The 134,647-nt window shown below is 42.2% G+C and overlaps 1 protein-coding gene across 6 annotated transcripts; it reads right to left on the bottom strand.

Annotated features, from left to right (window-relative positions):
- Positions 1-28,985: 28,985 nt before the first annotated feature.
- On the bottom strand, positions 28,986-131,237 carry LOC108940239 (membrane-associated guanylate kinase, WW and PDZ domain-containing protein 1-like). Of its 6 annotated transcripts, none has more exons than XM_029248323.1 (23): positions 130,693-131,237; positions 95,373-95,489; positions 61,763-61,882; positions 60,578-60,775; positions 58,222-58,438; positions 57,001-57,083; positions 56,092-56,127; positions 54,746-54,803; positions 53,777-53,889; positions 53,096-53,215; positions 50,770-50,955; positions 50,023-50,646; positions 44,507-44,538; positions 42,629-42,887; positions 40,120-40,211; positions 39,375-39,567; positions 37,995-38,303; positions 36,098-36,301; positions 34,251-34,344; positions 33,535-33,601; positions 33,009-33,152; positions 32,728-32,866; positions 28,986-30,521 (listed from the first exon to the last, which is right to left on the bottom strand). In XM_029248323.1, exons 1-23 carry the CDS (start codon positions 130,982-130,984, stop codon positions 29,521-29,523), a joined length of 4,698 nt encoding a protein of 1,565 aa, XP_029104156.1. In that variant the 5' UTR covers positions 130,985-131,237; the 3' UTR covers positions 28,986-29,520. The 6 variants fall into 6 exon arrangements, with proteins under 6 accessions (XP_029104156.1, XP_029104163.1, XP_029104164.1 ...); XM_029248330.1 differs by having other exon boundaries at positions 36,098-36,265; XM_029248331.1 differs by having other exon boundaries at positions 37,995-38,267.
- Between the last annotated feature and the right edge of the window lie 3,410 nt (positions 131,238-134,647).

Raw genomic sequence — 134,647 nt, 5'->3', positions numbered from 1 at the left:
CCCACACACCTGTTCCTAATCTCATAGTCAACAACCAACAGCTATAAAAGTACCAAAGAACATAGCAGAGGTACGTTGTGGATTCTTGATCAGTGCTTTATGTTCTCTCTTGCGATAGCCTAGTGATCCTTGTTTATTCATTATTTCCCCCAACTCTTGGTCTGTGGGTGTTTGTGTTCGAGGCCCAAGTTCGGTCATGTTTGAGCCAATCTGTACGTCCGTCCGATTCCCATGTTCCAGGCCTGTATTTCATGATGCCTCTATGTTCCAATCACATATTCCTGTTTTATTTATTAACTTGCACAAATATCATGTCTGTGTCTTTGCTCTAAGTTTATTAAATCACATCGGCACTGTACTTTCCAGTTCACACTGTGCACTTATAAATGCACGTGGGGACATTATACTTCATGTCTGTGTCCGTAAGCTAGAGAAACACGCGACAGTGTGTTCATTAGTATGCTTTTGCTTTTATATTTATTTGTCAAATTATACGTTGTGACGAATGAAAACCGTGTGAAATTTTGCGAGTTCGATTTCCCAGCAAAACCACGCATGAAATGCACAAAATCAGAATGAACGGGGAGGCAGAGTTTTGGGTGGCCCAGTGGCTTAATTGGTGATGATGGATGATCCTTAACACCACAGGACAGTGGAACTGGACTGGAGGCGGAAACCAAGACATGAATTGCGTTTGACTGACCCAGTTTTCAATCTGAGCAAAGTGACCCTTTCCCAAGGGTTCTCACACTGCTCCAGACACACACTCCCATGTGACAGGAAACCTCAACAAACAGGCCTACAGCACCATGTAGAGCTCCAGACGGCTCAGAAAGAGGAGATTCGGCTGATTTCCACTAACAACAAAGAGCTGGATATCGGAGACTGGCATTTCAATGCACTGTGTAATTGTCAAGGAATAAGAAAAATGACTGAAGGATTTGGTACATGTGTAAATTCTGAATTATGGTCTTACTTCTATAACTAATCCTAACATCATTTACTCAGCAATTTAGTGGGGAGGTCCGATCAAAATTCATCTCACACTCACGGAGCCAGAGACTAACCCAGCAACACAGGGCGAAAGGCTGGAGGAGACACATCTAGGACAGGACGCCAGTCCGTCACAAGGCACCCCAAGCGGGACTTGAACCCCAGACCCACCAGAGAGTAGGCCCCGGTCCAACCCACTGCACCACTGCACCCCTGTCCCTCCTCAAAACTGCCTTTCCAAAAAAATATCTTTGGGAGAAGGCGGGGCAGCAACTGTGCCTTGAAAGGAAAATATCCAGTGGAAACTGTTGACCCTTGTGTGGCAGGAGTTCAAACATTTGCACAGACTGCCCATGTATTAATCCTTTGTGTTTGCATAATCTCCTCTGACAGAACAAACCTTAAACTCTTGACTTGTTCCTGCAATCTGAGGAAATTCCTTTTGGGTTATTGAGTTACATTTTAAGATGGCATACTGTGCATCACTTATATTGATCTACAAAGCTAATTTTATAAGGTGCCATGGAAAATAGTGGAAACAAAATAAAGATTTGTACAAATAAACAATGCATATTTGATAGGACTAGTTACATGGTGGTGCAGGGGGTAATGCTTTGGGGCATCAAAATTAATAGAAACCATAGGCTTCAGTGCAAGTTGTATAGTTTATTACAGCCAGGTAAATGGTGTCAGCTGTTTAAATGTTATCCTGTTCCTCATCGCATGGGGGGAGGGGCGTGATGACGCACTGGATTGGACCGGGTCCTGCTCTCTGGTGGGTCTGGGGTTTAAGTCCCCGCTGGGGTGCCTTGTGATGGACTGGCGTCCCGTCCTGGGTGTGTCCCCTCCCCCTCCAGCCTGATGCCCTGAGTTGACAGGTTAGACTCTGGCTCCCCGTGACCCTGTATGGGACAAGCGGTTCAGACAATGTGTGTTCTTCATGGCTATATGTCAGGAGATCAACAACATGACTCAGAAAGCATGTTCACATATTGCAGTTTTAAATGTTTATGCACAGGGGGATACAGTGGTGCAGTGGGTTTGGCCAGTACCAGCTGTGTGGTGAATCTGGGGCTCAAGTCCTGCTTGGGGTGCCTTGTGTTGGACTGGTGTCCCATCCAGGGTGAGTCCCCTTGTGTCCTGTCTTGCCAGGTTGGGCTCTGGTTTGCTGTGACCCTGCTTGGAAAAAGTGGTTTTAGACATTGTGTGTTTATGCGGAGAATGTGTTCTCCTCATTGGTCATGCCCTGCATGGTCCTTCATACATATGTGAAGAATTTGGGTGCCTTGCTAAATGTTTAACTCTAATCTCAATCAATTCTCAAAGACATCTATGGCATCACTGAAGTCCTCTTTGGAGTGAACTGTTCCCTGCTACTAAAGATTATGCCTTTTATTCTAACCCTCACAAATCTTATTCTAAATTAGAGCATTTCTTAAATCTTGATAACTTCTTTCATATAGTCAGATGTTATCGGATTGGTCAGATTGGTTGAAGTGAAGTGGTGCAAGGTGTGATGAGACACAGAGAAATCTTAGTGCCACTTGTTCATTAAGAGATCACCTCCCCAGCATTGTGGGAACTCATTGTAGAGCCTGATGGCAGCCGCTAGAAACAACCCCAGGTAGCACTTCTTGGAACACTGCAAGTGGAACAGTCAGAAGCTGAAAGTGTTCCTTTATTTTACTACAGCAACCAGAGGGTGTGAGCCATTGTCTATAATGGACCTGACATTATTCGGAGTACACCTTTGAGTGACCTCCAGCAGGGAGCCCAGAGTTACAGTTAGGTTTCACTCCCAGTATGGATCCAGCCTTCCCAATTAACTTATTGAGTCTACACTGAAAAAAATGGAAAGTAGCTCTACTGAAAATACTAAAACAATACATTTACAATCAACTTAATACATGCATGTTTGAGATGAGAACATAATAATTATATTGCATAAAGTCCAAGTGAAATTCAACAGTCATCAAAAAGTGATATGATCACGCTGCAATAAAATTTATTTTATTTTTTTATTTTTATTTTTATAGAGCACTCTTCTCACGCAGTGACACAGAGCACTTTAACACAGACATAAAGCATGAAAAACAGATACAAAATGTTCCGATTTATTTAGACTTCTAACAGACGGTGTTCACTCAACATCACTTTTACTGCTTGTTCAATTTACTTAATTAAAATTAGTTAATGCAACACAATTCTTTTGCATTTTGTCTCAACTTAATTTCACTGTGTACAATCCAGCTACGTTTACTTAATCCAGTTGTGTTGGGACTATGTGAATAATATAATATTTGTTGGGTCAGTGTATTGCTGAAACTGAACTGAAAAAGGGAGGCTCTATTTAAAAATATATATCTATTCATATGATATAGTATATTGTATTGTATATAGTTATAATTGATTAGTTTAACATTCTATCACTTTATTAAATATATATGAATGACACTTAATTAATAATAAATATTGTAACGGCGCTGAGGGGGTTGTACCGGCACCCTGTAAATAGTTGATGTTAGTGTTCATGTGCGTACATAGCTCTGTGTGTATTGTGCTGATTGGTTGTCGTTCCATTTATGTTCAGTGTTGGAGAGGGGAATTCTGGGGAGTCCCGGGAATAGCCCCTTAACTGTGGGGCGTAGCTAGGGGGCTGTCATACTGCTGGTCAAAGACATGTATGTGTTTAATGAGGAGCATATTCGTTTTACCCTGATTTCTGAGCCTGGTTTTAGTATCCCCGTGAGGAGATGCTACAATATAATAAATAATGTTATGGAAATGACAAAGGGATACATGTTTTTTCTCTGTCTTGTTTTCTGAAAAAAGGAGAAAACCTCAAGTTTTTTTTCGAGATGATAAAAATAAGACGGAAAAAATGTTGGTGTCAGTTACTGTATGTTCTGAGTCTGAACTGTTTGCAAATGCGTGTTTCCACCAAGGTTTATCACAGCTTCATTTCTATGGAAAAAAAAACATTAGATGGACTTCTGTTGAAACGCTGTCCATGTATTTAGCTTGTATTCAGGAAATATCATGTTTATTCCTCACATATTTTGTCTCTGCCTTCTGCGAGTTTTTTTTTTTCGTTTGCGCCGGAGGCTGCAACTTCAAATCGCAATAGTGATCGCGATAGTCAGTCGCGTAGTCGCGACAGTTGATCCTGTGCAGTAGTCCCTACAGTGACCGTGATAGTCGCGACAGTGGTTGCGATCGTGATAGTCGCGACAGTCACAGTGGTCATGATAATCGCGGGAGTGGCCTCTCGCTGTGTGCCGGTGTTCCAATGACTGTTTGTAGGAATCTCCTGTGGTAATACTGTTGCCCTAGCATTCCACTACAGAAAAACCTGCACAGTCCAACAGAACTGCAGAACTGGTAGAATATCAGCAACAATGGCTGACTTTGTCCTTTCTTGTACAGAGCTTCCGTGTTGCATGTCCATTGCAGCCTATTGTCCATTTTCACTCCAAAATACTTATATGTCCCCACTACTGCCGCTTCCACTCTGTCAGTCCTCACAGGGCACACTGCACCCTTGGGCATCCTGAAGTCCACCACTGTCTCCTTGGTCTTTCCAATGTTGAGTTGCAGCAAGTTCAGTTTGCACAATTGAGCAAAGTCCTTCACCAGGTTCCTGTATTCATCCTCCTGCCTGTCCTTGATACATCCAACAATCACTGTGTCATCTAAGAATCTCTGCAGATGACACAACTCAGTGTTGTTCTTAAAGTCAGAGGTATACAGGGTAAACAGGAAGGGACCAAGAACTGTTCCTTGAGGTGTCTCAGAGCTGCGCACTATTATATCATACAGCTTGATGAACTGCAGTCTGTCAGTCAGGTTGTTCAGAATCCAGGGCACCATGGTTGTGTCCACATGCATGGACCGAAGCGTTTCTCGCATCAGCCCCTGCTGCATAGTGTTGAATGCGGCTGCAGAAATCAGAGAAGATGATGGTCACAGTGCTGCCTGCCTGGTATTCTCTGTTCAGCAGGTATACAGTGGCATTCTTCATTCCATTATGGTCCTGGTATGCAAACTGGAGTGGGTCTAATTAGTGTGAGAAGAAAAAGCAAGAATGTAAATTTTTACCACCCCAGGAAAACTGGAACCAGGGAACAAGTATTAAGGCAAAGCTTAATTCCAGTTATGCAACTCATGTTATGAAGTTACTATTCTCTGCAAACCAAAGTTACTGCAAACTCAACAACAAGCCTAGCACTCTTTTGGTCTAACAGCTGAACTCACAACATTATAGGAGGTCTATTAAGTCTGTAGGGACACTTTAGGTCTAGTTACATATAACCCCTGCCAATTAATGACACATTCAGAGTTCTGTAGGTCACTTTATATCCCTCAGGGGCAAGGCTCAGATGACAAAACAAAATCATCTTTGGAAACGGTGGCACAGCCACTACTGTTGCTGTCTCACAGCACCTGGGTGGTGTGAGAGGACATGGGTTTGATTCTCACTCAGTTTGTGTGGAGTTTGCATGTTCTCCCCGTGTCTGCATGGGTTTCCTCCCACAGTCCAAAGACGTGCTGTTCAGGTTCCCCATAGTGTGTGAGTGACGGAGAGACTGTGTTCCACTGATGTACGGACAAGTGACCCACTGTAAGTAATGTATCTAGCAGTGTAAGTCACCTTAGTGAATAAGGTGTGTGGACTGATAACACTACATAGAGTTCATTGGAAGTTGCTTTGGAGAAAAGTGTCTGCTAAATAAATACATGTAAATGGAAAGTTTATTACTGCACAGTACCTTGTAGGAGGACTTCACTTCATTAAATGTCACAATTACTGCTGATGAAATCTGGTAAACTATTCAGTCAATGCCTTTGGACGAAGCTCCAGGGTTCAAATGCTTTTCTGCAGAAATCTAAAAGAATTTTGGATCCTACACTAATGCTGTCATTTAACAGCATACTTAAAGGCAGACATATCCCTGATTTTTGGAACACAGTTGCAATTACTCTAATTTTAAGGAAAAAAATGTGAGAATACATTACGTATGTTACTTCAAATGTTCCTCCTTTTGACCTATTAGTTTGTTGAATGTTTATTTTAAAAAGTAACCAAATCTCTGGCACATAAACTAAAGAATCTTTGATGAAACATCAAACTGGCTTGTGTTTGGTTCTGATAACATACATCAGGCTTCAAATTTCATAAACTTCATTGCTGAGAAGCAGGGGCCTACTTTGGTTATTTCTCCAGATGTAGAAAAGAGATCTGGCAGGGTTTATTCACTCTTTTGAAAAGGTTTAGGACAAGCACTACCTTTTTAGCCTAGTTAAGGTTTTATGTTCTAACCCTTTGGCACAAGTTAATACAAATGGCTTACTCTCTGACATGCCATATAGGGAAGATGCTGCTGGCAAGTAGGTCCCCATTCTCTGTTGTTCTTTACACGTATGACTGAACCTTTGACAGAAGCTATTAGGACTAATAAGACAAGAAGTGGAAAGTCATTTCTAATTGTATATGAATGGAGTATAATAGAGAAAAAATAATACCAGTATGGTTTTTGTCATTTACTCTGTTTGGAAAATAATGCACTTTGCATAAAGAGGGGTGATGCCTATTTCCTTTTCAACTGCAGATCAAATAGTGGTAATTTTAAACCACGTAAGAAAGAAGCTTAGTCTATGTCATACAGATTTCTATACTTAAATGCTGTACTTGCAATTACAGCATTTTATTGTAGCCCTAGCATAAGAGAATAAACTTTGATGAGAGTCAACTAAAAAAGGAAAAAAATGCTGATCTCACCGAGTAGTTGCAGGGGTATGATATATGAATTACATACTGATTTAACAATCAATGGTATACATTCTTATGACACAGTAAGGGAGACATAGAAGCTTGGCCTAGACTCTTTTAGTGACTTTGCTATAGCCTATGTTCAGTCACGGCTATGGACGAGCGCCCTGAGGAACTTGGATATCATCGCATCAGCTGGGGCATTTATGTTTTTGCCTTTATCTTCACCACGTTACTCACAAGGCAGTGAGAGACTCACTGGGAGCAGGAACATCTAAAACCTGTACAGGTAGACTTGCCCACTGCCCTCTAGTGACTTTGAATGTTTTTCTATATGTGCTAAGGTATTCACTGTCTACACCTACCTAACCAGCCAGGAACAAAACTACAAGTTCATTCACAGAATATACCTTACTCCAATATGTGTTTATTACATATTTCCAACAATGTCCCAGGGTTGGGAATATAAGGCTGCCTCTGGCACTCTGATACATCTGTTCTGGGAATGTAGTATAGGATACAAACTTATTGGAGCAGTGTTCATTCAACGATTCAAAAAACATGATTTTTTCCTCCCTTTATGTATGTTCTTGTTAAACCACAACACAATTTTTTTTTTAGCATAGGCAGCAACACTGGGTCACAGCAAGACAAAAAATACAAACAGCAGCATAAAGAGGATGACTACAATGACAAATATAAGCAAGGACAAAAATTGCAACATTTCAAAAATGTGATGAAGTATACCATTAAGTCCACTATCAAAACAGGTGTCCAAAGGTCCTATTGAGTTGTTACATAGATCAAATGTTAATTTTTACTACTGAAAGAAAATTCATCCCTTGGGAAATCATTTACTATTTCTACAGGGCAGATTTCAGGTATAGACCACAATGTTATACTACTACTGAATTACTGAGACTGAATGAAGTAGAACTAACAAAGGTACTTGTAAGTTTTCAAAACATTTTTCAGCACAGTGATTCAGATTAAAAATATTTAAATACATTTAAATCCATATACCATTAAGTATATTGAAATCCCAGGTAATAAATTTAAATAGGATCACTAGTAAATTTATAATGAAACAATAATGTAACATCATTAATGCATTCTATCTGAACCAGCGAAGTAGAAAGTAGAGAGAGAAAAGGGCACAAAGATATACAGAGAAAGCCTAAGGAGCTCTCCTCCTCAGAAAACCTGTCGACCACTACTTTGTTTACAGGTGTGCATCAAAGGTTTCAAACGTAACCAAAGACCCCTTGCTGCGCCTTCCGTCCAGACACCGCCACACATAAAATAAAAAGAATGAACTCCGGTTGAAAACAGAAGCCTGAAAAGAAGCAGAACAGGCAGAAATTCAGCTGTTCCCAATATGTGTATGAATCAATGTCAGCTCTTCAAAGAGACCAGAAAAACAGCGGCAGAAAAACAAGCAGATCTTCCCCTCGCATAATCTCAGTTGGACGGGTACTCGTTAATTTAGTTGTTTTCCTTTTCTGAGAGTGTGTTGAGAGGGAAAAAAAAAATCTGATAATTCTCGTTGGCTTTGGAACAGCACGTTGAATTCTGTCACTTGTCCTCATTATGGCAATTAAAATTTTCAGTAGGCCTACAGGAGGTGAAAGTTCCACATCTCCAGAGTGGAACACAAATTTAAGCAGCTGTCTGAGAAAACAGCCTCCACCAACTTTTCTTGTAAGTTATTAACCATAGGCTGATTACTTTTGTATCCTTACACTTGACATAATGTTATATTTGTCAAGAAAGAAATGTTGCACTCTTACAGCCTACACCACAAGGTCCCTCTACAAACACGTGATTGACCCAAGTTCTTAACTTTCCTCCACTAGAAAAATAAGCATTTGATCTAAGTAATAACTGAAATGAATTCTGGATTGTGTAAATTCTGTTTTTAATACAATAAAATATGAACTAGAGATGAAAAAAAAAAAGTTAAAAATCTAAATTAACCCGAAGAGGAAGACAAATACGGTAAAGAAAAGCAGATTTTTTTCTTTACAAATGTATTCCAGTAAAAGTTAAAAAGTACTGAAGTCAAAACCTACGTTTTTTATTAAATTTTCTTGACGCGCAAGAACTAAACACGCCTCCGCGTGAGTGACGAAAAGCGTAACTTGTTCAGAAAGTGTCGCTCGACTGCGAACTTCCGGCTTTTACGCTACTCTCGCGACAGATTGAATATGTGGCTCATTTGGGCAATGTTGACATCTTCTGGACACAGTCTATATCGCACATTTGAAATAAAAAATTTGGAAATGTCACAATATACACCGGGTTCTCAACTTACACGAATAACCAGGACCGGAAGGCTGTAAATTACACGATTTGTTTATAAATCTAGCCGCTACATTACCATCGGTAGATGCTTAATTTATTCACAGGCTAGGTTCTGTTACAAAAGAACATCACATAAAGCTATAATTAATTTAAAATGTGCAATAAGGCTTTATTTCTTCTATGATGATATATCCCATTAAAAACCTGCCACTATTTAAAATAACAGTAGAGCAAAGGCTAGTGGTATTCTTATATCAGCTCTGTTTGAACCATTGTGTAAATGAAACGATCAGTAAACATGCGGTTGGCACAGGCTTCCCTCATTTTTATTGAGGAAAAGAAGAGGAGGATTGTGGGTGATGTAGTTTATAACAGACTAATAAAACAGAGACTGCCTCTTCTGCTTGTATGGGCCTATGTAGCAGGACTAATTTACAATTAAAATTATCCCCGGATATACACCGATTTGAGTTACCAGAACTCGACTTTACGATGACTTTCATTTATTAAGCCTTCTTCATTTTACCAGACATTTCTTAGAGTTTATGAGAGCCTGATTTTAATTTTGCGCACGTGCAGACAACTCAGTGAGGGAGACATGATTTACCGTTATATACATTTAAATTTTTTAATTTAGCTTTTCTCCAAAACGACTTCCGATTAACAGACTTATTATGTAGTGGTATTAGCCCACACCTTATTCTGTCAAGGTGACTTACAATGCTAAATATTGCGCTTACTTAGTAACTCGAAATTGTTGTTCGTAAATCCGCCCACTTGGTCAACAATCAGTAAATGCTCAATAATACAGCTTCATCCTTCTTTTCTGTTTTAATCCTTCTTCAGGTTACATTCTGTCAAAAAAATAAAGCGAAAATAAGCGGTGACACATTTATACACCCATTTTGAGCTCACAGTGCGGGTCAGTGGGGCTTGACACTTTACATCGTACATGTGGGCTGGGCGCCAGTTTGATGTCTTTAACTAAACACATATCACCAGTAACGTTAAGTCTACATTAAAATGACTGAAAGTAAAAGCTTGCAGTTTCATTGTGCTGTATATGTATCAGAGTCATTCTAAATCTAAAAATAACCATGGCAGATATGGAGCCATCACAGCATTACCATGGTGAGCAGCTTCAAGCAAACGAGAGCTGAACAAAGTTATTTCCAACAACATCAAAAGTAACACATGTGTTGTATTTTTCTTTTTTTAGGACCTTAAGCCTTCCAGAACCTGCAAGGCAACTTTTGAGAAATATGAGAATTGAGAAGTGTGTTCAAGCTTTTGAAGTGCTTTAAGAGCAAAGCTGGATAAATTTCATATAAATATTAGCGCATATGATGAGTACGGAATCCACACAAATAAAAACATGGCTTTCTTTGAGAAAGTAGCCAAACATCAATGATAGAGTCCAGATAGAGATACTATAGCAGCAGGTCGCCACCACCACTGACAAAGTGGAAACAAAACTTTTATCTGCTGATAAATGGAGTTTTCATAAATAAAGGGTTGACATAAACTGAGCGGTGTTATAAAAATAGGCCTGTCTGAGCCTTTGAAAAACTGCCATGACAGACAAGGATCTCAGGGACCAATACAGACATGTACAGAAAGTAGATCTATTTTGGAAATCACTGCACTCTATGGTAGAAATGGAGAGATGGCAGCTTTAAGAGTCTCAAATACAAACAGCTACATTATGACAAAAAAACAACTTGTGCCTAAAAATATTTTGTGAGCAATATTTAAATGCCTGGTGTTAACATTACAGAGTTGCTGAGGCCCAAGCAGTTTGTTTCTCCTATCTGAAATTGAAGAGCCAGGTCTAGTTTTCAATGTGCTCAGTGAAGTATTGGGTTGCTTACTTAACTGTAGCATAAGTGAAAAAGCCATATTACTGGATGAGAATGCAAATAAGACCTTTCTGGTCTTATTTTTAACCCACTTTTATTCACTGGGACCTGCTGAAGTCAGACAGCTTGTGGAAAAAGTTGTGAAATATACAGTAAAGAGGCTCCTTTTCTGGCACTTCATGTTAATATCGTTGAACGATGAAAAGCTCAACAGACAATGATGTGCTGTGTTATCAGAGCATTCTTATCTGCTGTTAACCTTAAATAAAGCTTGGTAAGGTGCTCAGGGAACCAAAAAAATAATTAAATAAAAAGCAGCACAAGAAAAAACAAAAATAGTATTTGCTTGTTTATTGCGCAAATGGATGTGGCAAACATGTTTTACAGCATGTACCGTGATCTCATTTTGGTGAGAGAATTTAATCACCAGACATTTGATTTTTCCTTATAAATATATTAACTACTGGAATCTCCCAAAAGTAGGAAGAAATTCATTGAAAGGGACATTCATTTCCATGTTTCTGCATAAAAAGTGAAAAAAACATTAAAATTTTTGCCCTGCATTATACCATTGATAACCAATAGAGGACGCTCATTGACTTCTTAAGATTTATTTTTTCATATTATTTAAGTCCCTTAACTGAAATTAAAATGTGTATGTAAATATCTGTAAAATGCATATATTTATTTATTTTAGTATATATTTATAGAAATTTCAGTTTAGCATTGTTTGTAGTCATCATTTATTGTACATTTTAGTACATTTTAGTTTAAGACATACCAGATATGTGTCTTAATAATACAAGTACAACAGTCAAAATATCAGCAGTACAAGTAAGAGTTATGGGTAACACTTTTTATGAATATATAACAACATACAGTATAACTGTGATATGCTGTATTACAGTGTTAATTATACCTCAGTTTGTGAAGAAGCAGCAATGAAAACTTGTCCTTGTTTGTGTTGTCTGGATTATGATATGCATTTTACAAAGTAATAATAGACAAATTTTGGGGGAAAAAGCAATTTTTCCACTGTATTGAATGAACTCTGATTGCCCTGCATTGCTTCCTGGAAAGGAGGAATTGAAGTATGTTACGACCAGGATGGGAAGGATCTGTAATGACTTTGCTTACAAGCTTCCTAATCCTCAAAGTATAGAGGTACATGTCTGGTTAGTTAAAAACATTCAGCATGTGTTGGAAAAATTGTTAGTTGCATTGCTGGTTGATGTCTTCTACACAAATACTGTGCCCTGATAGCTGGTTGATTCTGGCCAATACCAAAAACCAGCAGAGGGGTTTGAGACTATTGTTTCAATACTGTATGATTATTGATAAATTGTGCTGTTACACTGAGGCTGGACAGTTTTCAACAGAGTGAACTGATTTAAATGTATGAATCACAAAAAGAAAAGCGAAACTCTCACAAGTTAAGATGCATTTTTTTAATCAATTGAATCACCTGTATTTTTTTCCGTATTATATACACTTTCGGGCAAAATAGCTTCACCGCAAGCTGAAGATCTGCATTTTTTTGAAAATGTTAAATATTTTCCAGCTCAGTTATTATTTGTGTGCTCATTTCTCATTCATTAAATAGGCCACTGTGTTTTTATTTTAGTAGTGGCCACAATCTCACATACATGTGTTACTGTTTTTCAGCACCATAACTTTCATTTTGCATTAGACGGAGAAAGGCCAGTCAGGGTTGCTGTGTTCAACCTTGAGGGCTTCAGATGATAGTACAGGGAATATTGTGTATAGGGAAACAAACATGAACTCAGCAGGTTGTACACTGAGGCCTCCAGAGAGTCAGTGCCACTTTGGTCCGGTTCTCGGTTATAAGGGGTTATTACTCTTATATACATACTGTATAAACATTATTGTAATTATATGTACATAATGACTTTGACAATGTCTGTTAAATGTTAAATGTAGCTGAAAGAACAGATACCGTGTCAATTCCGTATATGTGGACCTACTTGGCCAGTAATTTGTGGTCTACTGATCTAATAAATAGACTAAGGTTGAGTAGTTTATTGGAGGGGATGCTCCTCAGCAGAACCCTTCTTTCAGAGCTCTATATTTTCAGGAATTCTTCAGAAACCAAAAAAATGGTTCATTGTGTTTTGCTAGAATGACAGTATCAGGGACTCACTTTCGCCACAAGATTAGACTGAGTGATGAGGGTAAACATGTCAATGACCTAGTAGTACTTCCTTAATCTTCATATAGCTTTAAAAATGTTCCCAGTGAAAGGTGATAGTCCTTCTCGTGATAGTGAAGGTGGTCCTCTGATTTCTGTTTTATTGAATTCAAGTGTCTTTTTCTTTTCCTGTGTAAAACTCCAACATCTATTAAGATGTAATCAAATGTATAATAGTGACCTTTTGCACTCTATTTTACTTCTATTGTACATTAAATGGTTTTTATGATAGAGAAAAAGACTGAAGTGATTTTAAGAAAATGACACATTGGACCACAGGAATTGCAGAACAAAGTGGTAAATTAACTGAACGGCATGCTAAATTAGCTTGACATTTTTAACTCCCTTTCATAAGAAATCTTTGATTTTTTTTGATAAGACATTTTCAGAAAATCTTGGTCTTCTCTTGCAGCAGCCATTGCAGTGTTATACAAGCAATGATTAGAAGTGATACCTTTTGTAATCTCTAATCCAAAACAAACACAAAATGTTCAGATTGTTTCCATCAAAATCTGAAACTGGTTCAGGTGGATCATTGCATCTGGACAAATAAAAAAAAAACCATACATATAGCAACATACATGCAGCCTTATTTTGTGATAAAATTGATTATTTGGTCTAAGCTGCACACTCAGGTGTCCAAACACTGAGGGTCAGGAAAAGTCATTGCAGAGGTGTTTAAAATTCAAAAAGATTTACTGAGTCAAGATTTAAGGCTCCTTTTTTTAATTCTTGTGAGAAAGCGTTTTGAAACAAAAACTGGTACTAGCAGTACTTTAAAGTCAACCGTAATTTGAAACAGACAAAACTGAGCTAGGATTTATTTTGCAAGGAGGTAAGTTTTAGACACAATAGGGAAATTTACAAAATGGTTAGGGTTTGTACAAAACATATATGAATGTACAACACGCACCAATAGTGCTGATTTAGCTCACAGGAGCTTCGTGATTCTACCTGCTATCTCAATAGCTTGATAAGTGAAAAGTTATGTTTGAAGTCATGGCTGGATTACTGTTTATATATGGCCTAAAACGTATAGTGTTGAGAGATGGGAAATGCTAATCCAAGGTGTGTCTCTAAAACCTAAAAGACTGGCCATTTGCATAAAGCGTCCACACCATCACTCTCTTGCACATGTAGGAGAAAGTGCAGATGAGCTGTCCGGAGCTGCAGAACCTCATGGTTGATTGACGCAGAGTGACCCAACTTCCATATCCCTACATCAAAAGTCACTGGTGCAGTGAGGAGTCCCTTCCAGTTCTCAGAGTATTACCTTCCTAAGCCATGGAAGTTCTCTATCTTGGCTGTGTACATGTTCTTCTTCATGTTGACTGGCCTGTGCCATTAAAGGATTGTTACAACCCCCCACCCTGGGTCATGGCACGCACAAGTGCCATTCCTCCACTGCGTGGCTGATACTGGTAAATCCCAGAGGGCATGCAGCACAATCCCCAGACCTCAACCCAACACACCATCTTTTGGATAAAACACTATTGGCCTGAATTTACTAAGGTCCAGTCTGCAAAATGAATAAAGCAGATGCCCCTGGAGACTCCATGATGTTCCCCATAACAGTTTTGCTCCAGATGAAATCCCGCCTACCACTTGTTTTGTGTCCCTCTCCCATAGGCATTCATGAGTAACATCAAGGCAGTACAGATCCAGGAGTCTGGATAGAGCAATTGGCCATCAAAAGGGAATATGTACCAAAGGCAGTGTGGCCTCAGTTGCTTACCTGGGTCCATAGTTCACTAAGTTCTTGCTATCCAGGGGTGAGTAAAAGACTTCAGCTCCCAACAGGAGAGTTCTGGCTTTCAAAAAATGAGACAGACTGTGAGAGAGTTTGTGCTGGCCTATACCACCTGGGCTCAGTCCAAGGCTTCCAGACAGCTACCAGCCAGAATGCTGGAGACCCCTTTCTGTTCTCATTTAACTCTGTATACCACTCAATTTTGCAGTTGACTTGCTAAGATCAGAGGGAAGCACCACTTTCCTAGTGGTGATTGACAGATTTTCAATGGCTGTCAATTGATTCCACTTAAAGATATACCCGCTGCCATAGAGACTGCAGAAACCTTTTTTCAAGAGGATTTTAGGTTTTACGGAATACCTGAAGATATTTTATCAGATTGAGACCAGCAGTTCACAGCAAGAGTTGGGAAGTCTTTTTGAATCCCATTTATGTGTGCAGAAGCCTGAGTTTAGGATATATCCCTCAACTGAATGGACAGACACAATGACTTAAGAAATCTGATCGTTTCTGTGCAGCTAGCACAAGCAGAATCAGATCGATTGACATAAGTTCCTTCTTTTGACAAAGTACGTACAGAAGTTTCTTAGACATTTTTCCACGAAAGTAACATTTCTAGTGCCTGCTAGGTTATTCACCTGCCCTGTTTTCATAGATACCCTCATCTAGTGACATTGCTGCAGGTGATGATTGGTTCAAGAGAAAGCAAGAGGTTTGGCAATAAGCTCATCTATTTTTCCAGAAATCAGTCAGGGCACACCATGGTAGAGGGTAAGTTGTCACATGTCACATCATCTGAACCACTTGTCCCATACAGGGTCGCGGGGAGCTGGAGCCTAACCCAGCAACACAAGGCATAAGGCTGGAGGGGGAGGGGACACACCCAGGACGGGACACCAGTCCATCCCAAGGCACTCCAAGCGGGACTTGAACCCCAGACCCACTGGAGAGCAGGACCCAGTCCAACCCACTGGGCCACCACACCCCCATAGAGTAAATTGTATGGCTTGAAATTAGTCTCCATTTAAGAAACTGAGTCCCCAGATGTAAGGTCTATTATTGATAGAATAAATCCAGTTGCATATTGTCTGCAGCTACCTCTTCACTATCCCACGTGTCCCACTTGTCATGGCTCTCTGTTGAAGCTGCCAGTTTACTGGTTCCATCCTGTGTTGGAGTCCAAACACTACGGGGGTGCTCTTGTTTAATTTGTTCACTGGGAGACCTATACCCTGGGGAACAATCCTAGGTCCTTAGGTTCCATCTTGCATCTCTCCCTCACCTAAATATTTCACAGGAACCATTTGGACTACCTGATGCTAAACCCTAGAGGACATCCACTAGCTCATAAGTACAGGGAGGCTCTCACAGTGGAGGAAAAGTCGTGATCTCTGGGTACAATACCTTGCATGACTGCAAGAGGCCCCGTTCTCCAGAATTGTGGTAACTTTCCAGCACATGGGCTCTGCATCTGCAAATGAAAACTGTCTTCAAAAGGGAACAGTGGAGAGAGTATCTGTGGAGTTTTGATTGTGTCACTGTGGATGACAAAACCGGTTTGCTGTGTCCTTGTGTCTCTCACCAGTCCTGATCCCACTCCTCAGTATCTTTCTATTTGTCTGAAGATTTTCACTTATTTCATTGTAAAAAAAAAAAGAAACTCTGGGCCTGGATATATAGTGTCCCATTTGTCTGTGCTGTTATAATAGTGGCTTCTGGCAGGTGGCTGCCTGCTATAGTGGCTCCATGTTTTCCACATTTGTTGTGGTTTATTTTTTAATTTTGTTTGATTATTTTTTGTTTTTGTCATTGTAACAAAAGGAGGCCGAGACGGTCACGCGCGGTGCTCGTGAGGAGGGGTTTATTACGGGCAGGTGTGTCAGTGGACGGAGGGACAGGATGGGGAGAAGGGGGCACAGGAAACTGGTGTCGAGGGGTGGTGCTCCAGGTGCGGGATGGGGGTCGGTGAGGTGCTCGGGCTCGTGCTTCCTGGTGCTCCGGCTTCGTTTCCGGCATCCAGGCTTCACGCTCTCTCTCACTGGTCTGCCCGAGGGAAGAAATAAAAGACCTGTTGAGATTCCGGTGTCGTTGCTCCGCCCTTAGGCCGACCCGGTGTGCTACAGTCATACTATACATGATTGTACCAGTGGTATTTATTTTTGTATTCACAATGAACACAGAGCAGCTGTGGAGTATGTTTACTGTTCTATTGTCTTCTCTTTGGATACTTTATTAAATCACAGTACAGACTACAGTGACTGCAACTCTTTGGAATTATCCATGGAAATCTCTTTTGATCAGACCTATTGTGCTTTAACACCGTTATTGATTCTGATTTGTGGGGGGATGGCGGAGCAGCGGACTCGGCTGGGTCCTGCTGTCTGGCAGGTCCAGGGTTCGAGTGCTGCTTGTTCGAGTGCTGCTTGGGGTGCCCTATGACGGACTGGCATCCCATCCTGGGTGCGTCCCCTCCCCCTCCAGCCTTGCGCCCTGTGTTGCCGGGTTAGGCTCCGGCTTGCTGCAACCCCGCTTGGGAGCAGCAGCTTCAGCCAGTATGTGTTATTCTGATTCTGATTCTATTGCACTTCTGTTTGAAGAGCAGCTACCCAAAATTGTGCATTTTTCATGTGGACAATGTAAAATAAAGACAAGGCAGTGCATAATGTGTGTGTGTTTTTTTCTTCCCTTCACCATTATGGCAAATTTAAGATTGCTAGCAAATAAGATGAAAGAGCTGGCAGTACTAATGAAGATGTAGAGGGAGTACCATGAATTTAGTTTTTTGTGCTTCATGGAGACGTGGCTACAGGAGCAAGTCAAATCCACCGTGAATGTGAAAGGATTTCCAGCTTTACGAGCAGACAGATGCCACCAGTAGTGCAGTAAGAGGAAAGATGGCGTTCCTGCTGTGCTTGTGAGGAATAAATGGTGGAATTCTGAACATGTCACAGGTAAGGAGAAGATCTACAACCCAAACACTGAGGTGACTGCCATCACTATGTGGCCATATATTATGCCCCGAGAGTTTACATTCTGCCCTCTGATAACATGGAACCGAAGTAAGAAATCATCCACGTGAGAATTACAAGATTCCACACAGCACCCCTGTGCAAGAGTAGTTAGTCCGTAAATCAGAAAGGAGGTTCCAAAACTCATGATGAATTTCAATATTGTCTGTGAATAAATGTAGTAATGACAGCAGTAATGAACTCAAGAAAAGCCAAAGTAATTCAAAAGAATAAAAGTAACAACCCTCTTTGTTTTTCAGTGTGCTCTCCTTGAAAATAAAAGCAACGTCCCCACCACGGCCCACACCCTTAAGACTGTAAAAAGTTTAAGCCATCGGGAGGGCTTTGACTTAGGGTAAAGTCATCAGGAGAATCAAGAGTGAGAATATCTAATTTGGAGTGGAGAATAAAATCACTTTACCAGAACAGCTTTACTACATACAAAGCAGATGTGGAGTAATGAACATTTAAGTCACAGACTAAAATTTCTTCTCTACAGCTTTAATATTAATTATGTTAGATGCATGGGGACCCCTGCAGTAAGATCTGCATTTAGTTCAGGGTTATGGGCTGTCTGGAGGTGGTGATTTAAATTTAGAGGTTCAATGCATGTGACCAAGGTGACGTTGTGACATCTTCTTGTAGCTTTTATAAGTAGTGGAAACCTGCTGTGGACACAGACACACACCATCTGAAACCACTTGTCCCATATAGGGTTGCAGAGAACCAGAGCCTAACCCAGCAACACAGGTCTTAAGGCTGGAGGGGGGAAGGGATACATGCAGGATGGGACACCAGTCTGCTGTAAGGCACCTCAAGCAGGACTTGAACCCTACACCCACTGGAGAGCAGGCCCTGGCTAAACCCACTGTACCACCACACCCCCCTACAGACAATACCTACTCTAGACATTATTGGAGACCTGAGATAACCAGCTTCCTATTCGCATTTTTGCTCACATGGACACAAATCTATTGTTTAGTTCTTCTAATTAACAAATATCTAATACTGTTAGTGCCAGCATGGACAATACAGTTCAAGAGATCATTGTTGGTAATCAGTATTTTTTTAAGTTAACAACAGAACAGAATAGAACTAGGTCACAGCAATATAAAGACAGGAACAACACAGAGAAAAATTTCAAATGCGTGATGTTAGGGACCATCAAGTGCGTGTCAATTCTTGGCAACCGCATTAGTAGAGAGCCTTCAGAAACTTCTGTCCTCCACTTGTTTTCATTGCAACTGTGGTAGAATCTATTCATCTGGTTGATCTTCATTCTATTCTTTCTCCTTCAGCGTTCCTAAGCATTACTGTCTTACATTTACATTTCTGAGAGAGTCAAATCCTCTTATGATGTTTCCAAAGTACAATAACCTCAGTCTCATGATTTGTGCTTCTAATGATAGTTCTGTCCTGGTTTGATCAAATATCCATCTGTTTGTTTTCTTGGCTGTCCATGGAATCCTTAAATATCTCCTCCAGCACCACAGTTCAAAAGAGTCTGGATTTTTCCTGTCCTGTTTTTTGTCAAGTCCGACTTTCACATCTGTTTAGTGTTGCTGAAAACACCATTACTTGAACACCTGTAATATTCATTGCTGTTGATACATCAGCTCAGTTGAGGACCTTTTCCAGATCTTTCATTGCTCTACCAAGCACTAGTCTCTCAACTGAGAATACACCATCTTCTTCACCATCTGCATTAAAGTCTGCAGCAGTCCCACTTATCGTGTGATGTAAGATCACAGTGCTGACAATTTTAACTTTCTTCTATTTTAATCATAGCCCAGTGTTTTAGCTCACCACCTTGACTGTTCAGCAAGATCTTAAGATCTTCTTCTTCCTCTGCTATTAGTGTGGTGTCATCAGAGATTATCTTCCGTCCACCTATTGTTCTCTCTGATAATTTAAAGCCTGCTGGATCTCAGTCTTGACCCTGATGTGCTGGAATAAACTCCTGTAGTCCCTCAGAACCTCTGAATCTCTTCCAGCATTCAAAACTCATCAAAACTCTTTTGGGCCTATTTCCCTTCTGACCTCCTGAACCTTTTGTAAAATGGTGCTTCACCGACTGCTACTTTTTATCTACATGTTATTTTCCAATTTGTATGTTGCTTCTACCGGTAGCTATTGGAATATGTGTGATATGACAAAGGTGTTGTTGAACAAACCAGCTGTGCTTCGGTATCCATGTCTGTGTATGTTATCCCTCTGTCTGCTGTGGAATGTACCTTTGCTTACTATGAGGTGTATATTGTTTTAGAGAAAAGTGTGTTTCAAATCAATTAACATAAATGGAAATAATGTGATGGTCCTGTGTTTCTACCCTTGAACCAGGTGTGTCTTCATCATTCCTAATAGCTTCTAGTAAAGGTTCTAGCAGGAGTGTAAATAATTATACGATTTGCAGATGGTATAATCACAGATGGGAACCTTTAAAGGTGATCTTGCATTTCTTCATTGCTACTCTGGTGATGTGCTCCTTATCAGAGAAATGCAGAAATTGAGCCAGTTCACTTCTCAGGGGGATCATTTGAGTTAGGTATACAAGTTGAGTTTATTTACGTGAAACTGGAGGAGAATAGGCTGGCAAACCCACCTAAAATGGCAATTTGCTCTGCAGAAATAGTTTGAGAGGTTGATTGATTGCTCCAGTTCTTGTTTTTCAACTTGTCCACCTTCTCCCAACACAGCTTAACTTCTCACTTCAGAACAGCTTGCGATTCAGCTAAATCATTTGCAGCAGAAATCCTGCACTGGGTTTCATAAAAAACAAAAGAATCCATCCATCCATCCATCCATCCATCCATCCATCCATTATCAGTAACCTCTTGTATAATGTAGGGTTCCAGTTGTGTGGAGCCTTTCCCAGAAGCATGAGATTTGAGGTGAGGTATAGCCTGAATGGGATGCCAGCCCATCAGAGGGCAATCACACACAGTCTATCACTCACAGATACATACTATGAACAATAACACACATCTTTGGACTGAACTGAACAGCTGGAGGGACCCCACACACATATGAAGAACATGGCAACTTCACATGGACTGTGCTGAATTTGAACTTGCATTCAAACCCACGATACTGGCGTTGTGAGGTCACTCTGCACCATCATGACACCTAAAACAACAGAATAAAATGACACAATAAAAAGATAAAATAATGAAGTAAGTGATGAGGGGGTACGGTAAAAGGAGGCAGAAAAGGGACCATGTAAATGTATTATATAAAAGGGATTTTGAATATGTTGGTGTTAAATTTTTAAACTCGTCCACTGAGGATCTGATATTCTACACTTGGTTTTGAGTTGATTTTCTTTGCATTTAGAAGGTAACAGAGGGGTTTTGCATGTTTTATTAAACAAGTGATTGAACCTTTTGTGGATCACACACACTCACTCATTGAAGTTATGCATTTTATGAGAATTCACTTTAGTTGATCACTTTATCTGGGCACAACATGTGATAAGATATAGGTTTACTGCGCTAGGGTACATGCAATCAATCAAACAACCCTAAGCAAAAATATGAGCTGCCTCCATCTATTCTCTTGTTAATTCACAACCCAATTTCTTTCTTGATGATGTTATGGTGCATGAGCTAATTACTCCTACATTCTTGGCAAGGAAATGTATTTTAATGTTGAGGACTAAACCAGAAGTTCCCTCTGTAAATATGCAGATGACTGAAGTGTTGAAATTTCTCCAACTTGAAAAAACTGACATTTTATTAAGTTCCCAGTTCTAACAAATTCTGGAATGTCTGAATGCATTTCTGTTTTTTTTTAGAGTGTGGCATTATTATAGCTGTGACACACTGTGACCTTTTTTCCATGCCCTTGCTCTGTGTACGTAAACGTATTTACAGTTTCTGGGTGCACTGTTTCTACCTCTGTGTTGCTGTGACCCTGTGCTGTTCAAGAAACTAATTGGAAACATTACCTGGACAAATGTCACAAGTTACTTTTTTTAATTTGGTCATTTTAAAACTTAAATTTGATGTTTACCAAATAGTGCAGAGTGTTATAACTGTCAGATGACATTAAAGCACAAGATTCCCTAATGAATATGAATTGAGTTAATTAACTTTCTTGAGCTCTCTGGTAAGCAGTCTGTGCTGAGAGGTGACTTGCACTGAATTACACCTGTATGCGACCTGTCTTTAGCATTCTGCTGTGTTGTTGGATAACCTGGGCACAGGGTGGGCTACTGGGTCAACCACAATGGAAAGCTTAGGCAGCATGGTGTCACAACGAGTAGTGATGCTGTCTCACAGGGCCTGGGTGGTGTGAGAGAATGTGGGTTCAATCCCTGCTCAGTCAGTGTAGAGTTTGTGTGTTCTTCCTGTGTCTGTGTGGGTTTCCTCTGGGTGCTCTGGTTTCCTCCCACAGTCCAAAGACATGCTGTTCAGGTTCCTCCACAGTGTGTGAGTGACACAGAGAGTGTGTTTCACTGATGTATAGATGAGTGACCCATTGTAATTAGTGTATCTAGCAGTGTAAGTCACCTTGGTGAATAAGGTGTGTGGGCTGGTAACACTACATAAAGTTCATTGGAAGTTGCTTTGGAGAAAAGTGTCTGCTGAATAAATGCAAGATGTTGCAGCTGTATTCTCTCATGCTTTTTGCCGCCTGCTTATGTGGAGCCGGAGGGGATTTAGAGAGGGGTCACGAAGAGGCTTAGCAGGCTGCAACTGACTAACCCATCGCTGCTGAGGCTCTGAAAGGAGTAGCTCTGACAGCAGTCAACCAATAATTACTGCTCATCAGAGAGATGATTTTTACTTCCCTTTCTCTAAGTTTTCCTAACATCCTTTCCACTGGTCATGTTGGATCTTCTACCCTGTGATGGACTGGCTTCCCATCCAGGGGTACCCCCCTCAGCCTTGTTTTTGGGATAGGCTCCGGGTCACCGCGACCCTTCTCAGGATAAGCCGTTATTGAAATCGGAGGGCTGGATGTCGGATCTTTTCTTGGGCAGTTGTTTTGTTTGCTATCCGCTCTTCATACTGTTCTCTACACCTTATCCATGGTGACAGATGTCACTTTAACCACTTACTCTAAGCTGATAAGTCCATTTAATTAGGCTTAAGAAGCAGAATATGAAGGTATTACTCTAAGAGGTATTAAAGTGGAACAGAATGTGTATACAACTTAAGCTTTTAAATGTAACTTTTAAACAAGAGGTCAACAGGGACTTAGTTAATAATGTCCAGCTTGTTTCAGTACATTTATGTTACTGCTAATTTGAGTTCTCGGTGCATGTGTTATAAATAGTAATGGGTGTAGCTTTTTTTCTAATGGGGGCGCAGTGGCGCAAAGGGCTTGGACAGGTCCTGCTCTCTGGTGGGTCTGGGGTTCGAGTCCTGCTGGGGGTGCCTTGTGATGGACTGGCGTCCCATCCAGGGTATATCCCTTCTCCTGCTCTAGCCTCATGCCCCGTGCTGCTGGGTTAGGCTCTGGCTCACCGCAACCCTGCTTAGGACAAGCGGTTTCAGACAATGTAATATTTTTTCTAATGCGGGGAAAACTGAGTTTACCACATTTTTTCTCAGTTATTGAGAGTAGCTAATTGTGATTGCAAACAATGAAAGCATTCTGTGCAGGTAGAAGACAGGTCCAGTTAAGACATTTGGCGATTCGCTGAATCCGGCATAGTGAGCAGCTGGACTCCGTTTCGCTTCAGACACAAACCAAATGTCTGGAAGCATCAGATGAGAACCTCAAGATCTGCACAAAATAAAGTGTGGAAGAAATAGGACTGCATGGATTTGGGCTGAGCCGTTCACATCAGTGTTCCTTTGTTTTATGTTTTCTTCGGTTTTCCTACAACTGCCACATAACAATGAGCAAGTAATTTACAGACTTGGTAAATATTTTGCTTAACAGGTGCTTAAAGGGGAAAGATCTCATTAGTGAATATCTTTAAAAAAATGACCACATTTGTGTGCCACACCTGCTGCTATTGAATTCTGTACGAAGGAAACATTCGCAGGTTGTATTTCATGAAAAACATGTTTTGGAGTAACAAACTAACGCAGCATGGTAATTACATGCTGTTCTATGTAATTATATGTTAGCCTGGAGCCACTGCATAATTACCACAATGTTTAATAAAAGCCACTAGTTTTAACTGGCAGTTAAGAATCATACATTAGTTCTATATAAAAGAAATACTTACGCAGTCACATGATATACCTATGGATAACGCATGCAGTGTGGGTTTTTAATATTTAATAATATAAATAGTTACGAAAAATGGGCAAATCTTGTGATTTAGTATAGCCACCAACCTACTTTGTAATTTTTTTTGGTTCAACTTTTTGTTTATCTCTGACTGATTAATTATAGACATACATGTATAAACACTTTTAAAGCGGTCACACCTGGCTTCCTTCTACGCACCAGGTAGCTTGTATGGAAGGAGTTTAAAACATGTAATAGGTCTTTTGCACAATTATGCTGTTGACTTTGGTTTTACAACATAAAAAATACACTGAGTTGATTCTAGAGTTAACTTAGGTTATGGAAAAATATAAAAATCATGAAATACTTAGATATCTGTGGCAAGTTATCTAGCAGTGAATACAAATTCCCTCTGGAAGAGAATACATGGAATATACAGTCTTAGGGCATGTTTCTGGGTCTCTATCTTTCCCTGGAAAGGCTTTCCTGTGGAATGAGGACAAGGACTTCTCAGTAAGAAAGTAATTTGACACATTTCTCATAATTTAGACAAGGAACCTTACAACGGCTAGGAAGCAACCTTGTTTTACTCCATATAAATGTATGTAACAAAAGTGGTCCAGTCTAACAAAGGCTGTTTCCTTTGGTTTTCTTACCCTCCAGGCATTGGGCATCTGCAGGTTTGAGTGACCTCATAGGATAAAGAGGGTCACTATGCACTTGAGGCATGCATTTGAAGTACCCTGCATCTGCATCTTCAGCAAAGACTTTGTTAAAAAACATTGAAATGCTGCACAAGATGTAGAGGCAGTCAGGGGTGGAAGACATTCACCGCAAGCCGGTGCATGGATATCTGTCATGCATACTCTGGTTTACCTTTAGAACTCAGCTCTAATGACCTTTGGGGTAGCCATGGCAACCCTACTGCCATCAAAACTCTCACAGAATACAGATGCTCAATCACCTGTTCTTGTCCTCGAGAACAGTGATGCTTGGGAAAAGTAATCCTGTTCTGGCTCTATGCCAGATGGAATACTGTTTTGTACTGCGGAGTTACCAGGATCGATAATGCAAAGCATCGCCCAATGTTAGTACTTTAATTCAGATCGCATCCTGCCAGGCTGCTGACTTTCATTCACACATCAATTTATCAACAGCTTATATATATATAACGATGTATGAAGAGAATGTTCTTATGGAAAATGTTTGCTGATGCTGGCAATAAGCGCTTGTTGTCTTGGCTCATTACAATCCTTGCCTTTGCAGTCCTTCTTCCATAAAAGTGAATTGGCCAGAAAGAGCTGCTGTCATCTTGGCTTTTGCTACATCTGACTCAACACCAAGGAATTCATTTGTGTGTTTCCATGACAACCACCCGTAGGGTCAGTTGGCCCAATTAACCTATCAGCTGTGCTGCTTTTGATAATAAGATTACACTTGCGGCCAATGATTTTATTTATATTTCTGAAAAGGCATGGTTATCCTTTCGTCTACCTAAGACTTCCAGTGAAAGCAGTAAACCGCTGTGATTAATATTTAAAGGCCTGTTGGAGGGAAGGCAAAGAACTGTGTATCCATAATGTGTATCCATTGTGTTGAGGCACCTCTGTTGATGAATTGTGCAGTCATGCATCCTGGCAGAGCTGTGCTCAGTTCCACACTGCCATGCTACTGCTGTACAATGAGGGGACATGACGATTTTACTTTTACCGGCAGCCAGAGTGAAGCTGACAGTGTATGGAAACAGCTCTTGCTGAAAACAGGCACCTTTCAGTGAGATCCTCACTGGGTTGGGGTGGTCAGGGACATCAGAACAAAAGGGATCATTCATCTCTACCCAGCTCTCCACATACTCAGAAGATACAAAAGATTAATCACCCAACTATGAGCATCTTACTGATTCCCATACAAATGTGAGTTCGTCACACACACTACAGCGCCACAGTGTTAGCAGGAAATAGTATGTTGTGCCAATGGTAACAATGAGTAAGCATTTGGGAAAAACGAGAGCGAAGCCATGGGGAAAGCTCATTTGTGTTAGTATTTACTCTCGCAGTATTTCCTTTTATTTTCCAAAACCGTGTATGTTGTATAGAGTAGCAGTGGTCCAGTTCCTGCTGAGGGAAGCATAGTGCATGTAAGGCAGGGTAACCCCAATCTGCAGCAGGGCGATCACAAGAGCATTCATTCACTCACTCACTCACATAAAAACACGCTGTGGGCAATTTAGATTCACAAATTCGCATGAAAAACAGGTCTTCAGAGTTATATTTTTATTTTAGAGCACAGTTGACATTAAGAACATGGACTTAAAGTAACACCTTTTTACAGAAAGGCTCCAGCTGACAGGATTTAAAGGCTGTACAAGTGAGTTTATAGGTGTAGCACTCCAATAAATTTCTCCCATTACCCCCCCCTCCCCCCCCTTAGTGGCCCTTTCACCTGTTCTGTATGAGTGGATGTGTAATGTCTATTTAAAACCTCTGGACTGCTGGATCAGCCCTCATTCTAACTGCAGAACAGGGGATGTTTATTTTTACACAGTCGAAAGAAAAAGCCAGAGATGAGACCTTTGGTGGACATCACCCTATAAAGGGCCAGATGATATTGCTCAGTACAAAGCAAACCCAGGATCCCTCCACCTCCGTGCTCGCAGCGATACCTCCGGTTTGCTGGGCCACAGGTGGAATAAGGTGTGCAGTGCTCTCATCCGAGTGAGTTAAGCTGCCCCGTGAAACACGAAGCCAGCGGAGTGATCACACTGCGTACACACTGATGAAAGTGTGTCCTTGTGTTCACCCCTGCCCGGTCTGGTGAGTGGGTGTTGTACTTTGAGGGGGAGGCTCAAGAATCAAACATAAAAGCGTGGCAATTGGACATTGTTCTATCGCTGCTTTCAGCTTTATCGTTGTAGTTTGCAGTCTGGAAGCTGTAAAGTGGACTCGACTTTCCCTCTTTATTGTTAGATTTTGGTCCAAATCCTGACTCTTTCATTCTTGAGCGCCACTTTTAGTGAGTTTCAGGCAGCCGCACTGTGCTGAGAACTGCTGCATTTTATGTACTCATCTCAATGAACGTTTAAAATGACTAAATTACAGACTGATAAAAATTCTTTTAACAATTGCTTTAACAGTTTTTCTCTGAAGTGACAAGTGGAAGTTTGTTGAACTTTTTATTTAAGTTGCACATAGGCCTTATGCAACTTACTTTTCTGTTAGGGTCTTCAAAATTAAATGTAACGACTGATTCATTCATGTGGATACTCACTGCAACACAGACATTAATTTGTATGGAAAACTTTATTTAATAATAAAAATAGCATTCACAGACTTTTTGATAGCTACATATATATCGTGATCTGTCTTGAGGAAAGAAGCTTTACTCAGGTAAATCCACATCTACTTGTACTTAGACTAATGTTATGTATAACCTTATGGGTCAAATAAAGCTATGAACAATGTGGTATTTATATATGCATAGTGTTTTTTTTTTTGATAAAAAAGAAAGAAAAAAACAAAGAAATTGGCCCATATACATGTACTGCTTTTATATCAACACAGAAACAGCATTAAGTCCGGAGCACACTGCGAGAAATAATGCTTTAGGAACACAGACTGCATACAAGTGCTTATAATACAAAGGCAGGCTATAATCAAGAGAAATGTTCCAACCAACAAACAGCTTCCGATCGATTAATACAGTCCATTTGAAAATGTCTTTACAAACCTGATTCAGAGTACATTAATATATTTCCCATGAATCATCTGTTCCATTTCAGAAATATATACTCATTTCACATTCCTCAGAGCTGAGGTTCATCGTTAATTCTCTATTGTACAAGAAAAAGGCAACATTTTGTTCTTCAACCAGGCTCACTATGCAGTCCTGTACAGGTGACAGTCGGTCGCTGAACTTTGTTTACAGTAGCATGGCGACAACAGTGATAATTTTATTTCGTTTTCCGATTTTTTCCTTTTTCGTTTGTTTTGGGAAACATTTGACATACAGTATACACAATAGAACACACTGTACAGCAGCATTCACACTTCAGTGGTCTGACAGTAATGACTGACAGCATGGCTCAGCGTGGCAGATTGGTACTCAGATTTTTGATTCGTCAAAGCAGACCTTCACCACACACCAATGCTCTGTCGTCTTAAGACCCAGTAGTCTGGCAGGCAATAGGCAGTTTTTGACATACAGTAAGGGGAAACAAAACTTTGTTTGGGATAACCAGTGGCATCATTTTCCTCGTCACGATCCTCAAGAAAGACACCGACCCTCTTTTCTCCGCTACTTCGCATGATATAACAGGATGTGGATTTCCTGACTTGTTTACTTCTCATTTGAGAAAACGATTAAGGAAAAAAAAAAAAGAAAGAAAAAAAAAACCCTTTTCCACAGCATAACCTGTGCATCCAGAGTGAGAAACAGAACATGGTTCTTTTCTTCCTCATTCTCCTCATTACCAGGCGCCTTTGTGGTATTGAGAAACAGTCAGTCCACCGTCTTTATTAATGCCCCCACATCACCCAAAAGAGTGAAAATAATCTGGGCTCCAAAAAAATTCAGACGCCACATCTGGCACTTTCTCAAGCAGCAAACAGACTTCTCCCTCCCCTGTTTTCTCGCAGGGAAGTGGTAATAGCAAGGCCACAATCCTGCCTGCAGCAATAGACAGCAGTACATCGCATATGCAGCAAAAAAAAAAAAAAAAAAAACCAAAATCAAAAGAGAACTTTCCTTCCATCACTACACAGCATGTCCCCCCTTTTGAAACTGAACTTCTTTTGTACTTTATTTTTAAATTATATAAATATTTTTAGAAAACATTTTTAGAAAACAATTTCAAAGAATTTACGTATATTATATTAATTGGACACTACATTATAATCTTTTCCCCTTTTTTAAATGATATTGTCTTAATATTTAGATGACACACTGACACATCTTAACACTCTGTTCTAATGTATTAGTGGCACAGGAGAAAAACTCGAATTTAATACTGAACCTTTGAGACATGCACAGCATAAATAAAAGCACCATGTTTCAGAGGTCGGTGGGCTCTCTGGACTTTTTAATCCAAAAACAAATTTAAAACACAAAATGAAAAAAAAGAAAAAAAAAAAAAACAACATTGTTTTTCACTAAACAATTTACTGTGTCATCATAAATGGTATTTTTAAACATATAATAAATTTTTGGTCGTTTTCATCGTTTTGATTATGAGTCTTAAGGAAATTTGAGAGATTAAAATGTTCAAAATTAAAAAAAAAAAGAAAAAAAAAGATTGTACTTCTGCTGTTGTCGTCCAGTTTAAATCTGCGGAAGCCATAACACAAGAGGGTCAGACTAATATCTTCAAAATTCCTGGCACCACCTGTTCAACGGGCTGATCCCTGTATTGAGGAGAATGTATATGCTTGCAGCATGTGGGATCAGATGCTCAGGTCCATGTGGCTCTCTTTGAAAGGTCTTCTCCTGGACTCTGGGATCTGGGTGCCGATGCAAGCTGAGCCTGACTTGAGGATGTTGTAGTACTCCTTAAGCCTAGGTACCGCCTCTTCCTCTCTAAATCTCCCATCATGCAGCACTTCGCGCGGTGAGCTCTCTGCCACGTGCTGTCTGCTAGGTGATCGCTCAATGTTAAACCTCTCCTCTCTATCCCTTCTACTGGGAGACCTATCCCTAGGCTCACCACTGTTCTTAAAGGGCCGGTCGGCTGGCCACCCCCTGGGGAGCGGCAGTCTTTCCTTGTTGATGTGTTCAAAGGTCTCATCTTTCAGGAAGCTGTCCTCTCGCAAGTGCTGGGGGGCCGGCGCTTCCACGAGGGGACTCTCATCCTCAAAGGGCTGTGCAGGTTGTGGAGCCTCCCTCTGCAGTTGCCCTTCCCAGTAGGACCTCTCCCTCTGTGCTTTCTCAGTTCTCCTGTCCACAGACTTGGCTCTGCGTCTGCCAGGTGAAGACTCCCGCCCCCGGGCGGGTGAACGGTCCAAGGAGCCCCTGCGGCCTGCCCGCTCTTGCCTCCCGTCCAGGGTGCTGCCATGGCGGGAGTCAGAGTCCCACTCGGACACCGTCGCTGCCTTCTTCTTTCCAGGCTTCTCATCACTCCTCAGCGTTTTGAAAAGCTTGGAGATGCCATTTTCATCCGACTTGCGTGCATGCTGCCGATGTGTCATCTTGCTGTCGGGCGAGTGGTGTCTGGGGACAGATGGGCTGCTGTACTTGCCATGGTTATTCCAGGTGTGGTGATGGTGGCTGGTGTGGTCTGCCCCAGGCCTCCCCCTCCTTTGCCTTTCCTCATTTGGTGATGATTTGTGAAAATCAGGTGTATAACTGGACTCCGATGATGTGTGTAATCGGCGGTTTGGTGGCAAGGTTTTCACTTCCGGAATATTTTGTGTACTGGGGGCGGGGCTGTTCCTGTCACTGCTGGCGTCTGTGATATAGATAGAGCAAAACAATAATAAAAAATTAGATGCTTCTCCAATTTCAATTTCTACACTGTAATTAACAATATTAACCACAAACTCATTCAAAGATAATTGGGTGTTTGTTCTTGATTAGCTTCTGGGCTTAGTGTTGTCCAAGATTAAGACTTCACATGCTGATTTCACATGTATTTCAATGGCTTAAAGAAAACAAGTGAATGTTAATGAGGTGTAAACTAGAATGTATGAGAACCAGATCAACAGCAAAAGCTTTCAATGTAAAATAAAGGAGGAAAAAAAAAAAAAAAAAAACCTTTGATAGAGACTTCTGGTAAAGCGTGCTCAAACAATCCGAACTTCTGAGTTGGGGAATTACAATATTGTAAGAATCCTTAAAATATACAAAATGCAATATGTGCTTTGACATTACTTCATGCAGAGCCATGTAATTGCAAGTCTTTAAAAAAAAAAAAGAAAAAACAACCCAATTCCATAAAACTTAAAAATAAATATAGATGAAAAGGCTCCTTAGCACAGTACACACTGCAATACATTTAAAGGAGGCAGAGCACAGCATATGACAAACGAGGAGTGAGCTGGGAGTGAAAGAGGCGGTGCAGGTTAGAGCCTTAGACAGTGTTAATAAGGCCAGACTGAAAAATAATAACAGGCAAAACAAACCTTCAAAAAAAAAATTACAGGAAAATAAATGCCATATAACGTCAGTGAAGCTTTCCTGTTTCAACAGTGGGCAAACACGCTCAGAGGTCAAATGCAAGGAGCGTTTGCACAGTTCCATTCCCATGACAGCAGGGATGAGGGCAGGTGAAGGGAATTCTGGGTAAATGGGTTCGTAGTCACATGGAGCACCGTATGGGTGAGCGCAGACTAGTCAAACCACAGCACGAGGTCACCAGGAAGGGGTGGGGGGTGTGGGGCTGGGTGACAGAATGTCATCTACAAACCGTGGTTTGATTTTGGCCCGCTATGTAGAAATTGGGCTCCGCCCGCTTGTCATCTCGCAGACATGCAGCGAGATGAGGAGGTATCGTCGCTGGAGAGAGATGGAGGAGCCCAGCAAAAAAAAAAATGGAGGGAGAGGAAAGTGGAGAGAAACAAATCAAAAAGGAACATTGAGAGAGAAGAAGATTTAGATACTCAACATGGACAAGAGAATGAAGAACTATCCCTTCAGGCTTCTTTTGATGCATTTTTTCAATGAAGAGCAAGGGGAGAAAAAACAAGATCTCCTTAAAGCTGCATCATACATCTAGGAAGTGAAGAGCAGGAGAAAGAGAGAAAAGAAGACAGGAAAAGGGAAACAGCCCACCTCCCAAAAAACAATTAAAATCTAAAACAAAAGTAGGCATCTTTTAAAACGTTACCATCAACTTTTAACCAATATGCACAAATGGTGTCATTCTGCATTTATTCTACTGCTTTGAACGAAAAACAAAATGCTTTAGTATTCATTATATAAACCCTTACTATTCTATTAATAGTGTCATATAAATATTACACTAATTCAAATAATTTTTCAATTATTTCTTTATGTCATTATATGTTTTTTAAATTATTAAACAGGTAATATATCTGAGAACAAGTCATATTTATTTAAACAGATGAATTGCTAAGAACAAAGAGCAAAAGCAGTTCTTCATTTTGTTTTCATTTCGTTATTTCGGTGTTCCTCCAAGACTGCCCCTCCGGCTGAGCACGAGTCCAGGTTTCTGTGTTCTATCGAGTGACAGCAGGCCCCACATCAAGGACGACGGGGAGCCTGCACAGCGAAGCAGGACGACGACCCCCTAGATGAAGCCTGCCAAAATTGTTCCCCGGAGAGACGAGTGCGCAGGTGCTCATTTCAACACACTCCCCTGCCTTACCTGCTTCACTTATGCTGTAAACCTCTTACTCGTTGGAGATGAAAATGTTGCTAAATAAATACTAAATGTAAATTATTTATTAACTGTCTGCAACACTTGTTCACCTACCTGAATACAAGCAATTTTTAAATATCAAAATCAATGGCAATAATCACTTGAAAATGAATGTAAATATCTAAATTCTCTGCACTAAATGCTGACAGAAAGAGGCCATTCATATAAATGGCCTTCAAGCCTGTGGTGTGCGTGTGTGTGTGTGTGTGTGTGTGTGTGTGTGTGTGTGTGTGTGGTCCAAGGTTCTGTTTTGTATTTCAGTAGACTGACCCACCGTATTCTGGCACGGAGCCGTCCCCTCGTTTGAGGACCAGGTGAGCTCGGCGGCCACCGTTTTTGATCAGCTCAATGGCACGAGCGTGTTTCATATTCTTTGTGCTCTCCCCGTTGATCTCCAGGATCTCGTCACCAACCTGCCCACCGACGGGAGGAAAGGGAGCCCACTTATGGCACATTAAAACAGACAGAGGAAATGGGTTTTTAACCAAAGTATGGTTGGTTAGAAGATGCTCTTCATCAACACCACGGTTCTTCGGTGACGCGTGACTTACGCACCCTCATCTTGCCGTTACGGATGGCCGCCCCGTCCTCGGCCAGCCTCAGGACATATAAGTCCATGTTGTACTCACGGCCCCCGCGCAGACTGAACCCAAAACCCTTGCTATCTCGCTCAAGGTCAACAGAGTAGAATTCTGCATCCTGCCAATTGAGAAAATGACAACAAAGAAAAATAAGGTTAATTTTTAAAAAAGTAAAAGGAGGTCTGCAGGCTTAAGGAGGCAGAATAAATCACGCTACATTTAGACAATCTTATGAATAATCAATAGAGCGACCGTTCTCCAAGACGGATGAATAACTAAAAAAAGAGTAAAGCTATGCTGGGACTTGACTTGTGAATGGGCACCAGGAAGCTGCAAAGGGCAAGCGCCGAGTCTGCGACATACATGGGGTTACAGAAAACAACCAGAGGCAGGTAACAAAAATTCACTCACTTTGGATGTAATGAAAAGCAGCTGTGGATGTAAAAAAAAAAAAATGGCGTAGACTACAATGAGGATGAATCCATAGAAGACGGTGGTACCTGGGGAGCGGGAGCTTGTGTTGGCGCCGGAGGTGGCGGCACCTGAGGGGGTCCTTTTGTACTTGTCCTATAAAAGAACCATCCACGGTCATTCAGGCTGCACAGACAGGCTAACAGGCTGGGTGATTAACAGCAGTGTTAGGTGCTCGTTGAGACAGCAAGCTAGCGAGCCAGAGCTTTCAATTAAACACACTGTTATGCGCACAGCGGCCATTATCCTTTTTAACACCTGCGTGCTGTCCCTGTAAACGGCCAGCCACATTGCGCTGTCAGCTTTTTCTTTGTGCGAGCTGAGTAATGAGTATAAGGCAGGAGAGGTCCACGAACGAAGGAGACAGGCAGTTATGGCTAGACTACAGTTGTCCATGAGACAAAAAAAAAAAACAAACACAATTTATTCTGACAGCCATAATAAAATACACATACAAACAAATCCGCTGTACCCATTTTTTGCATTCTACACAACGTTGTCGGTGTGTTACAGCATCTTTGTACATGCAAATGTATGGTTTCCTTTACACGCACATAAATGTACATTTGAACAAGCAAAAGAAAGGATTTTATAAAACGTGCACCCTAGACAGGACCAGGACTGTGAAATGCAAATATTGCAATAATTTGCACAATGGAAAAATTACCAACCAATATGAGTAACCTAGGGATTGTAAAGATTTTTTTGTTACATGCCCTTGGGGATGACTGTCATGGTGACTGACCTTGTCTCTGGTGCTGACTGCTGCTGCGGTGTGTGGGTGGTGGTGATGGTAGCGATCTTTTCTGCATTGGTTAGGAGGGACGCGTTGGAGGACTCTGTCCAGGACAATGAGAAGGGATGTGAGACTGACTGCTCTTCAAGGACTCAAAATGCACCAAAAGATTGTCCTACTGCTTACACAAAAAAAAAAAAAAAAAAAACACACACGCTTCTCTGAATATCCACACTGTTCCCCCGAACACGGACACATCATGTTTCAAAATGCACACCGTTCTTCCGTACTCCCACTCACCATCTGCCTACACACCAAACACCCACATTATCTTTCCTGTCACCCACACTGCTGCTCCAAAAGCCCACACTGTGTCCCACCACGTTCACACTCCATCAGTCCAAACACCGAAATTCTATTGCTTTGAAAATACACATCATTGCTCCAAACACTTTCACTTCTGTTCACGAACTCCCAATCGCTCCCGACACTAACGCACTTCTCCAAAAGTGAACCCCCCAAAGTGAACGGCTCCGAATACAATGAGAGAAGATTTTCCTAGACAGAATACGCCATCCCTCACACACACCATCTTTCTAACCACCTACACAGTATTGCTTAAAACACCTACACAGCTCACCCCCCAAAAAATTACATCATGCACCCTTATATCATGCAAATATGAAACCTTTGAATCCCCGTTTGCTTTCTGCTGACAACAAACACCCACACAAGACCTTCAGACCTTAACCTCCAAAAACCTAGCTCCAACTCGCTCTTGTCAGACTGGTATTAACCATTCGGTAAAGAAGCCATTAATGAATAGTTCTTGCCTATTTAAAGCAATAGGCAAACAGAGCCCCAGCTGACCTACACAAATCACAATTCAAATTAAACTAGAGTTCTACACCAACAAGCTAAGTAATTTTGGCTGCACCACAAGTGTGAGCAAAAAGGCCAGATTCCACTCCACTTGTGGACGAGCTTGACTTTGTCTACAGTACGCTCTCTTTAATAGTTATATAGTAATAATTCCTCTTTCCTCGGCATTCTGACAAGTCTGCACTTCTCTGCCGGATGGCGCCTGGTGTTTTGGGGCCGGAGCTAATGCGGTTTCGCCAACGCAATACAAAATCACGCGTGCAAACATCATGGATCCCCAAAGAAGGAACACGGAGAGCTATTTCCATCAAAACAAACTGTCGCAGTTTATTAAACAGCTGGTTTAGCACGCAGCACCACCAGCTCCAACACTTTTATCTCCCCACCCTAATTAGGCCACATTTGTGAACGTCTCTGGAGGGCTTCTCGTAGCAGAGCCAAAGACTTTATCTAAACCAACGGAGCAAGCAGTAATCGTAACGTTCACGGGACTCCTCTCGTCTAGGGACTTGCACCCATTTCAGCTGAGCCACATAATAGCTCATTACTATTAAATACAGCACAACGCACCTACGGCAACCTCCAGACTGTGCAAGGGCGCGAGTAATGACCTGCGTCATCTTAAAGCTTGCGAGATACCACGCACAATATGCCTGCATCACACAGCCCCGGACAAAGACAGCTTGCAACAGTGATACTGGCATCACTAAAATAACAATGGTATGTGGGTGAGACGGAGGTTTCAGGAGGTGTTGCATGTGACATTTGCCATACTTTCTAGTGAGCATCCACATATCTACCCTAGCTACGTAGATTTTCACAAATTATCACATTCTGGACTGAATCTCATCTCCTCCGTGAACCACTCAGAATTTAAAGAGGCACCTAAAAAAGGAATCGACAGTGAATGACATGCGACTTGGGCACAGGCGAGGGCATATTGAGAAGTGGGCACAGCAGCAAGATGAACTCACCGTCACCAGGGATGATGCGCAGCGTGACAGTGTTCCCGGCCTCTTTGATTAAGTTGACAATATCCGAGTGGGACTTGTTGGTGATGGAGCAGCCATTGACGGCCAGGATGCGGTCTCCCACTTTCAGCTTCCCACAACGGTCAGCTGGGCTACCCTCGATAATGCGACCTATTTTGTGGGGCATGGCCACGCAGGCATTGGCAGCTTGTACACCAGCAGATTTTTTTTTTTGAAGGAGAACCGTGAAGGGAAATGATGGAAAAAGATGATAGAAGGGAGAAATTCAAGGTTAATTCCAGGAGACACCCAGATGAAAGATTTGCCAGCACTGTAAAGGACAGTCGGAATGGCATTATATACAGAGACGAATTAACAAGAAAACACTATACAAGAACACAACTATCCCAATGAAGAAACAAACTAATATTTTTCATTTCTTTTCAAGCTCTCTGTAGTATGTAACTCTACATATTAATACATCCTGCAACAAGTGTAAGCATATTTTAATGCTTGGCTTTTATTCTGCCACATTTTACAATATTCTCTTCTTTCCATGCTCAATATTGGCTGTTGCTACCTGTTGGGGTCATGTGGCAGTGGAGGAATGATCTGAATCTGCTTTAATCATGGCATTTCTCTGGAGACTGATCCACAAAGAGTGTGTCCTTTGTGGATCTCCAGCCTGTAGCCTCCTCGCTCTCTGTCACTGTCATGGTCTGATAGGCCTCACTCTCTAATAATTTAATTTTAGTCCCCGTCTCCTGGCGTCAAACTGTGAGTTGTTTTTCCATGGGAGGTGGGGACATCCAGGCTCCCGTCACATTGCCAACAGTGCAAATCTGCCAATACCACACAGGTTGAATTGCTACAGGGGCCCACAGAGGTGGCCACATTTCGGCTGGCTGCCTTTTTTTTCCCCCACCTCTTGTCTCGGCACAAGGCCTAAGAAGCGTCATCCTCGGTGCATCCATATGTACGCCAACACCTGTGGCCAGACCTTTTTCACTTTGACACGATTGAGAAACACACTCTACGGGAATTCAGAAGCATTCCATCACCGTTTTCTGTGACTCTATCTAAATAAGATCTAAGATGGGTGTTGCATGGCAAATGGGAAAATGCCTTCTGCAGTGCAGGTAGCTGACCTGGACCAGAGGAGGAGGGGAACTAATTGGATGTGAAGGGAATGGATGCCTGTGTCGCTCTGTGCCCCCCCAGAACACCACCCCCATTTCCCTTTCCAAACAAGAGCAAAGAACCTCAAAGCCTGTGTTCTTGCAAGTGTCTTCAATTGAACGCGCTGCTATCTTATCAGTTCTCTCTGTGCCAGCAGGGATTAGATTAGAGCAACATGCCTCAGTCAGTTCCAGCCGCAGAGCAGCTCCCAGAGACAAGAGGAGGCCAGAAGCAAACCAAGAAGTGCCCAAAAAAGTAGGACAGAACAGGAGGAAGAAGTACAGCAAGCAGGAGAAGCCATCTGTGTGATGGGGCCAGGATGCCAGGGAGCATGTCAGGAAATATTTTGCTCCAGAACGCATAAATACATAAATTGTGTCTGAATAAATAAATGCATTAACCACACAAATTAGACACAGTAAAGTGAATCCTACTCTTTCATGGGTGTCTACACTTTCTTCGTTTTTAATTGACCTCTTAGTGTCTCTTAATTACTGCGTGTATTTTAATTTATTTAAAATGCATAGAATTACAAACCTTAACAAGAACACTGATAATTTTGCTAATGCTGAACTAACTACACAATCTGTGCATTCTATGATAACAGGAAATTAGTTGTGGGTTGTGGGTTGTAAATCAGTTTTGGCTGAAACAAATGGGGAACCCTACTGAGCTCAAGGGTGGTGGTTTTTCCTGGGGCAAAACTAGAACGGCATCTTACCGAAAGTGGCCCCTGCGTCTGGCCTTGAGACAGACGAGACAATGACGAAGCCAAAGCCCTCATTCTCTCCGCGACGGATCTCCACATCGTAGGGCTGGACGGTAGCGGTGGCAGTCACCACGGCGCTTCCGCTGCCCCCTCCACCGCCACTCCCGATTCCACTGGTGCTGCCACTGCCAGAGCTCACTGTGTTGAGGGAGTTCTGGCTGCCCTGTGAAGTGCGCTTGTCTTCTGTCAGGGACGGAGCCTGGGTGCTGCTGTGATGGGACGAGGCTGGAGATGGCGGTACATCAACATCACCCTTGACCACTAGGACAAGTGGAAGAAGGAACCAAAAAAATATGTGGAAGTTTGGGAGCCCAAAAGGACACCTCTAAAAGTAACATTCAGTTGGCTTTTCACTGCATCATTTCACAAGCAACAACACGCAACAGTAAAGCTACGGAAAAGAAAGCTGGACAGCTGGTAGCGTCATGGTTAGAGAGGTTCAGCCTTTGGATTCAAAGGTCACAGGTTTAAATCTCACCTCTAGCGGTACCACCCTTGAGCAAGGTCCTTACCCTGAATTACTCCAGTAAAAATTACCCAGCTGTATAAATCGGTAAAAGTTGCAAGTACCTTAACATTGTAAGTCACCTTGGAGAAAAGTGTCATCAAAATGAATAAACATAAAATTCAATTACAGTGCACACACATTTTCAGAACCGCTTGTCCCATATGGGGTCGCGGGGAACCGGAGCCTACCCGGCAACACAGGGGGGAAGGGACACACCCAGGACGGGACGCCAGTCCGTTGCAAGGTACCCCAAGCGAGACTCAAACCCCAGACCCACCGGACAGCAGGACTGTGGTCCAACCCACTGTGCCACCGCACCCCCTTCCAATTACAGTGCAATTTCGAAAAATGCCTTTCTCTGTGTTTCAGCTGTATCCACCACTGCAACCTTTAATACATGGCTGGAAATTAATTATAATTTTCCAGTCTACAATTCAATACTTTTAAGCTATTATGTCTGCTGTTATTTCTACTGTTGCTCACTGTATTTATCCCACTTATACAAGTAGGTATTTTATGGAAACAATTCAGGATATGTACCTTGATCAGGGGTACTACCGCTGTGAATCACCAACCTTCAGGTCGCAGGTCTTTTTCCTTAAATAAACTAAATTTCTTCTTATAAATTAAATGAAATCCTCTGCAATAACTTACATGCTACTCAAAATCCAAAGTGTAAACCACTTAAAAAGAAAGCTGTTAAGTAAGGAAGACCCTGGTAAACTTAGAAGGGTGAACAGCCAGTGGGAGGCTAGTGAAGCCGAGGGACCCAAGAACCAACATTTTCCCAGAGGCATTGTGCAAACGGCACTAGTCATCCTCACCTCCGTATCCGATCTTGCGTCTCACAGTCAGGTTGACGTGGCCCTGCTTGGCTGCCTGCTGCATGAGCTGCACCACCAGCTGGTGAGACTTGCCCACCACTGCTGTTCCATCAACACAGATGAGTTCGTCCCCAGACCGCAGTCGCCCGTCCTCATCAGCCGCGCCGTACTTCACAATGTGCCCAATGTAGATCTGACACCGGGACAAAAGGGAGTGTGTTCATCAAACTTTAAAGGACAAGTAGATTCACCGAGTGCTATTATTTAAACCATTCAGTGCTGTGTGAGGGAAAAGGTTATGAGATAGGAAATTAATTTATTTTAGTAAATTTTATTTAACGTAAACATGGTCTTTGTTCCCTCAGTAAGTTTAATCACCTTATTGAGATTCCATGGACAACAGTAAAAGATAAACAGATATCTTCTATAAGAGTTCTTGAGAAAAGTTTAACACTATCATGGCTTTTTATTGTAGTGGGAAAAACAAAATTTATTATGGTTAAATTAACAGATCCAGAATATTCTCTTAGCACATAGTATTTTTCATTAATTGGGCCCGAGAAAAAAATTCTACACATTGCTACACATTTTGATGTTCTCATAAGGGAACCGCTAGCCTCAGAGCACAGTGCCCAAATTACCCCTTATCAGAAAGGCATATGACCAGGCATGCCACACAGTGACGTTTACACCAAAGTTCTGTGATGGTGCGTATGTAGGGTGTGTGTTGCTACAGGTTTCTCACCGGCTCTCCTGGCTCATTCCCGCCGAGAATCCTGAATCCAAACCCTGTATCCTTCCGCCACAGGAAAATATCCTGCTCTTGATAATCTGGTACTGGTAGATAGACACACTTTAATCAGCTTACATACTACGTCAGTCCTTGGTTATATATTCTGCTTTATACTTTTCAGTATATGACTGAAGGTACTGATGAATGAATAATGTCATAGGGTCATAATCTGAACAAATAATCATAATCACGGTTTCCGTCTCTTTCCCCTATAGCCCATGATGATCCACTTTTTTCGTTCATGCTACTGTGCTCATGGAAGCAGCTATTCTGTTTTCACTTTTGGCAATCCTTCCCCACAGCGTCTCTGCAGTCTCACCTAATTTTTCTTCCTCCTTTCTCTCCCGCCCCAATAAACAAGATGAAGGACCAGGCAGAGAGGGAAAAAGGTGGAATGAGAAGGGGGGGTGAGGGTTGCAGAGAAAGAGATCATGAGCAATGATATAGCCACATTTATTTATCCCAGTGTGGCAAATTCTTTAATTTTATTATTTCAGTGTAATAGTCCAATAAAGACTATGTAATTAGGTTAGAAAAGGGTGCTCCTGCTACCTGGTTTATTTGAAAGAGTCTGTCACCAAAATAACTCAGACAAGAAAACACTGAAATATTTCAGTGTACCATAAGAAGACAATCTGACCAATCACATGTGAGGACTGCTGGATGTGGGAGCAGTGAATGAATGCCAAAAATGTCCTCCATTTCATCATATAGAAATATTGTTGCAGTTAATCACAAAGAAATAGCTAATGCTTACAACACATTTTCAAGACAGTTTTTGAATAAACCTACATTTTTTGAATAAATAATGCTTCGTGCATTATTGTACAATATTCTTCCTTCCTTCCTGATAACAGGGCGGCATCCAGTAGTTGAACTGGCTATTATTGCTGGCTCTCTAGCCCAGGACTCTTTCACTCACTTCCAGACAACAGGATACACATGGAGAGTGTCAGCCAGCCTATTAGCTCTTTATAGATCAGCCCCTGGCACCCTGTGGGCTAGGTAGTTCTCGTACTACATGACCTGGCGATTCTAAGGGCAAACCCATCTTTCATGGATGCAAGAGCTTGTGGGCAAGTCTCGTCGAGTCACTGGAGCATGCAGCTTCCTTACAATGGACAAAATGGCCACTGTGATGGAGCTTAGCAAAGCCAATGGCTCATTTCATTGCCAGCCACGTTCTCAATCCTGACAACCTAGTCCTTTGCTTGCCAAGTGCTGTGTTTTGTACATCATGGCACCTCAATGTTGTCCCCTCCCCAAATATCCTCATTTCAACAACACTGCCTCATGCTTTACTCCTTCAGGGGTTATTACCCACAGAAATACCAATCAGAGCACAACGATTTTAAAAACAAGCCACCACATTCGCAGAGCAAAGTTTAATATTTAATCACTGGCAGACCTAGATTCTAAAAGCAATGTTAATTATCTTCCACTGCTGCTCTGTGCAGCTAAAAGCTAGAAACTAAGGAAAACACTTCAATTAAGGGTTAGGCACATACAGCAAATCTGCTCCCACCTGCTAAACAATCTACAACAGCGAGAGCACAGACCTTGTGGTATACTGCCTTTGATCATAAAGAAAGAAAAATCTCCTCTGCTGGGGAACTAATGTCGTCACTGTCTTCTTTCAGGTCACGTGTTCCATTTCAAAACTATTCCATTTTCAAATATGCCATACAAAATGGCTGAGGAAACTTCACCCTATTTCCTTTCCTAAACTTTTCCCTATCCTCAGTGATGCTTCTTCCAGCTATAATTCACAGCTTTCTTCTTTCCTTCTCTTATGTTCACGTAGCTTTGATGACGGAGCTGGTTGGAGGCTCCCCTCAAACACGACATAAATAATGGAGGAGAGACATGTGAATGTGAGTGAGCTAGTAGAATCACGAAAGCAGAGCTGAAGCCGAGTTCCTGGCCACCCCCCGAATGCCATCTGACAGATGAGGAATTCTCCTTCATTAGTAATCTCACCTTTTACTCTGAGAGTACACAGGCTTCAAAAGACCCTTATGGGAAACCAGCATTTGCTGCTAACATCCAAATGAATGCAGAGCACAGAGTGCTGTGGGGTCTTTTTTTTTTTTTTAAACAGAAAGATCATAAGTTCAAGACCTTGTTCTCTTCTTCCTCCATGGTATCAGAAGGAATAATATCTAAGAGCAGCAAATCAAAATCTTAAAATATACTGTCCAAAAGGTAATAAGCCTTAAATCAAAGCTGACCACTTCATACCACCATAAGAGTTCTAGAGACATCGCTCTGCAGCAAAGCTGCTTACTTCCCATCCTCCGAGGTCAATGTTATGGTGGGTTTGAAGGCATCTTACAAAAAGTGACTCATTTATAGCTGGAGAAGAATTTAAGGCCCCTGAAAATACTAACTGAGGAGAACAACTGGGAGGTAGACTGACTCCCTGAACAGCCTGTGAACTTCAAGGACCCTGGATACTCACGCCTGCTTTCATACATGCTTCTAGATTGGGCCCAAATCTTGAAAGGGTCTGGCTTTTTCTGGACAGTTCCGTCTCCAGGGTCCTGGGGAGGTAGGCCAGGCAGAGGCTGGGTTGGGGGTGGCGGCAGGGGTGGGGGAGCTCCGGTGGGCTCGCTGGGAAGGGCAGCGGCTGGGCGAGCGGGCGAGTCTGTGTGGGCGCTGCGGTTGCTGCATACACTGTGCTGGGAGCTACTCTGGCTGTCTTTCCTCTCCAGAGGTTGCTGTGTGGCCAAAAGAGAGAGAGAGGGGGCGGGAGAAAGACACGGACACAGAAATGAGGAGGGAAGGTAAACGATGAAATGATTGAAGACAGTAAGAGACAGGAAGATGGAGGCAACAGAAGCGAGGAGGCAAGAAAAGAAAGGAAGAAGAAATACAAGGTCAATAATGCAAACCGCTTTTGTTCACTGCAATACCTTGCTGCCACGCTTTTTGCTCACGCACTCGCACCAATGACTAACCTCACATCAACAACCCAATTAGAATGAGCCACGATACAAGAAGCCAGCCATAAAGGGCTTCATCTCCGTGAGTCTGCATTCGCACAAGGACACCCTTGGAAATTATCATCATGATAAGTACAACTGGAAGTAAAGGCAACTGAGCAGGAAGCACAGGAGAGAGTTTGAAGAAGTGTGACACATCTTTCTTAATGACGTGCCACAGGCTTCGATAACATCAAACTGGTCTTGTGGTTCACATGTTGCTATTCTCAACCAACCGTTCACTTGGGAGTCAAGAAAATATGTATGAAGTGTATCTTACGTCATTCTTTAATTTTCCTTTTACATTTACATTTATTCATTTAGCAGACACTTTTCTCCAAAGCAACTACTTATCAGAGAAAATACAATGAGTGCATTACATCAATCAAAACCATCATACTCAAAGGACAAAGAATTTTCTATATTCATTTAGAGGACATTGAAATTTGAGCATGAAAATGGATACATTATGCAGCGGTACACACAACAATAACATGAAATATTTCCAACAGAGAAAATGTTAACACTGCTGTATATATAATTATGCAAGACTTAAAAACATATACTGAAAAGCATAAAGGAAACCATTTTTTGACTAAGGCAGATTTACTCTTGGCTACTGACAAAGACTTACATCTGGGCTGACATTTCTGTGATAGAACAAAGAGCGAAACACAGATTTCCCCACCAAAAAACTGATAGGAAATGACAGGGTCACCACTCCCGGCTACCTCCCCCCGCCGCCGCCACCACCACCATCAGTGTCACCTGACTTCAAGCATTATCCACCTCCCCCTGTTGCCTCACAGCTGAGATCAGAGCCATCACACATGCAGCTCTTGTAAACTTCTCCTCCTGGCTCAGGAGAGGAAATTGGACCATGACTACTTCCCAGTCAGGAGGTCAACAGCTCTCGAACCATAAAGACACATGTGCGCACATACATATGTTCAGCGACCAAAGCAAACCGCTCTGAAGTTGCAGGTCTTCGTCATTTCCACTTCGATCTCAGTTAAGTGGTGGCAAAGCAGCAAGGTCTTTAAAGTTAAATGGGGTAAAGAAGTTTTTTCGCTGCCTTGGCTGCGGTGCGACTGCACAGCACCTTTGCCACTCTGTGGTAGGTCACCTACTCTGTCAAACACAAAGTAGTGACAAAAGGACAATTTTCCTGCCTCTGGCTCTCCATCTTTCCAGTCAGTTGGTCACCATTAAAACCAGTCAGTCAGGCTGTCAAAGCAGAGTGAAACGACCTATTTTACTTCTTTTTTCTAAAGTCCGCTGATTCAACAGAGGCATTGGGAGACGGCAACAAGGCATGCAGGGTAAGTAAAATTGGAATTGGTGACTTCACTCACCAGCTTGGGGCTCCTCTTGGCAGACACCGCTCCTGCAAAGCACCAGCAAACGGAGAGAAAGAGGGTTAGTCACCGGCGGCTGAGTTCCGGCTTTCACCACAGCAGACACGGCGATCGCCTGGCTGGCGCAGGATCACTGGGGTGCAATAGCAGGTGGAGAGCTGGAGGGGGGGAATGGGAGGCAGGACTGAGATAGATGGGGGAGGGGGGTCTGCCAGTGGCGCCGACCGCCGCTGCGGCAGCCCCCGGAGGGCCGGCCCCCCGAGAGAACCAACCCGGCCGAACCGCCCACCCACCAACTGACCATCCACCTGCCCGCCCCTGTTGTGGAGACCGGGCTCCGCTCAGTCAGAATCTCTGCTATTACCGGTGGAGAAAGAGTCCAGCAGACGGAACATTATGTTAACAGCGACGGTCAGCTCTCCCCTCACTGAGACCATCTTCTAAATGTCGGTACGCCTGGCAGCTCAGCAGTGGACGGCGGGCGCATTAAGAATCAGTGCTCATCTCTCTCTCTCCCTCCCTCCTTCCTTCCTTCTTTCCTCTCTCTCTCTCTCTCTCCCCCTCACTGTGGGCTGCAAGCACCCACTCCCCTACCAACGTCACACCAACACACAGACACACACACACACACACACACACACACCTACACAGAGATCCCTCAAGTCAGCCCAAAGCATGCACACGCACACACATACACACACAGGCAACATGAATAATACATGTACACATAGATGTTCAACATCAGTAGGACATGGATAAAATATTCAGATTAGTGCAGAATTCATGAAATATGGCGGAATAACTTTTATTCTTGGCTTATCTGCTGGAGCACTTTTCTTGTAGTTTGTACTGATGCTATATTTTATCAGTATGAAATAAGTATAAATGAACATTTTGGTAACATGCACAGAGACGTGAGCCTGCCCTTTGAAGGAAAAACAAAAAAAAAAAAAAAACCTTTCATTCTCAACTTCCATTCCAGCCCCACCTGAATGACCATGGTCACAATGAGTATCGATCCCTCTGGGGTCGCTTCCTGCAAGGTAGCCATTTATTATCCCTTATAGGATTCTCCCAAAAAAAAAAAAAAAACACACACACACACACACACACACACACACACAGAATAGGAAATTACTTGATATTGTTTTCCTGTTCAGCAGCTTTAAAGTAAGCTGTGTGGAACCTCTGCACCAACACAAGTGTACTCCACTTGAGAGACTCTCAGAAGATGTTCTGGTAAAAAGCCAAGTTATGGATTAGCTGTAACTCTGTTTGTGCCCTATAGTCTGCCAACCTTTCTGTGCCGCGACAGATGCTATTAAATGCTAAAACTTCCTGTAATAGCAATACTCCCACTCCTCCTTGAATGATCTGTAATGTAACTGGCTTCTTTATAATTAGGATGGACTTTCAGAACAAAACAGCGATCATTTTGTGTTTTTCCAACATTAGCTAATTGTTTTCATCTATCTTTATTTCCTTGAACAAATAACTGCACTTTAACATTAAAATACGTTGAGACAAAAAACACATTTCTTTAATGAAACAGTACAGGGGCATCATTACATGCTGTACGACGAATTGCTATTTTTAAAGACAATAGCTCCAACTGAAAATTGGTTAAGTAGATTGGACTCCAGATTCCAGTTTCAGGAGAAAAACTGCCGACCTTTCAGACAGAGCAGGTGTTTGACTTCATCTGCACAGGTTAATTCTCTACATTATAGGGTGTTTTCTATAATAAGAACTGAAATATGCACATTAAAACAGACAGTCTGTTTTTAAAATGTTGCAAAAAGCGCCCGAGACTGACTTACTGTTGCAAGCCATGTGAGAAACAAACCAGTGTCCCAGGGCTCTACGCTCACCGATCCCAGAAGACACCGGTCTCAGATTGGTTCATGTTCCAGTGGTGAAATATGCACAAAGTAACAACAATAACCACACTTTGTTCAACCTTGCAGAATGGTAAAATGAATCCATTTAAATTTGCTCCGCTGGAATGCTTCCGGGAGGGTACTCATGGGACGAAAGGCTTCCAGATTGGATGCCAAACCACGAACCACAAATGCTTGCCATATTTCTTTCAGGGCTGTTGTGATTTGAATTGAGAGAGGAAGGGGAGCGAAGTGGGGAGGAACGGAGCACCCCAGCACCACGGCGTCAGCTCAGGTTCGCTCGCACAATGGTGGCAGATTAGCGAGCAGACTGTTGTCTTGGCAAGGAGTTCCCTAGGACGGGATGAATTGTGTCAGACCCAGCAGTCTTTAAATGAGAGCTTTTAGAGGTCTGATTATTGTATACGGTGGGAGTGGTGCGGGGGGCACTCGGAAAGGGCTGCTTCCGACTGCCACAGCCATCTGTTACCGGGGACGTCACAGGTCGACAGAAGGCCTCTCCACAAACACATGGTCCTACCAGTGTGACTTAACATTCACACAACTGTAGACTGTCACCAACACTCACTCTGAACAGCACAACATTGTCATGTGTCATAAAATACATGTACAAAAAGGCGAAACTCACTTTACTGATGACATCCACATGGACTACTTTGCGAATACCATCCAAGCACCCTAACCATCACCCTAATCCATCTGAGCTATGCTAGTTGTAGTTAAAGCAGTCAAACTTGATCTATGGCTATGAGCACAACACTGGAGAGAAGAAAACACTTGCAAACCAGGGTACAATATGATCGAGATGACACTTCTGACCAGGGCTCTAGGCTGGGAAAGCTCTGATGTGACAGATGTGTGTGTGTTTGTGTGTGTGTCTGTGCATGCGGAGGATGTGCTGGGTCATGCAATGTTATGCAAGCGTTTCAGCCTGGTCAGGGATGTGGCCTGCTTCTGCCACACCACCCAAAGCTGTAGACACGTATTTTTCGCAATGCAGACAGTTCTAGCATCCCGTCATTCCCTTTAAATGCCGCTTATTTAATTATGCAACAGGTGAGCAGGATAATAAACTGCTTCAAAATACCATGAAACAATATAACATTTTCTTTCTGGTAAAAACTTCTTTGTTCTTTTCTTCTTTATCAGGAAAAATTGACTTAAAATCTATTTTACTGTATTTTCCTAATTGGAAAAAATGCATTCATTTCAATTTTAATGCAAAGTAAGCAAAATTCTTAATGTAATAAATTCACTTGTCATTTGTTCTTTGTGGCACTGCAATTTTTTGTTTGTTTTTCAGTTAAAAAAAACTGCTATACTTAATTGTACTGGGAGAAAAAAAAAACTACTGCAGGAGGTTAGGGTAATACTAAAATTCAGTTGTACATGCATTGTGTTATACATGTGTTATACAGAGTTATTATGCGTTATACATCGTGAGCTCCAGTTTAAAGAGCGGCTGTAACAATTCCTACAGAAAAGCTCTTATTAGGAATATTTTAGTCAACATCAAGCCTTAGTGACCTTCAGAATGTTCCGTCATCCATATGTAAGTAGAGTTTCTCCTTTGTCGTTATGACTGGGTCCATAGTTCTGGTTGAGCAAAGCACTTTTCCTAAACTGAACTGGTAAAAATGTCCAGTTCTACGACAGGATTAACTGTAAAAATGGAAGCCACATGTTGCCATATTTTTTTAGGGTAAAGCGTCTTCTAAATATCTGAAGCATTCAATAAATTTAGGAAATTTTTTATAGTGCGCACGTATAAAGAATTAGTGAGCCATAACAGCATTATTATCAAAATTTTCCATTAGTATAGGATGGAATAAAGGTTTGAGATAACGTGCACCAATAGTCTGTCTTGCTGCAAAAGAGTCACGCTTGCAATCTAAAAGGCACGTTTAACCGAGCGGAGAGACAAGAAGCAACAAGGTGGAGAAGATTACGTTGCAGTGGCTTCTGGGGATTTTCATTAAATGGCTCTTTGAATATTCTTGCCTACCCGTTGGATATGCTTCCTGCCAATGTTCAGTTTTTTGTCTCGCCCATCCATTATGCAGAGTTTCAGTGGATCTGGCTTCGGTCTGCCTTCATCGATCGATGGCAGAATACGGGGTACAGGACGTTAATCGCCCTCTGACATTGTTTCGGCTGTTCACTCAATTTTTAGAAGGTGAAGTTGGCTGTGGTCATGAGGCGTAGTCTGGAGTAATTGCCCAGGGAATTCTCACCCTCCGTTAATGACCCGCACACAATCGGGTGTGATTGGTCACCGTACTGGTTCCGGTGAAATACAGCTGCATGTGAACGTGGACTTGTGTGGTAGGGAGCAGCATGGGCCACCATGGTGCTGATCTCTCCACCCTGTGGTAGTTAATGAAGGCAAACCGTATGATTGAAACAAAGACACTGGAACTGCTGCAGCTCTGCTCTCAAAATTAACTTGGGTGAAGTCATTTTGTGACAAAAATGACCAACACAAGCATGACATACAGGGAACCCTACAAATATGGGCACATTTCCTGCATTGAGAAGGGATATAGAACCGGTCTGGCAACGTTTCATTATCAATCCATTAAGATTATAGTACATTCAGCAAAGTATTTTAGAGTCTTGTTAAAGTCCCAACCTCTGAAGGCACTGGTAATAAAATACTTATATCTACAATTTGCCTGGTTTCTGGTAGTAAATCATCGCTCCATCCCATGAACACAATTTACCATTAAGGATATATAGAATATTACTGCATCGTCAAACACTTTTTCTAGCCACCGGTCAGCATCACAGGACAAGTGAAATATCTCAGCCATGCATATCTGCAGCTTGCTGCTGCAAACCTCAGTGCTAAAGACCTTGAGATACTTTTGTTAGTCTGCTATTCAGAATGAACCATGCTCCTTGTATTCAGCACATGGAAGTCATTTTTTACTTTAAGAAATTTTTTGAAAAACCAACAGCCATTAACAATCCAATGCCTCTCCATTCAACTCAACTGCCCACACTCTCTCTTGACTCAAATGAGGAACTCAGACTATGGCACAACAAAAGCTAAAGCCATTATTCAGAAATACAAGATCGTAGCTTGGTCATTGAGGTTGACAATAGAACCCACATGTATACAGATGACACACAACACACATGCGTATTTGTCACATCAGCAGCACCATTCGCACCACTATTCACTGATCTAGCTCAGCATCTACCTCCTTGCAACAGCATGGTAACATTGTTGTCTCCCTGACCTATACACTTTTAAACTCCATCCATTTCAACTAGCTCACTGCCAGGTGACATCACCAAGTCACTGTCTTCCTCACTGGATACCTTATTCAACTCAGTACATACCACTACCTGTCTAATGCACTAACATCAGCCTCTCACTGCCTCCTTAACACACTCACCGAACTCATTCCTTACCTAACTTTCCGTATCATCTTGATGGCATAACCGTTTCAGTGTTTTTTTACTTGGGTTCAATAATCCATCCAGCATGAGGACTCACTCTCCACAGTATTTCTTTTTATGAAGTCATTCACAGACTTTCTCTCTGAATAGCATCATCGCTCTGTCTCCTCTCATCTTTAAAGGTTCACTCATCCTGAAGCTTACCTCTCTGAACCAGCATGGTGACCTCACTTCCTCTGGGACACTTGCTCAGCAGGTCTACCACTTGGTTGTGGGTCATGCTTTGGACATTCCTCTTGTTCACCTCCACCAAGATGTCACCCTCCTTCAGACCCCGACAGCGAGGGTAGTCAACAATTTGCTTGACCCTCTGGCCACCCCCTGAGGGGCTATCTGCGATGGTGAAGCCAAAGCCCTTGTCACCCTTCTCCATGTGTACAGTGATGAGTTCTGGCTGTGTGGCAATGGAAGAGGCCAGTGTGACCACATCGCTGGGGTAGGCAGCAGAGCCGTCAGAGGCAACCTCGGCTGATGGGCTGTATGGGCGTGGTTCCTTGACCCCTCCTGCTCCATTGGCCGTCTGGCTGCCATGACTGGAGGGAGAATCATAGCTTTCCTGCCCATTGACGATGATGGGCTCTTTGTCCAGGATGGCCACGGAAGTCACCAGGCTAGTGTTGGGATCATCAGGATCAAAAGGCAGAGGGTAGCCACGGCATAGTTCAAGGTCCACCATGGAGCTGATGGGAATGGACTGAAAAATCTTCACAACTTGGGCATGCGTGTACCCCAGGACGCATGTGTCATTGACACTCACTATCACATCACCTGCAAGAAAAGAAAAAAATTGTTCTGCTCTTCAGACAAAAGAGGAACTATTAAGACAGAGCTCCAGAAATAATTACAAAGATATGAGGTTTTTCTTCCTGCTTCAGGAATCCATGAGCGCACCTGTCTCCATCTTGCCATCTAGAGCTGCAGGGCCATCCAGAACCAAACTTTTAATTTGCAGAAACTCATCAGGCTCGTCTCCACCAACCACAGTGAAACCAAAACCCCGTCGGCTCTTCTTCAACTTGGTGTGGATGAAGGTTCCTTTGAGCTCCGAACGGTTTCTAGTGAAGAAAGGTTTCCCTCCTGCAACAAGATTAAAAAAAAAGACCATTTTATATACATCTTTAACAGAAATGGTACTACCTGAAAATTAGATTTGATCCAGGTTGTGTGGTAACAACAGCTTTCCTAATTTTAATTCCAGGAACAAGGGAACAATTCTTGGAAAAGGAGAAAAAAAAAAAAAATCACCATAAAGTTTATCAAGATTAAAAGTTCACCATGCTAGCTGATTATTTCATTTTGTTTTTAGTAACCTATTTATGCCAAGCTAGATATGCAAATGCTTAATTTAGTGGTCAAATTGATCTTTGATCTTGAGAAGAAGGGTATGTTAATTGAAATTTGTGAACGATAAAGAGTTCAAAACCACCTAATTAACACATTTATTGGACATTCATGTAAGCACATAAGGTTGAACACCAAACCATGGCTAGATATTACACGGCACAGGTTATGAAGTCAGTGGGTCCACAGGGCTTGGACTAGTCTGAGGACAGACATGCGAGACGTGTTCTTGCTCATGATGCTTACTGGTATCAAGAGAACAGGATTCATGAGGAAATCTGCTTTCATCCTCTTTTGCAGGAAAGTCACACATTTACATGTACACTTATTCATTTAGCAGATGCTTTTTTCCAAAGCGACATACATCTCATAGAAAATATAATTTGTGCATTACACTAGGAGAAAGAGACACATAGTTGCAGACGTGATTTTTAAGTAAAGTTAGTTTGTTTCTTCCCACTTTATGCACTGATGTGCATCGCACGAGTAGGTGCATAAAACTCAGGATAGGTGAATCCTAATCACCCTCCTAAATTTTTTTTATTTTTTTTTTTTTAAAAAGGTACACAAACATTTACATACAATACAGGAGTAGCAGCTGTGAAAGGCTTATCAGGGGATGATCATAAAGTTCCGGTGCATGAACATCTACACCTTACAAAGGTCAAAGTGAGTATCCGTATGCTCTTCTGCACGAACAGTTTTCCGCAAACACGAAAACAAATGTCTGATTTAAAACGAAGTGATCAATGGGGTAAAATAAAGAGATTTAATTTTCAACTTCTACCCTGTGCATGCTGATGTAAGCAGTCTCCGTCTTATTCTATGGTATAGTCTTTAAATAATCCACCTCGTTTCATTTCTACACCGTGCAAAGCATATTTGTGCTGCTACCGTGTGACAGGGAACAAATGAATACCTGTGCTGGGAAAAAAAAATGTTAAGTGAGGCTGCCAACCATTAACTAATTCATATCAGTCTGGAATGGATTACTATTACTAAACACATATGCTGTTTCTCATCATATATTTGAAAGTCACAATTTATAGGTATACAACAGAGGCTGGTGACCAGGTGTAGAAGGCATTACATTTTTGTGCAACCTGCAATAGCGCATAACCTGTTAAAGCACCTTGAACACTTGAAGCATAATTCTGTGCAGCTATTTATGATGCAGAAAACATTTTTGTTTCTTTTTCAGTTTAAAACAGAACCCCCATATATTGAGCAACGTGTACACATCACAGTTTTACACTTTATTCAGATATGGTCCTGGAACTCTTCAGGTCAAGTACTGTACATTGATTGGATATAAAAACAGTTCTGAGTTTGGGATTTGACCCTACAGTTTTTGGGATTAAATTCAGTTTCTTAACCACTAGGTGTAAGGAGGTACAGTATGGACACAAACAGTTTGAGTGCATGTATTTACACAACAGTACTGAAGAAAGAGATATTTTAAATCCCATTACAGATACCAGAGGGGTAACACCTGGGTTTCTTACAGGTTTTCCACTCTGCTTATTATCCCTGTGTTTCACTGCGTGTCTTGCAAGTGAGCATCTGCTAGAGTTCAAGCGTGTGAATGATATGTGCTGGGCTGAAATAGGACAAAGCAATAGTACTGTCATGTTTGCCTTCAGCCATTTCCCACAAGGAAGCAGTCTGACAAGCGCCTATACACTGTGGTGGGTAGTATTAATATTCTTCGTCTGTCTGATGAGACCCATGTACAGACTCTTAGATGGTAACAGACCCCTGAACGCAAGGCAACCCTTTGTGCCTCTGTTCACTTTACTTTTGACTCCTGCTGGTCACATGTTCCTGCTCTGTATGTGATATACTGTCTGCAACTTTCTGTGGGCAGAAAACTCACGTTTGGGCCCCTGTGATGGAGGAATTGGTGGGACTGTTTGAGGGTCCCGGTATGTCTCCAAGTGGTTGGTGGCATAGCTGGCCAGAGGCACACCAGCGGCCGAGTGCTCTTCTATCCATTCTACAGAACAAAAGTGACTGCATTCGGTCTCTTGTGCCAACGAATACGCACATACTGTTGCCAACATACATACACAGAAACACAGACACACATTCACATTCCTAATCATTTTGCTACATATTGGGTGGAGAAAAAGTCCAACTCTTTTCCATGCGCAACAACAAATCAGGTAGCATATGGCTGACTGCACATAAATGTGCACAGAAGAGGGGGCTGGAAATGATAGATTACAAAGCTCCACCTCTCTGAACTTTGATTTAGTTTAGTTTAAAGCAATTAAATTGTACCAATGGCCTTATATGGACTGCAAAAAATTACACATTTCAAAAAGTTATCCTTTAAGCCAATTTGCAATGAGGTGTTTTCACCTATAGCACACATGCTTCCAGTATATATTTGCACAGTGATAGCTTAAAGCTTTTCAAGCCATGGAGTTTAAAAAAACGAATGCTTCATGATATTGACTCCAGTAAATTATAAGGAAATCAGAAAACGACAGACAAGCACAATCACAAACATGAAAAAAGAAGAAATGATGCCATGCCTGGCTGGGAAACGAACCTCGAATGTACCGCTCACCTTCAGGAGGCTGCGGCTGCTGCTGTGGTTCAAGCTGCTTTTTGCGCTTGGCCTCCAAAACAGGGTTCTCATACTGAGTCTTCCTGTTTATGTGGCTGAAAGACAGAAGGAAAGGGGGAAAAAAAGAGCAGGACCAAGAAGAGGAGAAGGGGATCCATTAAAAACATTGCAAATCTCTGCATGCTGTCAGACAGCAGGACTAGTAAACAGGCAGTGCAAAGATCCCGTAATCCTTCTGGCAGTGCAAAATAAGACCTTTCAGCACAAGAAAATCATTACAATGTGATGTGTTTCTTTAGGTGATAGTGTATGTGGGGGGGTAATACAAAATACAGAATTTTATCCTTTTGATTTGTGAGTTGACACATCAATGGCAATCACTAAATCAAAGCCACAAAGGCATGTTTGCCAAAGTCTTAACTGTCCAACTTAAAAGCCTGGATAAAACAGGAATTACGCAAAGAATGGAAAGTAATATTCCTCCATCTATGGGACTGTAAAAGCTTCTGTTTACGCTATATTGCGTGTCTTGTGAACACAATCTGAGTGTTATCAATCAAAAGCATTTTTAGAAAAAAATAAATAAAAGCTTGTCATGGGTCATAAAACACTATTTGTCCGGACAAGCTTGGTAGGCTTGTCTAGACACATAGCTGTCACAGTGCATAGTGCTCATGGGGGACAAGTATTCAGAGGATTCTCCCGTTACCTGTCATTTACAATGTGTCTGCACATGGTCAATTCAGGGTCTTGCACAGTAGCGATTTAGTATAACTGCCCCAAACATAATACTGGGAAGATGCAGTAGTACACATGATGTGCTATAATAACAACTTTAGAAAAACCAAAATGAAAAAGCAACATTTCATATTCAACGTAAAAACAAATACATGTCACACAGGTCCTGATTACTTCATACGCAGTAGAGCATTCAAAAGGTGAGCAACTTACTCCACATAATATACCCCATAAACCGGATCATCGATTTTCTCCCATCCAGCAGGAAGTTCTGAAAAGGAAAGAGAGAGGTCAAACTAAGACATTAAATCCCCTGGACCATTCTGTTTAAATAGTACTGTGTAAACCCAACGCTATTGTTCAGTTTCACATTTCAGAATTTTGAGAAAATGGTTCAGCTTCACATTTGTTTGTTAGTACCTTCACAGGTATATTCACAAAAGGCAAACGGTGTTAAATTCATTTCAGCATTCATTGCCTTCAGGTACAAACATTTTTGTACATCGCACTGATACTGTATTTACCACACCACCACATATCTACCTCTTGTGCACATATGCATGTCATAGAAACACGTGGTTAGAAATAACTAAGTGCAAGTAAACGAATACCCTTTCGGATGAAAAAAAAAAAAATTATGCCTTTATCTAGAAATGTCAGTGGGTTATGGGAATAAATTGCATAGGTCCTGCAACACAAGGGATAAACTTGCAAATGTGTTAGATACAGAAATGGGCAAACATGCTTACTGTATGATTGTGTGGCAGCTGCAACACAATGCTGACTGTCTTACCAAGATAACTCACTATGTTTGTTGAAGACATGCGAGCAAAACTTCTATATAATCCCTAGGATGTAGAGCAGCATCTTATTATCTCCATCTTATCTGGTGATGCTGCCAGCACACGATCGCTGCAGACTTCAGGCTGCGAGCAGCGCTTATTGCGCTCCTTCCACTGCCAGATTTCAGACCTCTGGGCAGGTTATGAATCCTACTTCCAGCACAAAGCTAACAAGTGAAGCTGGCGAGATGGGCACGCGCAGCCATTAAGACCTCTGGCACTTTGTTTAGTTTTTCCCCTACCTATTTTAATTACTCCAGTTTTCTCAAACACTCATGTGACATAGTAACTGTATATTAACTGTGCTGAGTCCTGTTCACGATCAGCACTTTAGACCGATCGGTTTTATTCTGTTTCAGCAGTACGTGGAGAACACTTATGGCTTGTGAAAAGTCTGAGCAGTCGTTCTAAAGGGAACCATGAGCTGATCAGCATGTGTGAACTAGTAAGCCATATACAACCAAACTATTTGCTCTCTCTGGAGAGGGGGGAAATCACAATGGGTAAAGTAATGCAGAAAATAGCTCTTAAAAAGCAACGTGCAACGATATGGTAGGAAGTAGCTACACAGTAGCACCAGACTGACATACACAAGACAAATGAAATATACATAAGAAAATAAAGAGGCTAAATATCAAACAGCCAAAAGATAGCCCAAAGGAGCACATGTGTTCGTCCAGAACGTGAGGGTGCTGTCTACAGAGAGGTGAGTCCTACCAAGCTCACTGTCCGGTTCTTCAGTATGTACCCCTTCTTCTCCAAGGGGAAGAGAGCAAATGTGTAACAGAGATGAAGACGCAGAAAGAAGAGGAAGAGAGAAGGAGAGATATTTCAGTGAAATATCTGAGAGCTCTTTGGCCAACACAAAGCAACACAAGTTCACGGCAGACAAAGGATAAAGAGCAGCCCTGACTGAACATACTGGGATACTATCACGAGGGATACAGGGCAGAGCTCATCACTTATTGTCCAGCAGGGGTCTCCATTCATGGAATCTGTATTCAAGCCGTGGAAATGCGCGTATCGGCTGAGTCACGCGCTCTGAATGCACTTCGGTTGTGTCTAGTCTTTAATGCGCTATGTGAACTAATGTTAGTTTATGTAAAAGTATGTCTTTTTACTGCAAATGTCGCACTATCCATCGCATAGTAACAGCTTGTAGTGTACTAGATACACTTGTGGCCTGGCAGTCTGAAGGTCTCCTGTTGCAGTACTCTTGATCAGGGTAAGTACCCTGAACTCATTAAGTAGCCTGGTATTGAAATCCAGCATTGTAAATTGCTTTGGGTAAAGGCACCTGGCTTGAGAGGCCACCCTTCCAATTAATCACTTAAATAACATTGTAGTGTTTTCTTCCTGTCCTGTATTTTGCTTGGTTTATACAGAGACTTAAAATGTCTCGAGAAGGACAGCACTCTCCTCCGAGGGGGACTTGTATTTATGCGGGAGGACACAAATAATCGAGTGAGCCGTGGAGGCGGTCTGGTCAAGGGCACTGAGATGGGAACTGGAGCGCAGTGTGACTGCTGAAGTTCCAGTGCACCATCTACGGGCAGCCGGGGGCCTCTGCAGCATGGCAACGCATTTACAGTGGCTCCACATCAGAAAGAGAGCAAGACATCATACCATCGTCTTCACATTCTTCCAGGGGTTTCTGGAGCTTGTCCACACACCGCGGGTCAATCCAGGATGTTGTCTTGGTGTTGTGGCTATGAAATAAAAATAGTAGCACTACACTATTGTAAAATCCTAGAAAATCTGAAGCGTCCTTAAAGTTATGATAACTATTCAGACAGGATGGAAACACTTATATGGAAACATTCTTGTTCAGGCTCGACCCTGTCCATTGCTTTGGGTGACCTTTCTGTGTCATCTCATGAGGAAACGAAAACAACCTCTGTTTCGATTCCTAGCATGAGAGCACATCTCTGTGTAATGCTGTGCTCAGATGCACCTGAAGAAAAGGCTTTACAGTTTTATATATTACTCATTTATATAGCTCCTGGACAGACATGCGAGACAGGATTTTCAGAAGCAATTCATATGATATACGATGCTCATGAGTCAACAAAAATGTGCCACGTCCTAGCAGCTGCAATTTGCTGGTGGGTCACTTCCTTTCCTGACCTGGCCCTAGATAAGTTGTACGGAAAATAGTACAACCTTGTTTAATTATTCAACAGTTAAATATTCATAAAATATCTAAACATGGAATTCTCATGAATTCTGAGTTTTGGACACCAGCCAAAACTTGCACTGAAATATACTGAGGCCTGAGAGATGGAGGAGCAAAACCCAAGTTCATGGAACTTAAGCATACTGCTGGTTCCAGGTACAGTATAGCAGCAATTTGCTCTGTGCTTTTTCGAAGCAATCTAGTATAACAGCAGTCTTGGTACGGGGCCATAATGAGCAATTTCTGCTACCAGTATTGCTTTAACCAGAAGGAAAGAATAATTTCATGTGCCACCTGTGATCCCTGACCACCTGACATCTCTGTTCTACATGTTCAATGAAATGGTTCACTGTTTGTGAGAAGCTTGGAATTCTGTGTTAAAGGGTGGGGTTAAACAGATGTCAGGGAGGAAAAAAAAAAAAAAACTTCTTTGCCAAGATTTACTCGTCAGTTGTTTAAATCACAGGGCCTTAAAAACATTTCCTTCATTCTTATCATTATTTTCAATATTGCAATGGGAGCAATGTCTTTGAGTTCTATTACCAAGCTGAATTCTCAGGGAACAGATCTGCCTGAGCTTTAGGGATAGTCCTCATCCTCTATTTCAGTGTGCTTTATTTGCACTGGAATGTCTCAATGTCACAGCACACCAGTGAGGACAGGCTACATACTCAATGAAGTAGACCTCCCCATTCTCAGTATACGCCATCTCCCAGTTATCAGGCAGAGGGCCGAGCAGGTCCTCTTGGGGAGGCTGGAGGTTGGCGTGCGTCTGCTGGGGGCTGTCCGTGGTGGTGGTCGAGGTGTCTCTGAGGGTGTAGGAATGAGCCTTCTCTTGCGTTGACTGAAGTCGCAGAGCCACCCGCTCGTCCTGTTGGCTAGTGTCTCCTAATAAAAATCAGCAGAGATGTCAGAACACTGAGGAAGCATCTGTGTTATGTTACCTGTTTAACAATTCAAAAAAAAAAAAAAAAAACTATATGCAGCTATGTGACAAATGGACTGTACTCAGGAATCACATCTGTCTCCAAATCTCTCCTTCTGATGGTATAATGCACATTTTGTATTGTTCTCTGGGTTTCAGTCCCCTGGCCTGTTGTAGGGTTACCTCACCTTCCCAGCATTAAGACCAAAGAGACCATGCTGATGACTCTTCTGACTACCTCTCACAGAAGAGATCAAAATTTGGGAAGACACTGCAATGAATCCCTTGGGACTTGAGAGACGGTGAAGACTTTTTAAACCTTTAATCAAACACACAAATAGAAATGCACGCGCCTCACACAATTTATCTGCGTCTCGCCTCAAGCTAGCTTCCTGTTTGGACCGCTGCTAAATTTAGAGACAGGAAATGAAAGAAAATTGAAAATGGGCACATAAATTTCTAACAGGTAGAGTCAGCAAAAAAAGACCTGACTGCCAGCAGGGGCTGACCTTAGTGGAAAATTCAGGTTATATAAACTTCCCACATATTAGGCAAGATGTTCATGCCTTTAACATGAAATATAGCCCTGGGGCCATTGAATCTGTGAAACAGGCCCAATTTCACATGCTCTACCTGTGGTTTGCACATTCCTGCTTAAAACAGCTGTAGTATGTTACTTATAGCCAAACACTTATTCCAGTATAATGAATTACCAAGAACTCACAAAAGAAACTTACCCATAGTCTGTCTAGCAGAAACAAGCAGACTTTATATACCAAGGGATTTTCACGATTCATCACCACATCTCCAATCAGGTACTAAGCAATCTACATGTGTTTCCAATAAAAGTCACTCCCAAATATTGATACATATTCTGCCAATCTGTGCAAACCAACTCATCAAGTGTACTATGATGGTACAAGAAAGAATGCTCAAAAGAAGGCTAAGAGTTCGGTTAAGAGTCTGGGAGTGATGATAGACTTGAGTCAATCTTTCTCTCAGCACATCGAAGACACAACCTGGATCTGCAGATACATCCTGCATAACATCTGCAGGATTCGTCTTTGCCTCACAACTGACTCTGCCCAACTACTTGTCCAGGCCCTGGTGACATCCCTTCTGGAGTACTGCAACTCTCTCCTGTCTGACCTTCCTGCTACTGCCATCAAACCTCTACAGCTGATACAGAATGCTGCTGCCTGAGTTGTGTTTGACTTGCCAAAGCATTCCCATGTATCTTCTCTACTGGCTTCTCTGCATTGACTTTCTATTGCTGCCCGGATCACATTTAAGACCCTGGTTATGGCCTACAAATGCATCAATAAAACTGCTCCCAGCTATTTACAAGACTTGATCATCCGCTACACTCCAACCAGACCACTACGATCTTCCACATCTACCCGCTTGGCGGTCCGATATAAAAAGGTAAAACATGAAAGGTTCTCGGTTCTGGCTCCGTTGTAGTGGAATGACCTCCCCCTCTCACTCAGAACTGCTGAATCTCTGTCCTCATTTAAAAAGGGTCTGAAACCTTATCTCTTCTGCACTCACTTCCCCCATGATCTCTTAAATTCATATAAGGTGTAAACATTCATGCACTATGACTTTAAGACCATGCCTGGATAAATCTTTACACAGCTACTCCTATAATGTAATGTAAATGTTTATACATGGCTCAAAAAAAAAATATATATATTATATATTACTAGGAAGGTGATTTGGAATCGTTGATAATCAGAAAAAGTTTTATACAACTACTCGTGTGATGAACATTGGTTCATATGGTGGAAAGCAAACTAACTGCACTTAAGAATCACACGTCTGTATCTAAGTCTCTTTCTGCTAATGTGATGCACACATTGTATTTTCTATGAGATGTACGTTGCTTTGCAGAAAAGCGTCTTCTAAATGAATAAATGTAAATGTAAACTAAGGCCGTTCTTCGACTCCGAGAACGCGCGCACCCCACCCCACAGCCAGATGGCGCCATTATTTGGGAATCACAAAGGAAAAAGGAGAAAAATCAGCACAAAGACATGATGTAAGCACGAGACACACAGCATCCGCGACGCCCGACGCAGGTTTTCCCAGGCTGCCATTACCTGTAAGGCTGTTGTTCATTTCAGGAACCTCGCCGTCATCCTCGTGTTTCGCAGACACTACTCGAGCATCTTGCATGTCATTGTACGACTTGGTGTGCTTCGGGGTGGACTGCTGTGAGCCGCCATGCAAAGCATCGCCGGTAATCACTGTCCCACAGGGGGGTTGGCTTGGCGGCTTGGGTGTTCCATAATAGTTGCCTAGGCAACAGGGGGGACATTAGCACGTTTCAAAAACGCACAAGCAAGCAACATAATCTTCATAAATAAGACCCTATATTCACAGTGGGAAGGAGGAGATGTAAGTTTCTCTTGTAAGTATAGTCTGTGAATGTTTGCTTTCAGTACAGTCCAAGGTTGTTTTTTGTTTCTAACAATTCCATTTTCAGTTAAAGGGGGGGTGGGTCGACTTTTCTGCAACATTGACATGCACAATGTGTTCATTGCGAGGGAGAAAAAACACCTAATGAATTTCAATGAACAGCTTTTCTAGCTCCTTGGTTTAATGATTTTTACTATGAACAGCAACCATTAATTTTCTCCCAGTGAAAATAGAAAATAATTTTGTACAGCCCCATATATTAACACCTAAAGCCATTACTACTTTGGAAGCTAAGATATCGTGGTTATTGCACTGCTGAAAAGAAACCCAAAAGAGACGCCTGCAAGCTTGAAAGCTATTAAACAGTCAGATTTTCAGGCACTTAAAGATGAAGTGAACCTGTTCACTGCTGCTCTACAGGGACAACTGGAACGCTGACTGAAGCACACTCGGTGCCCCCCAGCTGCGTGCCATGTGATACCACAGTATGTCCTATACTTGTTCCTTCACTGAGGTTAAGGCACACTTACAGGAAAGACATACAGTACTGGTCCAAAGTTTGAGTACACATTGTGGAGGCTGGACCCGCAGGGCAGTCAATTAACAAGTTTGGTCAGGAAATGAGCTGCTATGTCTTCTCGGCTCTTCTGGAGCAGTTCCCAGAAATGCTGGGCACCCGTGGGTCGCTTCACCTTCACTCTCTGTCCAGTTCATCCCACACGAGTTTCGTCCAGGATGCCCAGGTGCGCTCACACTTTTCATTGGTACTTTTTAAACTTTGCATAAAGCACATCTAGCTTTAAAGGCACATTCAACCACGGGCAGGGATGAAGAAAAAATGCAGCTTCCTTTATAATACAAATTACCTTCATATGTTCCTATTTCGAGAAGAGTGCCACTTTTCTCAAGGTTTAAGAAGTCCTCCACTGATAGGAAGTTGTAATCGACTCCTGGGAGTTCGCCGTCTCGAGGAGGACGGGTTGTACCTGGGGACAGAGGCAGGGAGAATTGCAGGGTTTCTATCAACCATTCACTTGCTGACCATCACTGGAAAATTACACCAACTAATGGTTGCAAATATGCCACAATATGGGGCAGCAGGTGGCCTAACGGTTAGAGACGCCACTTTGGACTCAGAGGTCACAGGCCTGATTTCTTCTCTCCTGTGGTTTGATCAAGGAACTGACCTTAGATTACTTGAGTAAAAAATTACCCGGCAGTTTAAATGAGTGAAAACTGTAGGTAGCTTAACACTGTACGTTGCTTTAGAGGAAATCTTCAGCTAAATGAATAAGTGTAAATGTCCGTTTCATAAATGATGCGATTCTACTGTTTACTTAACAGGAGAAATAAATTGAAATTGTGCCTTATCTCTGCCTCACGTTAAGGTGGTACAACAACAGGCCATTCGGTGTGCTAATAACTCAAACAGCAGGAAATTAACGCCGCTGCCTCGCACTGGGGCTTTCCTGCCAAGCACAAAGTCGTCCAGGTGTAAATACGGAAGCTCGGCTTCACCTGCGGAGAGAATGAAGCCATCACTCGGCGATCCCTGCTCGCGAACGCCGCTCGGTGTTCCGGGAGGCGGATCACGTTAAACGGTGACACTGCTAGCACCGAGTCGCCGAAGACTCGAGCGCCAGCTTCGGTGCCACAATGTGAGCAGACAAACTTGCCAGACACGACAAAAACGACATTATGCGCGTTTGCGTCTGTTTCGCCATCTGGCTCGTAAATCGCTGTGTTGGTGAAAGTGCTAATGTTTCCCGGCAGACTGACAAGTGGTGTAAATTCCAACATTTAAGAATCCCGCTGCAGGATGGGAAAGGGTAGCCGTTAACACCATGCTGATTGTAATTAATGTGAGGAGGGAGCCCTGCATCCTGTCTCATCCTCAACCCCAGTGCCGACCAAAATAAGGTTACTGTACAACGTGTCAATTTCACAGGACAGGCTGTTTACAGCTGATGTGTCACAACTACGAAAGACGCGACGGCGCCATATAGCTTGGTGGACAAGGATGTGGATCAGTTGAATGTAAAGTTTTTGGTTCAAGTCCCAGAAGGAGTCCTGCTGTTGTACTGTCAGCAGACAGAATTTCACTACTAAAATACCTACAAATGGGCAAGTCCCACTGGATAAAAACACCAGCAAGGGAGCAAGATAACATAACTGACTGTAAAATGTTCAAAATTTACATTTTAATTTTGGACTTCATAAGAGGCAACAGACAGCGCTAGTTTGAGCCTGCGGTGCACAGCTGTGCTTCACTAAGAAACGGGGCTCTGAGCAGAATTTATACAGACATTTGAAAACTCAAAAGCATGGGAAAAAGTATTGAAAGCAAGGGAGGGGTCAGTCACTTTCTAAGCAGAAGGATGGGGGGTGGGCATTTCTTGGGATAAGCGCAGCATTCAAAGATGGCAACGACTTGTGGTGCAAGCTGCCAGAGGCGTGTTATTATGCAAACAAGATTTTTTCGGGTGGCAGTGTTCAACAAGGTTTGGATGGATATAGATGGAAAATGCTTGTATTGGAATGGCACCTTATGTTTATTTCACCAAACAATGTGCCAGCCAGAGATTAACATTCACAGAAAAGGTTTTTGTTTTTCAAGAAGTGAAGTGTCATCACTGGTTATAAATAATGCTTCAACAACATAAGAAACATCAGAGCTTTTGGGATTTTTTTTTTTTTTAATGTTTATTGTTCAGAGGGGGTGCGGTGGCGCAGTGGGTTGGACCGCAGTCCTGCTCTCCGGTGGGTCTGGGGTTCAAGTCCCGCTTGGGGTGCCTTGCGACGGACTGGCGTCCCGTCCTGGGTGTGTCCCCTTCCCCCTCCGGCCTTACGCCCTGTGTTGCCGGGTAGGCTCCGGTTCCCCGTGACCCCGTATGGGACAAGCGGTTCTGAAAATGTGTGTGTGTGTGTTTATTGTTCAGAGGGGGTGCGGTGGCGCAGTGGGTTGGACCGCAGTCCTGCTCTCCGGTGGGTCTGGGGTTCAAGTCCCGCTTGGGGTGCCTTGCGGCGGACTGGCGTCCCGTCCTGGGTGTGTCCCCTTCCCCCTCCGGCCTTACGCCCTCTGTTGCCGGGTAGGCTCCGGTTCCCCATGACCCCGTATGGGACAAGCGGTTCTGAAAATGTGTGTGTGTGTTTGTTGTTCAATCAGGGAATATGAAACTTTTATTAGCCAAACACTGGAATATTATTTTCTCTCCCTCTTTACCTCTTATTTTATTTTTGTTTACACATGAATGAAATAAAAACGTGAATTCATATGCCGGTCCTCCAGATTTATAACCTGTGCTATGCCTAAAAGACAGTCTTGAATACACACATATTGTCCACGAAAGACTCACAGCTGTGTTTAAAAATCTTTAGTAGCCTTCAGGTGATATTCACAACACTGAATCACCAGATGCAACGACATGTTGCAAGGAACTTATTTTTATCCATTGTTCTGATACAATTCAGCAGACAGTTTCCCCTAGGCTTAACTTAAATGGTCTTATAAAAATTCACTAATACCAATGTACTATTGCCCTTCCATTTGCAAGTTTGCGCCAGAAGAGTAGCAAGAAAATTCTAAGGTCTGTAATATTGGATATATACACACACACACAGAGTCTGAAACCGCTTGTCCCAAGCAGGATCGCAGAGAACCAGAGCCTAACCTGGCAACAACAGGGCGCAAGGCTGGAGGGTGAGGAGACAAACCCTAGATGGGATGCCAGTCCATCGCAAGGCACCCCAAGCAGGACTTGAACCCCATACCTGGCAGAGAGTGGGATATATATAATATATATAGGATGCATAAAAAAATGGAAGAATTTGCATTTTAAAATGTTGAGATCACAATCCATGAGTTCTGAAGAACCAAGTAAAATTTTTATCAAGCATTAAATGATTTTAAATTATGTCACATAAACCTACTTTATCCAGAAACTCCACAGACTGTTTTTTTTATAAACCAAAATAAACATTTTATAATATGTGTTTTAAATTTCCTTGGGGAGCATGGCTGGAGGAGTACCATTAATATCAGAAAAGGCCTTGACTAATGCAACATCACCATTTGCAAGAGAACACAAGCAACTTTAAACACATGCCTCATGAAAGACAAGTCAACCTCATCGTTGCCTGCTTCTAAGTGCGCTCTCGAGCTTTCTCTCGTGTCATGGAGTACATTTCAGTTACTCTTGCTGCTGGTGACTGCATGGAACAGGAACGCCAGCGCCAAAACGCATCAGACATGTAGCGTTTAAGTAAAGGAGGTGTGTTAGAATCCGGTGGACACTGGCTGGGACGTGTTGCCTGTGGCTGTCAATATCACCTCTAGAAAAGGTGCCCAGACAGAAAGCGAGTAAAAATTATAAGTTATAGTAATCTCCGGTGTTTTATGGCAACAGTGAACAGTTAGGCCACAAGGGGAAAAATCTAAAATCTATTTGAAGTATCAATCTATTAAAATTTCTTTTGTATCAACAGTTATAGACACTGGAGCTGGGCAGCAAAGGGTTTCTGGTTCAAACACTGGATTCTGGCACTGCTGACAGACCACTGAAAAGGTAGCTAACTTGAATTGCCCCAGAAAATGCTCAGTTATTTAAAAGTGAGGTTCAAATCTGTAAGTTGCCTTAGACAAGAATGTGCAGTAGACCCAGCTGTCCCACAATTTACACAGACACATACGCCATCATCCTGTCACTGAAAAAAGCCTACATTGTCAGTGCCATGCAGTACATAGAGAAAAAACTCAAATGGCCAAATGTTATACTGTATTTGCCAGAAAACTTTTTTTTTTTTTTTTTAAAGAAACTCTTTGTAGGAAGTGTTAAGTTCAATTAGCTCTTCTTAGTGAGCGAACACAGTTTTCAGAATCAACAGAGCGAAGTTAAGGAAAAAAAAAAAATCATTGTTTCGAAGTGAGAGAACAAACGCAGATTATACTGTTTAATAACAAAAACAGTGCAAAGTTAAGACGCTGAGCAGATTCCATTTTGAGACTGGACTTCCAAATGGAACAGTACATTCTTAGACAACACAATGCCCCAGTGATGTCAGCTATGCAGAGAATATGAATGCATATTCTTAACCCACAGCAACAATGGCTCGGCTTTCTTCCAGCTTAATCTTAGCAGAGAGGAACACACACAAGGCTCCCAACAATTAAGAATCCGTTCACAAGACAACAGAGTAATATAACCATTTATTGACATATTCATAGGTCATGTGCACCTTGTGACCACTTGACTGATGATTTCATGTAGTCTCTACTCTAATGACCCTGGCCTGAGTATTACTGCCTTTCAGCATCCATACAAAAAGGCATTTGCTGAAATGAAGAGATGAAGCCATGGATGTCATATCTGCAGATTTACCTACCTTGTTAACATGTGGAATGATATGACAGTTCTGTGAGTGTTTAGGGGCATGGTGGTGCAGCGGTTTTAGCTGAGGAGTGCTCTCTGGTGGGTCTGGGGTTCAAGTCCTGCTTGGGGTGCCTTGTGATGGACTGGGATCCCATCCTGGGTGTGTCCCCTCACCTTCCAACCTTGAGCCCTGTGCTGCGGGGTTAGGGTCCGGTTTGCTGCGACCCTGCTCGGGGCAAGTGGTTTCAGCCATTGTGTGTGTGTGAGAAAGTGTTTATATATGTGTGCATGTTGCGACCCAAAGAGGGTCTTGTTGACATTTGCATGAAGCTGACTGCAAGTTGCCTATTGGTAAAATTAGCATATGAGTCAAGCAAAGTGAGGTAATCAGGAGAAATAAGTACAAATGTGGCAAATCAAAACATACACCAAGAATTTTCTATTTGCTGCCACATTTTTATGGTTGAGTGGGCCTACTGTAAGAGTGTCTATTTAGGAACATAAATGGTTATTGATGTTGTTCTCCAGCTGAAGACATATGAATCATTAACGATTAATAAAATAAACTGTACGGTTTTCACACTTGCAAGAAGAAATTGTGCTTCCGTAAACACTGTGGAGAATAAATTTTAGGAAGATGGTAATGCTTAAGTTTACCTTTTGACTCATCATGTGCCACCACTGGCTGTCTCTGCCAAATACTACACTGGCAGTGGTTTGCCTAATAATATTTATAAAAGCTTATTTCCCATTCTGTTCTGGCTTACAACTACAGAAGCCCTCAAGAAAAGAATGAAATAACAAAGATTGCCTTTGGTTATAATGCAAAAATATCTGAAATTATCAGGGAAAAATTAGCTGCTAAAATATTAAACTATTATTATTAAAAGCATCATCTTCCCAATGGCATCTGGACCTGATCGTGGCCTCACTTCCTACTCCCCTCCCTTTTGCAATACAACACTTCTGAAATGAATGATCATTACTACCACCCCATGAACTGCCTTTCAAATAAACACCATTTCCAATCCAATCCATAGATTCATACAAATGAAGTTTGGTGTTCAGTGGTACATGAGTGTCTCAGAACGTTAAAAACAACCATCAGGTGCAGCAATCGCTCAAACGCTCCGAAACACTACTCCAAGTTGCTCTGTCAAGTACCGTGCTGCTTCAGAGAATGCGAACCCCTTAAGTCCCTTAGTTTTATCACAAAATTGCTATTTAGTGAGAATCAGTCTTTCTCATATGACATAATAGGTGTGTAATGAGCAATTCCGTATGTTGCTTTCGAGGAAATTGTGTGTAGCAGAAAAACAGAAGTAGTGCAGGTGCAAAAATAAATGAACCCCAAGTTTGATTAGTTAAACCAAGAAGGTAAACAGAATCAGGTGTGTAAATCATAATCATTTATTCACTTTGTAAGTTCATTTTAATGTTTAAGATTTTATACAAGAATAATGACCATCACTCTAGGGTTCACTTATTTTCAAGCAGCACTGTAGATAAGTGGTTCTTACTTGAACAAGTGCATCACTTTTTTGCACCTCAAATGAAAGTCCAACTAGGAAAAGAGACACAACTTGATTTTTCAGGTGACTAGCAACTGTAAATTACACCTAGTGTGTGACTGTGAGTGAATGTGTGGCTACCCTGAGATGGATTGACATCCCATCCAGTGCACACCCTGACTACCCTTGTGTCTAGTGCTTCAGGAGTAGACTATGGACCACCACAATCCTGACTTGGACAGCTGGTCAAAAGTAGTTAATGAGCAAGCCATGTGTTTTATCCATTGTTCCACGAGTCCACAGGTGTACAAAAAGTATGCACTGTCGATAAGCGTCAACCAACAAAAACACATGTTGAGTCCTCTGTTGACCTTTCATTACTTCACATCTTGAATTTCATTTTTAATAATCATGCAGTAGAGTAGGGAAAAGGCAGCTGACTGGAATTCTGTTCATGGTGACCACTTGAAAGGTATTTAAGATAAGTGGTTTACCATTACATTGTTCTGTGCATGTCTCTGGATTGCAACAACATGCAAACTCCACAAACCCTGAGCAGGATTTGAACCAAACCAAACTATGAGGTACCACCATAACTTACAACGATACCATCCCAAAACAGTACCATCAGATATCCATAGAGGTATCCCATTTCATGAACCACTTGTTCTGAGCAGGGTCACGGTAGTCCAGAGCCTATTCCGGAATCTTTGGCGCAATGCTGAGGGCAGTATGCCCAAGATAGATTTTCAGTCCATTGAAGGGTCATCAAATATTAAATTTTTTAAAAATCTATCATTTAGCAAATAATGGGTGGCACGGTCCTGCAGCAAGTAGCACTGCCACCTCACAGCACCTGAGCTGTTCAGGCATAGGTTTGAATCTGGATAAGTATGTATGGACTTTGCATGTTCTCCCCGTGTCTTTGTTTGTTTCCTCTGGGTGCTCTGGTTTCCTTTTACACTCCAAAGACATGTAGTTCAGGTTGACTGATTACGCTAAACTGCCTGTAGTGTGTAAACAGGTGAGCACGTGCATATATGTGTTTATCCTACGATAGACTGGTGTTGTGTCCAGGGTGTACCCCAGCCTTATGCTCAGTGAGTCTGGGATTAGCTCTGGACTACTGTGACCCTGATCAAGATAAGGGGTTAATGAAAATGCATAGAGAATGGATTTAGCAAACTACTTATCAAAACTAATCAATGCATAAAAAAGACACATCTGACAAACTCACAATCAGACAATTTTGCACTTCCTATAAGCTGACAAACTTTGCACTGATTTACCTTCTCCCTAATGATTTACATTTACATTTATTAATTTAGCAGACACTTCTGTTCAAAGCGACGTACATCTCAGCAAAAGTACAATTTATGCATTACATTAAGAGAAGGAGACATAGCTGCAGACATGAAAGTCTCAAGCAAACCTAGTTTGTTACCTACCACTTGCTGCACCGAGGTTCATCGTTCGAGTAGGTGTATAAGACACAGGATTGACAAATCCTGATACCCTCCGACCAAATTTTTCCTCTTTTTTTTTTAAAATAATATTATAAGATACACAAGCAAGCAAAAATAATGCCGGAGTAGCGGCTGAATAGAGGCACGTATGGTTTAAAATTTGCAAAGAGAAATTCCCTAACTAGCTTGTCATTACCTTCTTGTTATGAGCAACTCTGCATGTGGCCTTCAAACATTGTGCAAAATGCCATATGCCAAGATATACTGTCAAAAAAAAGACTGAATTTTGGCATTTTGTCACTTGATATACCCACACAAAACACAGACTGCATTCATAGAATGTAAGAAAAGGTCAAGGGTTTGGAAATGTCATAAATCCTTCAGCTATGCAGAGTTCAGCTTTATAGTAGTATAAATTTTACTGTGACACAGCTTTTCAAAAGCACACCCATATAACTCAGCAAATGGGTTGAAGATAAATGATAATGTTTTCAATTTTAAAGGAAAAAGGGGTCGACATAATTTTACATTTCTAAATACATGATATTCTCTCTTTTGTCTAACTTTTCTGTGCTAACACTGTTACACTTGGATACAAAGGTGCTTCTATACATGCTTTCAAGCATTTTTTTATTCCCATATGCTTATTGAAATGATTTTCCATCATTCTATTTAAATACATTTCTGATCTCGCAAATTATCCACCACAGTGACAGTGAGGTGTGTTCCAAGGACTGCCACCATGCTCAAAATTTATATTCGGCATTTGTAGGAAACATATAAGCCTGGGGAAAATGAATGATTCATTGCTAAACACTTGCTTGTGCAATAAGGAGTTCTGAAGTGTGCTAATCCATTATAAAAATGCAAACACTTTCTTTGTCTCAGATTTTATTTGGTTTAACCCTATCACAGGATCACATAACCTCGCTGAAATCTGACATTCTGTGCTGGGACAGTCAAAGATGATGGTAACCCTAGAGTGAAGGTGTGCACACTATGAGGCAAACACAGCAAAGTTTCGAAAAGTGCAAATGACTGAACTGCTTTGAGGAGCAGAAGATCAAATTTAGGTCCCTTATCTTCGGCTACAGATTTCAGGGTTTAGGGAACACGACGATTTAATACAAAGATATTGCTGAAGTTGTGTCTTTTACAATCCAGTCCAAGTCTCTAGAAAGATAAATTTTGGTTCAAATACAAAATTATAAAATGGTTTTCTGTGTTTCCCTCAAATCTGTTTGAAAATGTAAATCCCCACCCAGTATAAAAGAGCAAATTTGGGTATAAACCAAAGCCTTGCCCGTTCAGCCCACTTCTATAGATCTCAGCAGCTTTGAAGAAGAGCCTGTCAACTCGGTTTTTACTGAAAGGTACATTTTGTCACAGAGGAACGGCCATCTGAACCAAATATCTGTCAGTGCCAAAGGTTTATTTTTATTTCAGTTATTTACGTAGCTGATGTCTTTAGTCGGTGACTCGAAATATTAGGATTGTGAAAGAAGCTACTTAAAAATATTCACCTAATTATACATCTATTTCCTGGAATAATTCAGGCTAAGTACCTTGCTCAAGGGTATTAGAGCAAGAGTGGCATTCAGACCTAAGACCTTTCAATTTCAAGGCAATGATTCTAAACAGTACACTATCTGTAGTCCTGATTACCATCTAACTGCATCAACATTAAATAGTTTTGAAATCATGAAACTAACAGTGGTGGTTTCAAACTTTTCCAGTCCAATACCTCCATTCAACAATTCACCCCTTCAAGATCTTGCTGTATAATTTTTATTTTTTTACAATGTCTATAGATGGGGGGTGCGGTGGCGCAGTGGGTTGGACCACAGTCCTACTTCTCCAGTGGGTCTGGGGTTTGAATCCCGCTTGGGGTGCCTTGCGGCGGACTGGCGTCCCGTCCTGGGTGTGTCCCCTCCCCCTCCGGCCTTACGCCCTGTGTTGCCGGGTTAGGCTCCGGTTCCCCGTGACCCCGTAAGGGACAAGCGGTTCTGAAAGTGTGTGTGTGTGTGTGTGTGTGTGTGTGTGTGTGTGTGTGTGTATAGATTTTATTTATTTTTCCTGAAAATATATAGAAGGTGCACATGCTGGGACATCCTTCTTTCCCCCTCACCTGACCTCTGAAAGGTGATAAGTTTTTTTTTTCTTTTTTAAAATATTGAACAATTCAACAATTATTTTCTTGCTCAACTGACAATTCTATCCAGATCAACTCAGCATGTTTTCCATTCATACTGCAGGATATTTCCACTCGAATCAAGAGTAACTAACTTTTTCAGAAGTGCAGTAGAAGTAAAGAGGGAGGATCATCAAGTAAAGTCCATATCCTTAACCACTAAGCTGTTTGCAGCCCAAGCATAAGCTATTTTTGAAAAAATACTAAATTGAAAAAGCAGGTTATGAAGTATATTTAGATCATTGTATTTTTAAATAACTTGATATATTCCAAATGAATTCAGAAGTATTTGACTGGCTTTGAAATTTTTACAGATTAAAAAATATTTTTAATGTTGCTAATAATATCACAAAAACCTTATATAAAATAAAGTCAAATCACATAAAATGTATCAATAATTTAATCTTTAAGCCTTGAATTGAACCCCACACATGATGTTTGTGAAAACCTGGCACGGTCTTAGCACTGGTATAATAATACATTTTGGCAGGGAACAAGTTAATGTTAATGCAACCAGTTATACAAACGTGATCGGCTATAACTAAAAAGGGATATCAATGAATTTCGACAAATATAATTAATAAATAATATGTGATTCTGACAAAAATATTCTTCGCCTTTATCCTTCCAAGCGTTTAGGTCTGTACATGTTTACATTTAAAGATGGACTTACAAATGACTTTTGACAACTATATCAATCTACACACACAAAATTTCTATTACAGTCTTCTGTGAGTAATTGTAAAATGATTACTTTCAAATACGAGCAAATAAACCTTAAGTTTAGGGATTTTAAATAGACGTCTAAGTTCGCACTAAGTGTAAAGCTGTGTTTTCTATCAGTATCATCAATCAATCATACATAAAAACCAAATGGTTTCCTCTGAAATGTCCACTATGCTGCCTGATAACAGAGCTGTTTGAATGGCTTCTGTGTGCACAGATATTAAAGAAGCATTAAACAGGTTTGTATGCTTCACGCCTACCAAGCATACTGTATATGTACAGTATGTGTTGGATATTTCCAAACACAAGGCTCCTATGATTCACAGGTAGCAAAAACACCCAATAGTCTCTTAGTAAAGGGTCACCTTGAAAGGAACACATTGCTCAGTTCAGTGCGAAATATGTAAGGTGCATTTTTGTAGCTCTTACGACATTTTAAGTCTGGCCTGCAGCAAAGCTACTAAACAAGAGTGAAAACGCAACAAAATTCGCATGATAATATTAGAGTCAGGCAAACTGCATGCATTTCATATTTAAATATGCCAGCCTGTTTAAGGCCTTTTCTCTTCCCGCCTTTGTAACCTGGAGGTAGTAGGGTCTGCACTGAATACCGATGAAGCAAAGGAATAACATGAACGAGTACGTTTCCCTCAATCTCGTATTTAGGGGGCTGGGGGAGGACAATGACGGCACGGCGTAAGACAGAGCGGGATTCGCCTCACTGCTTCCGAGAGCCCGGCTGCAGCCTGCTCATTTCTCAACATGTTAAAATAATACAATTGCATCCCTGTTTGCAGAACGACGATAACGCTGGGCCTCCTGTTTATCCGCAGAGAGCAGCAGTGCTAACAGCTCCCTCTTCTTAGCTACATGCCATATTTTGCAAATTACACCACCCAGCTGTAAATGCTTACTTATCTCCTTAGCAATTACCTCACATGTGAAACCCTTGTGTGAAATTAATAAGAGACAGAGCTCAGAGCTTTTGCTAAAATGTACAGTATCTTCTCTATAGAGCCATGACAGCGGTAGAGGTTTAGTTTTTCCTTGCTGTTGCCCTCAGCATTAATCCTGATGGAACTCAAACATGGCACAAGAATTCCATCATGCTCTTGTCTCTACTTTTTTGCTCCATCACATTTGCATCATAGCGTGGATTTAAATGTTTTATATAGTATATTTACACTGTATTCCAATCAGGAACACATGTTACTCATCTCTTCTCCTTGTATCACCTAAATAAGCAATCTAAGGAAGAGTAAGTAGGTTATTCACCTCTGCTCCTCTTGACAGCTCTCTCTGCGGATGTGTGTCCTTGAGTATCCTGGGGTATTTGTATGCAGGAGTCATTTCTGGAGAAGAGGGTGACTGGAGATGTTCTTCTACACTTTTCAGATGCACTCCTTATGACATAAAATATCTACCTACAGGTGTTCCTATCCTTCCCTAAGTCTACTCAATCTAAGTAGAGACCGACCAACACTGAACATGTGCATATGTGATAGGAAATGACATTTCATGTTGCTTCCACCACATGGCAAAAGCCCACAGAAAGAGAAAGATGCAATGAGCTGGAATCCCCAGTGATACGAAAAACAATTACATAACTGGAATACTGTATTAAATAGCCTCTCCAGGAGCCTGAAAACACATGTGTGAATGCACACATACGTACGGACAGATCAAGACCTCAGAAACACTCATGCAATGTTGCTCCACAGCAGCATGAGGCTGGTTGTCCTGGATGTACTTTGTAGTATCAGAAGCACCAGACTACTACTCATTTGGCTCCCTCTCACGCTCCCTCTCCCGCCTGCGTGCAGTAGCAGCTTCCCCAGTCTTTGAAAAGAGCAGCAGGAATCAGAGTGCATTAACATCAGTGGCCTCGGTTCAGGCGCACCAGCTGCTCAAACATCCCATTTTGCCTGTCCTGTGCTGTACAAGGCCGTCAAATGCTGGTCTACCATCTCCAATTTTCTGACACCGAGCAGACATCACCACACAACTCCGCTCCATGAAACTATACTCCACAGCACTCCAACCATCCAGGAGCAAGGTTCACATCTGGCTACAAGCTATGCAACAGGTTTCATTAACATCCCATCCCAACATCTTAAGTAACTAGTTGGATACAGGGCGCAGGTGGTAGTTTAATGGTTCTGGATACTGGTGGTGTAAGGCCTAACCGCTACACCTTCTTTGCTACCCTTGGTCAATGTACTTGTCCACTTGTATTGCGGTAAAACAACTTGCTGTATAAACTGGTCAAATAAAGTGATGAGGACATCAGCTCAGTGAATAATGATGATTATAATCCAATCAAAACGGAGCATTAGAAGGATCACGGCTTCAAATGCTGCTGTGGAATAATTATAAATGCAGCTAATTATAAAGGCATTTCTTTTCATTTTCGAGGGCTGAATTTGGATTTTGTGTGCTTCCCGAGAGCTGAGCAGTGCGAGACATATATATTTATCCATTTAGCAAAGCTTTCCTCCAAAGAGACATACAGCGATTATTAACTATTTACTTTACACTTTTACCAGGGTGACCTAGAGTATGAGATACAAGCATTAACTCTCTTCAATAATTCACCCATCTATATAACAGAGAAACGTAAAGCACACATACATACAAAGACACCTACAGGCTATTTATTATGATCAACGCATCTAAAACACTTGTGTTTGTACTTTGGGAGGATACCACCCAGACATGGAGAGAACATGCAAACCCCACACAGACTGAGCAAAGATCGAACCCATGTGGAACTGCACAGCCCAGACACTGTGAGACACCATGTCATCTTGTTTGGAAAGCATGCGTTCATTTGCACTGTTGTCCATGATTTCTTTTGTCTTTATTTCTCTTTTTTTTATTATTATTAAAGACTTGCATTAACTACTGAAATACTTGTGTTCATTTTAATGGGATTTGGTGATATTTTATCTTAAAAAGGTGTCACAGGCCAATGTTATTGTAAAGAAAGATTTTCAGTAAAGTGTAGCTCTGACCCATATGGAAACATTAACCGAGTTACACAACGAAAAACAACCAACATCGCTTAAGCTTCAGTCACTGATGATTAAGAGTTGTGTAGCGGAAGATCTGGTTTTGTTTGTATGAGATGCTAATTCGGAGGATGTAACAGTTAGTTTCACAGTGAACCCAGTGAAAACCGTAAGCACCATCAACTCTACTTGCATAGAGTTCAGAAAATTAATCTGGGAACCAACAAACACTTATGATGGCCTGATCCCGGGACAGAAGTTCCTTGATACATTCTCCACAAGGTAAGTGTCAGCGGCAGATGAGCAAAGATGATTCAATAATGGGTCATCGGGCTGGCTACTTACAGCCTTCTGGTGTGCATTTCTTTTGTCCTCAGTGTGGCACACCACCCAGTTTACACAGGGGGTTGCTGACATTATGGAAGGTCCTGGGCCCTTTTGTATCACACCACTGATCTGTTTCACTGGCAAACAATGCTTTGCTTGTCTTTCTACTCCAGCTAAACATCTGCTCCAGGAGAAGTCAGTGGAAGATAATAAATACTTGAAAACAACTGTTACATTCATTATCATGGCAACAGCAGTGTTTAAATGCAAATTAACTTTAAATCTATAAATACACCTTGGCTTGTATGGCTTTAGATTGAGCACCTAATGACAGAATATTATGGAGACATTACGGGAGCAACTGTGAGTCAATTCTGCAAAAAAGTGCAAAGACTCACATACATAGTGCCCATACGCTTTCGCGCATACACACACGCACACAAACGGAGGGAGCGCGGGCTATAAATAGCATTATGTGAAAGCCAGTTTATTTTCATACAGCTCTCCCAAGTCTCTGGAGTCATCTCTCTGAGTATCAGCTGTGACCTACATCGGGATCTCTGCTCACAAGGGCACTTTGAGCCATGGCGTTGCCTGATGCGCTCACAGCCAGGGAGCTCAGTTTCAGCTGGAGGTCACGCTGCTTAGACGTGTCCCCACAACCTCCAGCACTATCGCTTAACAGGAGGAGGAAGAAGTCAATTAGCACCGCTTGGATCGCAGACTCGGGCAGTCCCTCAGTTCAGGTTAGAGGACACAAACGCGGCTCGCGTGCCATTAGTTATCATTATTGATATTATTAGTAACAGTAATTACAGCGGAATTATTGCTGTATACACACTCTTGAGACTAAATTTGGTAATGGCAAGTAATTAAACAGTCACTCATTCATGGCTCCTACAACTTAGTTTATTTCAGATATTAAAAGATCCAGACTAAATTAACAGCAAAAATTTACAGTGAAATTAAAAACTGATGTTATTAATATTCCTGCAGTTTATCATCACCCTTTGTTAATATATTCAGGTTGCAGCATGCAGACATTAAAGCTATGTGCCTACTTTACGTATACCACTAGCCAGAAGAAACTAATACAAAATATATGTATTACTGAAATGGTTCTGGTTATGAGGGGGTGCGGTGGCGCAGTGGGTTGGACCGCAGTCCTGCTCTCCGGTGGGTCTGGGGTTCAAGTCCCGCTTGGGGTGCCTTGCGGTGGACTGGCGTCCCGTCCTGGGTGTGTCCCCTTCCCTCTCCAGCCTTACGCCCTGTGTTGCCGGGTAGGCTCCGGTTCCCCGTGACCCCGTAAGGGACAAGCGGTTCTGAAAGTGTGTGTGTGTGGGTTCTGGTTATGTATGTAAGATTCCTAAGTTTGATACAATGATTCCACCACTTTTTGATTAACACTGATGAAGACAAATGGCATATTGTAACCGTGGCAACTAAATAAATTTAATACTGGAAGTAAGTGAACACTAGATTTTTAATTTGGTTATGATAGACAACACTGGATCAAGTTGGAGTGTGCATGTTTTGCTCGCCTTAAGGTTAATTTGCGTTCATGCCAAATAACTGTGTGCAAGCGTGTGCATCGTGGCACTCGGAATGAGATCACTTTTGACGTCAAAGCAGCCAAACGGATTGCTACGTGGAGGCATTTCACATTGGCGCACGCGTTCCAAAACACGTGGCTGGCGTGTAACAGCTATTTTGCAAGCAGCCGTTGAAAATTTGGTGACGGGAAGTTACGGCTTTGCAATTCCACGTGTTCACAGCAACGTCGACAGCTCCGAAAAAGCCTCAAGGCTGGCTGAAATACAGGAATATTGTCCAAATGGCTGTAGACAGGAATGACTCTCAAAACAGATTACAGTTGAAGTCCTGCCGTCGCCCATCTGGTGACAACTTTGTAAATAAATATGAATAAATGTAAAATGGAATGAAGCCACAGATGTAGCTGAAATACACACCGCGCACCATTCGCTTGTTCTTACCACGTTTAACAGAAGTCATACGCCTTTCTCTAACACAATGAACTTGACTGAATAGTACGAAATCAGCAAAGAAATTCATTGAGCAGTAAACATGTACTAGTGTATAGTTTGTACTTTAAACTTGTTATAATTTCAAGACAAACTATCTTGTAAACAGACTGGACATTTTATAATGAGCCATGTTCTTAAAAACATAATTAACCTGTGGATGGCACAGTTGTGCAGCAGGTAAGCACTGATTCCTCACAGAGCCCAGGTTGCGAGTTAGGGTGTAGGTTCAAATTCAACATTGTCCATGTGGAGTTTGGATCATCACCCCACGTTCATGATTTTCCTCTGGTGTTCTGCTGTCCTCCCACAGTCTGAAGACACATATCTCAGGTGAATATGTAACTAACTGCTCATAGTATGTGATTTAGTGAACGAATATGTGTATATGATTGCCCTGTGATGAAATAGCATCCTTTTCAGGGCGTACTCTGCCTCGTACCCTATGCTTCTGAGATAGTCTTCGGACCGTCCCCATCCCGCACCGGACAAGCGGTTTTTGATAGTAGAAGGATGAATGGATGGACAATTTATCTATCGCACTCTCTTTTGTGGCTGTATTACTTTTGAGAAAGGGACTTAAATGAACTGAAGGAGCAGGAGATCCCTGCCGTACAAATCGGTTACATACTTCAGATCACTTTGGATAAAAGTGTCAGCGAAGCCAACTAATTTCTTATAAGTGAGTGTTGTGGACGTTCAGAAAGCTGGTGATTCGTGAAGAGTGTCTCCATCCACTGCGCAATAAATCAGCCGTCAACATCGACTCTTTAGCAAGAGAAGAGGTTCCACTCATCGTACAGTGTCAACCAGTAAGGAATGGGTTGATTTCCCATGAATCGGTTCTCAGACACGATTCCAGCCGTCAGCCTTTTCCCAGCTTGGAAGAGCCCTTTGTGTTGGAAAATATCCGTTTGTAATGTAGACCAGTATAAAGTGTCCAGTAGAGGAGATCACGGCACTTGGAGAGCAGGGCCTTCCTTAGTCAAAGCAGAGGAGATCGCGGCACAGCACCCAAAGCAAAGCGACTACCGAAGGAGAGTGTCGCGGGGGACGCTGGGGAGGAAAACAGCCACAACAATGGCGGGGGGGGGGGGGGGGGGTTGGGAGGCTGTAAATACAAGCTGGCTGGCTGGCTTTATTAATCACCTGAGCTGGCTGCAGGGACCGGGAGATCGAGCCATAAATCAGCGGCGGCGACAGCAGGAAGACTGGCTGCATCGGTGCTCGCCCAGCAGGGTGCTGAGGGAAAGACAACGTCCCTGCCGTGACACCTCACTGAGGAGAGGCTGGCGCTCGCCTTCCCGGGGTGATGAATCCGGCAAACCCCCGCTTCGTTAACATGGCTGCGTGGAAATGCGCATTCCGAAAGTGCGGCCTAGTCTCACCTCAGACAGCGGGATTTCTTTCTTTTATTTTCTTTGCACAGAAAATGGGCTCCATTGTACTTGTTACAATGAAATATAACAAGCTCTTTTTATTGTGGAATAGAAGAGATGCATCCCTGTGTGAGCAAAATAACATGTTATGCTCAACTCATAGCAAATATACGTTTCTCGGAGAGTAATTTTTCTTATCCGATTCCTGCTCAGTTTCTGTGACCCATCATAAAGTCAAACAAAGTCATACTAAGAGAGCTTTCTGGGGATAATGAAGTCATTTTACCAATCGCAGCCTGCATATAAAACTTCCCATTGATATGTTTTCAGGTACTGAACAGTTTGAATAAGGATTTCATAAGCATGTGTGGTTGTCTCTTTATACAAGGAACTTCTTCACATCCTTACAGTTCTATACAAATGTGCACAATGCCCAAGAAAAGTAGACGCCACACAAATAACCTCAGCAGGTTTGTGAGATTCACACCTTTATTGCGCCACTAGTCTAGGCAATGTGTGGAACACTCTTTGTATGTCTGGACTGCATTTATATGGTTATGTCAAATGCAATAGCAACAATTTGCCTGTGATTGACTGCAGTTGTGATGACTAGTCTAATATGAGTAAATGCACTTGGATTTAAGGAAAATGTGGTCATCGTTTTTCACCAGATATAGGCATACATCTAAACATGCTAAAGCTCAGCCAGGGCTTATACAAGTAATCAGTTAATGCCAAGCTTTACATAACGAACATAAGTGACAGTAGAGCAAAAAAAGAAATCTGATATTTCTATTTGTCACCCACCTTGGGTATTGTTTTGTATATAAGGAGCAGTAGGTAGCACATAGGTTGGAGTCCTCACCTTGCAATCAAAGGACTAGGGTTCAAATCTCTGTTCCTGTTGTAATACTACTGAGTGAGGTCCCTACCCTGAACTATTAGGGTAAAAATTAACTAGTTGTGTAAACTGTGTGGTATACTACACCTAACAAAACAAGCTGCTTTGGAGACAAGCATCAGCTAAAGGAATAAATAATACAAAAAACATAGGTATAATACTTTATTACACTGATGCTGTAAAATATGTAATTAGGAAAAATGCAGTTTGTAACACACCTGAGCAGCAGCTAATAAAAATTTATGCGAATATCACATAGTTCCCCCCATATCTTCAAATTTGTTCAGAAACAGGATAGAGTAGGAAATCTGAGCAATGGCACCTGTCCCAAAACTATGACTCGCAGCCTTCCTTCCTAGCGTGACCTTCTCAAGCACACACTACATCACCACCTAAAGGTAAAGTGAACAGCAGGTCATCATATCAATTTGACATGCAAAACAGATTAGAGTGTCCTCACAGGGTTGTCTTTTATTTTGTGTTTGGAAAGCAGGCCACTTGTGCTTTGAGCCTCTTACTTTAACCACGCATAGCAGTTTTCATGAGCTGCAGTTTTATATATACATCTCCTCTTTGATATTCACACGCACACACACACACACTGTCTGAAGCCGCTTGTCCCGGGGGGGGTTGTGGGGAGTCGGAGCCTAACCCGGCAACACAGCGCGCAAGGCTGGAGAGGGAGGGAACGCACCCAGGACGAGGCGCCAGTCCGTCACAAGTCACCCTATGCGGGAACCCCAGACCCACCAGAGAACAGGACCCAGTCAAACCTGCTGCGCCACCGCACCCCCTTCTTTGATATCCATTTCTTTAAATTAATTATTTTTATACAGACCCATTCATTCTTTGTGTATAGGGTTAGCTGCTTAAATTAATGTGAGCTCACTCTTCCATCTGAGTAATCCCTTGTGTAGACATGGACAAAAAAGAAAGAAAATTTGGCCATGCATATACACGGGTGCGTGAGCGCACCACACACACACACACACACACACACACACACACACACACACACACACACACACACAGTTGCTCAAGACAAATAACAGATATTTTCATTTACAAGTTCACAATGGCTTGACCTCAGTGCTGTCCAGTGACAGCTGAAAACTTGCCTCCGGCTGTCGGAGGTTCAACAGGCTGCTACACATTGTCTTACATTGAGATTCAGTTTCGCGGAATCTCAAATTTAGCCCAGCCTAACATCTGCCACTCTTAACCCCTTTGCTCTGTTGGCTGCAGGGAAGGGGGGCTGTTGGGAGGGGGTGCCGAGACAGCTTCCAGATACATTATGTAACGCAAACACAAGATCGAGTCTTCGACGAATCGAACAGCAAAACCAGACGAACACAAACTAGAAAGCGATGCCGCATCTCTCTCCCTTGGAGATCACAAAGTCCACATGTGAAAAACCAAGGCTGTAACAAAATACTGTGCAAAGCAGCCCTAGCTCTCAGATTTTATCTGAGGGAATCAACCGAAACAAACTTTTCTTTATTGTGGTTTCTCAGATGTGATAAGAACATCAATCTAATAATGGTGTTTAACAAACCAGCTAAGAATTGAAGAACTGAATTGATTATGTTAAGGCAATTAAAAATGAAGAAACTTGACATTTTTGATTAAGTTCTAATTTGACAGAATTGTCTAGAACTTAATCTATTGAGATATACAGTATATATGACATGAATATACTGTATAAAGGTGTTAATACATACAAGCCAAGATGTTATGTTAATCTCAAAATCCTGCAGTATATTTGAAGACATAATGTTGACAGGCATATTGGCAAGGAATCATGGCCACAACTGATTATTTTTATCATGTGACATGTCCCACTGGGAAATCATGTTAGTTTTGGGCAATGCAATTGTTTCCTGAATGTAACAGCCACTGCAATTATCTGCCACCAATAATAAAAAAAAAAGATAGTTATTGACCAGATTCTTCATTCATCATACGACTGCTTCTGCTTTGTGTGATCTGGAGGTTAAAATATTTTTGATATTATTACATTAGACCTGCCATTCTTATCTGACCGTAATGAATTATAATTCATGCTATTTACACAAAATGGCATTGGATATCGAATAGAAGAATATGTCTGCTCTAAGTGTTTAAGCATAATTTACACAGCATTTATGCAGCACTGTTGAATTACAGACTTAAAAAAAAAACAGTAACCCAGACTATCATGTAGTAATGTGCTAGCCTAAAAATAGCTCTACTTTCACCCTAAACCTCTGGGTAATGACTAAGCAAGCATCTCCACGTCATTTGTGAACCATTCACCAGGTATGCTTGCTGAATTCTCAGCAACAGTGCTTAAAACATCAATATTCTACCTTAAATTCCATTCAGATTTGTCTTAATATATCCAGATCTCTCACACACACAGACACACACACACACACACGCTTTCAGAACCGCTTGTCCCATACGGGGTCGTGGAGCCTACCCAGCAACACAGGGCGTAAGGCCAGAGGGGGAGGGGACACACCCAGGATGGGACGCCAGTCTGTCGCAAGGCACCCCAAGCAGGACTCGAACCCCAGACCCACTAGAAAGCAGGACCCGGTCCAACCCACTGCACCACCGCACCCCCTCATATCCAGCTTATTACTCACAAAAACAGTCATTTGTTCATCCCACAAGGAGCAAGAGGAAACAAAAGAAACAAACCACAGGGAAAACTGTCACAAAGTCTCAATCTTCACCATCTATTGGCATTTGCAGGAGTAATTTTTTAACATTCCATTTGCTTTAATTAAGTTGATGCTAACAAAGGCTGAAACCAGTCACTGCATTCCACTGCCTCTCTAAATAGCTAATCGGCTAGTAAGCCATTGATAATCTGTGGTTTCCAAGAAGGGCTAAACGGGGTGTCTCCTGGCAGGCCATTATAGCTGTCTCTGAATGCACGACACTGGACAGAGATGCATGAAGCCATCGCAACACAAAGATACCACCATGGAGGCAAAACGCTTGAGAATCGTGTGTGTTTTTTGACAGGTGCGGATGCACCGGAGGAGCACCAGTTGCTGCAGCTACCTGAACCGAACCATTACTCTGGCGCTCATCCGTAACTCTCAATTGCTGCAGTATGAGCTTCAGAAGACCAACGAGCCCGCCGTATGTCATTTTACCAAAAATGCCACCGAATTTCCATATTGAATAGGAACAAGAGTGCTCACAAAGCTTTGGAGAATGGGTATGCACCACAGTGCTAATGCCAGGACACACTTACAGATACAGATTTTAGTGCACATCTGTGCCAATATATGTAGATCTTGCAAGCGACTGAATGAATTATGTTCTGCAGGGACTGGACTGCAGTCCAACACCTGCAACACCAAACCAAGCTGTAGCTTTCGTGAAAACCCACTGGATGCTGCTGTATGTCACCATGCTGCTTGGCAGCCTCCAGAGCTATGTACATATGTGGTTATTTGGGAAAGCGCAACACGAGAGGACACTTCTGCTCCACAAGTACAGCAACACTTCACAAGGAGAAAACACACTGTCCCTTTGAATGGGGGGGGGGGGGGGGGGCGACTTGGAGGTTTCTAGCATTTTCCAATGAACCTTCCGTTTGTCAGTCTATTGTGTTTCTCCTCCTGTTACCTGCTCCATCTCTTGGGGCACAACTGTTCAAATTGACTGTTATTGTGAAGGACCAAGCAAGCTTTGGTGGTGGTGCATTTTATCTTTCCTTGGGGGGGGGTTGGGGATGGAAACAGGTGCTTGGCTGAGCTGGACTGGAGACAGACACCATGCAGCAGACTGAGCGCAGCTTGACATACAATAAGGTCCAACACAACGGACCATTCTTTCAGTTTGGGCCAGTCTATTATCCTCTGCTGTGCCTCAGCTTTTGTCCATATTTTTTTTCTTCTTTTTTTTTTTTTTGGAAGGGGGGGGTGGTTGCAGGCGGTGGAGGCAAAAATGAAAACAAAAACGGCTAGCTACAGGCTACAGAAATATGATTCAAAGTTTAATTATCCAGAAAACCTCAGTAAAATGCAAGGCATGCAAAGGGTTGTGTCTCCTTTTTTTTTCCTCATCCATTAAAAGCTCCCTGGATGAGAGATGAAGCAGAGGGGAGTAAAAAAAAAAAAAAAAGCTGTAAATCCTCCATTTAACTGGAGAGCTACAGCCAGGGGAGGGAGGGAGACAGCAGCCAGACGGAGCGAGAGAGAGAGAAAGACGGAGGAGGACACTAGTAGACCGGCATCCTGGGTTCCTTCCTGTGGGTCCACAATCCACAGCAGACAGTGGAGGGTCAGTGTTGTCTAATATGAAGCAAAGAGCCACAACAGATGATCGCTTAAATCGGCCCCTCCGAACACAAACCCTGTCTCGGACGATAAGACGCGCACGCAAACGCACGCGTACGGCGCCGCTTAGCCATGGCGGCGCAGCGCATCACCGTCTTCATGTCGCCAGTCTACGGAGGGCATCAACACACATCGTTGCTTCCAGCAAAATGTTGAAAATTTGATTCTCCTCTATGAGTCTTTCTCACAGTACCCCTCTACATGCACACAAACTGTCAACCTCCCCCCCTCCTCCCTTGTCCATCAAATCCCAGAGGCCACAGCGTTGCTCCCAAAACGGAAAAGATGAGATAAATACCGTGCAGTTGCGGTGCAGTCCACTGTTACTCCAGCAGGAGCTCGAGAGGGGTGATCCCGGCAGCCTGGGATTCGGCAGATTTTTCTCCTGCTGTTTGCAGACGGCTCGCATGCATCTGGCTAAGCGCTGCTGCCTTTTTTACCTCACCACGAAAGCCCACGAGCAGTGCAAATTAGTCGTCCTGCCTAGCTTAGGAGCTAAGCCAATGTGAGCTACTCATACTGAAAGGCTTGTCTGAAGGCAGCGTCTCCAGCTCCACGGACCCCCAAACCCCCTCCCCCCCCCAGTACCGCCCACCTTAACTCAGATCCTCATGCTCTCTCTCTCTCTCTCTCTCTCTCTCTCTCTCTCTCTCTCTCTCTCTCTCTCTCTCCGTCTCTCGCTTTCTCTCCCTCCCTCCCGCTCTCACATGAGCACACAAAGATGTCCACACACGCTCTTCAGGCTGATCAGCAGGGCAGCCGCGTCGGGCTCCCACAGGTCATGTGACCCAGGCAATCAACACTCCGGAGGCAAGCGGCGGGGGCCGGGGCAGGATTAGGGCCCAATGAGATTTAGAGATAAAGGGACGGGTGAGGTTTGAGCTTGCGTGCGTGCGTGCGTGTGTGTGTGTGTGTGTCTGTTTGTTATGTGAGTCTGTGTGTACGAGCGTGTGAATGCATACGCGTGTGTGCCACCTCGTTGTGCTTCCTTCCGACCCAGCGGACGGCCATGTTCCGCAGAGCCGCAGGGCCGGTGGCATCATGTCATTCCTGTTCTCCGTAGCCTGTCAGTCAAATGTCGACACTCCACCGTTGCAAGGATAATCCTCCTAGGAATGCTCGCTGAATGCCCAAAGTGCAACGGACGAGCCTCCGAACGATACAAAGGAAATCACCCGATTCCTCTTCATTGTTACAGTTCTCTAGGGTTTATCGCACCACTGCAATGGTAACACCATTCAGCCCCTGGGAAGTACTTGTGTAGTTTCTGAAAACTTACCCTCTTTGTCTACACACAGTATGACATTAGCCTTTACGATTTTCATAATTTCACAGTACCAGTCAAAAGTCTGAGTACACCTGTTGCAAACACACCACGTCTTCCCAGCTCTTCCGCAGCGGTTTCCAGACCTATGTGCGTTGCTTTGCTTCCGACTCTTCTGTACTGTTCCGTCACCTACAGGTACTGCCCAGGTTGATGAAGCGCACTCGCGCTTTTCAGTGATACTGCATGTTTGTGAATTAATGTAGAAATATGAACTGAATTTTTGTTCGGGCTTAAAGTGGGCCACGGCTGATTTTGTGAAAACCGCTTCCACTTCGAGAAGGGAACGGCAGCGTCATTCTGACAGAATAAAAATCATAATTTGTTTTCGGGGTGGGGAATCAGGAAATTAGCTACCATGAAGAGAAAACATCACGGGGAATACTGAAGCACATGAAAAGCATGACGATATTAAGAATCACTGCAGACCAGACAGGTATGCTAAAGCACAACTCATATGTTTTTTCCAGCTGCCCATTTCGATCGATTCAACTCTGAAAGTTCACCGAATCTGTGACTTCATCATTCAAGCTACGGACTAATGATATCCCTCATTCACCAGGCAACATTGATTAATGCAGGGTGACATTCATGGGGAATACAAGTATGTGCCCTAAAATACACTAAAATTGCAGAAAAAAATAGGTCAGCTGCATACTCTGAAGTGTGAAATATACTTGGCTCACAAGGAAGGAATAGACTCCTGCTATTTATAGATACAGGAATAAATCATTTCTAACTGTGCAATTGTTGAGATTCTTTGTTGAAGGATTACAACCCTTCTGCTCGTACCCGTCAAAAAAGTTTAGAACTTCCAGAGCTCCAAAGTTCTCGTCTGCCAGCTCACGCAGCTGACTCTCACACGTCGTTCATGTCTCTTATTCATGCAGTCAAGAAAAAGCTGTCCCCTGCGTCCTCCCTCTCAAAGGTCATCATAAAGCCAGGTATTGCAAGGAGACAGGGAATCGAGAGGCTGCCTGAGCCTCCAGTCTCCTTCTCATACTTCAGCGATCATTAACTATTTTCCAGATCATAAAATGGGTACAGGGCTTATTTACTGAGATCAGGTCCAGGGTGCAACAGAATTAAGTGCCTGGACTTACGACAAGGTGTTTCCACATATCCACTGTTGTGCATTAAGGCGCTGTACTTAATCTGAATGGTTTAAGAACCCATCCTCTGAGCCTCGGTTGAACATCTCAACACTAGCTCAAGGTGTTTGCAAAAAAAAATTAATCAATGAATGATTCAATGTGACATTTCACAATGTGAAACTGTACGTGTATAACATGCAAATATCATGGGGGCAACAGCTAATGAAGTGGTTACATTTGCACCTTTCTAATTTGACATCCCATTTCTACTGTAGCACCATCAGTCAAAGTTCTTGCCCTGAATCATGACATACAATGTACTACTTCATAAACAGGTAAATAATTATAGAGTTATGATGTAATGCCAAGTCACCTTGGATAATGGTGTCAACAAAATAATTTCAGCAGAAGCACAGTCGCAACTGTCTTATTCTAAAATGTGGTTACACTTGGAATTTAAAAAAAAAAAAAAAAAAAAAAAAAAAAAAAGTATTTTCTGAGGGGTGTATCAAATCTTTCCAGGACGTTTGATAGTCATAAACTACCTTTGGCTGCAATGAAATTCCCAAAAATTATTTACATGGGCAGGATGGTATTTGCATGTGTTAATAATTAAGAACTAGGCACTTTGGCTTGTTATGAATTTCTAATTACTCTTGTCCAGATGTGAGGCCCCAAGAACATACAGGAATTACAGTGTGTAAATTAAAACATGGGATCAGCCTAGCAGGATTTATTGAAGTTGACGTTGACTATGGGAAATATCACCCTGAGACACAGTGAGGACTGAAACAAGGTGTTAACACACATTATCACTGTCAATGATACTATTACATACTAGAATTGCAGAGGCAACAACTTCAGCAGTTTGAAAAGGACTTCGCAGAAGAAATGAACAAAAGCTATGGCACAACTGCTTGAATCCAGCTGCATGATCGATTCACACTTCCCACAAAGAAGCAGGTATATCATATCGGGGTAGCAGGTAATGTAAGGGTTAGAGCTGCCACCTTGCACTTATTTCATTCTCACCTTCTGCTGCAGAACCTTGGTATAAAGTACTTACCCTAAATTGCTCCAGTAAAAATTACTCAGCTGCACAAAGAGGTAATAATTGTAAGTAGCTTAACATTGGAAGTCGCTTTGGAGAAAAACATCAGATAAATGAATAGCGGTCATAGAAAGGTTCTAACCTGTTTCATGTTGCAGTAGGTCACTAGTGTGGAACGGGTCATCCTGATATGGTGCGCGGTGCCCTGGTTAGACAGCACACCAGTCGGACCCAACTCACTGTGCTAAACGGTGTCAGCGAGACTATGCAAGAGAAATCTCATTGTGAGAACCTTCACCACAATAACAAGAGCGCTGACTAGCTGTGTATGCCGTCACCTTATGTCACCTTCTTGAAGGCCACTTGGAACATCTGTTTACCTGAGCTACTTGAGTTAAGGTGGAACATATAATACTGTGGCAGAACTTGTACTCAGAACCTGGAGGGAAAATGTGTCCCCCATTAATCTTTACCCATGAGCCCACATTACAGAGGGCTGTGATTGTTCTGGAAAGTATAAAACATGATGCCCATGTTCAATTTTTTCTCCGTAAATAGTTCACACTTCTGTGAAAGAAACTTTGAAAAGAAGTGACTGAACTTTACAGTTGTTATCGATCAAAATGAAAATAATCCGACTCGCCACACTGAAATACTAATAGACCTTCAGCTGAACGAATTCTGGAAACAAAAATGTCTGTAACAACAAGGACACACAGAAATGTCTTGGCGAGTTCCACGGTACATTCTAGACAGCTGAGGGCCAAACACTGAGAAAACTGTCTCAACCTCCGCTTTTCAGCGTCTGCAGAAGAAATAGTGATTTTTCCGCCTCAACAAATGTCAACACAACACATTTTTCAAAAGTACTTACTTATGTTGATGTGTGCATTATGTCGATTTTTACATTATGATTACTTAACGTTTACTGAGTACAAAAACACCACTAGTTCTTCTAGAGTGTCAGTTTTAGTTGGGTACTTTACAGCCATTGGAGATTCCAGAAGGCACTAGAACATTCTAGGAAGTATCAAAACATTCTAGAAAGCATCAGATCCTAAAAGGTACGGGAATATACCGTGCTTGGAACCCGGTGCCAAAATTCAGCAAAATTTTCTAATTGCAAGAATGTGGAATATTTTTTCTAAAGACTGAGATACAGTACGAACTAACGCCAGAAGTATGCTTAATCTAACAGAACTGAATGGAACATACTAAAAAGTCAACATAATAAAATTTGTTATATTATGCAATTTATACCTTGATATTAAAACTAAGTGCAACTAGTGCTGTACAAAGCAATTTTCCATGTGAATTGTAAACACCAGTTGTGAGCAGTGGGTGGCGTAGTGGTTTGAACCACTGCACTGATATTTGAAGGACCTATAGCTAAAAAACCTCTCATACTATAGTACCACTGAACAAGGTACTTACCGTCAATTGCTCTACTAAAAATTGCCCAGCTGTGTAAAAGCGTCAGTCATTGTAAGCACACAAACCTAATATTGTAAGTCGCTTTAGACAATTAAAATGCATTTCAGATGTGATACCACCAAGTTTAATGATGAGTAGCAGTAAGTATTTTGTGACAAGGAAATACAAACATTGTTCAGATATATCATAAGGTATCTAGTAGGCTAAGGGCAAAATACAGTTTTACATTAATTGTAATAGGAAAATGATGCAAATACGGGGTATGGAATGAGACACTGATCCAGTACAATGATTATTATTTTGGACCATCTGCATCAAAACAGTCATTTTACAGCTATGTCAGATAAAAATAAAGGTGAGATTGATTCACAACATCAGTATGAATGAGCTACTCTCCTTATGACACATTTGAGCTGCAGGGTTATTTCAGAGCCACAACCTACATGTAAACCTGTCTCAAACACCGGCTTCCAAGCTCTTGGTTTGCGATTCATAGGCTGCATCCAACATGAAGTCAGCTACTGGTTGGAGGAAAAAAAAATATGTTGGCAATCCCGTACAGGGAATTAGAACTGTGAGCAGGCAAAGTTGATTAACACAGGCTCTAAATTCCATCGCCGTCCACCACCCTACCCTGCGCTTGGCTCACAACTGAAGCCATGTTTTGTCTGTTGGCCGCTGAACCCACTACTACTGATGCATAAGCCGTGCCAACCTGTTATTGTCCAATTTCCTGGTGGTCTTGCTGGGTGTCAGTCAGTTACCACTAAGTGTGCCCGTGTCACACATGCAAAACACACACACACACACACACACACAACACACACCCATAGACATACACAGATACACACGAAAACAGCTACTTGGCATCTGCCCATCGCCAGCATTAGTGTGTCTCCTGGATCCCACGAGTCCCCATATAATTTGCCATTCTCGCATGGAGAAATGAAGATACTCTGCTTCCCTAGTCATATCCAAACACATCTGAGTGTAGTTCTTTTCCAAGAAGTGGCCATTAAATGGAAGGAGAAAGCTGTCAGCTGAAAGGAAAAAAGGTTCCCATTCATGGGTTGGAGAAGCTGCTCGGTGCTTCCACCCCGCAATGCGGACGGAGACAATGGCGAGAGCCATGCTTCCCCCGGCAGTTTTCTCAGAAAAGCACCATCGCCCCAACGGCATCTGGACCTGATCTTGGCCTCACCCCCAACTCCTCCCCCTTTTGCAATACAACCCTTCTACCACCCCCCAAAGACACCTCCTCCTGCCTCCCTGCCCCCACCTCACACAGACTGAAAAGGGAGTCTGTGTACCAGTAGGCCTACCACAAAGCCCGCAGGATGAATTATAAAGGGGGTGGGGGGGTACCACAACCACTGGCCATCTGTCCTTCTGGACTGCATGTGCCTGCTCCCCCATCCCCGACCCCCCTCAACCTTCCACAGCGCTACACATCGCCCGCTTTCTCCTCGCATATATTAAACGTTCTGGTGAAATGACCTCACGTCTGGGGTAAGGCAGGAACACAAAGAGGAGCGTGCGCACTTGCCTGTGTGTGCAGAGACGGCTCGAGCTCGAGCCCGAAAGCCAGCAGTAATCCCCCCTTTGTGCGGGCGGTGAGCGGTGTGCAGGAACTGCAGGCTGAACAATGGTCCTGGACTCCACGGGCGGCGGCTGAGCGGAAAAACGTGGAGGAGAGGCAGCAGCGGTGGCGGCGGGGATGGCAGACGTGTGAAAGAGAGAGGAGCGGTACCCACGGGGAGGCTGACAAGCTGTGGTAGACTGGAAGAAAGAGGCAGCCAGGAGCAAAGCTCACTGAGCACAGAATGTGGAGGAAAGGGGGAGGGCTGGTCACTGGTGGTGCTGGTTGGGGGGGTTGCTGGTTGGAGCAGCAAATGTGAAATGGGGAGGGGGCACGTAAGAATTTAACGAAACCGGTGACAGTCTTGTTGCACGATAACAGTGGCCATCTGTGGCAGGGATGGGGTGTCAGAGAAGGGGGAACTAGATCCTGAATAGCCACTTACTCATCGCATGCATAACACCCACTGCTGTGAGCCACCAACAACACCTGTTTGGGTCATCCTTTGGGGGGGGGGGTAAAGTTAAAAGAAAAAAAGAATTCACATCAGAACAGTCTTTGCAGGTATATGCACTAGGGCACAGACAGAAACAGTGGGGCAAGAACGCAGGACCACAGTCCAAACCCCTAGACATCCCTAGTAAAATGCTGATATGGCTTCCATAATCCCTGCTTCACATTGTCATTAGTCTCACCTGGGAGGATTTCCTGTCCTTCCCCATGTCGACAGACACACCTGCTTAGTTTCATTTGCAAAAGACTAAAATTAATACAAAGGCACTGGTTCTGCCATGTTACCAGCTGTATTTACTATATATCGCTTTGCTTTATTGTTTTCATGCGTGAACATGAAAAAGCAGTGCATTTAATTTCGGGTTTTACTATGTATTACCGTTACCACTACCCTACAGCCATTCTCCTGCCGATCGAAAATGGTTGGCCAGGGAGCATCTTAGATAGCATGCTGATCAACGGATGTTAAGCACAAGTAAAACAATGTAAAGATCCCCAAGACACACCTACAAGTCTGGCTCCTCTGCCGAAAGCCCCATGTGAAGGACAGGAGGTTTCTGCAACCTGCTGTGAGACCCGCTCTCTCCCGCCAGCTCCAAACAAAGTCTCTGTACCTCTCCTCCTTCATCTCCTTCATCTTCTGCTCTTTTCCCAACCCCACTAGTACTCAAACCTGCCGCGTGGCACCCTGCCATTCCCCAGCACTGCGCCGTCACTGTCCAAACACACACTCACACGAGTACAGTACACACACACGAGCGCACCAGTACGTGCATTTCCATACTCAGTATACTCTAGCGTTACTGCTATACTTAGCTTTTACAGAAATATATATGCTGCTCATTTTAATAACTGAAGAGCTTTACATTTCTTCAACTGTAACACGCATAGTAAACAATCCAGTTTGGTACAGAGACTGATCTGATTTAAGAATGGTGTAGTCTGGATGAAACTAATGACTAGTTATCTTGATTCACAATATATAGAGAGGTGTGAGCAACACATTTCACCGAACACATAACAGGTTAATATGTAGTAATTTGAAAAGCAGTCTCATATTCTAAAATTTGATGTAAATGCTGATGCAACAGCCATGAGAAACAACTTAGATAGAAGTCATACCTTAATGCACTCACTACAATGCTCTGGGTGGAAAAATACATAAAAATTTTGATTAATAAACAAACAAAACAAAAAAAATTCAACACTCCGTCAGAAGACGTCCATTAACATTTAAGCATTTAGCTGACGCTTTCCTCCAAAGCAACCTATAATGTTAAGATAATTACAGTTACTTACCCATTCATACATATGGGCTGTTTTTACTGGAGCTATTCAGTGTAAAAACAGCCCTCGATCAATGATACTACAGCAGGAGGAGGGATTTGAACCTGGGTCCTTCAAGTGGAGGGTGGCAGCTGTAAGCAATGAGCTACCTGCTGCCACTATCTTCTCCACTTCAATATCTGTTTGCAGTTCCACAAAGAAATAACGGCTCCTGATTCAGCTCATGAATATTCAAAAGTAGGCTGGTTTCATATTTGGGTTCTAACAGATTCATTACATTGACACAGACTGTAATTCTAGCCAAGCATGTTTACAGCAGCAGCAACTCATAGTCCAATAACAGCAAAGACAGCACGGTCTCCCCTGGATCCTTGCAAAGGCAATTTGCAAGAAAGAAACAGCTTGGAGTTATGGCTCTGTGTCAGTCTGACATAATTGTCCAGGAGAGAAGGAGGGGTGCTGTTCGTAAATCACGGTCCATACCGGGACAGTCTCCTTCGGCATCAGCCAGCAACTCACATGCTTCCACTGGGACATATGGCTAATGCAATTACATCATATTATAAGGATATTAGAGGCCAGCAAGTGGCATAATGACTGGACTGGAGACAGCTAAGTTCAAATTCAAATTATGGGAGGTAATAACTGTGGTAAATATTTACTGACTATAAAAACGGGTTAGCTGAAAAACGGTAAGCTATGTACATTCTTAATAAATCAATACGGTAAGCATTCACTGTGTTAAGCAGTAATAAATTGTTATAGCTACAGAAAAGATTATCTAAATGTGTTTACTATATTTTATCACTGTAATCTATATTATAATTACTGTTCATTCTGTGCATTTTTATTGCAATGTTTTATATTTGCGGTGAATAACAAGAACAAAAACAGGTTTAATTGAAAATCTGACAATGAAATTATTCTTTTGTTAAACTCTTAATTGCAATATAGTGAACAGTTCACATATTTTTGGCCTTCATTCATGAACTGGAATTATTAAAATTGATTACAGCCAACATTAAATGACAGGAACACTACAGAGATTAGACAATAAATATGATTTATTTTGAGTAAGTACTTTTTGATTTAGTGCTTGTATGCACTGCTGTCTCTTTGCAGATTTTTCAAACATTTTTCTCCATGCCACCCTCTTTGGAAAATGTCAAGGTTGTTACTCTGTGTGGGCAAAGTAAAGGCCAGGAAGAGCTGAATGCTCCACCCAGAACAAATTTGTGGGTTCCTTCTTCCTGAAACCCCTTGGTTGTTAAGGTTTTTCTGAAGTGCCTTTCCAGCATTCCTCAGCTCTACCTGACAGAACCCTAAGTCTTCATCCGGACCACACGCACACTAGCTGAAACCACTTGTCCCAAGCGGGGTCGCGGCACGCCGGAGCCTACCCTGGCAACACAGGGTGGAAGGCTGGAGGGGGAGGGGACACACCCAGGATGGGACAGCAGTCTGTTACAAGGCACCCCAAGCAGAACTCAAACCTCAGACCCACCAGATTGCAGGACCTGGCCAAACTCGCTGCACCACCACGCCCCCTTTAACCCAGACCAGAGAATTCCTAAGAAGCAAAACACAGCTGCAAGCAATCTTTATGGAACCAATGTCACAGTCACCACTATTTTTCAAAATTATGACAATGTAATGGGGATCTTTTGCCATGCACACACTGCAGGAAACCTTAAGATAGGTTCTCCTGACTAAGCACAAGGGTCTCATGTGGGTAATGAATCTCCCCAATTACTCCTTCATATCAGCCATCTGCAGCTTTAGTATTTTTTGAGTTTTTTTTTTTTTTAATACAAGGAACATGTACATCAAATGACGGTAGGCGAATTTTACTACTGATGCACAAGTACTTGATAGTGATTCCATGTCTCAAAAACATTGGTAAACAGAGTACTGCAAGGAATTGTATAGCATACTGTGCAAAAATGATGCTGGAAAACAATGATGCTGGTCCAAAGCAATGCTGACGAAGGCCTATGCCTGGTACTAGTGCTGGATGCCCGGAAAAATCCAAATAAAGGAAACCGAAACTACTGAGGCTATACTTTGCTGTGCACGATCACTTGGCACAAAATTTCCCAGGAGACAAAAAAAGCTGTTTGGCACCATATCCCAAGAGACAAACTGGTTGAATTGTTTATTGACCAGAAATTTCAAATGCACCAAAATCTGATCAAAAAACAGTTATTACATTTCACATTTGGGGCAAGCAGATGAGTCTAAGTATACCACATTCTTGTACTGGGCTTTTGGCAGGTTTGATCTATGGCAGTGTTTTACTAAAGACTATTCCAATCTTTTAATCTTGCGTATTCTTGTGTATTTAACAGATTTGCTTGGCAAACACAAACAGCACAGTGCAGCAGTTCACAAAACTTAGGTCTAAAGGCTCAGAATTGCTGCCAGTGAGCTTGTACATCACCCTGAGGCTGTCCTGTGACTCTTTATCCTGTATTTATTTAGACTTCCGACAAACTTCAGCAGCAACAGTTGACAAGGTACAGGGCAGAGTTGTGCTGAAAGTGATGTATTAAACAACAATACAGTTCAACATCGACTTCATCTTATGATCTGTCCATGCTGAGGATGTTGAAATCAAGCATCACCTCAAGTGCCACTCTGCTGCCAGGCATTTGTGCTGCCATTGCCCACAGGAAACATGCTTGCATTAAAGCTTAGGCTGTCTACCAACCAAATTTTGAAGCACTTCCCTGTGCCAAGAGTTTCTGATATCACTTCACGTTGTGAATGCAAAACTAAGGCCAGAAGAGTAGGAATCTCGCCCTACAGCTTATTCAATTGTTCATCTGACCAGTTATTCATAGATTCAGTGATTCTGGACTATTCTGTGATGGCTTTTCCAAAGAACTTCCTCAGCATCCGTCAACAATACCTGAGAGAGCAATGACTTACAAGGCACGGCGTGGTGATACAGGTTCTCTCTGATAGTCTGCTGAAGTGCGTGGTCTGGAGAGGTTTTGTGAAACCTCAGGCTCAGGTAGTGCTTCAGGTCCTTGTTGAGCTTGTTTCCTGCAGAGACAAACAGGAAGGCATACCAGGACTGTCATAAAAAGTGACCAATCAAGTCACTTAGATATTGCACAAACTAAAAGTGCAACAGACACATCCATTCTAGAAGAAATCTACATTAAACCTCAAAAGCGTGAGTACACGTGCTGGAACCTAGTTCTTTTTCACTGTGGCACCAAAGATGTAGGATATTTTGGTTTCTTCCAATTCAGTCTCCTGTCCAGTTTGTCCAATACAAGTATCACCCAGCCTGGACTATTTTACAGTAACTTTTAACTGTTACTGTAAAATAAGGTACAATAACTTTGTACATTTCCTATGTTTAGGGCTCCATAGACTATCGTGAGAAAGCTCTTGATTTTTAAAGGAAAAAAAAAATGTAGACAATGTAAAAAAAAAGAAAAAAGATTTCTAAAAAAGAAAACAAGGGTTACTTCTCTGGGTGCAGTGGCGCAGTGGGTTGGACTGGGTCCTGCTCTCCGGTGGGTCTGAGGTTCAAGTCCTGCTTGGGGTGCCTTGCGGTGGGCTGGTGTCCCGTCCTGGATGTGTCCCCTCCCCCTCCGGCCTTACGCCCTGAGTTGCCGGGTAGGCTCCGGTTCCCCGCGACCCCGTATGGGACAAGCGGTTTGGAAAATGGGTGTGTTTACTTCTCCCTTTTCACTCTGAATTGAGTACCACATTACCTATTTTGCCACGTTGACTGCTGATTTAATGACTGTTTACACATTAACGAATAGTCCTTCATCGGATTTTCAGTTCAGATTTCAAATTATTATCCACCAAGGTCTGCCACAGAACGGAAATGTCACACATACATTTCCATTGCTCTTGGGGTAGGCTACTGACTGCACCACAAATCAAAGTTTGCTAAAACAAACCCCTCTTTCCCGCTGGACGCACAAGCTTTCATGATATGCCTCTCTGCACTGTACACCAGTCCTGATCACATCCCTTTGCATCACCTACAAGTGCAGAACAGCCACGTTACCTGAAAATAAAGAATGGCTTCTGTTCCTTTTCAACCACCCAAGACCCTGAACTCCATATGACCCCACTTACTGGTTTTTCCAATCTTTGGACATATAAAGACATGGCCTCACCATCAATACAGCTATACGTGGGACACTTCTGTTCTTTGCTAATATTAAAATATTAATTTTTATTAATCCCTTACCCACTCAGGGGTTGTGATGATCTGGAGCCAGACATGTGAAGCACAATGTTAGACACTACCTGAATGAGACTCCAGTATTTCAGCACATTAATGGAATCCATCCATCCATCCATCCATCCATCCATCCATCCCACTCACTCACTCACTCACTAAAAGAAATTGTTGCCAATTAAATACATAAAATTTACAAAATCCCCACTACAAAACTAGAACCAGAACCAAGCCAACTATCCACCAGCTTTGGGGAACCAATCCTACTAAACAACTGTGCTAAACGATATAAAAAATAGGAAATAAAAATCACACTCAACACACAGAATAAAAAATTAAATGAATCTGTACTTTTACTGCCCTTATTATTGTTTATTTGCATAGACAAAGCATTTATATGTGTACTTTTTTATTACGCAAATAGGGTCAGCCACATTTCTGAAAGCTTTTTAAAAAGACCCAATGCTGAATAGAGTGGAACAGTACACATCTATGAGAAACGGACGGGGGGGGGGAACAGGAGAGGGAAACTAGTTCTGCTTTCATGACAGCACATCCTAGGTTTACAGTAGTAAATATGCAGTATACTTCACAGCTGTTTTCAGGTATGTGCTGCCTGACATATGGAAACGAGGGTGTATCTCTAGTCAAAGAGCAATGCCAATACAGCCACTAAGAACTAGTTCTTCCTTTAACCTGACTTTTCTAAAAGAACTTAATGACCTCCTGGTGACTCAACTAGATGTCTGGTTTATTTCCAGCCTACAGTATTTCAAAAATGAAGGTCATTAAACACAACAAGCTCAGTGGACTTTTTTCTTTACCTGTGAACACCATGACCTGGTGCAGTGTGTTCCGGAGAGTACAGTAACACAATTGCTATGCAATGAACAAAGAAAAAAAACACTAAAAGGCATAGTAATTATATTTAAATTGACTACAATATATTAATTTTTAAATGGTTATACAACGATATATATAAGTGTGTAGTTGGGATAAAATTTGGTGACCAATGACTTCAATACAGTTGTGTCTAAATGCACAATCACGAATCATCCTGAATCCCTGGCATGCTGAGCCGCTTCTCGGTTATGGGGACCACTAGTGAGAACCATTACAGATGACTATATTAATACAATAAACATCCCTGAATCATCAAAATTCTAATTTTATAATAAAGTTTCTTTTATTTTAAAAGTGGAACAACGTAAGCAAGAAGATGCACTTGTTGAGATGAAAACGGTTGTTTTCAGCACCTTTCCATTGTTGGGTCTTGGGTGTGAATGCAACGAGACTTTGTCTCAGCGAAGGGTTCTGAGACTGAGGCTGCTGATCGAGCAAGGGTGCATTGTGGGTCCAGCTGCGAAGCAAACGATCCGGCATAGCGCTGATTATGGTTGTGCTGTATTTATAACCTGTCGCGAAGTGTTTCCCCCTAGAGGGGAGCTGATGGATTAGTGTCATTAAGCGTTGCTTCCAAGCCTCTGATAGAGTACTCCAACTGGTTCCATTGCGGAGGTTTGTGGGGACGGCTGTAAATCAATGCTTTGCCTAATAGGCAGCTATGTCCAGACAAGAGAAGCTTCTGCTGTAGTGGAGTAACGAAAATCAATGAATTGTCAAAATCCCACGATTTTTAAAGCAGGAGCAAAGAAAGGTTTTGTTGCTATTCAAGGACATATGGCAGACATCTGAAAACAACCAGAGGTGTGGAATGCCCTGGAATACAAATAAGAGATACTTGCTGAAACCAACTTTAAATATAATGCTCCAGAAGCAATACTGGCAAACTTTTTTCATGAGCTCTTATTAGCGGTAAACTAAAGCTTATGAACCTTGATCCATATGTAAATGTAGACTACAAGAACAAGTACACACATTCTTGCCATACACCCACGTGCATGTGCACCGCAATCGAAGCTTTAATAATGTCAACATTCATACACTATCATAAATAAAGCCTTAATGTTGCGCTCAAATGAAGATCATCTAACTTTAAATTTTGTTAGTAAAACTAACGTGGGGCAGCACAGTGAGTAGTGCTGCTGTCTCATAGTGCCTGGGTGGTACAAGAGGAAGTGGGTTCAATCCCCACTCAGTCTGTGTGGAGTTTTCATGCTCTCCCATGTCTGTGTGGGTTTTCTCTGGGTGCTCTGGTTTCCTCTCACAGTCCAAAGACTGTTTAGGTTCCCCTAGAGTGTGTGTGTTCCACTGACGTATGGATGAGTGACCCAGTGTAAGTAGTGTATCTAGCAGTGTAAGTCACCTTGGTGAATAAGGTGTGTGGGCTGGTAACACTACACAGAGTTCATTGGAAGTCACTTTGGAGAAAAGCATCTGCTAAATACACACACATCATCATCTGAACCACTTGTCCCATACAGGGTCAAGGGAGCCAGAGCCTAACCCAGCAACACAGGAGGGGGAGGAGACACACCCAGGACGGGACACCAGCCCATCGCAAGGCAACCCAAGTGGGACTCGAACCCCAGACCCACCAGAAAGCAGGACCTGGTTCAACCCACTGCACCACCACACCCTCCATCGTCTGCTAAATAAACATAATGTAAGTTATACAGTGCTCTTAGTGTAAGACAAGCTAAAAATAAAATTTTTTGCTGCAAATATAATGTTAGTGTTGTTATTTTCAAGCACAGAAATACCTTTTATTTTGGTTTTCTGATTAATTTTAGGTGGAAGATTATTAGTCTGATAGACCAATATTTATTTTTCTATTAGAAATAATGTTAGTTAGAACCCCTCGCAATAGGAATTTGCATAATGGGGTGATTTCTCCAAAAGAATTAACCCCATTAAACAAGAGAGAGGTATATTCCTAAAAACCTCATGAACTCTTTGGTGTTCTTTCAGTTTGAGGAGAAGTACAGAAATAAGTTTTTGAACTCTATTATAATCAAGTTCCACATTCAACCAAACTGACAAAGAACTATGAGATACCCGGTGTCTTTTTCAAAGCACCACACCAAATCCCTGTTTGTTACCACTACCAATATTTTTGACTTAAACATGGATATGAGTATGTTTACAGGTTTCTTTTCTTTTTTTTTTTTTTTTTTTTACTCTTGGTTGTCATATGATGTTTGGATCCACATGATGTTTGGAGTCTTTTCAGTCATTTGTACTGTAGTCAACAGTGAAATATTAAACATACTACACAAGTAGCAGTATTGTCTTGCACGCTATGGCTGCTAAGAAGTATAAACTTCATCCCAAATTAAGGAGGAAACTGATGGTATGTAACCAGCCTGCTAGGGTGAAAAAACGCCATTCGAAACACTTTCTCTCAAGAAAGCTTGAGACAGAATGCTTCAGATTTTAATCCATGCCTTAAACATGAACAGTAATACACATTTTACTTAAACGCAATTCGGTGCTTTTTAAAACAAGATTGCGCTGATGATTTCGAGTCAGACCACATTGTGTTTGGTGTTTGACTGTGCCAGTCTTTATGAGAATGTCTACCTCCATCAACAGAAACATTCGCGATCCTTCCCAATGCAGCGTTAGCTTTACAGCTGCTAGACTGTACGAACCTGAACGTCAGAACTTTTCTTTCTTTTTTTTTTTTTTAAATTTACCTTTGATTGCAAGAAATGAGATGACATTTGTATGGGAAGTCTGCTTTGAAAGCAGTTTTTGGCAAATATATTACACTTATGGCATCTTCTCAAGGAATTTAATTAAAGTGCGAAGCCATTGCTTTTCCCAGATCAAAAAGGATGCTGCAGGCCCACATTGGAGAAGCGCTAGTGGATAGCACCAATCCATGGGACAGATCGGGGGAGAGAACAAAGTGTGCGATTTGTCAAAGCACTTTTCATTACATTGCAATCCCTACCAAAGCCAGTCTCTCAGACTAACACAGACAGATCCCGCTGTAGATACGAATGAAATGGAAAGCAACGTGACATCAAGGATTCTGCCAAGCATTCTTTGTGACATAGATGTTTTAGCTGTAATATTAGTTGGATTGGCAGTGACTGATATTGCATGTTTATACGAAGTCTTTGGTGATTCTCACTGGCTAATTTGAATTACCAGCTAAGAGGCAGAGCAGCTCAGCATTTTAATTTGGACATGTGCATTTGAGCTAGTTAAAATGAACCTGACTCTAGGAGCAATAGAAACGGGAGTTCTCCCAGTCTGCATTCCTTTACTGTCAGTTGAGGTTTCTCTTAAAAGAGCCGACTCGTGATTGGGTCCAGGCTAGACCAGACTGTGTGGGATGGGATGGGATGGATTCAGCTTCATGCTACCCAACACTCTTAAGATCTCTACCTTTCATTGAGAAGTTTCATAAGATACCACGTTCATCTGAAATTGTCATATTCATCACTCTTCAAGTTTGCGGACATGTTAAGAGATACTTGGGCATCCTGAACCGACTATCATTTCAGTCGCAAGTTGCTCTCAAACCGGACCTCCCCATGACAATCAGTCAAATTGGGCTTCAGAAATGGCTGTCTATAGAGGTGTTTCATATATCCTAGTTATCTGCACATGAAACAATGGCGAGTTTCAACCACCTAAGAAAAAATGTTGACTTACTCAGTATAGATGTCTATAAATACCTACAACAGCATCACTTTATTGCAGCCTTACAAAAGGAGGATAAACTACAGAGCGAATTAACTAAAGCTGAGAAACAGCTCATTGCAAAGGGCAACTACATGGACTCGATCTGTGCATTATACCTTGTTTGGTATAATGTTGTATAAGTGTTGGTACTGGTTCTTACGATGTACTGAGAGAAACTTAGGAATAGGATTTTCCTGTGTCTTCACTGACCACCTGTACATGGTCATCTTTCCTTGCCTGGACCACCCTATACATCCTTGAACAAAACCAAGTTCATCCACAGAATCTACATCACCCCACTGCTTCTTCAAAGGATGTTCCAGGGACACCTCAGCTTTAAATGCAAAGTGTTTCTGGGCACTTTGATATATTATTTTTTTAATAACCTGATATATTCACACAAGGGACAGCTAGTAGTGTAGTGGTTAGAGCTGCTGCCTTCAGACCCAAAGATCACAGGTTTGATCCCCACCTCTGGCTGTAGTACCCTTGAACAAGATATTTACCCTAAAATGCTCCTGTAAAATTACTCAGCTGTGTAAATCATTGTAAGCATGTTATAATTTTGATCTTAACATTGTAAGTTGCTTTAGAGAAAAGCATCAGCTAAATGTAAGCGAATTTTTTAAAAACTACTTCCGTATTTTTTTTTTTTTTTTTGGTAGCAGTACTTTTACTTTAGTACTGTTTTTTACTCCTCTGCCTACATCTAGATTTGCTAGAAGGCTCATAAACCAGGGAACCGATGTAATAGGTTACAAATATTTACACACAACGAATATCAAAAATCATGGATAACTATGACAATGACACTAACTAGGGGGGATGCAATATTTCTCATGGGAGCAAAGAACAAAAAGACAGACAGCAGGGATTGAATTATCAAGATATATTTAGCCCCTTCCTTTGGAGGGTCCTTCTCTGGTGTGAAGAGGTTATTGTCTTTCAAATGGCCTCACTGCAATATGTTGTCAGGTGTCTGAGGGCATCGCCTCATCACAGTCACAGAACCCTCCTTTCAAAAACCTTCTTCCACCATCAAGACTGAGCTTAAAGCTAAGATTTTCATTTTCACCAATTTCCCGGCTGTGTCTAAGATCTGTCAGCTCCAGCCGTCCACCAAAGTCACAACCCTGTTGCAAGGCAATCTGAGTAACAGAGCTGTTTAAAAAGCAAAGAGGACAGGTAGAACAGAGGCATGAATAAATATCAAGCACAAACGCAGTCCATCTACGTATTAAGCCACAAATTCAAACTAATGTAAGCCATAAAGGTAATGTAGAGAGAAGCTGAAGTAAGGCTGTCTTTAATGAAAGCAATCAGTTCATTATGGGGAACCATACCATATATTTCTACTAGCTCAGAGTGATCTGTGCAATTTCTGGGAGCCGTGCAGTCAGGTACCCGTTACCTAGCAACCAGTCAGAGCTGACAACCATCGTTAAGGTCCCTGCTAGGCAAGTATATGGATTGCAAAAAAGCTATTCACTTTCAGATCAAAAGCGTGTCCTGTATCACAAGCACATGGACTCCATACCTATTATATATTCACACATTAGCCATCACTGCTTAATGTTTACAGAAGCAACTCAGATTATATGGCTTAATTATATGGTCCTTAACGCCTAACCTATCCCTGTCTCTCAAATGCTGGCCACCATTGACCAATTCCAATCTTTTTTTTAATGAAAAAAGAAGCAGTCCACGTGTCAAAGAACATAAGTTAATAAAAAGAAAAAAAAAGATTAAATACAGAATATCTCAAACATTTATTAAAATGTCCACTGTATTACAACCAACGCTTAATATGTTCAAAAAAGCTTGACATTCTGAGACATTCTTTTGCTTCATTGTGTAACAGCAAGGGCAGCCATAGCAAGCTGTGCAAGTATGGGCCAGAAGGTGGTATAGTGGGCAAAGAGTCAGTTTTTTTTAGCAAAAAAGTTTAACCATTAAATGACTGTGGGGCAGTGTAACTTATCATCATCAGCTACACAAAAACCTGAAGAGCTTTTAGAGCTTGAACATTTTTGAACGTCTCAGCATAACTCTGCTGTGTCAGGCTGCACTGTTATTGTATTAACATACTGATTATTGCAACATACCTGTACTAGGTGATTTTGTCGCCATTTAATATTAAAATGCCATCACGCTTCATACTTCGAATATCTTCTTTGTCTTTTCAAAGCTACTGTGACTTTTCAGATACGTTTAAAATGTTGCACCAAATGTGGTCTACGTTTAAATCTAGTTGAAAAATAAAGTTAAATGGAGAAAGGTATAAAATCAACCTGGAAACTCTGAGTAAAGCTGCATGACACATGGCACTGGAGGTTCTTTCCAGAAAAGCGATGAGTTAAATCCGAATAACAGTGCATTATACAAACGTTATTCAACACAGTAAATATTACATAATCATGAATCTAGTTATGCAGTCCTATATCGTTCAAGGGCTGGGGATGGAGATACTTCTGAATGTCTAATGTATAACGGAGGAAGCACACATGTATCGGCGGTTGTGTTCAGGATACACTCCTGCAGCAGTATTTGCCAGGAATGAGCTGTCGCGATGACATGCAAATCAATAGAGTCAGCTCAACATAACAACATATCTGCTGAAGCATTCTGCAGAACAGTCCATTTTCAAATGAGAAGAACTGGTAAATGTTCAACAGAATTACTGAGGGAGAAAATGGACAGATTAAGGCATTCGGGACCATTGTAGAACATGGCACAGAGTCTTCACCTTGGAAAGTGTGCTCCTTCAAAGTGTTTACCTCTGCAGTAAACTTTACCAGGTTGACACTCTCACCAGCTGTATGTGGGTGGAATGAGATGGGAATCAAACAAGTATGGGGAGGAAAAAAAAAAAGGAAAAAGAAAACATTTCTAAACGTTCACAACGCCACTTTATTATCGCATTATGACCATCACTGATTAAAACATCTCCCAGCCATGTGGAGATCCCAAATGACAGCCATTTATTTATATACTGTACATTTATTTTTAAATAGTTTGTGCATTCCTTTGCTAACTGTACAAAAGAAAACAAAACCTTATACAATTTCTCATTTCCCATTTTCATTTCACTTTTGACTTTTTGCAAGAAGTCTCAATCCTTCCAAGAAAAAGCAGGTTCAAAACTTGCAGTTACACAAGTGTGGTAAATCTAGCTTATGAATTGGCATCCTTTACTTTATGCTATTAGGTGCATCCATCTGTAGCTAACAGTCTCCAAGTTCAGCATCCATGATTAAGTCATTTCCTATGAATTCCCTTGAATTTCCATGTGCTGCAGTTCAAGATCATAATGCAGTCTCAAGAGCTGCTGGAAAAGCAATAGATTTTTCAACATTGGGGCTTAATTTATTATTCATTTTAAAAGTGGAAAAAATGTGGTGCTTTCTATAACCCAAAAAACACACCTGTTTTGCACACAAACACATAAAATTATGACTGGATCATATCAGCAAGGACAACCTTGCTTCCGTACTGAGTGTTAGTTTCCAAAGCACAAGTAACTAACAAGGGAATTCCTTTACAGACACTCAGCCCTGCTATTGGGATATAGGGAGGAAAAAACAACAAGTTTATGAAAATATATACCTTTCTTCATACAATGAGCTAATTTTACTTTTACACTTATTCATTTAGCAGATGCTTTTCTCCAAAGCGACTACATCTCATGGAAAATACAATACATGCATTATATTAGCATAAAGAGAGACATAGATGCAGACGTGTGATTCTTAAGAGCAGTTAGTTTCTTTTCACCATACGAACCTACGCCCATCACACGAGTAGCTGCATAAAAACTTTATCCAACTATCCACGATTCCAAATCACCTTCCTAGTAAAGTATATATATTTTATATATAAACATTTATGTTACATTATGGGGGGCACAGTGGTGCCGTGGGTTTGGCTAGTGCTCCCTGTGTGGGGGGGTCAGGGGTTCGATCCCCGCTTTGGGTGCCTTGCGACGGACTGGCATCCCGGCCTGGGTCTGTCCCCTTCACTTTCGGCCTTGCACCCTGTGTTGCTGGGTAGGTTCCGGCTTGCTGCGACTCCACTTGGGACAAACAGTTGTTGACATGGGTTTGTTGGTTACGTTAAAGGAGCAGCTATGTGAAGGTTTATCCAGATGTGATCTTAAAGTCATAGTGCATGAACATTTACACCTTACATGAACTTTATAGATCAAGGGGGAAGTGAGTGCAGAAGAGGTGAGTTTTCAAACCCTTTTTAAATGAGGAGAGGGATTCAGCAGTTCTGAGTGAGAGGGGGAAGTCGTTCCACCACAACGGAGCCAGAACCGAGAAACTTTGTGCTTTATGTTCCTTCCATGGGACCACCAAGCGGATAGATGTGGAAGAGCGTAGCGGTCTGGTTGGAGTGTAGCGGATGATCAAGTCTTGTAAATAGCTGGGAGCAGTTCTATTGATGCATTTGTAGGCCATAACCAGGGTCTTAAATGTGATCCGGGCAGCAATAGAAAGTCAATGCAGAGAAGCCAGTAGAGGAGATACATGGGAATGCTTTGGTAAGTCAAACACAACTTGGACAGCAGCATTCTGTATCAGCTGTAGAGGTCTGATGGCAGTAGCACGAAGGTCAGACAGGAGAGAGTTGCAGTACTCCAGAAGGGATGTCACCATGGCCATGATGGTTTTACAACATGATTTTTTTTTTTGTACTGCCTACAATATTGTGCACAGTAGACGTTTACATTATATTCACAGTTATTCATCTATCAGATGCTTTTCTCTGAAGCGATGTACCCTACGCTTTTTTGATAAACAAACCAAATATTCTCCATACCTCCTGCCTCCTACACCGTATCATACTGACAATCACAACATTCACACACACACACACACACACACTTGCTGAAGCCACTTGTCCCGAGCGGGATTGCAGTAAGCCGGAGCCTAACCCGGCAACACAGGGCACAGTGCTGGAGGGAGAGGGGACACACCCAGGACGGGATGCCAGTCCCTCACAAGACACCCCCAGCAGGACTCGAACCCCAGACCCACTAGAGAGCAGGACCTGGCCAAACCCGCTGCGCCTCCTCACCCCCCGTCACAACATTCGATTATGCTAAATATCAGAACTGAAATAGATTCAATACTACTACTTTAATAACACAGAATCATGGGCGAGTGTACGTTTGAATGCTGCTCAGAGTTTGCATGTTCACGCTGTATCTGCTTGGGCTTCCTGTGACTGCTCTGGTTTCCTCCCACAGTCCAAAATCATGCAGTTCAGATGGATTGGTGATGCAAAAGATGGTCTGTGTTTCTGTGTGTGTGTCTCCTGTGATGCACTAATATCCCATTCAGGGTGTGCCCCTCCTCAGCCCTGTGCAGAGTGATTCTGGGATAGGCTCTGGGTCCCCATGACCCTGACCAGGAGATCCAGTTAACAAAATAGATGGATGGAATACAGATTTATCTGATGCTTTTCTCTAAAACAGCTTTTACAATATCAAGTTTCATAGAACTTACAATTATTTTTGCATTTATGAAGCAGGGGTTTTTTTTTCTTCACAAGAGCAATTCAGGGTCAGTACCTCAGTCAAGGGTACTACAACAGAAGCAAACATATTTTGAGAAATTTGAGCAAATGTACATAGCGCCTATAATGTCACAGTGTCCACATGTTCTGCAGAGTAAATAAGCAGCAATCTTGCAAAGCTTGTTTCTTTATTTCATAAACCTTCGTGAGCCAAATTACCAAAAGGTCTCTGTCCAGGATGTACTCTGCTTTGTGCACTGCAGATCTTTGCAACCCTACACTGAGAAAATGGTTACTGGCAATGAAATTAATGAATATTAAGACAGGCTAGAAAAAATACATTTTCGTTACAAATATAAATTGTGTTTGTGCTATAGTTGTCAAAAATGCTTTTTATTTTGGTATTTTTGCAAATTTCACATCGCATTTTTCATGCAGAAAGAAATTTTTTCAATAAGAAAAAGCAGACCCCCACACAATGTGAACTCACCAACAGCGTAATTACACAGAACGTATTAACCTCGTTACATTGAGGAATTGGTGTAGCTCAAACGTATTATTTGTGGAAAAACAATGATAATTCCTACTAACCCTTTAAAAAAAAAAAATCACAGGTGTTATGAAAGAGTAAAGATTTCTGAGTTTTGTTGATAAGGCATTTCTCAAAACTTTCTGTCAAATAGTCCACAAATACAATTTATGGTACAAAATGTCACTTGATCATAAACACACACACACACACACACACACAGAAACTGCTTGTCCCAAGCAGGGTCACAGCAAACCAAAGCCTATCCCAGCAACACAGGGCACAGGGCTGGAGGGGGAGGGGACACACCCAGGACGGGACACCAGTCCATTGCAAGGCACCCCAAGCGGGACTCGAACCCAAGACCCACCAAAGAGCAGGCACAGGCCAAACCCACTGCACCCCTCATCATAAAAACAAATTCTTTTAAAGAGGCAGAAGGGCCTACGTGTTTTGGTAACAGCAGGTGTTTATGTTCTTCAGTTTCTTCTCCAGTCCAATGTCTTCTCTCTGGCATAGGGGTTGATAGTGTGAAGATAAATTTCACATTTTACTAATATACATAGAAACGAATCCCTTTAAGAGCATGGAGAAGATGAGAAATGAGAAATGCATTTTCTTGCTTCATGTGATTACAGATACATTCATTGCTCTTCCCTTTTTCCTACTTATATCCTGGCTTCACGTGCATACTGGGAGAAGCAGTACTCGGTCATATACGCTGTCATCATTACTACCGTTTTAATTTCATGTGATTACTTTTTTTCATCTGTAGAGCAATACATTAATGTAACTGTAAATCCTGTAAACAATTTTATTAGAGAATGGACTTAGTAGCTCCTTTTGAAAAGTCAAAAACTATAATAGAGGGTACAGAGAATATCATACATTCATACCTGAACAAAAATATGAATTCGAAATAAAACATCACTCTATACATAGTTAATACAAAGTGCTCTAGATGCATTATAACTGCAAATAAAAAATACACAGGACCAAAACAAGGGCTCCAATGGACCCCTGACCATTTCATATTATGGCTGCAGTATCCATTCAGCCAAAGCATGGTCCCACAACATGGAAATCCAAGGTTATGCCAAGCCAAAAGGCCACTGATGTCACATCTAATGACTCAATTACCGCTAAGCAAGAATCCAAAGCTTCAAAACAGAGAGAGTGTGCGGTAACATTTAAAATAAACAGGATACGGAAGCGGTACGGAGCTCTTCATATCTCCATGTGAGCCTACTGCAGTGTATATATGTTCATCTCTCTATATAATATCATTGAACACGCATTCTGTGACCATGGCAACAATAGGAAAAAATGTTTTCATTGTCTGTCTGGTGGATTGATTCTGCTTTATTTTTTGAAATCAGTGGCACACGAGTATCATGAATTCTCACCTACATAGTGGGGGGGGGTGCAGGGGCGCAGTGGGTTGGACCGGGTCCTGCTCTCCACTGGGTCTGGGGTTCGAGTCCCGCTTGGGGTGCTTTGTGACGGACTGGCGTCCCATCCTGGGTGTGTCCCCTCCCCCTCCAGCCTTATGTCCTGTGTTGCTGGGTTAGGCTCCGGCTCCTCGCGACCCCATTTGGGACAAGCAGTTCTGACTTACATAGTGGTACGTCATGGCTGTAGCTGCAGGCTGGGCCATGGATGCATATGGAGGCTGGGATAAAAGGTGTGAAAGGTGTGTGAGGGGGGGCAGGGGGAGGAGCAGGTGCTGGCTTGCGCTATCTATGTCCATCGCCACTTGGGGGGAGTGGGCAATACTGTTTGACATTCCGCGTCCGTCTTGTTAGCTCAACACTGCCCTCTGTGCTTCTCTTTACCAGGCCAAGCCTGCATCACGGTTCGCATCACCACAGCAACAATGGAAGAGAAAAACAAAATCAGCCCTGAAAATGTGAAGCTTGGGTGCTGCCCTCTACTGGCAAACCCAGTAAGTACACACATTCCTGTGTTTCCGGTAAATGACGGGTTGTTTTACTCATTTTCTCATCTTCTTTTAAATACTGTAACTCTTATGGCCAAAGCAACAGAGAGATTAAAAAAAAAAGAACAACACAGAAAGACTCCAAACCAGCATGTTTAACGCTGGAGGGTGACCAGAAAACTTGTTTTCGGTGCCTTTCTGAAAAAAACATCACAATTGTAAAATGACCATTACCTTACTGATAATGAGCTTCACTGCAGCTCTCAAAGAGAACATGTATTGACCTTTTGAAGACTGTGTTTGTTTCTGCAATTTTACAGGTTGACATTACAATACTAATTTACCTGTTACCTGGCATTTATGAGCTATGCATTTCCCCTTCCCCATATTTTTACATTTATCTGACACTTCTCTCTCCAAAGTGACTCACAATGTTAAACTACACACACACACACACACACACACACACACAGAGTCTGAAGCTGCTTGTCCAAAGCAGGGTCATGGCAAGCTAGAGCCTAACCCAGCAACACAAGGCTGGAGGGGGAGGGGACACACCCAGGACAGGATGCCAGCCTGTCACAAGGCACCCCAAGCAGGACTCGAACCCCAGACCCACCAGAAAGCAGGCCCTAGCCAAACCCCCTGTGCCACCACACCTCCCCAGTGTTAAACTAGTTACAGTTATTTACCCATTTACACACCTGGGAAATTTTACTGTACAAGTTTGGGGTAGGTACCTTGCTCAACTAGTAAGTGAGATTCAAACCAACAACCTTTCAGTCTAAAGGCAGCAGCTCCAACCCCTACACTGTCTCCAGCCCATGACACGATGGTAAAGTGAAACTCTCTCAACTACCTCAACATCTGGAATGTTTAAATAAGGGCAGGATACGCAGGAGGAATCAGATCCCACTAAACACTGGCATTACAGCACGTGGGATGCTCTCCACTGAGAAAATTGACAAATCACAGTCTGGAGAACATGACACTTTTCAAGGAACACGCTTAACTCGCACTTCCACAAACAACCATTAAACACAGGTGTCGCTTTCCTTGAACAGGTCCAGAAGGCCCTGTGCCACGAAGGCTAGACAATGCGAAGGAGTCAGATAAGCTATGAGCACCATACTCACTAATGGAGCATTTTACAGAGTCCAGATTTCTTACACTTATTTTAGTGAAAATGAGCTTAAGGACTTCTGTGCTGTAGCAGGAAGAAAAGGGATGTGTAACTGATTGGAAAAGCAATGGTGGAACACAGAGTAGGTAACAATCTACAATAGCAGGAGGCAGAGAATGTGTTGCTTGATTAGCCGATACCCTTATCCGTTATACATACCCCTCATATGTGAAGCAGTTCAGGTTAAATACTCTATAACAGGATATAAACATAGAATAATACCACATCACAACCAACAGAACCTTCTGATCACAACTGCCATGTATCAGCATACCGCTCTGCTGCCCACTGAGATTAAACTGAAAGACTGCATTGAATTGCTTTATTTAGCTCTGGGAAAAGGGACGGTAAGACTAACCTTTGCAGATTTGCTTCATATTGTAGGACTCACAGTGAAAGTCATAAAATGAATGGGTTTAATAATGGCAAAAGAATCTGAGAACTTCCCAGCTGCATCATGTTCTGAAAATCCCACATTTCATAGGGATTACACCGACTTTGTTGCACTCTGCAATACTCTAATACTGTCAGATGAGAACTGGTGGAAATAAACAGATAAATTCAACCTATAAATTAAAATATGAAGGGATTAACATTAATTACTAATGAATACTTGCAGTATTCCCGGAACATTTTCACCCGATCGCCAGTTTTGTTGAGGTATCATCTACAAACAGGAAGGAATCATAAATAACCTAGTTAACGCTAACAAACTCCATGAAGACATCTGTGTCAGCCAAACCCTTCATTAATATTTTGCAGATGTCTCAATCCCCCTGGTAGTCACTATCACTCTAGAGGTCTCATGAGGCCTTCCTTTCTCTCACATGCTAGAAGAACTGAAGGGTCCAGTAGAATGTCCCAGTAGATGGTATTACCAGAGCATATTGCACTCCACCCCATCACCCCTTGGCCCACATTAAGGAGGTGAGGACACACGAGGAGAACCATTCACTGTGAGGGGAACCTGGGCAGCTGTGTAGAACGGATATAACCTGCTGTGCCAACAGTAATTAAACTCATTAGTGGAGTTTAACACCACACAAGACTTTCTGGCTGTCCTGCAGTGCAACACCCAGTGAACCTATCTTAAATACTGTCAAATACACCATGAGTGTTAAGAAGAAATTAGTGACAGACCACAATATAGCCCAAAGCCATTACATACAGGTTTTCAACCGATTCTGAAGGTAACGATGCTTGAACATTACCATGCTGTAGACTCACTTAGGGTTCAGCTAAATGTCATTATTGAAGTTCTGCTCACGGTGTTTAGAGACCTAAAAAAGACTGCCTAACTCTTAAAAAAATGTTGAGATTAAAGTGAAAATTCACAGACATTTTGTTCACGTTTATTCATTTAGCTGATGCTCAAAAGACGCTATACTATGTATTGAAAGGATGAAGGTAGGGTATGCTTACCCCTAAGGCAATTTCCCAAGTTTCACATTGCTATACACAGATCAACATTTCATCCCCAGGCCCAACTACACCCACCAAGGCTCCTCTTATCCCATCTACCAGTGCCTGCCTCAAGTCCTCCCACCCCAACGTGACCCTTCATCTTCCTGTGATGACTCCTCACCATTCTGTCGTCACCATCCACACACCTCCTCAGAGTGGCCAGCTCAAGTCCACCTCCCCCAGTGTTGACTGCTGCTGAGTCAGAGCAGTTCGACAGGATGTGTGCCCACTGGAGAGCGGCACAGCCTGCAGCTGGGGAGAAATACAGAGCAGCGGCTGTGCCGCATTTACCCCTGTGCTTAGCTGTGAGACCCACACAGGGAACCCAGCACTATTACATGACATTTCATTTTGTAGTCATACCCATACCAAGTAACCTGGGCTCTTGCTCCGCCCTCAGTGGATCACACCACTGCGCATAATGTGTATCGAAACCTTTGTGGAACTGATGACCATTACATGAGAGATTGTGCTTTCTGGGGTCCAGGGCTTGTCCTCACCTGTGAGGGGGCTAATTCACACTACAAACACACCTTTTCACAGGCTGAACAGCTACTGCTGGATCTGATGAACGGACTAGCATGGACTAGCAACGAGGGCTGAAGGCAGAGAAAATCCGGTTATAGCTTAAATCACCCTAATAAGAACAGAAGGCAAAATCTATGAAGCAAGTCATGTCAAAGAAGGCAGCTCCTGGTTCCCCGTCAATTTAACGAGGTCTGCTTAGAGATTTTCTGCAGGGTGACCTCAGTCGGACAAGTGATTTTGCAAACGTATAAAAGGATGGGTGTTACGAGATGCGATCGCTACTCGGTGATACAGTGGCTAAACATCCACACACATCAGAACAGTCAATGGGCTGTAGAGAAAAGCAGGAAGCACGTTGAGGAAACAAAGAAGAAAAGAAAACCCATCCTCTACTGTGGGATTGTCCGTCTGGTGGAACACTTTCTTTTGGTGAGAAAAATACGGAACATTTCAGGGGTTGGCCGTGACTGAAAAACGGCATTTTTGGTGTGCACTCTTCCTATGTGCCTCCCGCCCTTCTGTGTTTCATTTCTCTTTCTCCCCCATGAGGTCCTTCCACACACTGCTGGCTCCCTCTAGTCATGTATGGCCTCTGAGCTGCAGTGGAATCACTGTGGGTTCGCTTACAGTGCCTGAGTCACCCTTCACAGCCTACAGACACTTGCTGCCATTCTTGACCGATACAAGGCTCTACGGCATTTTCCCTAAAAAGGAGAAAATGGCACTGACACTGAAACGATGAGACAATTTGTGGCTTAGAAGTTTGAAAAACCCTACATGAAGTTAACAGTCAAAACCTTATGTACGTATTAGCAAGCTGGTCAAGGCTTCTATGGGACAAGCTGAGCAGCCCAAACGCGTCCTGCATCTTCTAGACGACAAGCTGAGAAGACACTTCTGTTGGTTTCCTGACCAAAAGCGTCAACCAAATTCCAAATGTTTTCACCATGCACTCAAACATTTGACTGGTACTCTCCCTAATGGGCAGGATAGGTACTTTATTCATCTCCGTAGGGAACAAAAGTGTGCAGGAAGGGTGGCGTTTCCATGTGTTTTATGGCCGTGGGGGTGGGGGTTTGCTGGTCAAAATGAAAGGGAAGTGAGTAGGCTCTACCATCCAGTAGTTCCTCATACTCCTGTCCAAGGGCTGACTTGTATAAAGACCAGACCAGAGTCTTTGTTTCTTTTCACTGGGGGAAGAATGTGACCTTTAAACAAACCCAGGTACAGCATACCGGAGACAGTCGAGAAGGAGCGTCGTACTTTATGTGAAGTACACGTCCGGGCTCCAGCAGCATCGCAGAGTGGAGGGGAGATGGAACTGGACACCTCAGCAGCTCGTCGCTCTGCACTCGTGCCTGGGGGGAGGTCGCACAAGGCTGCAGATGTGAGGAGTGGCCTGATTTCGCTGGGTGCGCCTGGCTGCATGGCACCCGGCACTACGCGAAAAAGTGATTTGTCTACAATGAGCCATAAGACGGGGGTAAAAAAGGTAAAGCTCACTCATACGCAACGACTTTAGCTGCCTATGATTTCACTGTTAAAAGAGTCAGCAAAACCAAGTAAAAAAAATGCAAGCAGACATAAATTAGTCTGTTCCTTTTGCACCATGCATCTCAAGGAGTTTTGTGGAAATAAACAAAACCTTTTTGCTCACATTAAATGCCGCATACTTTATTTTCTCAAGCCTTTTTCGCGCTCAAAGGAAGGCGAGTTGGACACTGTGCAGACTAAATTGAAAACGTATGTGTAGGAAGCCCCAGACCTTTAAAAGATTACAGATGTATGCCACACATACTATTTGTAGCAAGATTTAAGCTTTAGATCATAAGGCAGTAGAGGCCCAACAAAAACAAGTATGGGATAAAGAAATTTGGTTAAACCCATCTGCACATTGTACAGATCAAAGCTATGATGATGTCACTGTTATGTTCCTGTTTGGAATGTGCACTGCATGGAACATCTACTCTACTGTACATACAGTAAGTGCCTGTCAGGCTTAACAGGAAGGGCGATGATCTTACTTTCCATGGGCTGTCCATTCCGGTAAACATAAGTGTTCTCTCTATGACCGCTTGAAACTATGTGATTTGATGTTGACGGTGCTGAAGGACCTCTACCCCCTGGGAACTGTGATCTCACATGTGTGGAACGGCGCTGATCTCACTGACCATTCATTGGCTCTAAGACTAATAAAAATTCTCTCTCAGCCTTGTTTTCCAGGGTGGTTTTCCTGTTGAAAGAAAGAGGGGTCACAACCTTGACATGCTTATCGAAAAGGTGCTTGCAGGTTCACGAGCAGGACTGGGTCAGCGGCTGGAAGAATAAGTATCAACACAGACATGTGAAAGTAAATGTAAATAACACGTAAAATGGTCTTTCGACAGGAGCCTCACCGTTGTCCACTTGACAGAGGCATTTTACCTAATTTGCTTCAATAATATTTCTAGCTGAATAAATGTGTGAAACTGTGAGTCACCTTTGGTAAACTGATGTGTTTAGACTTGTTCTTAAGTTTACATGAGGGAACTGAGGACACATCAGTATGAAAATATCAAAAATCAGCGTAAATCATTTGCCTTGCACAGAAACAGTGCTCACGCTTCACGGACTTATCTCAATTTTCTCAGTACTTTCTGGAAATCCCTCCCCTATCTCTCTCATCATCTTGAACCTCATCTATGTGAAAGTGCCATATGGTCTGACTTCCCTTATTTATAGCAGAGAAGATCTCGCTGACTTGAGTGTCGATCAGATGTGCCCAAGCGTACCTGTCTAACGAGAAGCAGAAATCTGCTGAGTGAAGCCATTCTTTCGGCTGGGCCCAGTGACGCCCCTTCTCTGAGCAGGCCAAGGTGCAATTAAAACCATCTGCGCAAAGCAGCCGAGCAGCAGTGACGACAATGACGAGAGGAAGGAAGGGAGAGGGCAATGGAGAGAGAGAGAGAGAGAAAGAGAGAGAGTGTGTGTTTCAGCAGAGATGGTTTGTGTCACACCAGGTCCTCCATCTCACTTCATGACACACTAACACTGGAGCTCGAAAGGTGGGGTGGCCTTCAAGGAGCTTTCAAGAACAACGAACTGGATCTGAGCGAAAACACAGAGTGACCTTAGTGATTTTCAAGAATAAGGATGCAGACCACTGAAATTCAAGAGAAAAAGTGTAGAAACCATTCCATTCCCTGGGCCACTCTCACACAATTCACTTTGACTAATTCTAATCCACAGCTGGCATAGTAAAAACAACACATTTAACACATGCTTGATTGCTTATAAAAACTTAATATATTGAGCAGGTTTTGGCATTCAGGTGAATGTCAATTATTCTAGTAAGAAGTACATTAAAGGTCAGACAATTTATTGAATAAACAGAGCAGCACGAGACATCGTGGTTACAGTCACTGTGTTTGGAATCAAAGGACCCAAATTTGAATTCCACCTCTTGCCATAGGTACCCCTGAGCAAAGTACTCACCTAATTTGCCGAAGAAAAGCTTACCCAGCTGTACAGAAGGGTAAATCACTGTAAAAAAATATGACTGTAAATTGCTTTGGAGAAAAGCATAAGCTAAACAAACAAATGCAACATAAAAACACTGCTGAAAAAGCCATCATTCTTAATCCTAATTACTTGTATCTGTAGTAGTCTCATACGGTGATTGGCATGATCTGAAACAACTACTTGAGAAACAAGAGAGGGAAACTTGCAGGTAATTAAGTAGATTGAAATTAAGTCCCCTGGAAGCTGCGCACTTTGCCAGATGTGATGAGGAACCTTCTCCTTCTTGCTGTGTGGGACCATGAGCTTTCTCCAGTATGCTCTGCTTTCTGCCCTACCCACCCGACTGCACTAATTTCATAGAAGCTACAGACTGGGGCAATTTTAAAACTGTCAGCAGGGCTAAGGGGCTGTTCCAAAGGCTGCAGCCCTTCCTTGGGGATTGAAACGGCTCCGGCGCTCAAATGAAACAAATCTAGCTTCATGCAACGAGATATATAAGGCTGATGTACAAAACTGCAAACAACCAACATACCTGTGAAAATCTCACACACACACACACACACAGCTTGCCCCAAGCAGGGATCACGGCAAGCCAGAGGCTAACCCAGCAACACAGGGCTTAAGGCTGGAGGGGGAGGGGACACACCCAAGATGGGACGCCAGTCCGTCACAAGGCACCCCAAGCAAGACTCGAACCCCAGACCTACCAGAGAGCAGGCACAGACCAAACCTGCTGCGCCACTGCACCCCCCTCTGTGAAAATGACATGAACCTATTAAACATAAATGCTACATTGTAATATAATGCAACAATGCCTGTAACTGTGACGAAGACAATAAATGGCATTCATAGATAGGCCAAAAAAGAGGTTCCATTTATGCAAATTTACTGCTTGTGATTCAGGAGGTATCAAGGTACGTCTGTTTCTCATCAACTCCACATTTCCTCCAGTTGTCAGGGGTCATGTAAAAGTTCACAGGTCACCGCATTCACGTCCTCGAGACCAACGCACCTGCTCCATTTACTCTCCCTCTTCCCAAGCGAGACACATTCCACTTTGTCTGACCAACCCACAGGTACTGGCTGGGATGCTGCTTCAGTGCACTGCAGGACCACTGCAGCCTCATGGGCAGATAAGATCTCTGGGACCGAGCCTTCCGGCACAAGACCAAAGCAGGAATTCCATTGAGGGCGCACTCAAAGACTAGCTCAGACTTTCCAACAGCAGGCCTTCAGCAGCAAGCTTGGGCCAGGCCGGCATTGCAGCGCTACAGCTCCGCACAGGGGCACTGAAGACCACGGGCAGCACTGCACACAAGGCCATGGGGGGGGACAGCGTCACGACGAACCCTGTGAGACAAAGCAAAGCCCTACTAGATCGGCACACGCTTATACACACGCAAGACACATCAGTCTAAGAGTGATGTCTGTCAGTATGTGGACTATGAGTGGACAATTGCCATGGAAAGGCGTGCTGGTGGATTTGTCCTTCTCCAGGAATAGAATCTGTTTAATTTACTTGGTGTCAATCATTTTAACCATACAAGTAGACAACTCTCTTCTGCATGCAGTTTTCAGTCAGCACTGCTTCTAATACTAACTTCACTTACCAAGGTCTTATTTGCTGTAAGCATTGTATGGACTTGTAAACTGTGATCTAAGTGCTATGATGAAAGGTCAATCACATTAAATAAAATCACACTTGATTTCAAATGAATTCAGCTTTTTTTCCAATATGCAATAAGGGCCACACAGACACAGTGTCTGAAACCACTTGTCCCATACAGGGTTGCGGGGAGCCGAAGCCTAACCCGGCAACACAAGGCTGGAGGGGAAGGGGACACACCCAGGACAGAACGCCAGTCCATCACAAGGCACCCCAAACGGGACCCAAACCCCAGACCCAGCAGAGAGCAGGACCCGGTCCAACCCACTGCGCCACCTGCAATAAGGGCTAGATAAATGTAAATTATCATGGTTAGGGCCCATTTATCACATCTGTTAGACTGTCCAAGTAAAATATTCAGAACGTTTAGTGGCACGGAGCGCTTTGCATCCCAGTTTATGGGTGCGTCCCAGTAAAAGTTGCTGAGAATGAATCCAGAGGGCTGGAAGGGTACAACTCCCAGGTGGACAGTCCTCTAGCTCCAATGTGCTGTTCTCTCTCCAGGGATCGCTTAGTCCATCTGCTCAACTTTTTCATGCCAGCCCTGTCTAATTGGTTGTTTAAAACTCATCACGAAGAAACTTTGCCATGAAACCCAGAATTCTGGGCTGCTTCAAATAACTGCTTCCAAACAAGATGTTCTTCCTTTTAACTAAGAGCTTTTTTTTTTTCCCCACATTTTCTGTGAAATGTTAAGTGTCTGTTAGTATTCACTCAACATGTGCAAAACACGTTACTTCCCAGAATGTTCAGTCACGGCCTGCTTCACCCCTATTAGTGCTCAGCATGGGAATGCTTGGCACAGTGTGATGATCACTGAGGACCAGAGAGGCTGAATGGAGAGAGAAGAGAACTGGAATCCTGCGCTCTGGTTATTTTCTGACCCGCTACCGATAGACATTTGCGCATGCTAGTTCTTCTTCTTCTACTTGAGTAATTCATAAACTATGGCAGACAGGGCTGTTGACTGTGTGCACTGCATAATTCGGTTGATTTTGAACTGTTTTAAAGTGATATTTGAAGATAACCATTTTTAAAGTGTATTACATCAGATTTGCTTAATTTATAGTAACAACGTCAACTGATTTTGTAATGCACTCATTGTATTTTTCTGAGATGTACTGTGTGTCGCTTTGGATGTAAAATGTAATGTAAAAAGACTTCTTCATATCCTCCTCAAAATGAATTTAAATACCCAATGTTTATTGAACAGGCATATTACAATGACTGTATATTGTAGTTATCAGAGTTTCAACAATTCACTAACAATGTGATATATTACCTAAAATAAGGATTAACATTATTTCAGATTCAGGAATGATCAAATAAATTAAATGCATTTTGAATCCAAAAAGATACTGTTTTCCTACAGTAGCAGAAAGTTTCAGACAACTAAAAAAAATTTTAAATTTAGCGATTTTTTTTTTTTTTCCTGAGCCATACAGTGCATATATTTAAGAGTGAAACCAGGACAAATTAAACCACAGCGGCAACAAAAACCAGTATGAGAAGGGTTTTTCCAAGGCAGAACTGGAAACCAAAGATATCATGAATGACAGATGGAGCGTTTCAAAACGGCAGGGCAAGGAATATAAAGACAATTTTTGGAGGTGTGGGATACATTAAGATATGCACATCTAGTCCCCTGAATTCTGCACATTCATCAGTGTGAAGAATAAAGCTCATCACTGGAAAGTCAGCTGCTTGTCATAGATGAATTTCAGCATGCAACCCTGGGATGTGACCCAAGAGAATACCAGAAGGCAATTTCACAAGAGCTGAGATACAAGTTTAAATGAATGAATGAATGAATGAATGAAGCACAACTTTTAGTAAGAACTTGATTAACTTTAAGACAAATACATTTCTGGCAAACAATTACTGTACATACCCATTTTATTTCTTACCACTTTTATTCTATTACATGTTATTAGATAAGGGGATTTAAAAAATCTTTTCCATCAACTAAATGTGGCTGGGTGCTGGACAGTGGCTAGAAAGTAATACCATGGGGGGAGGGGGAGAAGAACTGATACTTGACATTTAACAGGTTACATATATCTTTTCCTTTTTTTAAAGAAAAAAAAACCAGCAGATTTAATGTACGAGTAAAGGGAGGCAGTGAAACAAACTGGGAGCAGACCTCACAAACCCTTGTGACCATCAGTCTCTGATTGGCAAGGAAACACTCCCTCCAGTTTTCCTTTTCTCAAAGTTTTCCTTCAGCTTTCCTTTGTTCAAACAGAATGGTATTTGTGTATTTATTTAGAATATCAATATTTATTTAGAAGTGACAATTTAAAAACTGATGTCAGTGTTTAACCTTACAGCAGTGCTGACCACAGTTACATAAATACAGCACAATTCCGGAAAGAAAAAGCTTAACCGAATTTCAGCATTGTATTTATACCTTAATGCAACATATGCAGGAGTTTAAAAAAGTTAAAGCAATTTGGGGAAGAAAAAGCATAAAATGTAAACCTATACTGTATAGCACAGTGATGAAAGGAAATATGCATACAGAGGATTTCACCAAGACAAATACAAATACAACATTGGTGAGCAGTTCACACCATAAAACATCTTGCAATACCCTACTTTTTAGTCTGTTGCCAGAGGTATCGCTCAGAATGCTGTATAAAGAAAGGCTGCATGTAAACCAGAAGGCTCAGCTGGATGGGACACTCAACACAACACCGATCCATGTACCCAAATGCTCTGAAAAAAAGAATGGAACCCTGGTAATTCTCAAGATACAGGTCAAATATGATCAAATTTTTGGTTTGAGAAACAGGTGAATTAAAAAAAAATCCCCTTTGATAAAGCTTTTTCTCTTTTCTAGGAACAACACAACTGTGCATTTCATTATGTTTTATTTGTCATGAAGCAAAACAACATTACACAGTGATTGAACCCATGGATGTGTGCGTTTATGCTGTACAAAGATGAGATTCCAGACCCCCTCATGTCTGAGTAATTGCGTCTAAAGGGTTAAAGTCTCCCAGAAATAACTCAGTGTTTGTTTATGTCTACCTGCACTCTGAGTTTGTAACAGCCCCTAGCTACTTTGTCTGAGGCGCACACACACACACACACACACACACGCACGCACAGAGTAACAGTAGAGAGAGACAGTAACCCAATAAATATGCCATTAACCATAGTAAAGGAAATACATGTTCCTTAATAAACACAATCTCATACGCTATGGAGAGGGACATAAAGCTCACAGAAATCATCCAAGGACATTTAACAAAACCTTGTCTGTCTACTGGCAGTGAGGGGCACCAATGACATCCATCACCTCAAACCTGTCTGTCAAGTAATACCTGGGTAACAGGTAGGGCTACCGAGCAGCACCAGTATTATAGAAACATAGAGTCACATCATCTGTATTGGAACCATGATAATGGAGGGTCAGGTGTGCATCCGGTCTGGTAGCACCAGCTGAAACAAGTACCACCTGGTAGCAATGTGCTGAAACGAGTGACCCTGCTGTCAAGGGTGAGGGTTAGGGTTAACAAGCAGTTAGTTCTTGCTCACCAATCAGCTTGGTACATCCATAACCGCCGCTTTCAAAAGGACGCGGCTGTAGATACACAGGTAACTTGTTTTGTGTTCAAGCTGCAGCAATAGTTACCTATAGGACTACACAGAGACTCCATGTCATCCAAACCACTGAAGCCATAAACATCGCCAAACTGACATTATTTGAATGTGGATCTTCAACCGTTTCAAAACTGTCCTGACATTCCAGCACGATTTCTTTTCACGTCCGCATTACATGGACAATGTTATTCCGAATCATTACTCCATGCAGACAGTTCACTAAGAACAAGGCTTAGACATAACATGACATACAGTATGTCAGCGCTGGGAGGAGAAGCCAGAGATCACGCACTCAAAGGGTCACTGAAAGCTACTGGTCTTTGGATGTTGCCGTTCCGTGCAGACGAGTACAAGCAAACACTCCAAACAAAGCAATCTCTGCACTAGGCAGCATGTGAAACTGTGCTATAAAGAGAGCTGGAAAAGCCAAGTGAGGTAGCTTGCTCTCTCTGCTGTTGCCAGACAGATCAATTTACAAACAGTTGTGCTGTTGTCTCTTCCACATGACCACTGAAATTCTGGTTGATCCCATGCCTCAAAACCTACTGTTTATTCAACTTCTCTGCATAACTACATTTTTCATCATCCACACAAAAAGAAAAGAACCATTTTTTTATACTTCTCCTAAGACCAGCCGAATGTTTTTAAATGTTAATGTCGCAAAATCTGGCCAGCTGCATACGTACTAATGTTTTAAAGTTCTTTTTAAAGGGAAATGAATAATGGAGCAGAGAATTTCAGCCAGTTGCTGGAGATTACAAGGTCCTCACTGAAACTCAAACTATGAATTAACTTGGGAGTTACCCAAGTATTCAGTCTTGGAGGTACGCCAGTTACCCAGCTATACAGGAGAAGTTGGGAGATTCTTTAATTCTGTTAAGCAGCACACAGCAATGTCATTTAATCTGGCCAATGATGTGATGGCACATGAATAAATATTCAGTTGCTGTGCCCTGCCGTGCTGGAGGTCATGTTGAAGAGATCGATGTGGACAGGGAGAGTGTGTGTGTGTACAAAGCAAAAAGAGCCAGTGGGGCTGACTGCCTTGTTGGACCTCACTGACCACGATTCAGAGGAAGAGAGATAGAGAAATATAGAGATAGATAATAAAATAAAACACAAATTGGGGGGGGTCAGCCTTTAGATTCCCGTTACACAATGTTGTCCAAGTTCTATAACGACAACTCCACAGCAGTAACCCAAACCTTCATCCAGATCTTAGGGACCATAAGCACACACTCAATGAGAAGGAAGAGTAGAATCAATAAGCAGGGTATGTGCAGGGTTCCATTCTCAAACCTCGATTATCTCAGCATCACTTCCACGGAGCAACTTGCACCTTGGCCAAATCCAAATACCCCATCAGATTCTGTTAGAGGGACCTAGGTCATCCCGGCCCCAGAAAACGTTGAGTCACAACGATTTAAGAGCCAGTCCTAGAGATGGAGCAGAGATCAGTTACTGCACTGCAATCCTGATTTTGAGCTGATGAAGGAGACCCGCTGTTGGCAGGAGTACAGATGGCACAAGCTGAACTGTTCCTGTTTTAAATTAGGACACCATATTGAAAACAGCTTTGTATAGATTTGGTGCCTCCTGCACTATGCCTTTCGTGTGTACGTTCATCTGTCTGGGAGACTAGCCAGAACCACCAGGTAGAAACTTTTTTTCACAAAAGGTATAACACCTCATTTCTTACTTTTGTTTGGAGACAGAAAACTGTGCACTAGGGTGCCAATGAAAAGTTTCAAATTTACAACATCTTACCCCTCCATATTGTTCCTTTTGAGGCAGTGTTTAACCAGTAAAATTATTATTGTAGTAAGGTAATATTCATCACTTTCTCCCATCACGTGAAATTTTATTTTTATTCTTTTAAACTTTCCATTGCTCTAAAACATTGTTCTAAAAGGGAATCATGAATAGTGAACACTGAGTCGCTCAGCCAGATGTCATGGGACTTTGTCTATTAATTCACAATATTGTAATTCCCACATGCTGCACTAAAACAAGTAGAAAGTCCTGTAAAAATGCTTAAACAAAAATCTGATCCTCACCTATGTAGGAAATTCAGTTTAGTACTGCCATAACACTGGCGGCGGGTGCTGCACTTGAAACAATTCACACGTTTTAAACAATGATCTGTCTCACAGTAAGACTGCTGACATCAAAGAACAACTAGACAGCAAACGCTTTCCAAGATTAACTAACAAGACACTAAAAAAGTACGATGAACTAGTGTATATCGCTAAAAGTCAGTTCTGAAGCATCCAAAGTTGTTATTCTGAATTATGAGAAGTTGGTAATAAGAACAGGATATTTTGTTATTGAGAAACCATCACACATTTAAATATCTAGAAGGAAAAACATCTAGTTCATCTTTACACCAAAAGGAGCTAAATCAGCAGGTAAAATCTGTAAAATGTTAAACTTTAATTTTTATCATACCTTTCATTGGCACCCTACTGAATATAGGTAGTATTTCAGGGTCTTCTCCCACTTAAACTGAGCATCGCCAACCAAATGGTCTCAGCCACTGATGGAGCAATCGCTGCTGACTTCAACTTGCCAAGAGTCATGAATGAAAGTAGCCCCATATTTTCACCATCTTTAAAACACACTGTATATTAAACCTTTTTTTTTTTTTCCCCGACCTTACCGTTTCCTTTTATCTGCGGCAGTAGCAAAATACAAAAAGTTAAACACAAAACGTACTCTGAGCAGTTGTCTGAAAAGACAGCCTGAAGACGAGCAGCAATGTAGACACTGCCAGCAGATTGGGAACAAAATGTAACTCCGGGCATCTTCGCAACTTGTGATTAGTCTTGTGATGCTGAAAACATTTTCTTTTCTCAAATTCTCACGGACTGTGGATTAATAAATCATTGGACCAAACAGGTCAAAGATGCAAAGAATTTCCCCCCAATTGTTGGTGACAATATTAAGAACATGGTCCCCATGTTATTGCAATGGTGACTGATGACATATCTTTATTGAGGGGGCATGAAAGGAATTTCTCTGTTTTAAAGGCATCACGGTGTGGTTTCATTTTTGTTCATGACCTGCAAGGCAGTAGTTTGTGCCAAAATGTTCCCACACAATATCACCGAAGTGAGGATGTGAGCTGTTTAACGAAACAGCAAAATAAAAGTTACCACTGTTAACCAACAGAAATACTTAAAATTCTCTTAAGACAGCTGACTCCTGATGTGCAGCAGTGGTAGACATCACCTCATTTCCATCAACAAAACTGTTCAAAGTAGACTAATTATAAACTGGACACTGAAGATTTCAAGTTCAAAAACAAAGCTGTAAACATCAGTCCTCTGGAGTGAACCCAATGTGAATTTACGAGCTGCGAGGTAAGGACATACACATGTTAAAATAACAGTCTTGGTGTCAGAAATCAAAAGCCTACAAAGGTTACACATTCTATGTACTAAATTACAAAAACACAAACCAAAACAGCAAAACAAGAGGCATTTGCAGTGTTCTTTAAACATGAAACGCTCACCTTACAACCAAAAAACAAAGTCAAATTTCCAGATTTATTGAAAATGCACATTTCAGTCGCTTTGTTATCTAAATAAATTTGAAGACACTTGATGTAACGGCTTCAGCTAAAAAGTATCTAAAATAGCTGAGCCTATGCAGAAAAAGCCAAAATTACATTACAATAACACACATCCTGCTGATTGTTGAATTGTTTTAACATTACTGTTCTTTGCAGAGAATTTAGTTTTGTAACTTAAATTCTTAACATAATAGTGCAGCCCTAAAAACCACCTGCCTTTTATATGCAATTTTAAATAAGGATTATTTTTGTTGATTTCAAGGGAAAATGTTCTTATTTGGCTTATGTAGTAAAAAGGCAACAATAAAAAAAGAAACTTAGTTTTAATGAGATGTGTAACCAGGCCTAACGGCCTTAATTTGGGCTATAATTAAAGGTAATAAAAACTAAAAGACAGAGCAAAAATATCCAGTCTTCAAAAGAACAGGATATCTAAATAAGTGGTTAAAATAAATAAAATATGTGTTAGGCTTTATTCAACTATTTGCAACTGTTACAACAGACTTGGAGGACTTGGAGGGGGGTGGAATCATATTGCTAAACTCACAATAAAGAATAATGGATAAATATTCATCTGGCTAGTACTCCTTGAATGTAATAAAAATGTTGCCCCTAAAGAAAGCTTTACTCTTCATGTCATTGTTGGAAAAACTGCCATAAGCAATATTCACAACATCTAAATTTGGTGGTGATGTTCCACGTCCAAATATGTTCAAATAACCCAAAGGTAGTAATGTAAAAAGAGGAAGATGTCCCGTTTTAATGGAAGCATTCTTGACGTCTAACCATAAAAAGAGTGTGGTTACCTGGCAAAGGCCGGGAGGGTGTGAAAAAGCTGCATTATCTGCATCCCACAGTTTGTGATCCATATGCGAAGAAGAGCTCAACATTGCCTGTACAACACTTTCACAGCGTTACTTTCCTCAGCAGAAGCTTTTATCAAAAAGCAGCTTCCCCAGCTCAGAGATTCCCTTTGTACTGCAGCAGGATATTCACAGAAGCTAGTCCAGTTAAGCCCTTAGGGTCATTACCGAAATTTTCTGCGCTGGAATTTTAATTTGAGACTCCTTGTCCCAAAAACAAAACATTTTGATGTTTACACTCCATTGTCTGGCACAGAGCAGTGTTGAGCGGGCATCACTGAGCAGGAAACACAAAGTTCATGTCGGGATTTATAGTGGGCATGAGCAGACTCAATACAAATGGCTTTAGGGAAATCATGGTAATTCAAGGATACGTGTGCTGGGCAAGTAAATGATAATGAATATTCAGAATGAGAAAGGACCGGGGGCAACATTGGATACATCATGTTACTGGAAAAAAGGGTCTATAAAAGGGCTTTAAAGAAGGCATGGGACAAAAGAGATAATTCAGTGGACTAGAAACAGATGTACCGGGAGACTTTTGGCTCCAGCTCCCAGGAATGTGTGGTATTCTGCCCCCGCGGTCATTCCACGGCTGACAATCTCAAACACTAATAGAGCCCTCACAGAGGTAATTCATTTACCTCAGCAGTGGACCAGGCAGCCACACAGCTACCGATGACCACCATCTGTTGACAAGTCAATCTGATTTAAACTAAAGAGAGAAAGTGTTAATAGAATCAGCAAAACAGAATTTTTCAGATTTTTTGGGCATCTATGGCAGGGTGCTTCACAGGATAAACTTGTGACCAGTAAGTGGTTTTTAAGTGCCACTCACCCCTGGGCAGAACACTTAGTCAATATTTCTTCATTAAAATACTGAACTGGAAAACCACAATGACCCAAATCTGTTAAGGAAACGTTGTTTTATCAAGAGCAACTGACACAAATAATAGAGATTCTGATGCTTTCACTATCTTTATGAAATATTACATATTGACAGTTATACATTGTCTGAAACCGCTTGTTCCATACGGGGTTGTGGGGAGCCGGAGCTTAACCCGGTAACACAGGGCGTAAAGCTGGAGGGGGAGGGGACACACCAGGATGGGATGCCAGTCCACCACAGGGCACCCCAAGCGGGATTCAAACCCCAGACCCACCGGAGAGCAGGACCCAGCCAAACTCATGGCGGCACGGCGCCACCACATATTGATAGTTATTTTTATTTTCATTTATTGATACTGTTATGATAGATTTTATCATATCTAAGCAATATGTCTGAAACATTTTACTGCTCATGAAACAAAAATCCTTGCTACTTTCCTTGTCTTAATTTATTGCAATTCAATCAGGCAGTTTAAACTGATTGCTCATTACTGTGCCTAAATAAAGCCCTTTTTCCCTATAATACATGAACATGTGCCCCCCCCCCCCCGACCAGAAGAGACTGCAGTTTTACTTTTTCATGTTGATTTTTTTTTCATAGCACTTACTGTATTACGACTGAAAGAATTAAAATTTCATTCCATAAAGAAAAGACAGAGGTTTTACTCTCTGACCCATGTTGCTCTGGCTACCAGTGTGCTTTTAAGAAACACAGGAGAGAAATGAATTTCGTACTTTACCCCCAGAAATTACAACAAGACGGGAAATCTGGAGCCACACCCAGAACAAAGTTCTTTCTTAGGGGATAATGTTGCTTCCAACTGTATACTATTACATTATAAACAATTCATCTGCCTTTAGGAATATGCAAGTCTTTGGCATAAAAAAAATAATTTATTTGTGATCTACCCTGAATTCTCAAGATTGGATAATGTATGAGTTGCAAACCAGTTCACAGCCCTCAGCAATTGCGCACATGAAGAGAGCAAAGCAACCATATGTTGCTCATCTTACTCACATCCTCCCTGTTACCCACACTGGACTGAGTGGGCCACTTTAAAAGGGAAAGTACATCAATATCCACATTTTGCTACAATACCAAGAAAGATCGTATTTTTTTTTTCTTAATTGGTTGATTAATACAGCGGGACAACAGGCAAGCCAATCCTATTATTTGAAATGGCAACGTGCTGGTTAAAAGCCTGATCCTGCTGCAATGGTGTTACCATGCAGGTATAATTACTGCAGAACAACTACAGAGAGCTCCAATGTGTTACTTCCTGAATGCTGTGGAGTCAGAGTAGCTCATGTTAGCACCCTAACCTTCCCAGGGAATGCGAATGTCGTGTCTCAAACCCTTTGACATCCCCCCCACCATGTGCCTAGAAGGCAACAACCAGACCCTTCACCATCTTCACATTCCCAACTTAATGTCAATTCACAGAAAGAACCTGGTGCCTTCAGTCAAATAAACAAATATATAGTGTTTTGGGTCTATTGTGTACTGCTATGTTCCTCTTTATTTTCCCCACGGAATCATCCTAACAGCACTCTGAACACTTGAAACAATATTTATGTCTGAACATGAACTTTCAGTTCATGGTGAAGTTGAGAATCTGCAAAAATTCAATCACTTCTTTGGGAGAACAAAGTTTTCCTCTCTTAGAATCCTACTTCCTACTCCATGCATGGCAGTCCTTACTTAGATCCATATTTTCAGGGGTACGTCGAAAGGATCAGAAAGCATCGACAAGGCAAAAAGAGGAAGGGGCTGGAAAGGACTACAATGTAATGCAACCCTGTTAGGACCAGCCCCCCATGCCATACCCCCATAGCAATTCTGAGAAGGTGACTGGGACCAAGATAACCACACAATAAGGGACCAGCAGTCGTACGTGGGAAATCAACCCAAGCACATAAGCACAGACAAAACAGTACATGTGAGTAGGAACCAACATCACACGGGTCATATCAACTGCCAGTCACCTTCTAAACATTGTTTTTCATCCTTCCCAAGACACACACTGAATGTGCTGCCCAAGCTTTCAGAATCATTCACAGAGGATGGACATAAATCAACAGAAGATTAGCTCCATTTTCATCTGTCATAAGCCCTCGAGACCTATTCATGGTGCCCGTCCATCCAAGGAAAACAGACCAGACCCATTGTTGTCCACAATACGTGACAAAGTCAAACAAATCAGCTAATCCTACTTGGCTTTTCTACGCAACATGTCTTACCTTCCGGAACTCTGTAAAAGATGGACAATCCATAACATTTGTAATTGCAGAAATATTTTCAATATGTCAGCACCCCTAATACAGCTCCTAGCTCTATTGTAAAAAACAAAGACTGCATTTTCCGACTGTTTGGTCTCCGTAGAAACATAAAATGAAATTTGATTACATCAATCAAAAAATTTAATTCAATTTGATCACTGAATAAAACATCGAGGCTGTTTCTCTGCAGTAGTTTTTAAATGCAACTTAAAAGTTTGGAGGTTTCAAATTTTAACCATACTACTTCCATGTTTGAGAAGCCAAATAACTACATATGGGACCATAAATTATTAAAGAGAAACAGAACGGTCACCTGACAGTATCATTATGGCACCGCGGAGCGATTCGGGGTTAGGGCCAGTGGAACACATTGTGACACATAGATGAGCCTCTCAAACATCCCACGATGCTGAATATCCTGGACAGTTAAGACAGTGCTGCGGAAACACCTGTTACCAAGACACACTCCATAGGCCTGTGTCCGACACAACACACACCAGATAACTCCTATAGTAAACATTAAGTCTCGTTTTAATTAAGTACTGTAATCACAATTAATTTGATTTTTTCACAAGGGCTGATGGCATCTTCGCCAACCGCTTCAAACACACACACACATTTTCAGAACCGCTTGTCCCATACGGGGTCACGGGGAACCGGAGCCTACCCGGCAACACAGGGCATAAGGCCGGAGGGGGAGGGGACACACCCAGGACGGGACGCCAGTCCATCGCAAGGCACCCCAAGCGGGACTCGAACCCCAGACCCACTGGAGAGCAGGACTGTGGTCCAACCCACCGCGCCACTGTGCCCCCCTCCGCTTCAAACACATTGAAAACAAAATCTAAGACGACAAATGTCTCATGCTCAAATACCATGGGAACTTGGATGTACACATCATACTCAACTCCCGAGTCCAGAAATAACCAAAATTGCCTTAACTAATGTCTCCATGACATGAAGCTCCCTGTGCTAAATTCAAGCTGCTGTGGAGGTACTCTATTTGAAATATGGTTATCATCGTATATGGTCTGTTTCGAAATGCAGCAGTAGCCATGTGACAAGATTGAAATGTCTCATACTGACAGCAAGTCGGGGAGGATTCTTGCTGAGTGACCTGTCTAATTTTGGCACTGGAGAATGCCCCCGAACGAGCCTGATCCACGGAAACTCGGGTCCACTGCTATCCTCACGATCTCGGTGACAAGGTTCCAATGAAAAATGTTTTTTGTCTTTTACAACACCTCTGGTAGCCTCTTTACCTACCACAAAACAAGTTTGCCATAGTGGAAGTAGGGTGGACCACAAACTTTTAATTGCTCACAGACAGTACTTATCGATGTAGCTGACGGAAAGGTTTTAAAATTGAGTTGGAGTTTTGGGGGGGCGGCACGGCGGCACAGCGTGGGTGGTACAAGAGGACGTGGGTTTGATCCCCACTCAGTCTGTGTGGAGTTTGCATGTTCTCCCCATGTCTGTGTGGATTTCCACCAGGTGCTCTGGTTTCCTCCCGCAGTCCAAAGACTGTTCAGGTTCCCCCATAATGTGTGAGTGACAGAGAGAGTGTGTTCCACTGATGTATGGCTGAGTGACCCATTGTAAGTAGTGTATCTAGCAGTGTAAGCCACCGCGGTGAATAAGGTGTGTGGTCTGATAACACTACGTAGAGTTTATTGGAAGTCGCTTTGGAGAAAGTCTCTGCAAGATAAATGAATGTAAAATGGAACAGCACATTCTGACTACCTCTTGTGTCTTGTTTGTACAGGTGACAACTATAATACACCTGAGTTGTGCAAACATTGTCAAAATTGAATTTTTAGGTGTAACTACATGTGGGACTTGCAAAAACATAGATGGAAGATTAAGGATGGATGGATGGATGGATGGATGGCTACCTTGTTTGACAGTTCTCAGCCTGATGGGACCCTTGCAGTTCTTCACCAGAGTCAGCACGTCATAGAGGGGCAACCCCGACACCGGCAGACCCTCCACCTCCAGCAGCAGATCCCCCTCTGCCAGCAGCTGTCCCTCCTCCTGCCGCACCCGGACCTTGCCGATGTAGGGGAACTCTCCGTTCTCGGCACCGCCGCGCAGCTCCACGCCGAGCTCCCCGCGGGCGTCCCGACACACGGCGCACTCCTTGAGCCGGGCGCTCCAGTGCTTCTTCTTCTGGATCACTTTGGACATGCTGACGGTGACGGTCGCTCAAGCGCTCCCACAGAGCCGACTGGTCCCCCGCCGGGAGAAGAACAGAAGCGCGAACCGCCGCGCTCATATATCGAAAATCACAACTTCACACCTAAGTTGAATCCACGGAACGAAGGCGAAATCTTCTTGCCATGATCTGTTCTGTACTGCGACCGATCACTCTGGGAAAGAAGCTCCGTGCCGTCCGGGACAGGAGCCACGCGACGCACTTTTTGCACATCCGCCAACAGGTTTTTGCACTTCAGCCGTTGAAACTAAAAAAAAAAAAAAAAAAAAAAAAAAAAAAAAAAAAAAAAAGAAAGTCCGTTAATAAAACAGTCGGTGTCCGACTCTTGCGGGTTGAACTCGGCACGCTTTTCTTTTAATTCTTTCCCTGCCCCCGCGGAGTTTCTGTCACCTGTGCAGAGGACTAGCAGGGGACTGCACACCTTCGGCGTCACCTTCACCTCCGGCCAGGTACATCGCTTGCGCTCGAGCCCTTCTTCGACGGGCTGCCCTCGCTCCCGCTGCGCCGACCAGGCGACGGTAACGGGGCGCATGCGCAGAGCAGCTCTCCCAGGGGCCGCGCGAGTCCCACCTTCAGCCCGCAGCGGCTCCCAGCTCCGGGTCCCAACCTTCTGCGAGCTTTGGGTCCAAAGGCTCCACCTGCGAGTTCAGACAACGGGTCAAGGCAAGGGTACCTTGGCAAAATAACACTGACTGGAGTAGCACACGGGGTATCGCTCTTTTAATAATTTTACGGAACGTTTGAACACCTGAACGTATGCAAGATATTTATTAAAATAAATAAATGGTTATTAAAATTTAAATAATTATGTCGGTGTTAACGATCCCAGAATTGCCTAATCCCAGAGCAGTAGTAGCAGCAATAGTAGTAGTTGCTGTTGTTGCTTTTAGCTTCTGACACCTTTGACAGTCCAGAGGATAAAATATTGGGTTGGGGCAGCTAGTATAAATCTGATTAATTAGTATAAAAACTCACCACAGAAATCAGGAACATCTTGTTCCTTACTTGAAAGAACATCCTTGCCCTCAATAATAATAATAATAATAATAATAATAGTAATAATAAAAAAATATTTTTTATCTCACCACAATATGACACATGCCTTACACAAAACTAGCGGCATGATAGAACAATTTCATGTGAGGAAGTTCGATGGGATCAGATGGGATGTGCAGCTAACCTCTGGAAAAGCAGATGAGTATTTCTATTTTAAGATTTAAAAGTACCGTTGCTCCCAGGAGAACAAAATCAGTGGCCTGAATTGGATGGGGAAAAAAGTTTGAAGCCATGGAAGATTTCCTGCACATCAGCAACCAAGCCAATGCAAGCAAGTCTGTGTTGTTATAATTCACGTAGGTAGTGGAAATCATATAGAAGTCTATGAAGCCCTACAGATTCTAACAGGAAGAATATATGTATTTTTTAATTTTCTTGGGCTTGACAGAGGCTGCCATTTTGCTGTGCTTAGCTGTGATCCTTTTATAATATACTGCCTGTGAATGGCTTCTGAAATCCTCCACTTCTAATGTGCACAGACTTCCTGTCACACTGCTCGCCCTCTGAATGGATCAAATATGCTGTGACATCCTGGCATATTAGCCTGCTATTTACCACTGGGCATTGCTCAAATCCCTAAGACGCTTTCTTACTAGCTGGTGGGATCTTTTATATGAAAATGATCATCTCCAAAGGCTAAGAACATGATCAATTTTTAATGGTTAGAAGTGGCATGAAATCCACTGTTCTATTAAAACCATTACCTTCATAGTTTTAGGATACTAATCTGAACTGTTTCACAGTCCTTGCTACAGTTCTCCTGACATTAAACAATAATTCTTCTTCCCTGTAATACTTGTTCTCCTTTAATGCATATTTTAATTTTGGCTCGCAATGGAAAGAAGGACATATCTCAACCAGATACCCTGAGGTGATAGTACATCAGGTCTGTTTTCTTTTTTTTTTTTTTTTTTTAAAACCTCCTGCGACTTACAATGTAGCTACTGTTATTTACCAATTTATACAGATAGATAATTCTGAGATACTTTGTAGAGAGGTCTGCTAGGACTCTGCCCCAGCTGATCCTATAAAATCCCTCGAGTGTTGCTTCAGGGTGAGTGATTTAATGTACTGATAGTGACGCATATTTTTTCATTATCACGGTGCAAAAAAAATAGGGCAGCACAGTGGCACAGCGGGTAGTGCTGCTGTCCTACAGTGGCTGGGTGATGGGAGAGGACATGGGTTTGATTCCTGCTCAGTCTGTGTGAAGTTTGCAAGTTCTCCCCTGTCTGTGTAAGTTTCCTCCCGCAGTCTAGAAACATGCTGTTCAGGTTCACCTGTAGTGGGTTCCACTGATTTATGGATGAGTGACCCATTGTAAGTACTGTCTCTAGCAGTGTAAGTCACCTTGATGAATAAGGTGTGTGGACTGATAACACTACATAGAGCTTTTTGGAAGCTGCTTTGGAGAAAAGTGTCTGTTAAACAGATGTAAGAAAAATGCAGGTGTGGAAATGTCCTCATATTTAAAAGCTGATTAAGAATTATTTACAAATACACTGGTGACATTGAACATTTTTTCAATTACTTGCCCATACAGCTGGGTAATTATACCGGAGCAATTTAGGGTAAGGACCCTGCTCACGGGTATTACAGCTGCAGGTGGGATCCAAACCTGCGATGTTTGGCTCCAAATGCAGCAGCTCTACCCACTGTTATTAGTATTGTAAATTACAAATAAAAAATGCAATCTTTTCTATGGTGGTTTTGCCCTTTAACGATTGGTACAGTTCTTTTTTCTTTCAGTTTCTATTCACAAACTGAAAGAAAAAAGAACTGTACAAATCAATACCTTAAAGCAAATCAGTCAATTCCAGTTATTCTCATAACAAGAAACTATTTTGTATCTTCTTTTACAACATTTTCAGTAAAATTTTGTCAGTCCTTTGACCTTGTTGCACCCAAATTCACAAGATATTAATACACTTTAGATTAGTAAAACCACAAGGCTATTTTTCCTTTGAAAGTTATATGTTGGAACCATGTCAACAGTCTTTAAAATATGTAATAAACTAATGTTCTGGTTTATTTTTAGAGCTGACTAGAATTCTGCATTCAAAATCATTAAATGAGGTAAAAAATCTATTATTGTAGATGTTTTCAATATCCACTGGGTTTTATGTGTCCTTTTATGTGTGCCTACCATGCAGCGAGAGTACAATCCTTTGTTCAAACTAATCCAACTCATCAGATTTATGTTATTCATCAGACTAATAATGAGTATTGGCCAAAGAGAGAGAAAAAAAAAAAAAAACACATCAGATCAATTTTAAATACTTTGTGTGATAGGTTTCAGCGATTATAATGTGCTGCTATAAATAGTGAACACCATCAAAGCAATATCCCCCAGGACCCCCCACCTACTCCAGCCCAATGTCCTGCACAGAAGCACAAACAACATCATGCCAACTGTGCACTTGTTTTCAAGGGAACAGCTCTGACCTAAAGGTGAGCAACAGTACTGAGCTGCTTGATGAAGGCCATGAGAACCGCTTCATTCCTCCTTATTTACTGCTATGAAAAACTGCCGGCCAAGGAGGAGAAAGTGTGCACAGACTAGCTTTTAGAAAGAGATC

This window comes from Scleropages formosus, chromosome 2 (genome assembly GCF_900964775.1).
Source record: "Scleropages formosus chromosome 2, fSclFor1.1, whole genome shotgun sequence".
NCBI lineage: Eukaryota > Metazoa > Chordata > Actinopteri > Osteoglossiformes > Osteoglossidae > Scleropages > Scleropages formosus.
The sequence above is the reverse complement of the archived record's forward strand: the minus strand, read 5'-3'. Positions and strand labels throughout refer to the sequence as shown.

Coding starts and splice junctions, on each gene's coding strand:
- LOC108940239 (XM_029248323.1), bottom strand. CDS start 130,984: ATGTCCAAAGTGATCCAGAAGAAGAAGCACTGGAGCGCCCGGCTCAAG. Junction 61,883..95,372: donor GTATCACCACGCCGTGCCTT/GTAAGTCATTGC, acceptor CTCTGTCCCCAG/GTACAACCCGTCCTCCTCGA. Junction 44,539..50,022: donor CACCATGCTGGTTCAGAGAG/GTAAGCTTCAGG, acceptor GGTGCTTTGCAG/GAGCGGTGTCTGCCAAGAGG.